At 39.6% G+C, this 113726-nt stretch overlaps 5 protein-coding genes and 8 non-coding genes across 14 annotated transcripts; 9 read left to right on the top strand and 4 right to left on the bottom strand.

Annotated features, from left to right (window-relative positions):
• Positions 1 to 2162: 2162 nt before the first annotated feature.
• TRNAS-GCU (transfer RNA serine (anticodon GCU)) lies at positions 2163 to 2244 on the top strand. Its single transcript has one exon. It is a non-coding gene; the product is annotated as a tRNA-Ser (tRNA).
• A 4167-nt stretch (positions 2245 to 6411) lies between these two features.
• On the bottom strand, positions 6412 to 6483 carry TRNAQ-UUG (transfer RNA glutamine (anticodon UUG)). The gene has a single exon. It is a non-coding gene; the product is annotated as a tRNA-Gln (tRNA).
• Positions 6484 to 9447: 2964 nt separating this feature from the next.
• Positions 9448 to 33043, top strand: SCAND3 (SCAN domain containing 3). Its single transcript, XM_057699963.1, has 4 exons — positions 9448 to 9867; positions 24367 to 24514; positions 26631 to 28129; positions 31127 to 33043. The coding sequence occupies exons 1-4, from the start codon at positions 9448 to 9450 to the stop codon at positions 33041 to 33043; spliced, it is 3984 nt and encodes a 1327-aa protein (XP_057555946.1).
• A 6219-nt stretch (positions 33044 to 39262) lies between these two features.
• TRNAR-UCG (transfer RNA arginine (anticodon UCG)) lies at positions 39263 to 39335 on the top strand. Its single transcript has one exon. It is a non-coding gene; the product is annotated as a tRNA-Arg (tRNA).
• Positions 39336 to 42189: 2854 nt separating this feature from the next.
• Positions 42190 to 42283, bottom strand: TRNAI-UAU (transfer RNA isoleucine (anticodon UAU)). Its single transcript has 2 exons — positions 42246 to 42283; positions 42190 to 42225 (listed from the first exon to the last, which is right to left on the bottom strand). It is a non-coding gene; the product is annotated as a tRNA-Ile (tRNA).
• A 2267-nt stretch (positions 42284 to 44550) lies between these two features.
• Positions 44551 to 52814, bottom strand: LOC130831708 (epididymal secretory glutathione peroxidase). Of its 2 annotated transcripts, XM_057700059.1 has the most exons (5): positions 52734 to 52814; positions 49767 to 49920; positions 46484 to 46601; positions 45881 to 45980; positions 44551 to 44757 (listed from the first exon to the last, which is right to left on the bottom strand). In XM_057700059.1, exons 1-5 carry the CDS (start codon positions 52812 to 52814, stop codon positions 44551 to 44553), a joined length of 660 nt encoding a protein of 219 aa, XP_057556042.1. The 2 variants fall into 2 exon arrangements, with proteins under 2 accessions (XP_057556042.1, XP_057556043.1); XM_057700060.1 differs by lacking the exons at positions 44551 to 44757; positions 46484 to 46601 and having other exon boundaries at positions 45919 to 45980.
• Positions 52815 to 66972: 14158 nt separating this feature from the next.
• On the top strand, positions 66973 to 75710 carry GPX6 (glutathione peroxidase 6). The gene is made up of 5 exons (XM_057700054.1): positions 66973 to 67059; positions 69715 to 69868; positions 73423 to 73540; positions 74501 to 74600; positions 75375 to 75710. Exons 1-5 carry the CDS (start codon positions 66973 to 66975, stop codon positions 75579 to 75581), a joined length of 666 nt encoding a protein of 221 aa, XP_057556037.1. The 3' UTR covers positions 75582 to 75710.
• Positions 75711 to 81058: 5348 nt separating this feature from the next.
• Positions 81059 to 97782, top strand: LOC130830823 (olfactory receptor 2B11-like). Its single transcript, XM_057698147.1, has 2 exons — positions 81059 to 81332; positions 96815 to 97782. The coding sequence occupies exons 1-2, from the start codon at positions 81059 to 81061 to the stop codon at positions 97780 to 97782; spliced, it is 1242 nt and encodes a 413-aa protein (XP_057554130.1).
• TRNAT-CGU (transfer RNA threonine (anticodon CGU)) lies at positions 82164 to 82237 on the top strand. Its single transcript has one exon. It is a non-coding gene; the product is annotated as a tRNA-Thr (tRNA).
• On the bottom strand, positions 84453 to 84525 carry TRNAM-CAU (transfer RNA methionine (anticodon CAU)). Its single transcript has one exon. It is a non-coding gene; the product is annotated as a tRNA-Met (tRNA).
• On the top strand, positions 86316 to 86397 carry TRNAL-AAG (transfer RNA leucine (anticodon AAG)). The gene has a single exon. It is a non-coding gene; the product is annotated as a tRNA-Leu (tRNA).
• Positions 89372 to 89445, top strand: TRNAT-UGU (transfer RNA threonine (anticodon UGU)). Its single transcript has one exon. It is a non-coding gene; the product is annotated as a tRNA-Thr (tRNA).
• A 12698-nt stretch (positions 97783 to 110480) lies between the features above and the next one.
• On the top strand, positions 110481 to 112526 carry ZSCAN23 (zinc finger and SCAN domain containing 23). The gene is made up of 3 exons (XM_057700018.1): positions 110481 to 110888; positions 111116 to 111263; positions 111618 to 112526. The coding sequence occupies exons 1-3, from the start codon at positions 110481 to 110483 to the stop codon at positions 112229 to 112231; spliced, it is 1170 nt and encodes a 389-aa protein (XP_057556001.1). The 3' UTR covers positions 112232 to 112526.
• Positions 112527 to 113726: the final 1200 nt, after the last annotated feature.

Here is a 113726-nt window from a genome sequence, read left to right as displayed (position 1 = left end):
GGAAAATAATGTTCAGGAAGGACTGAAAATCAAAACTAGTGACCACACTAAGCCCAGACACTCTAGCTTTTCTCTGTGAGAACTCACACGTCAATAATATTCAGAATGAGATGAGTAGAGAAAAGAGGAGGACTAATAACTAGACTGAAGACTTAAAATTAGCTGCTGTACCTGTTTACAGCAAGCATCATTGTAAAGTTTTCCCTAAATATCTGGGAGATATGCCCAGGAGTTATATCACTGGGTTCAAAAATACATGTACTATATAAGCCAAATTATGGCCCTCAAAGATATCTAGGTCCTAAATCCTGGAACCTGTAAATGTTACCTTATTTGGCAAAAGAGAGTGAAGATATGATTAAATCAAGGGTCTTGGTATGGGAAAATTATCCTGGATTATCTGGATAGGCCCTAAATGTAATCACAACCATCTTTATAAGAGGGAAGCAAAGAAGAAGGCAGCAATGTGTGGACTGAAGCCAGATGCTACACTGAAGGCTTTGAAGATGGAGGAAGCAGCCACAAGTCAAGCAACGCAAAGAACAAAGCTCTAAAAACTGGAAAATTAAAGGAAATGTTCACCACTTATGACTGATTAGAAGCACTGATGGACCTCCTACTTCTGAAAAATTAGTCCCTAGGTAGTGCACTCTTTGTGACATTTCTGGTCTCACAAAGCATTGGAGAATTCTCTAGGGAGGTCACTCAAAACAAATAAACAAATATGATATTATATGGGACCTAAAGTCATTCAGGAGCATGTGGAACCCAGGTCAGGATGACTAGTGATAAAGCTCTAGATGTGGGAGCCCTGCCTAGAGTGCCTGGGAGTCAGAGCAGTTGGCAGCAAGAACTGCAGGAAACCCACCTGGATCAACAGAGGAGCAGGTTATCTTGAAGCCAGATAGCAATAGAAATACAACTGTGGGGATGAATATTTAATATCAGAAGAGCAGAGAGGTGGAGGAACTGAGCCTGACTCTCTCCTTATAGGCCCAAACCTGTAGTGGGACAGAAGGGGTTCGGGGTATGTTGTATGTTGAAGGTGAAGTCATGAAATTCAGTAAAGGAATGCGAGAGGGAAAGAAGAGGGGCACTCTTGCCAAAGGTAAGAACCAAAGCAGAGATTTTATAGGAAGGAAAGAGCTACTGCATTTGGGCATGAGAGTCTTTTCAAATTTCTCTCCAAAATTCTGTACTAAATAGAGATAAGCAGTTGAACCCTAGTGAGTGAAAGGGGTTTATTGACGCTCAGTTTATTTGAAGTTGTCGAGTTCAGTGTCTTCCTGGGTGTGGGGGTGGGGGTGGGGGATAGTGCTGGTGGTGGTGGAATTGTGGAGGCAGTGAATATGGAACTGGTGAAGGGGCCTACCCGAGGTCACACAGTGCGTGGGACAGAACCACAATCAGGACCCAGGCGTCTTGGCTCCTGCACTAGTCAGGTTTTCCCCACCTGGCCCTTCTCAGCGTTTGTGGAAGCCACCGTAAATCAATCGTACACTCTAAGATTCCAAACTACTCTAGAACCAAAACGGCCCCGGCAGGATGCTTGAGGTTTTTCTACTGATACTTTTTTCCCACCATCCGTTTTCACTTGTCGTTGTGTGTCGCAAACTGATGAATGTCAAGCCCGAGAGAAGGTAACAAGATCGAAAGGAAGGAGCTTTCAGCAGTCCAGCATATTTCAGAAGCAAATATAAGAACTACAGAGCTAGGTTTTGTTGTTTCCTCGTGTCTCCCAGAAAGTAGGAATCCCGGGATGTGTTCTAATCAGGACGGTGGGAATTCGGCCCCTCGAATGCAGAGTGCAGCGGCAGAGGGACCCTACTGTCTGGGAGAACACAGGGCAGCTGACTGGAGCCGCATCAGCAAATCACGGTTGAAATCCCAGCTATGTTCATTCATTCATGAGTTCAACAAAGATCTTTATATTTAAATACTGACGTGTACTGATTTTACCTGTTCATTTTATATGTGCCCAGTAACTGAACCACTCTGTCATTTTGGGTTTTACGGTTGCTGTGCAATGTATCTAAAAAAAATATCTAATCGTGAGGATTGAGTCAGGATTAAACGGCGGGAATGGGGAAGAGGCAATTAGATATAGTACGACAGAACGGAACTGCAGTGATGTAGGACATGATTTTATTCCATCAGCATCAGACGAGGTGGCCGAGTGGTTAAGGCGATGGACTGCTAATCCATTGTGCTCTGCACGCGTGGGTTCGAATCCCACCCTCGTCGTGATGCTCTCCTCAGAGCTCTACCGTGGTGCCTTCACGGCGGCTGCTGTGTGAGCATAGCATTAGTTCAGTGAATCAGTTCAGTCTTTACCTGTGATAATGCTTACAGTCACGAGATGGTAACCTCTCATAAGAGCAGGACTATTTTGAGGAAGAATAGTTAATTGAGTGATACAGGAAAATATTGCTTAAAATCATCCACAGAGATATACATGACAAATTATTATTATTATATGTGCAGGGTATTTTCAGTCTATTTTTAACTGTACTGCAATTTTCACCTAGTTTACTAATTTAAAGTGTCCTCCTCCCCAATAAAATACTTAACCATTACTAAGGATCTCTGGCTTTGAGGAGGAGGGTACGTCGCTGCTTAGTGACAAAACCGAAAATACAACCCATATGACATTTCCTGTTAGATCCAAGGATTCCTCCTTTAGCAAAACAGAGAAGAATGTCAATATTGTATAGTTTCTGCTGTGATCTCCATCTTGTCAGAACTTTGGAAAATATTTTCATATGTATATAAAACATATTTTATAAAATAAAATTTATTTAAATATTTTATACACAAAATATAGTTTAATTTAAAATTATTAAATATTTATTAAAATATCATATATATATATACATAAAGTTATACAGCAAAATCTTTGATCCATTCTTATTTCCCAATCACCAATTACATTCCCCACAGATAGCCATTTGTTTTAATTCCTTGCAGAATCATATTAAGCATATATGAATATATACCACATGAAATAAATATATCTTTTTATCTCAAAAAGAGAACACAAATGATAACATACTATGCATGTTGGTCTGTACCTTGCCCCTTTCCCCTAAGCAATGTACCTTGGAGAGCTTTCCATATCATCACAAAAAGTGACATTTTATGCTTTTCCAAGAACACATGGTATTCCAACATATGGGTTACTGTATATTATTTAACCAGCCTTCTATTGGACACTTAGGTTTTTTTTTTTCCCCAGCTTTTGCTTTTACAAACTATACTGCAATGAATAACTTTATACATTTATATGTAATATTATATACAGAGACATGTATAAAGTTATTCATATATATGAATATGTAATTTTGAATATGTGCATTTGTAATACTGCAAGATAAATTTTTAAAAAGGAATTTGCTGTGTCCTAGGATATATACGTTTGAAATATTCACACCTATTGCCAAAGTGACCTCCAAAGAAATTTTATTAATCTATACTCCCAGCCAGCAATGACTGAGGTCCTTGCTCCACTCACCCTCCCCAATATGCTATGTTGTCAACTTTGGCTTCTCTGTCATTTTAGTGGGTGAAAGTGATATTGCAGTGCAATTTAATTTTCATTTATCTTATTACAACAAAATATTTGCTACATTTATAAAATTGGAATTTTTTTGCTTTAATTAATTTGATTTTTTTTAAATTAAGGTGAGAGCAATATTTGAAGTATGATCTCTAGGCCGCTTCAAGTTCTTGTTGTGAATGAAGAATTCTGGGCCTCACTCTTGAGCTATTAAATTACGATCTCTGGGAGTGTGCTCTGGAATTTGCAATTTAATAAAGCATCCAGATGTTTCATCCAGATGTTGATCTTAAAGCCTTGTGTCTGGGCTGGGGTATTTATGTATTACACCCAATCACCCAGAAGTCTCTTTATTTCTATAAATGTTCAGCCCAGGAAAGCTGCTCCTGCCTTCAGTTTTCCCAGCCACATTCTCATATCTTGGACAAATTTTAAAATCTGTTTTCATATCCTCAGGAAATTGGCTACCACTAATTCATTCAGTCCTCTACATTGGACACACATTCTCTACATTGATTGCATCCTCAAATCCTGAGTTAACTCTCTTTTCTGAAAAAGCAATTTCCCCAGGATATGTCTATAAGTTCTTTGAGGAAACTGTTGAAGAAAAGTTGCACCAGATGGAGTTAAACAGGCAAGGAAGACTTTAAGACTATTCCAATCGGGAAGATTAAACTCAATTCAGAATACAACAGAGGCAGCTGAGGATTTATACCTAAAGGGACAGAGTCAGGAGTCATCGGGTGGAAAATTACTGAAAGAAACAATTAAATATCAAGAGTAAAGGAAGGGGAACTTGCTTGGATATCAAGGGTGTTGGGGGGATTCTAGATAAACAGGCTTAGTGGGATTTTTGCCCAAACTGGAATCAATAGGATTCTTTATTAAAACTGGGTTGGGCAGGCCAAGGATGGTTTGTAAGAGGGTTCAGAGGAGCTTGACACAAGTTTGGTCAAGGAGGGAGTCCTTGTTAATATCCACAGGAATACCTTTAGCTTCCTAGAGGAATGGGAGATCCACAGACCAGGTAAGCTTCCCACACAAGGGTCCACATGCTCTCCCAGCCTCTCATGTGTCTGTTATTGGTTCTGCCTCCCTATAGCAGCTGTCCCTTTGCCTTCTCTCCAGCCCTGGGTCACTTGAGTGCAGGTACCTCCTCCAGCCAGGTATTTTTCATTACTGTAATTTAGAGCCTTGGAATAATGTCTGAGTTACTGAATTTAAGCTGGGACAAATGGGTCCTTGATGCTAGATATGACCATAATGATTATATCATTAAATTCTCTTCCAACATTTGAGATGAAGCGGTTCTCCCTTTTGTTAGGTCATTTCCTAAAGTTCCAGGAGGGTGGTTGGAACTCTGGAGTCTATTTGAGGTGTTGACTTTGTTTGGGTTAGGATGTCAGTGCTGCAGATATCTGAGAACCACAGGCTGGAGGTGGCAGTTGTTGGAGGGACGGCAGTGAGAAACTTCCCACGCCAGTAAGGCTATCAGGCCAGTTCAGAAGAGACAGGATACTTTGGGGGATACTTTTGATCATACTAGCATGAACAAAGTTGAAAGAAGACCACACCTGCTAAGGCAACACTCCAAGCAGAAAGTGTTATTTCCCCCTGCAATTAGCATCATCAACGAATTTATAAGCGGAGGTACAATCAAGTGCCCATAGTGCGAAACCAAAGAATCTGTTTTCATAAACTTAGTAACCTTAATTAGTTACAGAGTCTTGTGTAATCAATGGTAATTCATTATATGAGTCAATGAAATATTTATAGTTTAGTGAGTTATTGGAATTGGTGAGAGTAGGACTCGATTTACTTTTTGGTTACATATGAGAACACTAAAATGTCGAAGCAAGAAGGAACCTGAAAATAGATCACTGGATTTAAGGGTTGCCTCTTATGGCAGAAGAGATTAATTTGTACAGAACATAGATACCTGTCTCCTCCTAATTTAGTTTCTGTGCAGCTGAAGGAAGTCTTTCCTTCCACTCACCTACGTTTCTAAGTCTAATGGCAAATGAGTGGTTATCCAGAACTAACCGGACTTTCTAGGCTTTATCAGCTTTATGTCCAACTTGATTCCTGTCTACACACGGAGTGCTTTTTCAGGGGGAATTTCTTGTCCCTCAGCCTCAGCTCCAGAAAACTGTTTCCCAGGTGCTTCGGGTGCGGCTGTTTGACACTTTCTGCGGAGGTCGCGTTCAGAAGTTCACTCCATTTCCCGCGGGTCCGAGAGGCGGGACAGGGGAGACACGGGGAGAGATGTGAATTTTTCTGCTTGGATGGCAGGAACCGCGCGCTCGGTGGCTGCAGGCTTTTGAGGAGTTTCCAAGCCGGCTTCGCATTGGGGGTGGGTGATGAGAATGAGAAGAAGGAATGAGACAATGCAGAAGAGAGTGACCAGTCTCGGTGAAATGGGATTGGGAAGAGGGGGTGAGAAGTGACCCCGGACGAAGAAAGCGCGCTCCCGGCCGAGGCTGAGCGACTGGCACTTGGGGTTTTAGGCTTAGGAGCAGGGGCTGCGACGAGGCCTTCGCAGCCTGGAGATTTTGAGATGCGGTCTCCATCAAGGAATTGCGCTGCTGGAGCTGTTCCGCCCGACCCCTGAAAAGTTCGTGAGGTCGCTGAGAGGCTGACCATTTTTAGTTAGCCTCCTTGCTGTTGAACTTGGTGCTACTGGTAAGCTTAATTTTAAAGAATCCGTTACTCTCCAGGAGAAGTATTTGGTCCTTTTGTTTGAACGGAGTCGTAGAATCCAATACTGCTGCACACGACCACAAATGAGTAAAGGAGAGGAACGCTTTCTTTCCGGTTCGGAGGAGATCCCAAGAACTGTAAAATGTTCCCCTAAGAGGTCCCACCGAGATTCGAACTCGGATTGCTGGATTCAAAGTCCAGAGTGCTGACCATTACACCATAGGACCAACCGAAAAGTGTAACCTCTGCCTGTAATCATAGTTAACTATTTCCTTCATGATAAGTTTTCAGTAGCTCCAACCCAGAAGAGGTAGATCAAGCTCCAATGAGACCACGCTGATAATGAAACCTGATGCTTCATTGTTGCTGGGGAAGAGGCTTTTGGCAAAATATAATTCGGGGCAATCCAGGCACTTCCTCTTCTGTTGGGAGCATAAATTAACCTTCGGAAGACCAGCAGAGGCGGATCCAGACTTTGTGAAGTCTGCAACATACACAAGTTTCTTGAAAAGGACACAAGGGGGTCCTTCTTAACAAAAAGAAGAGACATTTTCAACACAAAATTAGATACATCTACTCCAAGGCATATATGAAGTATCTGAAGAAAAGTTGGAGTAAAAAGAGGCTGAAGTATTAACTAATTTTATAATATACTTTTGCAAGTTTTATAAAAACATATGTTCATACAGGGAGACCCCTTCCAGGGTCTTGACGCACTTAGTGAAAATTATGATAAATACCCCTCCGAAGAACAGTTTGGCATTAGCTATCAAAATAATCTCTACTCAGCAATTTTTCTTTAAAAAACCCATCCTACAGAAAGATGAAAAATTAAAGATTTAGATATATGTCTAAGGATGCTCACTGTAATATTTTGCAATATCAGAAACTTGAAAATATGCCCATCCATTCAATGGAAATAATATACTAAAAAGAATCAGATGTTGGTTTGGCAGCTTCTGGAGCAGATTTAGTCTAAGTTTAAAACAAATAAACAAAACCCAGCAATTTGCTGAATTGTAATATACAGCATGACCTAATTTTTATGTTATAGTTTGTGAGTTTATATATTCATTTTTAAATAGGTTAAGAAATGGAATTGGGACTCAAGGGGTTTCTCACTTTTTGTCACATTCACTTTTGTGAGATATAGTCACTTTAGTAATTAAAAGTGAGAAATCTACAAAAAAAATTAATGCCTTTCAGTAGAGGACTTAGAAGTCATGTTTACTCCATGCTGACTGCCTACTGTGCTCAGTATGGTGGTGATCATAGTATGTAGAAAATGAAAGAGGTAGAAGATAGAGTCTCTGACTGCAAAGAATGAACGGTTGGGGGAACCACAAAAGATAAGTGTAACGTGTTAATAGTGGCTAGGAAAATGAATGGGGATCTCCATCTCAGTCCTTTTGAGGATCTGATGACTTAGGCACATAGACAAAAATTTTATATACAATTTCATTGGATTTAGCGACTCACTCAAGACCATTTACAGACCTCAAGGGTAAGAATTTTTGAATTAGAAACCTTGAAAAGAAACGTTCTGATTCTTCAAAGTCTCTTGAATCAGAAATGCCAAAATGTGAGTAATTAATAGGGACCAAAGTAGAAGGAAAGAGAGAATGGGGAAAGGGGGCCATTTAGCAATTCAACAAATATTCCTCATGCATCTATTATTTATTGAGCGCTCTTAACAAGGCCGTGGGGGCAGACTGGGTGGGGAGGAGGAAGAGGAATTAGGCTGGCACTTGCAATGATTCCTGGGCTTCCAGACCTCCAGCAGAATCCACCGGTGCCACAGTCTTTTCCTCCTGAAACAGCGTTTTCTCTTTGCTTACTTGCATCCACTCCTGCACTGCCTGCTCCCTGCATCTTCGAATACCTTGCCTGGCAGAGCATACTGCCTTGAAGGAGGGTGAGCCAGGCAGGGATTTTCTGGTTGCCCAGCTCTAGTGACTTGTTGGACTCTGAAAATACGTCCAGATTTTCCTCTTTAGGTTTCTGGGGCCCGTTTCCCAGAATTGTTTACAGCATGGCTCACAGAGCCTGAAGTAGCAGGAACAGCTACTGCTGTCCTTAGGGGGGAAGCTCACTATATGGATCTTGATTGTTCCCAACCATAAAATAGAAAGAAGGAACTAGATCTTACATTTCTTTTTCGAGTCTAATTTACGGCGATGGGGAAAGGAGACAATGGCCCAAATCTAACGAGAAAAGGCCTCTTGGAGCCTACAAATTCGCTGACTTGGCATTAGCGCAGAGATGCTCGTCTACGTTTGTTGCAGGACGCGGCGGTGAGTACTGCGGCTCTGAGTGCAGCGAGGGAGTACCACCATGACAAAAAAAAAAAAAAAAAAAACACCCCTAGACCAGCCTCTACACTAGCGCTACTCACATCGTGAAACTCTTTTCACCGGGTAACTGGGTAACTCGGGAGTTAAGTCTCTGTACCGTTTACAGAGATCTTGCCTCCTGGTGTTGACCAAGCCGCTTTACTACGACCACCGAGATGATTGCACCACCTGGAATCCTAGAGCAGACCGGAAGTGAGCGCAGCTACCCCGGCCTGGCGGGAACGTGCTGGGGCCTGAGGCGGTTATGTCAGGGGAGCTTCTGCCCTGACCGGGAGTGTAGCCCGCAGCCGGTTTCTCTGGCCTGGCTCGAGAGGGTCCGAACTCCTCTGAGGGGAAAAGGAGGCGGAGGAAAGCTTGCGTCTGCGCGGCGACAATCGAGCCTCCTCCTCAGCCGGCTAGCCGTGTGGCAGGAGCCATTCGCCCTCTCCACCTGGGCCTGGGCCACAGGGAGCGCCGGTTTTACAGAGACCTGTCTGGTTTCCTTGATGGCAGTCGTATACCCAGGTTTTATTTAGGGCCAAAGTCTCCTCAGTTTTCTGTCTCGCAAGTAACCTGCCGCTCAATTTGTGGTCCTGGAGCTTTAGTGAGTAGTTCTGTGCTCACAGTTTCAGGTCTTGTCAGAGAATGGCTTCACTTTCAATGGAATTGCTCAAGTAACTGCCCTGTTGTCACCTAAACAAAAAAATTTTTTTAGTTGCGTCTGTAATTTTTCTGTGTCAACAGGGTTTTCTTACATCGAAAACTTTCCTGACCAAGGGTTGATTGGGGACCTCAAGTAAAATCACCCATCTGCCTAGACCTTCATTGAAGCGAGCCTTCCTCTGAGCTAAGCTAAGGATGGCGGCAACCCCCGGGGCCCTCCCAGCATTAGTCGGGCAGGCTTCAGAGGAACAAGGGGAGATTATCAAAGTAAAGGTTAAAGAAGAAGACCCTATTTGGGATCAGGAATCCTGCTTACAGAAGAATTTGTCTTGTACCAGGGAACTCTCTCGTCAACGCTTCCGGCAGTTCTGCTATCAGGAGACTCCTGGACCCAGGGAGGCTCTGAGCCAACTCAGGAAACTTTGCCGTCAATGGTTGAGCCCAGAGATACACACCAAGGAGCAGATCCTGGAATTGTTGGTGCTGGAGCAGCTCCTGACCATCCTGCCTGAGGAGCTCCAGACTTGGGTGCGGGAGCATCATCCTGAGAGTGGAGAGGAGGTGGTGACTGTGCTGGAAGATTTGGAAAGGGAGCTTGATGAACCTAGACAGCAGGTGAGAAATTGGAGGGGCTGTCTTTTGTGAAGAATTTGAGTGTGTGGATCCAAGGTGGAGTAAGTAGGGTTAACTTCACAATGACGCTGCAAATTATGGTTCTGGGCATTATTTGATCACTGGTGTAGACGAATAGATTCATGTTTCTGAGATGACAATTTTCATGTCACTGATAGCTGAGCCTCATAAGGAGATAGTGTAACCAAATGGGAAACCATGGTCTATTGCTTGTGAATGGAAAATATCTTTTATTCAGTGACTGTGAGATTAAAGTAGCTGTCTCTTCTTATGATACCCACTACTTTTACCATATATGAAAGTAAATCAATGTAGGTATATAAGGAATACCTTCTAGAAAAGACAAATAGAAAAGTAGTCTAATGGAAATGTCAGGAAATGGTGAATCATAAGATCTGGGTTCTATGATAGGCTCTATCACTAATTAGCTGTGTAACCTTGGGCATACACCTTCTCTGGACTTTGATGACTTCATCTGTACAATGAAGTGATTACTTGCATCATTTTCTAGGTACTTTTCAGTACTTGCAGTGTTGGTATGTGAGGTGTGTTGAGCCAGTATTCTGTCTTTTCCCTTCACAGTAGAGGTTATTTTTAAGAAAGTATACTTGCTTCCTATGACAGTAATTTTAGAACATATGGATATTGCCAAACCCTCTTACATTTCTATAATGATACAATCTATTCATTTATCTGAACTCTTTTTGAATACGAACGTTTTATGTATACAGTCTGATCTGCTAAAACATGTTTTTCTGGAATGCAAACTCTTTCATATGAGATTGGTAAATAAGGAAATAAGTCAATATAATGCTGAAATTGTGCTAGCTCATATATGAGTTTTCCCAGAAAGTTGATGTTTTGGGCCACCAAGTAAGAGCAGCTGAATGCCAAGTATATGACTATAGCTGAGTGCAGCAAGTTGTGAAGACACACAGTACTGTTCGAGGGTGAGTCAAAAATTATCTGTACTCTGGCTGTAGAATCTATTTTCATTAACTTTTAGAAAAGACAAATACATCGTTTTTCGACATAATCTCCTTGCTTTTCAATGTACTTTCTCCATCTGTCAACAAGCTTTCATATTCCCTCGTTAAAAATTGTTTTAGGCTGAGCTGCGAGCCACAAATGCACTGCTGTCTTAACTTCTCCTTCAGAAGTGAATCTTCATCCTCTTAGGGCTGCTTTCAGGGGACCAAACAGGTGAAAGTCTGATGGAGCAAGATCAGGACTATAGGGAGGATGCTTTAACACCTCAAAACGAAGTGTTTGCAGAGTGTCAGCAGTATGGGAAGAAGTGTGCAGATGTGCATTGTCATGCAAGATCACAACGCCCTTGGATAGCAGTCCTCTGTGTTTAACCCTAAGTTTAGGCTTCAGCTCTTCAATAAGCATCTCAGTGTAATGAACACTGTTGATTGTTGAATGTTTGAGTCATGGCTGATTTGCAAATAGTTTGCCACATAATCCACTGTCACTCATCTATTTGACAGGATCATTCCATGTATACACTCAATGTTGTCATCAGCTGTGGGCATGGACAGGCGTCTGGCTCCTTCTTGATGGCTAACACTTCTGTGACATTCCTTGAACTGTTCTATCCATTCATACATACTCCTTCGCAGCAAAACACTTTCTCCATACTGTGCACAAAGTCTTTGATAAATAACGGCACCAGGTACACCTTCAGACCACAAAAAAACAAATCACTGCATGCTGCTCTTCTTTTGTGCAAATCACAAGTGGGGCATCCATTTTTACTTGCACTGCAGTTAAATGAATTGATGTAACACATTCACACCTGCACAGCAGTGACTGGGGAGACAGTAGCCTTGAGCGGAAGGTACTGATAAGACAGTGTGGCCAACAGAAGTTTTAATATAACCAGAGTGCGGATAATTTTTGACTCACCCTGATACATAATGTTATTCACTTCCACATCCTTCCTCTTGGCTCTCTTGGCCCCAGTCTCTGTTTTGAAAGGCCTTATGTGCATAGTTCTCTCCCATTTTGGTGCATTTTTTGCTAAACTTTTTTGTATTTCAGAAGATGAGCAGGCAAGGGGGTTTGCAAGTGGCACAGAAGTGTGCTGGTGATAAAATTTCTGCTAGTGAGCACAAAAGAAGAAAATATTTAACAACTGAAGAAAAGCTCAAAATTATAAAATGTTTTGAAATTAAACGAAAGAGCATGTGACAGTGCTGGAAAAATAAAAAAACGTTATCTAGCTAAAACAACTGCCATTGCTACAAAATTTATTAGAACAAGGCATAAGGAAATGGGAGAAATAGAACATTTGTTTGGATTTTATACCAAAGAAAGAAGCAATCAGAGGTAATCTTTCTCAAAATTAAAGAGAAGACGTTAGCAATACATGAAGATCTTAAGAAGAAAGTGGAAGATCCTGCAGAAGTGCCTTCATTTAGCGCAAGTAGTGGCCGGTTTAGTGGCTATGATTTCTACAGTATTAAGCTCTCTGGTGAAGCTGTGAGTGCCGAGAAGCTCCAAAGACATTTCCTCCAGTGTTAAGAAATTTGATTGATAAAGAAGGCTATGACCTGGATCAGATTTTTAATTTTGATGAAACCAGTCTCTATTGGAAGCAAATGGCCTCAAGGGCCTGTATCTTGAAGGAGGAAACATAGGATCCGGTGTTTAAGGCTACAGAAGATCAACTGACTGTGATGCTGGGTGGGAATGCCACCGGGAATATAAAGCTAAAGCCTGTGTGGTTATCACTCTGCCAACCCACAAGCTTTAAAAGGAATTGTAAAGACTATCCTGGGTGACTACTGTAAGTCTAGCAAGAGAGGCTGGATGACAGGGCAGATATTTACTTATTGTCTAGGTGATGTTTTGTAGGTGATTTTTAAAAATATTTCAAGTGGAACAATTTGTCTTTCAAAATTCTTACAGTTCTCAGTAATACACCAAGCCATCCTCCAACAGTTGCTGAACTTTCTTCAAATATTAAAGTTCTTTTTTTACCTTCTAATACAACTGCTTTACTTCAGCCCCTTGATCCGGATGTGATCACACTCTTTAAAACTTATTATTTAAGGATAACTTTCAAGGTGTTTATTGCCATCTACAAGGGGTGACAGTGCACACACAGTTTTTGAATTCTGGAATTGATAGTGTATTAAGTTTGCAATTGATATTCTTGTAGAGTCCTGGAATGATGTCACCAAAGCCTGCTTGCATGGGGTGTGACATGAGATTCTCCCTGATTTAATTTATGATTCTAAAGGCTTTGAACCTTCAGAAGAGCTCCCTCAAATCAAAGCAAGCTGTATCGCACTTGCAAAGGAGATTGGATTTGGAGAAGTTGAGAGTGAAGATATTGAGGAACTACTGCAATCTCATGCAGAGGCTCTCTCTACACAAGAGCTACAACAGTTAGATGCTGAGGCTCAAATGGAAGTGTGTAAGAAGAAGATGATGCAGTTCAACAAGCTATCCCACAAGAGCATTTCAGTTCTCAGTTATCTTCGTCTCTAAGTATGATAGAGAAGCAATTGCAGTGGATAGAAAATAATGATGCAGAACGCAGCGGGATTTCACTTCATAGCATAAGGTCCTGTTTGGAGCTGTGTAATCAGCTTCTTTATGAAAGAAAGAAAATTTTAAAGCAGGAAAAACTGCATATCTTTTTATAAGCCAGTGATGAGCCAGAACCATCATTATATTTTTGTAATATCACTACATTTCTTGGAAAGTGTGCAAATGCTTCCCCATCTGAACTTCTTTTTTTTTTTCTTTATAAATAAATTTTGTTTTATTTTTTATTTATGGCTGCGTTGGGTCTTCGTTGATTTGTGAGGGCTTCCTCTAGTTGCTGCCCGGGGCTTCTTATTGCAGTGGCTTCTCGTTGCAGGCTTCGGTAGTTGTGGCTTGCAGGCTCTAGAGTGCAGGCTCAGTAGTTTTGGCGCATGGGCTTAGTTGCTCCATGGCATGTGGGATCTTCCCTGACCAGGGATTGAACCCATGTCTACGCCACCAAGGAAGTCCCCATCAGAACTTCTGATGATCATACCCTCTACCCTTGCCTCACCCTTTCGTTACACGTCTTCCTAACAAGATACCATCACCTTTCTAAGGTAAAATCCTATACTTAATGTAACATTTCTTTATTTAATATGTCTTTTTGACTACACTTGTACTTTTACTGGAATTTCTGTAGTTTTATTAGTGCTCTCCTGACAAAGTTGTGTAGAATTTAAACAGTCTACCCTATAACTTTATTTGTTGTTTTTTTTTTTTTTGTGGCACACGGGCTTAGTTGCTCCGTGGCATGTGGAATCTTCCCAGGGCAGGGCTCGAACCTGTGTCCCCTGCATTGACAGGCAGATTCTTTACCACTGCGCCACCTAGGAAGTCCCCTATAACTTTATTTTCTTCATAAATCCTATTTTTTTGTGTGCAGTTTTGCAGAAAGCATGTTTTTTCATGAGTTCATATGTTATTGCATAGATGCCTGTACAGGCAGTTTCTTATCTCTAACCAGCACACCTTTTCTCTTTCTTTCAAATGAATAATATTACTTTTTTCCCTTAGGATGTACCTGTTACTTTAAAATTTTCCTCTTTTAGCTTTGTTGAAAAATGCAGCCATTGGTAGGACTTGGTGTTTAGTCCATCCTGGGTAATGTTCAGGGTTATGCTCTGATCTTGTTTCATAGTTTTTCATGTGACTTAGGGTTATAGAAGTCTCCTAGTCTTGTTGAATGTCAAGTTTGCATAAATGTTTCTCATTTTTCTTGTATCTGTGTGATTTCTGAAGGGAGGGGAAAATGCCATTGTTGCAGATGCTTTTAGCTGCCAACCCAGTATCTATTGTACATCCCTTCTTTCTTCCCTAAAAAAATGTTGATTTTGTTCATGTTGGCTATGTACCCAGCTAAACACTTTGCAGCTTTCCTTGTCTAGAGTTGGCCATGCAACATAGGCTGGTCAGAGAGAAATAAGCCTATTTCCTGGGAGTTTCTGGGGAAGCTTTTATTTTCCTTATAAAATGGCACAGATGTGTTTAGTTCTGCCTTTTCCCACTTCCTGTCTTGAATGTGAATGTGATATCTGAAGTTGTGGAAGCCATCTTGTGACCATGACGTGATGATAAACATGAGGATGAATACCAATATGTTATGAATGGCAGAACAGAAATATAAAGACAACTCGGGTCCCTGACAAAACTGTTAGGTATGTGAATCCATGCCAGCAACTGCCCTCCTCTGGATTTGTTAGCATATGATAAAAATAAACCCCTATTTGTTTAAACCACTATAAGTTAGGTGTTATAATTAATTGGGAAATATATGCATTTCTAATGAATACAGCCATATTTACTCCACTATTTTATGACCAAAATTTCTTACTAGAAATTTTAAAAAATCAAATCTAGGAATCATATAGTGAAAGACAAATGGCTGTCATAACCAGTTTGAAGTAATTTCATTTTTGTAATTTATTTTTGCTATCGAGAGGCACCCTTTACACTTCTGTGGTAAAGGTAGAGTGGAATTCCTCCTATTCCTTCCAAGACCAGGCCCAGCTACCTTGGATTAGTCCCTCTAATGGAAATGTAGAAGAATCAAGAGGCAAGAGGTTGGGGGGGGGGGGAGGAAAGAAAATAAAGCAAGTTACAAAACTGAAAAAAAAAAAAAAAGAGGCAAGGGGTGTGCGCATGCATGCTTGTGAGGGATGAGGAGTCAGTGGGAAATGCATCACAATGAGCCATATCTATATTTTGTTTCATAACTTAGCTGCTCTGGTTGTGCTTATACCAACTTCGCAGAATTGATATGACTGTTTAATTATAAACAGGTTACCCTGTCTCCCAGACGACTCGTCTTTCACTCCAGGACCTCCTTTTCCCCAGTTATGGAAAGATTTGGGCAAACTGAAACGCATGCTATTATATTATACAAAACATTCTACATAAGATATCTATCATGAGAACTTTTATTGAGATATAATTGGCATACAATAAACTGCATACATTTAAAGCGTACAATTTGATATTTTTTTCTTATTAGTAATGTATATATGGCAATCCCAATCTCCCAGTTCATCCCACCCCAACTCCCCTGATGATATCTTATTCTTAAGATCAAAGAAGGGAAAACTGTACCAAAGGGAAATGGCTCAACCATTTTATGAACTTTGTTTTAAAAGAAAATTGGTTTCTTATATACTTTGCGCAGTCTAAGACAAGGGAGTAAATTTATAACATGGTATACAGCTTGGAGGAAAGGAGCATGACACATAAATTCCTTAAATCCCATCATGATATTATAATACATACTGGCTTTCATTCATATATCATTGACTATTTCCTTTTGGAATATTCTGGTTTATGTGCATTTTGGGTTCAATATCCATGGACATTTTCAAGCCATCCAACAGAATACTGACATCCACTGACACCTTTTACCTTACTTTATTTGAGAATCTTGTTTTGCTTGGTGAATATGAATTATTAGAGTTCATAGTTCAGACACTACTGTAGAATTGATCTGTAGAATTGAGGGTAAGGAAAAAATCAACGTTATTGTCATACAATCTAAACTAGTCACGGTTTAATGTTAGGTGGATCAGGAAAGTTTTCTCCAGATGTTTTATGTTTTTAATCCTAATCACTATGCACACCAAAATCATTTCAGAAACTTCATTATTCAGCTGAGGATAATTTTGAGATACTGGGATGACAGTTCTACAAACAAAGTAATTTCCATGGATATTGCTGGTGAATACAAAATTATCTGTAGTCTACTGTACATTTTAAAGCATAACATTTTCACTAGCAGGCACCTGGATACTGGTATGGCGTCTGTTTTTCTTTTTTTTTGTAGAGCAAAAAATCATAACAGCATTTAGCATAGGAAATGATGGGATGTCACTAATACACAAATTAATACCTCTATTAACTTTCCTAATCCAGCAAAAATTAGGTAATTCTATGTTATTATCAATTATAGGTTAACCCTTGATTATTTAACCTAGTATTTCTTTTTGATGTTTGCAAATGGGGAATTAGCCAGTCAGCTTAAATAAATCAAGACATGAAGATCGACAGTATATTATGGTAATTTGGGTTGTGTTACAACTTCATTGAGGACTTTTGTAATTTAGATTGATTAATGAATAACATTTCTAAGGCAGTATTAAGAATTTATATGTGCATTATAATTGCCTTTTATACTCATTTCATGGCAGTGTCCTTATAGTACTGTGGATAAAAAGCTTTTTTAAAAAACAAAACATGCTTGGCTTGTTTTAATTTGCCATAATAATTGTTTTCTATTGCTTAACTTATCACTGCTTGGCATTGAAAATAACACTAGCTCGGACATCAGTGAAGCATCACTTTCCTAAAATCTTCCAGATTTATCTTTTGCCCTATGCTAGGTGCAGACAAACTACATACTAAAAGCTCATATCTGAATGTATAAAGTACTACAAATCAATAAGAAAAAAACCAGATACCCCAATAGAAAAATTAAGAAAAGACTTGAACATGCACTTTACAAAAAAAGAATAATCAGTTAGCCAATAAAAATCAAAACAATTACTCAATCTTAGTGATCAGAAAAATGCAAATTAAAACACTGGTAACCACTTTATTAAATTAAAAGTGCTGACATGACCAAATTTGGGTAAGGATATTGAGCTACTAGAATGCCTATGTACTCCTGATAGGAATAAATTGTTATGACCACTTTGGAAATATCTACCATATATAATCATGGTCCATGATCCAGCAAACCTACTACCAGATATATATCTAACAGAAACACATTCAAAGACATGTAAAATAATATTCATAGCAGCATTATTATAATTGCCAAGAACTCTAAACAGCACAAATGCCCATTAAAAGTTTAATGGATGAATATATCATGGTTTATTTGTACAATTGAATACTATACAACAATGAAAATGAATGAACAAGTGTTACATTCGACAATGTGGATGAATTTCACAAACTTAATGTTGAACAGAAAAAGCCAGACAAAAATAAATACATATTATATGATTCTATTTATATGTATATAAAAGTTCAAAAAGCAAAATGAATCTGTGGTGACAGTTGTCAGGGTAGTAGTTACTTTAGGAGAAGAGGGTGGGGCACAAGTAGCTTTCTGAGATGCTGATAATGTTCTGTTTTTTGACATAAGTAGTTCACTTTGTGATATCATCGAGCTCTACACTTATGAGTTATGTACTTTTTTCTAAGTTTATAATACCTCAATAAAAATTGTATTAAGAAAAAAATTTCTTTTTCTATTTGATGTCTCCTGTATGATAGGCTAGGGTGCTTGATTGTATGCACATTTTTAGATTCATATGTAATGTGAATAAGAAATTATTTTTGTAAAGCCAAGGCCCAATGAGAGAAATTTTCAGAATTAACCAAGTTCATAAATGCCCACCAGAGGATAAGCTAAGTTTTTACTTGGATTTTGCAAGTTAGATGGAGAGATGGGTAATTAATGCTAAGTGTGTATTGGGTAGGTTTCCATGCTAGAGTCTTATATATTGATCAACCAAATTGTTTTCCTTGTCCTCAAGAATGTTAGGCAAGGCAAACTATTGAAATGTTCTGTTTGAGTGCAATATGGCTTCTACCAGGCTATTTGCAAGAGAGCAGTTTTGGCAGGGATATAAAGTGGCTAGGCACTTCCACTGTACTTGGCACACTTAAAGAATTGGAATCAGGTGCTATACTCAAAGCCTACAATTGAAGAGTAATTTGTATTCTATTCACGTTAAGGTATACTATTGATAAATAAGTATAAATCAGAATTCTGGTTCTCAGGAGGTTACAGCCTTTTTTTTTTTTTTTTTTTTTTTTTGTAACTTTCATTCTTGTGCAGTTTTAGAATTAACCATGGAGATGTGATTAATCCCCGAGGCTGCTGTTCTCTTAAGACAGCTTCAGGAGGTTATTGGCTGTTGAATGCTTATTTTCATTTATGAATCTATTTTCATTAGATTTCACAATGGTGGAGATTCAGAATAGAATCTACCTAAAACGTCTCACTCCCAGTTTACCTGTTGCTTAGATAACTAACAAAGATCCAGGTATAGAAGTGAGTAGAGGGTCTACAAGTCAATGAAAGCTCTCCTAAACTAGAATAGTATAAAAAACACTGTAATGCAACTTGTATAACTTTTTTTTTTTTCTTTTGGTGAATGGCACTGATGCTTTAGACTTAATCTGGAAAGTTATAGGCAGAGACACTATTTCAGTATAAAAAGCCATAGTAAGTTGGTAACACAGATACAGTGTTACAATGATTGAAATGCCAGGCAGGAACAGTCTAGATTACTGCTAACAAACTGTGCCAAACAGTTAGCCATTAGCCACCTTCCTGGATTATTACAAGATTCCCCTATTGTCCACTATCATTTCTAGCCTTAGCATCATCAGATATTAAATTGTAACACAGTCCAGGAAAACATACCTATTGAATGGTGTGATAACTGAATTTACAGATTCATATTTTACAAAGATTTAGTAAATTAACTTACACAAAGGCTGAAGGAAGGATAACATTAGAGCTTTAAATAGGTCCTTCTGGTTTCCTAAGAAAATGAAACAATCAAATACTAGCATAATAAACAGAGCCATATGGATAACTTGGAGGTAAACATGCTTTTTTTCTTTTTTCTTTTTTTTTGGCGCTCCATGCAGCTCGTGGGATCTTATTTCCCTGACCAGGGATTGAACCCTGGCCCACCACAGTGAAAGCGCCGAGTCCTAACCACTGGACCACCAGGGACCTCTCAAACATGCTTTTATATTAAAGATAGTGTTTATTCAAAGTCACTGCAAAAACTTCTGAATATTCCTGCTAGATAACCTATTTGTGGTCATTGATGTCATCTCCTATTCAGCATTTTCCTTATTTAACCATACCATTAGTAAAATATGATTCTGTCTTAGTTTGTTCAGTCTGCTATAACAAAATACCACAGACTGGATGGCTTATAAACAAGTAAAAACAATGGTTCTGGAGGCTGGTAGCCTGAGATGAGGGTGCCAGCATGGTTGGATGAGGGCCGTCTTCCAGGTTACACATTGGCAACCTCACATAGCAGAAGGTGGTTAAGGAGCTCTGTGCTATCTCTTTGATAAAGGCCTAATTCCATTCATGGGGGCTCCACCTTTATGATCTAATCACATCCCAAAGACCTTACCTCTTAAAACCACTACATTGGGTGTTAGGATGCCAACATGTGAATTTGAGGAGGGGGGAACACAAACATTCAGACCATAGCAGAGTCCAAGATCTATCACCTGCCAATGGTAAGTAACATAAAGAAGTAAGCAAACAGAACCTGGGGAAGCTGAGGAACACAGCCAACCAGCCAGTGTGCATTGAAGTGAATACTAAGGGGATTGCCTTATTAGGTAATAAGATATTACTATATTATAGGTTTATCTATAGCCAGGGAAGATGTCTGTGTTGCTTAGAACCCAAAACTTGAAAACAATGGAAAATGAATTTCTATCTACTATGTTAGGAAAAACAAAACTAATTGCTTAATTTTGAAAAGGATTAAGATACATGAACTTTATTCATACGTGTAAATAAGCGTGAAAATTGGTAGGAAAAACTTGAGTAAAGAAGAGAATAGTCTTGTTAGATACTAACATACCATAAAGCCTCTTTAGCTAAAACTGTGGTACTGACATGTGAATAGATGGATCACTGAAACAATAAAAAGCATGAAAATGGACTGGAGCATATATGAAAATTAAGTATACAATATATGTGCCGTCTCAAATCACTGTGGGGAAAATGATGTTTTAAGTATATGGTATTGGGACAAAGAAATAGCCATTTCAAAAAGAAACACTTGAAACCCATACCTCATACCATATTCCAGAACCAGAATAAACTTTAAATGTGTCAGAGATCAATATATAAAAATTTAAACACCCAAGAACTAGGAGAAAACAAGAATGACTTAAAATAATCTGAATGTATAGAATTACTCAAAATCTAGAAGTAATATCAAAAACATTTGTTTCTACATGAAACATTTTTTTAAATGGACAAAACTCGCAAGCAAATCAATATAATAAGTTAGTGAAAATATTTGCAAAATATATCATAGGTATAAGAGAATCTCCTTAACAGAAGTGCAGTAAAAATGATCAAGACATGAACAGTTTTTTTTTTTTACAAACAAATAAATGGCTATAAGAAGATACTTGACTTCAATCATGAAAAGAGCAAATCAAAACCACACTGATGTGCCATTTGTCACCTATCAGACTGGCAATACAATCTTTTGGCCTGACTAGGGAAACAGTTCCCCTCATACGTTGCTGGTAGAAGTGCAAGATGGTACCATCCCTATGGAGGGGATTTTGGCACCATCTAACACCTATGTATGCATTTACCATTTGACCCAGCAATACTGCTTCTGGGGATTTACTTTGAAAATACACGTCTACAAGTAAGAAGCAACACAGACATAGTTTTTCATTGCCGTATTATTTGTAATAGCAAAATGTTGTAAACAACCTAAATGCCCATCCATATAAGGGTGATTGAATAAACTATGGTGCAACAATATATAATGGCACTACATACACATAAAAGGATGACAAAGATATCTATGAACTGGTATGAAATGATTTCCAGATAATATTTTTATATGAAGTGAAAAAAAAGGTGTAAACTACTATATAGTATGAAAAAAATAAGTATATACATGTTTGCATTTAGTTTGTATATATATTATATATACACAAATATATACATGTAGACATATGTGTATATATGTATATATAATGTTTTTACTTACTTTTGCTTAAATAAACAGGGTAAAGCATCAACAACAAAAATTGTTTTTTTATGGGGGGGAACAGTAGAATGCAGGCAATGTGAATATGAGCAAGAATTCTCTGAATACATATTTTGTTTATACTTTTTTTAATATTGTGTAAATGTTTTCAGGATTTAAAAAACAATATTAAATTCAAAATGATAAAAACAGAAACAAATGAACTCAGCAATATATCAAATTAACATAATAATACAGAGGAAAAAAATAATTCCGGTGACTTGACCACAGTACTCTAACCATACACTTTTAGTGGGATACTGTCTATGGACCTATAGAGCTGCAAAGATATATTGAATTTTACTTAGTAGGTGTGTTGTTGAAATTGTTCTACAACACAAAGCATGGTGATTCTGAAACTCTTTTGTGTTATTGTAGTTTAGAGCAAATGAGTAAATATATACATTTTTATGAACTGCTATTTTTTAACTGTGGGAGAAGGAAGCTATTAACATGGAAAATGGAAAGGTGAGGAAAATTCTGTAGGTGTTGAAGTTGAGTTGATTCATGATATTTTATAAAATATATTTACCAGCTTTATCTTTGAAAGGGCCCAGAGGAGATGACACCTATTAAGAATGAGCCTACATACTACTCAATCTTTGTTACTAAACATTGTTGTCCGCTAAAATGAAGTAAACCTCTTGGGGAAAAAAACAGTTAAAACTAGATCTGGGACAGGGAAAATACAAGGGTGAGTCAAAAATTATCCTCACACCAGTTACATTAAAACTTCTATAAATGCTACAGCCAGAGTGGATAATTTTTGTCTCACTCTCGTACAATGTGGTCCTTGTATTGTTTATTGTTCCAGAAAGCTTGCATGTTCCAAAACCCAGACCAAAAACTAGTGGGGTCATGTCAAAAGGTTGCAAGAGCCAGATCAAGGGGCTCCCACTGACCAAATTTGAGACAGTTTGAGTATCAAAGTGAATAAGGATGGAATGGATTATAAAATAAGTCTATAGTGATACTCAGAAAGAGAGACAACAAAGTAGGATGGACAGAAGATTGTAGCTAATAAGTGTAGAAGGAATTGTAAAAGTAGGAAGTCACCATTTTGCAACCCCCAGTGTAAAAACTGTTTCAAGCAGAAATCATCATCTGAATCATCATCCGAATGTTAAAACCACTGGGGAATAGGATATTTGCATAGTTCCAAATTATTTACCCCATTATTATTAATTACAGTTGGAAAAATGTATTTTTGAATGGGTAGAGCTAGTGGTTACTACCTTAACTAAGTAGTCAAATTTAGCATTATCTACAATAAAATGACTTGATAACTTGATGTAACCCTGTGATGTATCACAGTAAGTACACATCACTTATATAGTATTCTTCCAAAAATGTTTAACTAGCTCTTTCCCTGCCGCCGCGAAGTCGCGCGGAGGTTGAGGCTCGGGAGCGTTCGAGATTCGGTTTAATCCGTGACCCACCGCCATGGCCGAGGAAGGCATTGTTGCTGGAGGTGTAATGGACATTAATACTGCTCTGAAAGAAGAAATGTTCAAATAAAAAAAACTGGGCTCTTGTTCCTCAAAGAAACCCAAACAAAACAAAGGAGAAAAAAAAAGGGTAACCAGAATCTACTTGTGAAGAAACAGTCAGGCAAGTCCCCAATGTGGGATGTTCTATAAGGCAAATATTTCAGATTTTTCAAAATTTAATGTCATAAAAAAGTCAGGAAAGGATTTTAAATTAAAAGAAGCAAAAGAGATGTAATAATCAAAAACAATGTATAAATATTGAATGGATCATGAACAAGAACAAACAAACAACATAAAATACAGGTGATCCTTAAACAACTATGGGGGTGATGGGTTGGGGCACTGACCTTCTGCACAGTTGAAAATAGTCCTCTCTCTACGTGGTTCTTCCATATCCGTTTCTGCGTCTGCGGATTCAACCAACGTGAGAATCGTGTGGTACTGTGGTATTTACTATCGAAAAAATCCTCCTACAGATAAACACCCCCCGCCCCGCAAGGGCCAAACCAATGTTGTTCAAGGGTCAACTGTATGTTCTGCGGACAACTGGGTAAATTTAATTATAAACCGACCACTAGATGATTGGCGTAAGGAGAAGATAATGTTTTCTTTTCACCCGACACAGTTATCCACTTCGATTGGCTTTTTTTTTTTTTCCCCTCCCATCCGTGACACACTGGGCCAATGTTTTCCACATTTGGTCTAAAACAACTATCAGATTTCTTCCTGGGTTAAACAGTTCCTATTAGATAATTTGCATACCCTCCCCCCAGATATTAACTTTTAATTGTTCACACTGAAACTCATTTACAATTTTCTTCCGGTTGTCACAATTTAGGAAAGATTTCTTTAATGTGTTTGCATTGCTATTCCGCGAAACAGAATCCACGGGTTTGCATATCAACTCCTGTCCAATGGAGACAGTTTCTGTTTTATGGCTCTGGCTTTATTCATCCCAACATTTTGTATTTCTCTTCTTATTCTATCTTGCACTCCTCAAGAATTCAATGAAGACTTTTTTTTCTTTGTATATCCATTCTATTTCAGTAGAAGAATGTTTTGAGGTTTAGCTATGGTTTGTGCAATGATATTACTAATATTAATTTCCAAATGTACCTACTTATCCCCAGATCCCACAGGGCACATATGGGCAGGAAGTTCCTATGGAAGAAATGAATCTTCTGGATACTGCAAAGGTGTCATTAGGTACCCGTCTCCAGACTATAGAAGACAGAATGGAATGTGAATCTCCAGAGCCACATGCACTTCAAGATAATGGTGAGGATAATTTAGTTTTGGGAAAGAGGATGAGATTTGGGGGAGGGAAAGTTCCATTCATTGAAAGATTATCAAACTTTATTCCATTGCAGCTTCTACTGAATATAGCTGAAGGAAAGTTCAACCAGTGTACTGTGATGCTATTAAAGGAGTTGAATTAAGCAGTCAGGTAATAATGTAAAAAATAGCTGAACACAAGATTTTTCATGGATATTTTGCAGTGGAATTAAGTACCTGTGGATAGATAAATCAGAGATGCCTCTGTATATAAATGTTGATCACTTGTCATTGTAGCTGTGGGTCCCATTTCTATAGCTTCTGCCCCCAATTCTTGTTTCATATGACTGTTTAAGACTTGGAAATACTACTTAGAAATTCTACTGAAGAAAATGGGATTTCTGAAGTCTATGTCCATTAGAGATCTAAGGACTATTAAACAGTGTAGTGTGTGGTGGAGGCAGAGGCACAGGCTGTCCTAGTTCTGGAGCAGCTGTCTTTTCCAGAAAGCTTAAATATAATTGATATAATTTTATAATTTTCTTATAGCCCTAGCAAATCCGTATTCTCTGCTTATCCTAGACCCACTAATATTGATAGTACAAATTTATGAAGCTCTTATTCTCCTGGTTCTCATTTACATTGCCCTGTATTTCTTTCTTCCCCACGATTTATCCTTGTTTACCTTCCTTTATGTTCATGGCTCCATAGCATGATCCAAAATGTATCAGTATGGAAAGAAATACTATCTATATAATGGTCTTTTCAGTCACATTTTGAAATACCACTTATCATGAGTGTGTCATCTGCATTATAAAGTTAACAAACTTTTATCCAACACTTTTTTTTTTTTTTTTTTTTTGCTACACCTGGGGCTTGGCTTGCAGGATCTTAATTCCCCAACCAGGGATTGAACGGGGTCACAGCAGTGAAAGCACCTGAGTCCTAATCACTGGACCACCAGGGAATTCCCTATCTAACACTTTTCTATGTAGTAATGTGTTTGATAATGGGAAAGATAACTGGAGGAAAAAGTGATCCCTGCTTCTTTAGAAACTTACAGTCTTGTTAGTTCTACATATGAAACAGTTAAAGAAAAAAGTGCTACAGTGCTGGTTTGTGTTATGAGTAAATTATGTCTTCAAGAAAGGAGAATTCACTGTAAGCTTAAATTAAATGATCAAGGAAGTGTTGTTGGAACAATTGAGAGTTAAGTGAGGCCAAAACACGCAGTAACGTATTAATTTGAAATTTTGGAAATTATGAACATTTGAGAATGATTTAAATTTTCCATTTCAATATTTGGTATGCAAATTGGTAGTGTAAACAATGTTGACATGAGAGAAAGTATTTTTTCCAAGCAGCTGTACAACTTTAGAGGTGACATGCTAATTCCAAATTATTCTTTTTGATTTTTTTCAAAATAGTATCCTCAAGACTAGCCAAATTTGATTTATTCTAAATGTTTCTGTTATTATGAATATTCTAAACATTTACTTTAATATGCTATATTGTCAGAGATTTTTCACTACTTCAGGTTTATCTGCTACTCTTTCTTTATTAAAATCAGTAATAAGATTATTTGTATTGGGTTAGAGTTTCACAAGCACTAAAAGGGAGCTCATGCAAAACGTATGATGCTGAAACTTAAGCCCCAAATGTTGCTATAACAGCTAACCGGACTGAATAAAACAAAATGTGATATAGTCTGGAGCTTTAAAAAAATCTATTACTGTATTTCTGAGACTTTTCTAGCCAAAAAAAAATGTTCTTTTGTAATTAATAAATAAATGAAAAAATAATAACATCGATTTGCTTCCTATTTTACATAAAATAGTACTTTCCTTTAAGGCTAACCCTAGATACTGCTCTGGAAAGTCACATCCTGGCTTTCTACTCTTTACTATATCTGAACTCTTTGTTCCTGGGTAGAGTTCTTCATTTACCTTCTCTTTATTCCTCCAAAGGTAGACTCCCTAACCAAAATTATATTCCCCCTGTTGTGTGTCCATAGCATCTACTTCTACCCCAAGCTCTCACTAGTGGCTACTTGGGCAATATACATATTTTAGATTATATTCCCAAATAGTCTAATTGATTTTTTTTCTTTATATTTTAGGGTCATTTTTGTGGCTTTCCATGATGTCTCAAAGCACGGGTGATGATAACTTTAGTAGCTTAGATACTAATGAAGCCGAAATCGAACCAGAAAACATGAGAGAAAAGTTCTTCAGAAGCTTAGCAGTGTTACTGGAAAACAAGAGTAATAATACCAAGATATTTTCTAAAGCAAAGTACTGTCAATTAATAAGGGAAGTGAAAGAAGCTAAGGCTAAGGCAAAAAAAGAATCAGTTGACTACCGTCGCTTGGCTAGATTTGATGTGATCCTGGTACAAGGACATGAGAAGCTGATTGAGGCTATAAATGGGGAAGCAGATAAAATACGGTATTATTTACACAGTGAGGACTTATTTGACATACTGCATGATACACATCTCAGCATTGGACATGGTGGACGTACCCGCATGGAGAAAGAGTTACAAGCAAAATACAAGAATATAACAAAAGAAGTTATAATGCTATACCTGGCACTGTGCAAACCTTGCCAACAAAAAAATTCAAAACTCAGGAAAGTTCTAACATCAAAGCCAATTAAGGAACTTAACTCAAGATGCCAAGTAGATCTTATAGACATGCAGTTGAATCCTGATAGGGAGTATAAATTTATTATGCATTATCAAGACCTTCGTACAAAGTTGAGTTTTTTGCGGTCATTAAAATCTAAAACGCCTAAGGAGGTTGCACATGCTCTTTTAGATATTTTTACAATTATTGGAGCACCCAGTGTTCTACAGTCTGACAATGGGAGGGAATTTTCAAGCCAGATTGTCAATGAACTTAGTAATATTTGGCCAGAACTGAAAATTGTCCATGGGAAACCTCAGCCCTGCCAAAGTCTAAATTCTATAAATCAAACTATAAATGAGGATATCCAAAATCGGATTATCTCCTGGATGCAAACTAACAATTCATCACACTGGGCTGAATTTTTGTGGTTTATTCAGATGATCCAAAATCAGCGCTATCACAGAGGCATGCAACAGACTCCATGTGAGGGTACGTTTAGCTCTGGAGCAAAACCGGGCCTGTCTCATTCTCAGTTAACTGAAGAACTTGTTGCCAGCCTGAACACAGAAAATGAATTGGAACAGGGCGGCAAAGAATTAGAAAATACTGTAAGAGCCCAGTATGAAGAAAACATTGAGACTGGAACAGATAGTAGTGATATTGAAGAAAATCTTTCTGTTATTCCTAAGGTAGCCCAAAAAACTCCTCCTGAAAGCAGACTGAATTTTTTATCATGTGTAGTTTGTGAAAAAGAATGCACAGGTGTTAATAGTTGTGTATCATGTGATAGGAACGTCCATGTAATCTGTGGAGTGCCCTCTCAACATGAAACTGAGGGTTATCACCACGGAATAACTTGTAGTCTTTGCTATGAGACCACTACAATGAAAAGGAAACATGATGAGTTTGCAAGAAGTTTAACTGTTCAACCTTCCAAAATGTTAAAACCATCAGAGACACCATTTTCATCAGACAAAGTGGGAGACTGGGTAAGAGTTTGAGTGTCTGCTGTAGATCAAAGCAGGGGAAGAACCTCATTATACGAGGGTGAGTCAAAAATTATCTGCACTCTGGCTGTAGAGTTTATTTTCATTAACTTTTAGAAAAGACAAATACATCATTTTTCGACATAATCCCCTTGCTTTTCAATACACTTTCTCCATCTGTCAACAAGCTTTCGTATTCCCTCATTAAAAATTGTTTTAGGCTGAGCTGCGAGCCACGAATGCAGCACTGTCTTCACTTCATCAGAAGTGAATCTTCATCCTTGTAGGGCTGCTTTCAGGGGACCAAACAGGTGAAAGTCTGATGGAGCAAGATCAGGACTATAGGGAGGATGCTTTAACACCTCAAAACGAAGTGTTTGCAGCATGTCAACAGTGTGGGCAGAAGTGTGCAGACATCATTGTCACGCAAGATCACAACACCCTTGGATAGCAGTGCTTTGTGTTTAACCCTAAGTTTAGGCTTCAGCTCTTCAATAAGCATCTCAGTGTAATGAGCACTGTTGATTGTTGAACATTTTTCCTCATAGTGTTCCAGTACTGGCCCTTGAGAATCCCAGGAAACTGTAGGCATCAATTTTCCATCTGATGGTTGACTTTTGAACTTTTTCTTGGACGGCAATTAAAGATGTTTCCTTTCCATACTCTGTTGTTTATTCTCAGGCTCGTAGTGATGCATCCATGTCTCATCACCAGTAATGATTCTCTTTAAGAAACTTTTACCTTCCTTAGAGTATCAGCCCAAATTTTGTTTGCAGACATCCGAACGCTTCTGTTTATGCCCTTCTGTGAGTCGTTTCAGTACCCATCTTGCACAAACTTTTCGAAACCTAAGTCTGTCGTGGATTACTTCATTCTGAGGTGTTAAAGCATCCTCCCCATAGTCCTGATCTTGCTCCATCAGACTTTCACCTGTTTGGTACCCTGAAAGCAGTCCTACAAGGACAAAGTTTCACTTCTGATGAAGAAGTGAGGACAGTGGTGAATTTGTGGCTCACAGCTCAGCCTAAAACATTTTTTAGTGAGGGAATATGAAAGCTTGTTGACAGATGGATAAGTAAGGAGATTATGTTGAAAAATGAAGTATTTGTCTTTTCTAAAAGTTAATGAAAATAAATTCTACAGCCAGAGAGTGGATAATTTTTGACTCACTGTTTTACTTTATTGTGATCATGATGAGTGAGAAATTTTTGACATGGCATACTAAGGCACAATTATGGCTATCTTGGATATATTTTCTCCAAAGAAAGGCCAATTACTTTTAATGTCCTCCCTCCACTCCTTTTTTAAGTTGGAAGTTATAACCTTGGATGCCGCTTTGTTTATTCTTCTGGGGTGAAGAACAGTAGTATCTCTTTTTTCTGATGTCAAGCATTTCTTAGGGAAATGAGAAAGCTAGGATTCAGGGGATAAGTGGTATGCATGATGGTATGTTTCTACAGAAGGATAAATTTGGGAACAGTTGAATTTAATGTCACTTTGTTTTAATTGTATGTGACTTTAGATGGAGAGGTAAGAAAGGGCATCTCAGGTCAAATGAAGAAATATTTAGGAAGGGCAGGGGATGATAAATTTGATTGGGAGATATGGGTTTGTGTCGGAAAAGAATTTGGTTTTCTGATTTAAATGCAGAGTGTGAAATAAAGCCAAAGAGATTTTTAATCAGTAGGTTTTATAAAATGGAGCTAATATGTGTTCAGGTTAGTGTTTTGAAATTTGAAAGTTACACATGATTTGGGCCAGTGGTACTCAGAGTTTGTTCTTCAGACCAGTGCTGATCTGCAAACTGCTTATACTAGTCCATAATGAGGTAAGTATACAAATTGAGAGTATTTGGACACTTGCAACAATTTGGCATTGCTGCAATACCCAAGCACATGATTAATGAACTCATCTTTTCAAATAGAATATTCAGTTTGGGTGAGTCACATGTGGTAGCAGTTGTACATTAGTCAAGCACAATAGGTTCACATTAAAATGTGTGATGTGCTATGATTAGCTTGTCAGCTGTAACCCAAAAGTGTATAAAACTCTGAGAAAATGTGAGCACTTGTTTATCTTATAATTTAATTTTAAAATCATTTTATATTTTTAATCAGGCCAAGTTTTGGGTATTTTTTTTTAAATTTTAGTTGATTTACAATATCAGGTAGTTTCAGGTGTACAGAATAGTGATTCAGTTGTATATATATATATATATATATATATTCTTTTTTCAGATTCTTTTCCCTTATAGGTTATTACAAAATATTGAATAAGTTCCCTGTGCTATACAGTAGGACCTCGTTGGTTATCTATTTTATATATAGTAGTGTATATATGTTAATCCCAACCTCCTAATTTATCCTTCCCCTCCTCTTTCCCCTTTGATAAGTTTGTTTTCTATGTCTCTGAGTCTCTTTCTGTTTTAGAAATAAATTCATTTGTATCTTTTTTTTTTTTAAGATTCCACACATACGCGATGTCATGTATATGTCTTTGTCTGGCTTACTTCACTTAGGCTAATAATCTCTAGGTCCATCCATGTTCCTGCACATGGAATTGTTTTATTATTTTTTATTGCTGAGTAACATTCCATTGTATATATGTATACCACATCTTCTTTATCCATTCATCTTTTGATGGACGTTTAGGTTACTTCCATATCTTGGTTATTGTAAGTAGTGCTGCAATGAACAATGAGGTGCATGTATCTTTTCAAATTATAGTTTCCTCCAGATACATACCAAGGAGTAGGATTGCAGGATCATATGGTAACTCTGTTTTTAGTTTTTTGAGAAACCTCTATACTGTTCTCCATAGTGGCTGTACCAATTTACTTTCCTACCAACAGTGTAAGAGAGTTCCTTTTTTTGCATACCTCTCCATCATTTATTATTTGTAGACTTTTTGGTGATGCAAGCCTAGTTTTTGATTTCTAGTTTGACATTATCAAAGAGGAAAGTAAAATCTGTATTACTTATTTTTAATTCTAATTTGCAGATGGAAAGACAAGCTTCCCTGGACTTTTTTGTGAAGAAAAGACACACCTTTTCTGAATATGGAAGTAGTAGTAAAAGAAACGGTAACAATGGAAGTCATCCTGAGGAAGTGAAAAACAAAAGAGTTCATACTAGTTTTACTCGGAAGTATGATCCCTCATATATTGAGTTTGGTTTTGTAGCCGTAATTGATGGTGAAGTGCTGAAACCACAGTGTATTATTTGTGGAGATGTACTGGCTAATGAAGCAATGAAACCATCGAAACTTAAGCGACATCTATATTCAAAACATAAAGAAATAAGTTCACAACCAAAAGAATTCTTTGAAAGAAAGAGTAATGAATTGAAAAGCCAACCAAAGCCAGTGTTCAATGTTTCTCACATAAACATTAGTGCTTTGCGGGCTTCCTACAAAGTAGCACTTCCGGTTGCTAAGTCTAAAACACCATACACAATTGCCGAGACTCTAGTGAAGGACTGCATCAAAGAAGTTTGCTTAGAAATGTTGGGTGAATCTGCAGCAAAGAAGGTAGCTCAAGTACCACTTTCTAATGACACCATAGCTCGACGTATTCAGGAACTGGCAAATGATATGGAAGACCAACTCATAGAACAAATAAAACTAGCCAAGTATTTTTCATTGCAACTTGATGAATGCAGAGATATTGCTAACATGATAATTCTTTTAGTATATGTGAGGTTTGAACATGATGATGATATAAAGGAAGAATTCTTCTTTTCATCCTCTTTACCAACAAACACAACTAGCTCAGAACTGTATGAAGCTGTGAAGAATTATGTTGTCAACAAATGTGGTTTGGAATTTAAGTTTTGTGTAGGAGTGTGTTCTGATGGTGCAGCTTCAATGACAGGAAAACATTCTGAAGTGGTTACCCAGATTAAAGAACTTGCACCAGAATGTAAAATCACACATTGCTTCATTCATCGAGAAAGTCTTGCTATGAAAAAAATATCAGCTGAACTAAGTAGTGTGCTTACTGACATAGTAAAAGTTGTGAATTATGTAAAGTCTAATGCATTAAACTCAAGATTATTCTCTTTATTATGTGATAATATGGAAGTTGATCATAAGCAACTGTTATTACATGCTGAGATACGGTGGTTATCACGGGGAAAAGTTCTATCAAGAATCTTTGAAATACGAAATGAACTCTTAATATTTCTGCAGAGCAAGAAACCAGTTTGGTCCCAACTTTTCAAAGATGTGAATTGGACGGCCAAACTTGCTTATTTATCTGATATCTTCAGTATTTTTAATGATCTTAATGTTTGCATGCAAGGAAAGAATGCAACATGTTTTTCAATGGCAGATAAGATTGAAGGACAAAAACAAAAGTTAGAAGCTTGGAAAAAAAGAGTTTCTACAGATTGTTATGACATGTTCCATAACTTAACAACAGTTATCAGTGAAGTAGGTAATGATCTTGATATTGTACATCTGCGAAAAGTTGTCAATGAACATCTTACAAATTTGTTAGATTGTTTTGAATTGTATTTTCCAACAAAAGAAGATCCACGCATAGGAAATTCGTGGATACAAAATCCATTCCTTTCATCAAAAGATAATTTGAATTTGACTATAACCCTACAGGATAAGTTGTTGAAGCTGGCTACTGATGAAGGATTGAAAGTGAATTTTGAAAATACAGCATCACTTGCTTCATTTTGGATAAAAGTTAAAAATGAATATCCTGAGCTTGCTGAGATTGCTTTAAAATCTCTTCTTCTGTTCCCCTCGACATACCTCTGTGAAACTGGCTTCTCTACATTAAGTGTTATTAAAACAAAACATAGAAACAGTTTAAATATACATTATCCCCTGAGAGTAGCATTGTCATCAATCCAACCTAGATTAGACAAATTAACAAGCAAGAAGCAAGCTCACTTATCACATTAAATTTTTTAAATACCGAGTTTTAATTTATAAGGTGTTAATTCAAAGTATACATATAGGCATTATGGAAGTATGAAAAGTTATGTTATTAAATTAAAAAGTCTATATATAAATTGCCTATATGTACACTAAAGTGTACAGTTTTTATAATTCTTTTATTATTTTTCCCCATTATATTTGTTATATTTATTAAGATGTAATTTTAAATCTGTTCATTCTTATATTAAAAAATTTTGTCTTGTATTTTGTGTCTTTTTATTATTGTATTTTATTAGGATACTAAGATTGTAGGATGACTTCAAGAGGGGAATAATTTCTTTGAAATGGCAGACTTGATCAGTGAAGGGAAGTGAATTCAAGGGGTGAAATTAGAACTTGAATACAAGGGAGGGGGTCAGTAAGATGTTAAGTTTGTTAAGCTGATCCTGGGTGGTTTGGTTGGAAGTTGATAAATAAGTTTGTTTTGTAGGTGCATGTTTAGGTGCAGTGTTTAAGTGGATAAGGTGGGGGAAAACCATCAATGCTTATAAATGCTCAAATGGGAAGCAACCCAAATGTCCATTCACAGAATAAAATGTACTCTGTTTATTCAACAGCTAGAATACAGTAGTAAAAATGAGTTATTGTGGAGGGAATTCTGGGGGGTGATGAAATATTCTATCTTGATTGGGGTGGTGTTTACTATTAGCCATATGCAAAGTTGTCAGTCAAGGTCTCAGATAAGGGTGTTTCTGGGTGTACAGGAGACTGCTGTCAAGAACTACCTTGTTCTCACTCTTAATTAACTGCAATTTCATCTTTCATCCTTTCTCCTACTCCTCATCCCAAATACATAGCAACAATAGATCATATTGACTGAATTTCCAGTGTGGGCACTGAATTTCTAGTGCCCACACTAACATCTTATCTTTACCAAAATTGATACTCATGTTTCCCAAACTATGAGCTTAAAAGCCACAAATTTTGAACATTTTCAACACAGATGAGGAGATGAAAAAGACATTTGTTAAAAGAAAAAAGAAAAATTCCAAGTTTTGCAAATGAGAGACAATACTGGATGGTAGTTGTGATAAACTATTATTATTCAAAAGTATTCACTGCCTCTTCCTGGGGTAAGATTATACAGCCCCACTCCACAGATATCAGATTTGACTCATTTACTTCACTCTGGATAATGAAATGTGAGCAGAATTGACACGTTACTTTTGGGCACAAACCAAGAAACAGTCCTTGATTTGCCATATATTTCTTCTTGCTCTGTCAAGAGACCATCAGTGTTTTAGGTAGAGGTGGCTCCGTTATCCTGGGCGGAGTCATGATGGACAAATAGCAGGAGCAGGGTATCTGTTATGCTAAGCCACTATGATTCTTGGGGTTGTTTGTTTCTGCAGCACTGTGGAAATGCTGTACTGACAATGTGATTGAATTAGCTTTAGAAAATGAGTATGTCTTAACTCCAATGCTTTGCTATCTGAGCAAACTTGAACAAGTCCTTAAACATTTTTTGAAGTTGAATATAAAATAAGGATGATAATATGCTCAGCATTTGGGGTTGTCATTGATGTTCAAAGAGGAAATAAATTCAGAAGCTTTTGGCAAATTCTATAGAAATGTAAGGTATTACAATATTTTCACTCAAAGTCTGGACTGGGATGTGGTTTCTGTGGTCTCATTTGAGCTTCTGTGTTGCTGTGAGGCATAGCAATCATCACATTGTCAAACCTTTGTTCAGTCACTGAAATGTACACAAACTATATGAGTAAGAAGAAAGAAAAGGAAATGATGTTTCTCACAAGAACAAAGAAAAATGATGAATTCAATAAAAGTTACTTTGGAAACAAGCTTGCTGCTGAGTTCTATGGCTTAGTTGGTTAAAGCAGCTGTCTTGTAAACAGGAGATTCTGGGTTTGAATCCCAGGAGGACCTGTTCTGCATATTTTCTTAGCCCTGAGAAGGGATGAAGAAATTGTCCCAATTACAGTACATACAGTACCCCCTGCCTTCTGACCCCAACCCAGAAAAAGTCAGAACCCTAAGAATTAGTTTAAACTTCCACGATTCTCCCCATCACAAAAAGGCAAGTGAATTTGTGAGAGTCATTTTCTGGGGAAATAAACCTGCGTCACCTCCATTACGGGATAGTTGTCCCAGGAGGGGTTCAGAGAGGTGTCAAATATGCACATTCTTGCCATTTGCGACAACATGGATTGACCTTGGTTGTCAGAGGGGAGGGGAAGGTAGTGGAGGGATGAGTGAAATAGGGAGATTAAGAGGTACAAAATTCCAGTTACAAAATAAATGAGTCATGGAGGTAAAATGTACAGCATGGGGAATATAGTCAATAATACTGTAATATGTTTGTATGGTGACAGGTGGTAACGAGTTATCATGGTAATCGTTTTGTAATGGAAATATCAAATCACTACATTGTGCAACTGAAACTAATATAGTGTTGTAGGTCAATTGTACTTCAATTAAAAAAAAAGCTTTCCATAAATAAAAGAAAAACTGAATCAACTTAAAAAAATTTCATTAGCCCAACTGACACTAGCATTTCTATAGTGTTGAAATAGAGTCTTGTGTTCAACAGATGAGTTTGTTGGGCTATGGATAACTGTTTTTCATCTATCTTTTTATCTAGTGTGTTAGATTTTATTATTTTCCTATTTTCAGTTTGTCCATTTCTTTTACATGTAGTTACAGATATATGAAAATCACATATGCTGCTTGCAAAAGTGTGGTATAGTCACTTGCTGTGACTCAGTAAGTCTACTTCTAAGTACACATCTGTCATGCAATCATTCAACTGAAATGAAATGGTCACCATATCCAAATGATTCAAATGGAAAGATCAATAATGCTACACATGCACCAAGATGATATGAAAATGTTTATCACTCACATAATGAAGCTTTCTGGGGAGAGCAGAGGAGGCTCTCAGGTAAGTCCAAAAATGGCTTGGAAGAGCAAGGAAGGGTGATGGGCTTTGGCTTTTATTGCGTTAGAGGGCAGGCTGGGGGTGAAGATTCCTGAGTGAGCACCAGGACTAGTGTGGTTTGATCTTCCCTTTGAGAGAGCTTAAGCACTTTCTTATGGGCTGGCTTAGATGTGAGTGAGAGTGATGGGTCTTGAAAGCTGTTAGTAAATATCAAAAAATGGAATCAACCTCTTAATTACAATACTCAGTAGGAATTTGTGCACAAGTCCACAAAAAAGCATATACAAAAGTGTTCCTAACAGCCCTATTAACGATGTTCCCCAAACTGGAAACAACCCATACATCCACCACTAGAATGGATAAATTGTGGCATATTCATAAAATATGACTATATATGTAGCAACAAAAAAATAATATTATTAAATGCAACAACATGGATGAATCTCAAAGTGCTGCACAGAAGTAGCCAGGCATAAAAGAGCACATATTGTATAATTCTATTTATATGTTATTAAAATGTGCAAAACTAATAGATGATAGCAGAGTCAAAAGAGTGGTTACCCTTAGGAAGAAAGTGATTTGGAGGCACGTGAGAGGGGCTTCTGGTGTGCTGGTAATGTTCTATTTCTTGACACAGACAACCTAAGTGACAAAACTTAATGGATCCCATTTGATGGAAATAGTGGCAATAAATTGGAACAAAAGATCTGAGTGAGGGTTCATAGATATGTTCTCTTTGTAAATATTCAGCAATATACACATTTATACATATATATTCAGATACATGTTTACATAAATATAAGTATTCTATATATGCTTGTGTTTGGGCACTTTCCTGCATGTTTGCTACACTTCAATTAAAAAAAATAGTTTACTTTAAAAAGAAAAATAAAGCCACCAATTAAGAAGAGAATATTGCCATTATTTTAGAAGTTCCATTTGCCCCACTCCACTTTACATCTCTCTCTCACCTGAGATAACCACTATATTAATGCTTGTGATAATCTTTCCCTTGCTTTTACTTACTAGTTTTACTACTTGTATATGTATCCATAAAACAATAGATTATTCAGTATGCTTAGTTTGTAGTTTCTATAGATGAAACTGAAACCGTGTTGTATTTGTTTTGGAATGTTTTCTTGTTATTGAAATATTATCATGTTAACATCTCATTTTGTGTGATTTCTAGATTTTTCTTTATTGCATATAATTATTTTTGTAAATCTTTATTACTGTTATGAAAATGTGTTAAAACTCTGACAGTATGATAGTTTTTTTGGTTGACCTTTGTACACAAGCATACGATACTTTTTTTCTTTTTTTAAAAAAGACATTTCTGTTTCTTCCTTTCTAATCATTATACCTTTTTTACTTTCCTTTTGTCTAGCAGGGAATATGGCAATTCCTGGTTTACTCCATGCGTTCCCAATTTCAAACAGAATGTTTTGTTTTTTTTGCCTTTAACTATTATGTTTGCAGATTATTTTTGTATTTTAAAAATCAGGTTAAAGAACTTTCCTTCTCTTTCCAGATTGTTGTATCATTAGTGGACACTGAAATGTACTAAATGCTTTTTTTCTGTGTGTACGGAAGTGAATAAAACTTTTTTCCTTTGATTTCTTGATGTACTAGTTTTGATATTAGGATGAAAGTAGGCTCATAAAATGAGGTGGAGAGACTTCCCTCTGTTACTATACTTGGAAGTATTTGTGTCCAATTGAAATTATTGTCCCTGGAATGTTTTATAGAACTTCCAGATTAAAATATCTGGGTTTGGAGTTTTCTCTGTGGGAAAAATTTTGACTATTCAATACATTTAATGGTTTAGGACTATTCATATTTGCTATTTCTTCTTTAGTGAAATTTTGATTTTGACTTTTTTTTGCTGTTGTTGCAGAATTTGCTGTTATTTAAAATTTTACATTAACTGGGCAAAATTCTTTACACCATTGCACATTCTGATCTACCTTCTGGATTTCTGGATATACTCTTCTTCTGCTTTTTTTTTTTTTTTTTGGTTAACCTTTCTCATCTTTTAGATTTCAGCTCCTGGAATGCTTACTGAAGGCTGGGTTAAGGACAGACCCCAGACAGTCTGCCACTTTGACCTGGTGTGGTCCAGAGAACTGGGGTGGTGCTCTCCTGGAAAGCAAGAGAAAGATCACAGCCTCCTCAGGGTGTCGTCGCTGCTCAGAGGAGCATTTGAGAAAACACTGTTTCTCCAGCACCTCTAAATTGTGAAAAACCTATGTAACCGCCTTCGGGGAGCCGGGAACCAGAATGTGCTGAGAAGGCAGGTTGGATAACGACCAAAAATCCGGTTGCAGTTTCTAATAATGGGGAATGAAACCCCCGGATGACTTGGACTCCAGCCGGTTGCTTTCACCATGCCCACCGCACCCCTAAGGAAGAGCGTCCAAAGCGTGCGTTGTGAGTAACCCCGCCAGGCCTCGAGCGCGCCGTCCCACCACCCGTGTGCTATCCTCGGCCGCACCGTCACTAGCGGTGGGTCGGGATCCTCAGAGATGAGGATGGCTGGGGAAAATGAGGCGCGGGAAGGAAAATATACGACCACCACAAATTGACTCAAAACCCAGCCTTTCTAACCTGAAGTATGGATCCTTCTCCCCGAGCCACACAACACCGCAACCCAGTGGCTGCACAAGAGGAGGGACATTTTTTAATTTCTCATTAAGTGCAATCGTTGGGCTTTTTTACAAAGATCTCCCTGGAGGGTACTCAGCGGGTCTGTTCTTCGTGGTTTCCAAGAGGGGCCAGGCCTAGGAAGACGCTTCTCGATTCAATCCTAATTAAAGCAATCTTGGCAGGATTGGGCGCCCAGCTGAGAGGGTGGCAGGAGGGGTCTTTCTTGTGATTTTCATTTATTCCCAGAGGGTCTTACTTCTGACTTTGTATTCATTCCGAATGTAAACCGAGAGTTTGTAGCCATGATTATAGGGGGACATTCAGTCCTTTTCTCCTGCTAGTTCTTTACAAGTTAATCAACCGGCTGAGAGAAGCATCGCAATGCAAGTGTAAAATTTTGGTCAGAGAAGAAATTTGGTGTCAAGCTAAGCGCAGGAGTCTGAAGAAAAGTGAAATTTCCATTTTGCCTTAGTCTCTTCCGTAACATCTTGGAGAAATTACTTGGCTTTTGTATCAATGACACCTTCTTTTAAGTAAGATTAATAAGGAAGATGTCTTTTTGTAGGAATTATATCAATATTAAATAATAGTCCAGATTCTCAACACTTGTAATATTTTTCACAACTAGGTGCTTGTAGGACCACGTGGCCTAATGGATAAGGCGTCTGACTTCGGATCAGAAGATTGAGGGTTCGAATCCCTTCGTGGTTGTAAGCGGTACGTTTTTCATGCTCCGGGCTCGCTTCGCCCCGCCATCACTATCCCAGCTCTCAGATTCTAAATTATAGCAACCGAGCATCCCGGACACCTCCCCTCAGGTATGATTGATTCAGTAAGTGTGGTCGGCGCCAGCCCCCTCCATTCAGTCACTCGCACTTTAGAAGTCCTTGGCCAGACAGGCACACAGGTGTGGGGATTCGTACCCTCTTCTAGTGGGTTGGGTGGGCACAGTGAGCGAGGTGGGTGCGACAGGTAATAAATGTCAAGGAATTTTGCTCGCCTGGTCCGGCAGTGCCGGGACGTCTCTCTCTCTCTCTCTCTCTCTTTTTTTTTTTTAAGCGTAAGACGACCCTCACTCTTGCATTGGTTTTCAGTTGGCTCTCGGTAATTTGACGCTAAAAATGTGTCTTTATGTTGAGAGATTTGGTTTTTTGAAGTCAGTTTAAATGTCGCCCCCTTGCGAAAGGAAAACTTGCCACATTTTAGAGTCGCTAGAGAAACGGTGGTCTAAAACCCGCTCCTGATTCAGGTGGATGCCTCCCACCAGGAGGCACCGTCTTTCTCTGGCCTCTGCAGGGACCAGCTGTGGGTCTCCCGCACGTTGCGGGATGAATTAGTTGAACTTTCAGCAATATCTGAAGAACCGGGGTTAAAACAGAGACCTGAAACGATGAGCGGAGGCCAGTCAGGCAAATTAGGACGAAGAAGGAGCAGCTTCTGCACAAGTGGAAAGAACGTGGCCAAATAAATTTAAATATTTAGATGTAATGGATAAATTAATAGAACAATATGACTTACCAAATTAGATTCAAGAAGTAATCGCAATTTTAAACAGTCTTAAACTATGAAATATTTGAATTAGTTTCAAGTCTTCCCACTGGGAAAAATTCCATATCCTTTCATTTACCAGGGACTTTTTAAAAACATTGAAAGAAGAAATAAATTTAATCAGACACAACTCTTCCACAGTATAGGACAAAAAGAAAAAGAGAAAAGCGAAAAAAAATCCACAACTACTCTTGCCAAATGCTGTAATGAGTTTTTTTCCCATGAATGTAAGTCTTAAGCAGCTTTATTGAGGCATTATTTTCTTAAAATAAACTGTATATATTTAAACTTATAGTTTGACACATGTATAACTCGTGAAATCATCACTACAATAAAGATAACATAGATATCACCCCAAACGTTTCCTCATGCCCTTTTGTAATCCCTGTTCATATGTTCATATGTTGCTGGACTTTGCTAGTATTTTGTTGAGCACTTTTGTGTCCATGTTCATAAGAGATATTGATCTACAGTTTTCTTATCTCATGATAAGAGATACCCACGGTTTTAGCATCATGGGTAATATTTTCTCCTTTTCCAATTTTTGAAGAGTTTGTGAGGAATTAATAAAAAAAAAGTTTGGTGGAATTCAGTAGTGAAAATGTCTGGGCTTTTCTTTGTGGGTAATTTTTACTTATTAGATCAACCTGTTTGCTTGTTACAGATTCTTATTCCATGTTAAATGCTTTTATTAGTCATCTACATCTTTGTAACAAACCTCACCCAAATTTAGTGGCTTAAAACAATATTTATTTTGTTTGCAATTTTGCAGTTCAACTTGGGCTGTGCTTAACCAGGCAATACTTTTGCTTCTTTTGCCTGTGGTCACTCATTGACTGCAGTCATCTGGCAGCTTGACTGGGACTAGATGGTCCAAAATGTTCCCACTCACAGTCTGGGGTGTCAGCTGAAATGGCTGGGATGGCAGGGACTCTCTCTCCACGTGATTTTTCCATCCTCTAAGAAGTTGGGTGGAATTTCTTCACATGGTGTCTCAGGGGCCCAAGACAACAAGAGAAGTTGTGAGGCTCTTGAGGCCACCTTGGGCCTCTCACAACCTCACTTCCACATCACCATTACCATAGTATTCTATTGGCCAAATCACAAGGTCAGCTCACCTACAAGACGGAGAAAAATAGACTCCACCTCTTAATGGCAGCTGCTGCACAATCACATTGCAAAGGGACATGCATAATGGGAGGAATTTGTGGCCATTAGTCAATCAATGATTTATTATCTCATTTAACACTAAAACCAGCACTGTGACTAGCCCCTATTTATATGTCTGTTATATATCTTGGTAAGTAAGTTTTCCATTATCACTTCTTTAACAGCATTAATCTAAATTGGTCTGTGAGTCTTGTTTTGAACCCACATTTACCTGATGGGCAGCTCAAGGTGGGGCCAGGGAGAACATAAGGACTCCAAAACGTAGCAGCAGCTGAAAAAGAACTGATAGAGCTGAGCATTTGCACATGGGCAATTATAAATCTTTTGCAAAGCTAGAGAGTTCCATGTCCGTGTCTCAGGATGACTCTGATAATATTTAAGACCCAGAGGGTGAGATTAAGTGACCCATACATAGGCTCCTGACTCCCCTCATTCTCTGAGACTGAATACCTGTGTCTCCGATATATCTACAGGCAGCATGGACTTATAAAGAGTAATGTGCATCCTAGAGGAAACTCAGAGGAGTGGAGAAACTGAGGAAAGCAGGCTCAAGGACAGGAAATTTTCCACTGAAAGACATAAGAAAACCCAATATTTTCCACATTTCACACAATTGACAAATCAGAGGTAGCTGAATACTGTGAAGAGTCGTCTTGGCAAGTGTCAAATGCTACATTGCCAAACTGTTGGAAGAAGGCAGGCACCAAAATCAGTGGGTTGGTACTTGCTATGCATGACCTTAAGGAGAGAATTTTAAGACAAATCACAAGCAAGACCTAGGACCCTAAATCACAACAGTCGATCTCTTTGGGGGAACCTCAAAGTTAGCCTGTGTCGTAGTAAAAGTTGCTCCAGGTGAGGCTCGAACTCACAACCTCGGCATTGCTCACAAATGTACTGTCTTATAAGTACCGCGCGCTAACCGATTGCGCCACTGGAGCTTCGTTAGGTAAGTATTTGGGGAGGTATAAGTGAATATACTTCCACAGATGAAAGTATTTTTGTTAAGGGTATTAAAAATTATGAACAAAATGGCACCTTCTGCTATGGGGCTTCCACAAATGGGATTAAAAGCAGCAATCAAGGCATCCCTGGTATTAGCCAACCTGCAGCCGTTTCCCCCACAGTGCCGAGGTGCTGCCGGGGCTGAGCGTCGCTGTTATCTCTATCTTGATTTTCCGCTCAGATTCCGACGGCTTCTCTAAATTCAGACTATTTGAAAGCATTTGAATGGGGAAAAAAATTACATTATTTCCACAAAGGCAGGAAGCTTTCCACTTAGGTGTGTGCATTCCGTGTGTAAGAAACCAGTGCATTTTCTTTGCTTCCGAATCCCGCGCACTTTCCATCTCAACGGTTCTACTTCCTTGCGTCTTTCGCGTCTGCACTCTGAGCTCCGCTGGACTGACCTTTCACATCAGATGCCACCTATCCCACCCCGACCCAATCACTCGCTGGTTTTTAACCTAAGAATGTTAAAATACTTAGTTATCCTGAAACTTTCAGAGATTTAATATTTCCTTTAGAAAACCCACTGTTTTCAATGTACAGATTCGATGCAGACTAAGGAAATGCAGAAAAACAAAAAGATGATAACTTGACTGTTTTCTGAAGTCTCATACTCAGAGAAATCTACTGTCTATATTTGTTGTAGTTCATCTCAGGCTTTTAGTGGACGCACTGTGAACCAGACCTGAGCTACAGCTCCATTTGTTACCAGGTCCCCATTATCTCCATTTTAACAGGGGGGCCATGATGACACTTTGGGTCTTTCCATATCAATATTAACTTGGACCTTGTTTCCAACAGTCCTTGAAATGTGAGGGTATTTCTCTTTCCAGATGGTGGGTAATTCAGCTTCAAAAATCTCATCTTAGCATCTTCTTTCTCAGATCACTTTTGGTATCTACTATTGCAGGTTGGGTTCCCTGGAAAGACTCCAAGATGGGGATTTACATTCATAAAGTTTATTGGGGCACTACCTCAGGGTCAACACCTGAGAAGCAATGAAGAGAATCAGAATTTGTCAGAGGGAAAAATTGGGCTGCAGTGTAAGTGTAGAAGGGCATTTGCCTACCCCTTGGGGGTCTCCACCACTGGAATGGGTCCTTCAGAGTTGTCCTAAATTGAGAAGTCAGATCTTGGTTGTTATACCTCTCATTGACCTAAAATTGGATACAGGCTGCCCCTAGAAATGAAAGGTGACCTTGACCTGAAACAATTCCTAAAGAAGGATGAGAGTTAAGAGCCATCAGGTAACAACCTTTCAAGGATCTGGGAGGGTAAGCCTTCTGTGCAAGGGATTCAGGTAATTTGGTCAATCTACCATCTGTGACAGTCACAGTGAGGAAGATGAGAAAGATGAGTCTGAGCACAGGATAGGATTTAAAAACCACCACAGTGATCCCAGTTGCTGTAGTAAACATTTTATTGGAGATAGTAGCAGGGCTGGTTCTCAAGCTAAGGAATCTAAGGATGAGAGGGGAAAGCCTATCCTTCAAAGGGTGCTCTGCTCAAGTGTCACAATCTGAGTAAAGTAAAGATCAGACATAGGAAAATTTTTATAGGATCCAAATTAGAAAGAGGCTCTGGGTCCCACTATCATGGAGATGCCCTTCCCTTCATGTGAGGCAATTTCCTGTTCCCACTCCACCTAAGGCTCCTACAGAAGAGTGACAGATCAGTGGGGGTGGGGGTGGACAGGGTGTCACGGATAAAGACTGATCCAAAAATATTTGGAAATTGACACTGTATGTTTCTCCTAGGGGAGGACAAATGTTATGAAGTGGAACCTAGATTGTATGGCTATACACCCCATAGCTATTTCTACACCTTTAGGGTAAAGAGAGAAGGAGAAGTCAGAATGCGTAGGAGTGTTCTTTTTCAGGATATTGTGGCAAACTGAACCTTCCTTATGGAAGGATGACTTTCCTTTGATAGATATGCATTATTAAATCTGTAACAGATGTCTGAGGATTTAGGGTTTCCATTCTTTTTTCCTTCACCCACATACTCTTGCCAGGGAATTAGCAGTAGCCTTCTGAATATAAATCTACTTGGTAGAGAGTGGGAATTTTGGCACTGTAGAGGTGATTTAGTCAAGTGGAGGCCATTTAGGAAGAGAGTGTAGTGAAAAGATGAATTTTTTTTTTTTAACAGGTCTCCAGGTAAGAAGCAGGATGGCTCCTGCCTCTCCAACTTGGTCTTCCTATTTGGTTTTGAGCTGTTTCAGGTATGCCAGAATATCTGACTTGACTGTACTGACTGGAGTCTTATGGAACCAGCGCATAACAGGGACTCCATCAGGTCCCACCAGGAACTTTTCAAAATTCCAGCGGATGTCATGGACCATGATGGGTTCCCAGGATATATGTTTGATTGAGCCCATAAGCTCAGAAGGGTGAGGACAGGATTGCTGCAGCAGAGAGATGGAAAAGAGAAACCAGTATCATTTCTGCTCTTGGGTGATTCAGGCTATTTTCACCCACAGGTAACCTACTGTCTCTTATATTGAGATATTTTCATTTCCTGCGATTCTTAATATATTCTCTGAATCACAACCATGCCAAATACCAAGAATGTTGTAGATATTATAGCAAAAATCTATTCCCTTTCTGTTTCTCCCTGTGACCCCATCACAAAATCCTGTTGCTATGAATAAGATATGTCACCTCTCTAGCTTTCAGTTTCCTTTTCTGCAAAGTGAATGGTTTAGATTAGAATGTGGTTTCCTGGGTCTTGGTGCTCCATGGGCCAGTAACATTTCAAAAATATCTTTTGGGACCAATATGGAGTTCCAAAATTTTGTTTGCCAAATAAGAGAAAAATTTTAAATCATCATTGCTTCACCATTTATTTTTAAAAAGGTAATTATAAGAATAAATTACATATAGGTACTAATCTTAGAATAAAGGGTAGCTCTATAAATCAGTTGAGTTTATGAAACCCTCCTTACATTGTCCTATTTTTTTCAATTTACTGAGAATATATAAAAATCTCAACATGGGCCAGCATTGGCTCATAGTTTAGTATTTTAGAACACTGAAATCTGATGATCTTTAGGGGCCCTTTCAGCTCTCACATCCTCTATATCTAAGAGTCAGTGTTTCATAAAAGGCACTTACTACATTGTATTATATCTGTTGATTTCTATGTCTTCTTACCCAGTATGAACTCATCAAGGAATAGGGACTGTTTCTATTCATCTTTATACCCTTATTACTTAGCAAAGTGCATTATAAATAGCAGGCACTCAACAAATGTACCTTGAATGAATGAATGAATGTCAATGAACAAAAGAGAGTGGACCCAATGAAATGTGCCACTCTACACAACTCTCTCCACCACACAAAGCCAGAGCATCATAGATACTAAAAAATTAAACCCCAATCACTAATCTGGAGATCTCTTCCAAAGAATCCAATCCCACCTCCAGGCAGGAGCCCTTGGATCCATTTCTACCACACCAACTTTATGCTAGGAAGGGACGCATAGGCTTATATTAGGGAGGAAGAGGCTTAGGTCAGTAATTAACTCACCTTCAAGAAGGTGAAGACTTTCTGCTCTTTTTCGCCATTCACATCCCCTTTCTCAAAAAGCTGGAAATTAGGTACATATCCTCCTCCTGGACGAACATACCTGCAATGAACCAGGAAGATCCAGAATATAAGAGAGAAATGTTCCCAGGAAGCTCCAGAATATAAGAGAGAAAGTTATGATGGGGTACCAGGATTTGAGGTCATGAGAAAGAGGGGACAGAGGTGGAGATATAGAAAACAGGGCTTGGAAGGGAAAATAAGGCCATTTTTAAACTTTGGGCTCCCTGATTCACTTTATTTTTCTCTATTCCACATCCTGTTACTGTCTCCCCCCTGCACTGTTTCTGTACCAGCAGTTAACAGGAGCTATTTCTGTGCTCCAGCTCCTCCACGGTCCATCCAATTCTCACTTCCCAGTTGTGAGGAGAGAGTGTCTGACACTGCCAGACTCACATCAGGAGAGACCAAAGTTAAAATCAGTTTGCAGATGCCCCTAAGCCTATTAACCCACGATCCATCCTGGAAGTCCCCAATATGGAAGTGCCTCTGGAAATGGAGGAAAGGTAGACAGAGACCCCTATAGGGTTTCAAGCAGGCACTTACTTCAGTCCTGGAAGGATCTCTGAGTTCTCTCCTGGTTCTTGCTTTCCAAATTGGTTGCAGGGAAAGCCCAACACAACTAGGTCAGAGGGCTTTAGCTCCTCCTGAAGTGCATTCAGTTCTATGGGTAGATAAGGGACAATATGGTGGCCTGGCTAGAGAGCCTGCCTTGTGTAAAGAAAGATCCTTGGAGATACCTGTTTTATGGAGGATAAATCAGAGGCCCAGGAAAGGAAAAAAATATTTAGGTCAGAAAGACTGTTCGTGGCAGGGCTGAAATTAGATACTGGATCTCCAAATATGTATTCAAAATCCCTTTTTATAGTGCAATATTTCCCAAGTCTGCAGCACATCAGATTCAGGTGGAGGCCTTCCCTCAAAAATAAGGATGCCCAGGTTCCATTCCAGAAAATCGTCTGATTACATACTTCTGAGATGGCTCCCCAGTCATCATTATTATTCTAAAGCTCATCAGATCACTGCTGGTGGGATTGTAAAATGGTGTAACTGCTATGTAAAATAGTATGGAGGTTTCTCAAAAAATTAAAGATAGAACTACCATAGATCAGCAGTCCCACTTCTGGGTATATATGAAAACAGAGTCTCAAAGAGAGATTTGCACACCCATATGCATAGGAGCACTATTCATAAAAATTAGGAAATGGAAGCAACCCAAACGTTCATCAGTGGATGAAAGGATAAAAGCGGTATATCCATACAATGGAATATTATTCAGCTTTAAAATGGAAGGAAATTCTGTCACATGCTACAATATGGGTGAACCTCAAAGACACTGTGCTAAATGAAATAAACTAGTCATAAAAAGATGAATACTGTAAGTAAGACAAATACACATGGTATCTAAAGTAGTCAAATTTATAGAAACAGAAGGTAGAATGGTGGTTACTAGGGGCTCAGGGGAAGCAGAAAAGGGGAGTTGTTATTTAATGGGAACAGAATTTCAGTTTTGCAGGATGGAAAAGTTCTGGAGATTTGTTTCACAAGAATGAATATTTTTAACACTACTAAATAGTATTCTTAAAAATGGTTTAGATGGTAAATTTTATGTCTTTTTGTACCACAATTAAAAAATGAAAAACTCATCAGGTGATTTTTAAACAAAACTATGTTTAAACATCACTACTCATCAGTGTGCCTTCCCTGATTGGTTAATTGTTAGATTGAATCTTTCCTTTTTAAAGGAAAAAGCACGTACAGTGAGAATGGGCTTCTCTCCTCTGCACAGGTTGGTGCACCCTGGGTGGAGTGGGGGTTAATCTGACAGGGGCAAAGAGAACCAGAGGAATTCCAAGTTGAGCTTCCTGATGCTCTTCAACAGTCTTCAGGATGTTAAAGATGCATTCTACCTAAAACCCCTCACTGATATGCCAAAACACAAGCTTCCAAATGCCTTCTTCCCCAAGTTTTCCAATTTGTCTCCTCAGACCTTTATAATTGTCTTAAGAATTGTCTAGCTCACCCTTTCTAAGCTAGATACCTTCAGTCCCCTGACAAACAATAACCAGTCCCACTCAGATTCTGTTCAGCCAATGGGGTCAACTGATACCTCCTCTTAGTCCTTTTATTTATATTTATTTATTTGTTTGTTTATTTATTTTTGCACTATGAGATTGCTTTCCTGTTTCCAAATGGTTCCTCAGTATACCTTTACCCACATCTTCCCCTCTTATCTTTAGTCACTGTAGATAATCACTTTCTCTAGGAAAGAGACAATAAATTAGGAAACTTGTCTTCCAGTCCTTGAGTAACTATTCTTCAGTTTCCTCAACTGTTATGTACAGAGAGGGAACTGAATAAATTGATTTTTTTTAAGATTTATTTTTATTTTTTTGGCTGTATTTGTTCTTCATTGGTGCGCACAAGGGCTTTTTCTAGTTGCAGCAAGTGGGCTACTCTTCGTTGTGGTGCACTGACTTCTCATTGTGGTGGCTTCTCTTGTTGTAGAGCACAGGCTCCAGGTGCATGGGCTTCAGTAGTTTTGGCACTTAGGCTCAGTAGTTGTGGCTTGGGGGCTCTAAAGTGCAGGTTCAGTCGTTGTGGCCAACAGGCTTAGTTGCTCCATGGCATGTGGGATCCTCCCAGACCAGGGATCAAACCCATGTCCTCTGCATTGGCAGGCAAGTTCTTAACCACTGCACCACCAGGAAAATCCCTAAATTGATTTTTAAAGTCCCTATAAACTGGTAAAATGAAGTATGGTCCAATAGAATATTATTCAGTCTTAAAAAAGAGGGAGGAAATGGTCTGAACTCCAAACTACCTTATTAATTTAAAAAAGCAAATTGGCAAATAGTATTTATAATGTTATTAACTGGGGGAAAAGAAAAAAAAAGAATACCTATATATTTAGTAAACATGATAATATTGGTCATCTGAAGGGAGGGGAGGGAGATGAAAAAATTTTTCACTCAACTTTTTTATTCCTTTAATTTTGAGCCTTGTGAATATATTACCTATTCAAAACATAACATAATCAAAAATTTAAAAATGAAGTTCTTTTTAGTTCAAATAAAAGAAGTGCATTTGTTTCTGAAAGAAAATAATCCTGCTCATTATTTATTGGCTTTTAAACAACATGGGCTAGGATATGAGAAAGATAAAATTCTTCCCTGAATAATGTAGAGAGGGAAAAAACTACACCTAAAGGAGGCGTTGAGGTTGGAGAGGGAGTGTTTGCCTCTATTATGGCCTCCTCTACCAGCCCTCGCTCCAGTCAAATGTGCTCCAGATATAAAGCCCTTTTCCCCTTTTCCCTGTCTTTGTAAGTTACCTGCAAAACCCTGGAAAAGACTCAAAAACATCAATCCTACCTCCTGTATTTACCAAGGAGACTTGAATCTTCGGAGAGGCTCCTAGTTCTCAGATACATTACTGATTCTCCTGGAACTCTCAGGAGCAAAGCAGAGGCAGGACATAGGAAGGGGTCAGCAAATGTTTTCTGTGAAGGTCCAGACAGTAATTTCAGATGGTCTTTGGCACCATCACTCATGCAACTATTCAACTCTGCCTTGTAGCTTAATATCAACCACAGACAATCTGTAAATGAATGAGCATGTCTGAGTTCAATAAACCTTTGATTACAAAAGTAGTCTGGCCAGATTTGCCCTACGGACCATAGTTTGCTGACTCCTGACATCAGGGAATACAGTCACTTGATCATGAGTATTTATTTTGACACATAGAATTATAATATAATTCTGATATGCCTTACAATATAATGAGCTGGAAAATTTAGTCCCAAGGAGATTTGGCTACAAAGTCTTACCAGGATATTGAGCTGTCAGACCACAATAGGTGGCCACATTGACAAAAAGGACATGCTTGCCTGCATACTGCTTGAACTGAATGTGTTCCTTTCCATTAAGAGTGAAAGCGTCATAATCATAGATGGTGCCTTTCGCATCTTTGTAGCAATCCATCTGGAAGATTCAAAAAAATCATATTAGTAACAATAATTCCTAACATCAGTATAATCTTTCAAAGCACTCAAAGAATAATGCATATATTAACTGAGACCCAGAAAACAATTAAGAGTTGTCTAAGGTGTCAATGACAAGATTAAAACTGGGTCTTGTGACTTGAAAGGCAATGGTTTTTTTTGAGGAACAAGCAGTCAAGGCTCTCTATTATCCTGGCAGAGGTGAGATACCAGGAACTGCTTGGATGAATAGAAAAGAGCAGAGGAATCTCTCTGAGAGATCGAATGGGATGGCCTGGAAGTAAGTGGAGCCAAACAGAAAAGTGCACTGCCTTTCATGATCCTATGAAAATGAGGCTACTCCTTGTCTCTGGGTTGAAGGCATCTTGCCCAGACTCCCTCAGTGAAGGGAAGGTTTTAAATCGCCTAAGTATTTCAGGATGGCCTTGTTACTTCTTTAACTTTCCCTAGGTCTTCTGAATACTTACCCTACCCATCAGCATGGTGGAGTGGAAAGGGCTCTACCTAGGAATCAGAAGCCAGCTCTATTGTTAGATTTCCTTGTGAACCTGGGCAATTCTCATCCTTGGCCCCCAGTTTCCCCACTGGTAAAATAAAGACATTTGTCTAGATTCCTATCAGATCCTCAAGGGCCCTTCTAGGTTTAACATTCTAGAATCTAATATTACCCCCATCTTGAGTAGTTTTCTCTCTCATTGCACTCTCTTACTCATACGATGGTCTTGTAAGCTAATACAGTGAAATTCTTTTTGTAGCTCCCAAGAAAGGAGATGGAGAACTCAAAAATCCATCTGTGAGCAGGTCACGAAAATCTGTCTGGCAGCATCCAACTTATCATATACCCAGCTGCTCACCCGTTGTGCTCTAGGTATCTAATACCTGCCTTCATCATCATCTCCATCTATCCTATTTCTTATCAAATCTCCCGATCATATGTGAGCAAATTCCACATAACAGAAATAAGTTCCACATGAAACTGTTGCCTGTTCTTATGTTAATTCCTCTACAGGCAGATCTCATCTTATCCTTCCTCTGTCTCTATCCATGCAGGGTCCATGCAGTACCCCAAATGTGCTGACTCCACAGTGCTCACCAGCACATCCTGATCTCTTTCCCTGTATTGGGGAAGCTGCTACAAATGGCTTCTGGAATATAAGGAGTGTAAAATCCTGAATTATGAAAAGAAAGCTAATGTCCAAACCACCCAGTGAGAAAAAGGCAGAGAGGTACTGACCAGAGAAAGGAGGGAAGGACATAATCTGATAAGAAAGGTCCAGACTTAAACTAGGATTAAACTAGACTCCCTGGAAATGCAATGGACTCTAAAGGATTTTAGTCAAACACCATCTGCCCCCACCTAAAGAAGAGATCCAACACAAAACCAAACCAAACTCTACCACTGATTCTATCCTTAGCACACCAGGTTGTAGCTTCTTAGTCCCCACTCCTGAGGAGAGAGGCATTTTCTCTGTGCAGCCTTCTGCACCTTTCCCTAAATGCATACACATATAGACACACCAGCAAAACGAAAACCATGTATAAAGAGAACATTATATCATAGCATCCATTCCTATCTCCATGATCCCTGGCTCCAAGCTAAACATTTATAAGAATTTGCCTTTTTTCCCCCTTTGCTACTGCAGTGAAGATTACTGAAAATCATGTTGGGTATCAGAATGTGGGGACTTAAGACTCTGAACTTGAAGACTCCTCTTAGTTCAGTCCAGCTTTCTCCTGATATTCACTGTTGTTTCACATTTATTTGTCTGTATGATATGTCTCAAATACTTCCAGACTCAGCTTTTATTAAGCAAATTCTACAGCCCAACATCTCCACACCTAAGTAGGCAGCACTGGATAATATAAAAACCATATCAACTCTCAAAAATAGGGAAATCACTCAGGAGGTTATCTAGTCAAGAGGGAGGAAGATCTTACTAGAGTTGCCTTTTATAGAACACGTTATATGCATAATAATTATTGCTCATCCACCCAATAATTGGGTGAGCAGGTGAGTAGATACTGTTACACACAAATTTATTATGACAAAGCAGAGACTAACAGAGGTGAGTGGACTTGTCTAAGGCCAAAAGTGATAACCCACTATGTGAATGAATTGCCCCTAACTGCATGATTTCTTTTTGCTTCCGAGCATCTAGTTCATTGCTATTCTTCCCTGAACTGCCCCTGCCACTGCCATACACACATTTTTATCAATAAGGCAACTGAGCCGTGAATTAGAAGTAGAACTTAGGCTAGAATCCGAAACTCCCGATTCTAGATCCAGTTGTTTTAGGCCTCCAATTATTATTATTTTTTCCAGACATTTTATGTTTCTCTGGTAACTCTCAGATTTTATCCATCCCTAAACCTTCCACATTAGTTTTTTCCACCTTTTCGTGAGTTTCTGGCTTAGCTGCATCTGAGATGACTCAACTCAGCCTCTCCTCCAAACCCTGGTCCCCACCCACTCTGCCCCATGCCTCAGACCCAGCTCTGATGCACATACTGATGTGGCTGGAGGAGTATCCAAGCCACCTCTACCTGGAGAAGGAGGGGAGAAAGGACCACATTACAAAGATGTGTTTGTCCGTACCCATATTCAACTCAAGGAACACCCATTTATAGGACTGAAGAAGATAAAAGGAGAAGAGAAGAAAGGTTTAGGGGAACTCGCAAAGAGGGGGAAAGCAGAGGTCAGATTTTCACAAGAAAGACTGAGGGCAGGATCTAGGAGCAGGACAGAAGGCTCCACCTTTGAGTCCTGTTCCACCCTCTCTGCAGGTCACTCACCTTCAACAGCTTAGAATTTGACTGCACGAAGCCAGCTAGGAAAAGGGGGAAAAGATAGGAGGCCCTTAACTGTACAGTCATGACTAGTATCTGTAGCTCACTAGTCTGAGAGTCTGACGTCTTCAGGTACACAGCAGCTTTCAGCAGCCTTTTGATACCCTGGCAGGGACTAGCCCAAGCCTATGCAGGCCAATCGCAGGGCGGCAAGGATTTCTGGGGCGTGAGTGGGGCGAGAACGTAGAATTCAAACCACATCCTCACCTACACACACCCCCATAAGCATTCAGTGCTCACTAATGCGATGAGGACCTGGGACTCACATAAATTCTGGCAGAATTATGAAAAGGTGAGGGCAAGCCCTCCATAGTCCTTCAAGACTATTGCCTATTTTTTTCTGAGTGGATAGCCATGTCTAAGTGCAGACGCAGCCCCCCAGACATCTCAGTAAAGTCACTCTAAAAAGGCATCACATAGACATTCCAAGCACTAATCATCACTAATTATTAGAGAAATGCAAATCAAAATGACAATGAGGTATCACCTCACACCGGTCAGAATGGGCATCATCAGAAAATCGACAAACAGTAAATGCTGGAGAGGGTGTGGAGCAAAGGGAACACTCTTGCACTGCTGGTGGGAATGTAAATTGATACAGCCACTATGGAGAACAGTATGGAGGTTCCTTGCAAAACTAAAAATAGAGTTACCATATGACCCAGCAATCCCACTGCTGGGCATATACCCAGAGAACGTCATAATTCAAAAAGACACATGCACTCCAATGTTCATTGCAGCACTATTTACAATAGCCAGGACATGGACGCAACCTAAATGTCCATCAACAGATGAATGGATAAAGAAGATGTGGTACATATATACAATGGAATATTACTCAGCTGTAAAAAGCAAGGAAACTGGGACATTTCTAGAGACATGGATGGACTTGGAGACTGTCATACAGAGTGAAGTGAGTCAGAAAGAGAAAAACGAATACCGTATATTAACACATATATGCGGACTATAGAAAAATGGTACAAATCAACCGGTTTGCAAGGCGGAAATAGAGACACAGATGTAGAGAACAAACATATGGACACCAAATGGGGAAAGTGGGGAGGGTTGGGGGGTAATGAATTGGGAGATTGGGATACCAAATTGTACGCTCTAAATATATGCAGTTTATTGTATGTTAACTATAACTCAATAAAAAAAAAAGGCATCACATAGACATTCCAAGCACTAATCGTAGTATTATTATTTGAGCTAAAAACAAATTTAAGAAGTCAAAGAATGGACCACATGTGATCCATTAGAAGGAAACTGGGCCTGAGGAAGGGGAAAATATTTGTATGTTAATATGTTCACCAAATGCTTACACACGTTTTCATGTGCTTATTAGTCAGTAAGAAAAACCAAGCAGCCCAAGAGAAACATGGGCACCAGACAGTAAACCAAGTGGCATCTGTGGTAGGATATAGTGTTCTCCCTTACCAATAATCAAAGAGGTATAAACAGGAAAAGTTGCATTCCGCATTTATCAGATTGGCCAAAGTTCAAAGGAATGCAAGTACCCAGTCTGGGTGTCAGTCTGGTAAAGGAGGCTCTTACACACTAGGTGCGGGCAGGGAGGACTACTAACAGCTGACAATTTTCTGGAGGGTAATGCCATTTTGAATGTAATGCTTTTTTTTTTTAAGTAAATAACTTTAAAAAAATTTTTTTTAATAATTATAAATGTATAGGAAGTTGCAAACACTCTCCTTAATCTCCTGGAAGCCCCAGGGCCCAAGAAGGATAATGCAAGTGAGACTCGAGTTCCTCTAAGGATAAAAATGCTTTGCCTCTCAACTATCATAAGAACCCCCATCTATTCAGTGACAGTTTCCAGCCACTGCTCAACAGTATCAGCCAAAATTTTGGAATAGATGAGTTGATGGTGCAGACCTGGAGCCCTAGGAATTGCTGAGTTTCTCACATAAATAACATATTGAATTCCCACCAACCTCATGGGGAGCTGACCAGTAACTTTCTCTCTCTTGTCTACAGTATAGTTTTACCTTCTGGATCTCAGGTGCTAAGGTTTGAGTTAATCATACTCCTAATTTCATGATTATTTGTCCTTGTAAGGTTCCTCTTATTTATTATTCATACCCAAACTTCATTGATGTTTGATTCCCCTCTCCCTATAGGTAAAGTATGTTTAATATGCATATTGTTCTTATTCTTGAAACACTTGTATATTCCTCATCCAATTACTACTCCTTGAAGTTTAAAAAATTGTTTTTTTCCATTTAGATCTCAGATTTAAAGGGTTGAATTAATCAAACTTTTAAATTTATGTCACTTTATCATCATTAGGCTGTGCAATGATTCTCTTCTTACACTAATTTCAAAGATTTTTTGTCCCCAATCCACTCCCATTTTCTTACCTCTCAGAGAGGAGGAATGGCAAGGAATCAGTTACTATAGATCAGAAAGTCGGCAACCTTTGCTGTGTTGAAACAAAACATTTGGTGAAACTGTTGCCTGATGACTTGGCAAAATGACTAAATCAAGGATGAATGCAGTTCCTAGTCCTTTGGAATTACAAGGGGTGAGTTCAGCAACTAACTGTGTTCTAATGAGATAACTAACAAAGAGATGTTGAAAAATATTTGGATTAATTGAAGAGGATCAGGTTTGTTTGCCTTTACCACTCTTCCTCCTCCCATAGGATTTGCACTGACAGCTCACCTTTACTAACTCCCATGTTTATTGAAATGGTACATTCTTCCTTCCTGGTTCTCAGTTCCTTTCCAACCAGCCCCCTCTCCCAGTTCTCCCTCTTCCAGGTTCACGTAAAAAGCTGTCTTCCCCTCCTTAAAACTGAAGTCTGAGTAGGGTTTAATTCTTGCTGCTGATGGAGTCTGGGCATTCATGAATTCTCTTGGAGAACAGAAGCTTTTTGTTATCCCAGATTTCTGATCTCTTCTCATAGGCCTCTAATCTAGAGGGAGGAGCCCAAAACAATAACTGCTAGCCCAACCACAGACCTCTCAAAGCCCTTTTAGGGCAGCTATACAGGTTTCCTGCTTTGTGACACCTTCCCACCCACAGATACAGATTCTCCTGTCTTTGTCCAGTCACAATTCAAGAACTATGGAAATTAAAATATCAAACCTCGAAAACAGTGTACTTCAATTCCTTCATCCTTCCCAGGATGTGTGACTTTGGGCAACTTGCCCTCTGTGCCTCTGGTCCCGATTTGTGAAATTGGGAGAATACTATGAACATCATGGGGCTAATTTAAAAAATAAAGAAGATAATTCATTTAAACTCTTAGCACTGGCCTTAGCCCAAGGTAAACACCCATCGTTAATTTAACAGATGGAGAAACTGATGCTCAAATAGAAAAAGTGACTTATCCGAAGCCAGGTGGAATTACACACTGCCTCTCCCTTGCTGTTATAAGCTCCCTGCTTCCTTAGTCATGTTATCTTTGCTCAACACACAATAACTAACTCCTAGGGTAGAAGAGAAACTGTCTTCAGATCAAGTAGCCTAAAATCTCTGCCTTCCCAAGTCTCTGTGTCCCATTGTTTTAGTTTCCCTGGAAATAAGAGCTCTGACCAGAAGAAAATGTTTAGGAGCTCATGTTCAGCAGGGGGCTACATGGGGCCACAGTCTACCTGACTGTGTCAAACAACTACTACCTCCTCTTCATACCTTCTACCAGACCCACATGTCAAATTTCTGTCATTTCCTTTCTGGAATGCTGAAATAATTTCCTACTTGTCTTCCCTCTTCCAAGTTCTTCCCCTTCAATGTTTTGGGGTTTTTTTCCCCTTCACTCTGCTGCCACTGGAGCTGCTGAACACTTGTCTGGTGATGTCCCTCTACCCATAGCAAGCCAATAAGGCTAACCAATTTATTATAGCATCAAATCCATAATCTCCAGCATAGTATCCAAATTTCTCCTGATGTGATCTCAGCCTCCTTCTCCGTCTTCACTCGCAGTAGCTCCTCCTGTGAATCTCATTCTTCAGACAAACTAAATACTCTCCATTCCCTGAAACACTCTGGAGTTAGGTTCTTGATCTTGGAGGTCAATTATGCTGAATACTTGGGGATTCCACCCTCCCTGCCCCAAATTATCTATATATTTATTTCCATTGAAAGGACAGGGAATGCAATTTTATCAGTTTTTACAAACAAGATTTTAGGTGGAAATGTTTGTGACCTGAGCCATAGATTAAAGTCTGAAAATCAGTCCAAATCTAAATTAAACAATAAGATCTGTCACTTCCTGACTTTAAAAATTCTGTAATTGCAAATCATCCATAATCTTAAATAGGATAGCAAAAATAAACACATCTCAACCAGTGCCTATTTTTCCCAGTCAGACTCCAATTTTTCCTTGAGGTAAGTTTTTTATGAGGATAACTTTCTTGCCCAAGGTCACACAGCTAGTGGGTGGCAGTTTAAAGACTAAAACCCTTTCAGAATCTCTGTCTTAGCCTCTGTTAATGATTTAATCCTACCGAAAAATCAACAAGTTTCTTGTGTTAGTTCCTTTGATCATAGGAGAAACAGGTTCAGTTTTTTCTGAGATACAGTCCATCTCTTCATCCCAGATTCAATCACAGCCTCTACAACCACCCAAATATGATTTAGAGATTTTCGTCCACCATTTAGTTTTACTTGGATATTTCCCCTGAATTAGACGATCTCCATTGGCATCTGGGATCCCCATTCAGGTCTCCAGGACTTTCCTGTGTTGCAAGTGTGGGTTGCAAGTGTGAAACATAGGATCTACTCCTAAGTCTGCCATTTTAAAGTTATATTGCTTATGTTTACATAGAATTTGTAGTTGACAAATCTTCACATCACGGATTTCATTTAGCCTTCACAATCAGCCAGTTACAAAGGTAGAACAGGTATTATTTGCTCAGACTTTCAATGGAAAAGTGAGGTTCAGAGAGGGGAAGTGTCTTGGGCAAAGTCTCATTAATAGCATAGACATAGACCATAAACTTTTTATTCCACATCCACTTGTCCCTCCACTCTAGGCTTAATTCCTCATAAAATATGTGTTTGGAAATGGAGGGAAATTCTAGAGAGATCACTTTCCTTTTGCATTTAATTTTCATCCTCATGTGTTCTTAATCTGACCTCCTTCCCCAAGCATGATGAGGAAGCTCACCTCTGGTCCAGTCTGATTCTGTCCCTGAGCCTTCACTGAAACAGCTGGCCCTGACACACAGATTTTTCTGAAGTGTCTGTGACTAATGCCAATCTTTCTTCCTCCAACCTGCTACAGGAAGAACTCTGCTTCTTGGAGGTTGGGCTGGGGAGGCAGTGAGAGGAAGGATGTGTACTCCCTCAGGCAGTGTTCTTGTCTGTTGAGTCTTAATGGGCCAGGGGAGGGCGTGGGAGAGAGAGCTCTGTGTCCATGCACAACCACAGGAATTTGAATAATCCACACCTTTCCAACCCAGATGCCCTCCCACCTGGAAATTCTCTACTCTGTGTCTCAGGCCTTTGCTGCTCCCAGAGAAAGAATATGCCCATTTCACCAACACACATTGCAAGCCATCACCAACAGCTCAATACAACTGAGGGACATTGAGAAAATATCAAAATCACTGAAGTTCCTTCTCAGGCTGAAATTCTTAGTTTATTTTCTCAGTTTTGAGCAATTCTGATCATGTTTAAAACTGATTTGATCAGTTATTACCCCCAAGAAACAAGATAATGCTATAGTGCACGCAATAGTATAGTATAAACATAATTTTATACCAACTGGGAAAAAAAAAGTTTGTGTGACTCACTTTATTGCAGTGGTCTGGAAGGAACCAAACCCACAGTATCTCCAAGGTGCGCCTATATTTCTTGTTTTGGCAGTGAGGTCAAAGACTTGGATGGACTGGAATTTTGTGAATGGTATATTCATCCCTGAGTATCTGCCAGGGATTGGTTCAAGGAGCCGCTATGGATACCAGAATCTGCAGATGCTCAAGTCCCTTATGTAAAATAGCATAATACAATGGATATAGTCAGCCCTTCATATCCACGTGTTTCCTAGCCATTGATTTAACCAACTGCAGATAGCTGACAGTATAAGGTAGAGTAAGGTTTTAATTTTTTCCCCAAGGATATCCAATTGAATCATCACTATTTATTTAAAAGATCATATTTTATTTTTCTATTACTTTGCATTGTACTTTGTCATAAATTGAGTCCTTATATACAAGAGTCTTTCTGAGTTCTCTACTTCCATTGTTCTATTTGTTTATTCTTAAAACAAACAATGTTTAATGAACCTTTTTTTTTCCCCATTGAACAACCTACTATGTGCCATACGTGGTTAAAAAACAAAGACTTTATAAATATGAAAGCTTAGTTTGTTCTTTTTCAATAAACTGAATCAATTGAAAGCAAGATCTTTGTCCCCAAGAGTGAGTTATAATTTAGCTGCTTCATTTTTGTCAGTAGAATGCAAATTGAAGTAAAAAATCCTGAAATGAAAGGAACCAGTGATGGATTATTTCTGCCACTGATGATACTGAAAAGGAATTTGTAGATATTGATGAGGATCTTTCAGAAGCAGAAATACTTACACAGGAGGAAATGGATATATACCCATCAGACTATGAAGGTCAGTTCACTTAGCTAATCTTTTTGTTTCACCTTACTAATTTGATATTGGTGAATGATTATCTGAGATAACATAGTCATATCTAGATTGGCATGTTTATAATAACCTAAAGCCAAATAGTTAAAGAGAATTTAATATTTATGAAATGTTAAGCATGTTTAATGTAGCTTTTAGCATTTAGCTTTAAAAATGAATTTTGATATTTTATGAAGCAAGTTCTCCCACCCTCTTCTTGACTATTTTTGACCATTTGCACTTACACTTAAGTTTCTTAAACATCCTTTTCAAATTCCTCAGGAATGTCTGTTAGGAGTTTGGTTGAAATTGTATTGAATCTATAGAATAGTTTGGGTAGAATTAACATTGTTTACTCTTCTAATCCATTAGATATAGCTCAAAATTAATTTAGAGCTCTTCAAAATTGTGCCAATTAAGACATATGTCTCATCATAAACATCTAGTACATCTTTTGCTGAGTTTACTGCTAGGTATTTGATTATTTTATGTAATTTTAAAATTAAGTTTAATTTTAATAGTCCATAAAAATACATAAACATAATAAAATTTGTATTGATTTTCTTATCTAGCAACTTTGCTACATTCACATAATTATAATAATTTATTGCTAGTTTCTTTTTAAATTATATGTTCACAAGGTATGTTAATGGTAGTTTCATTTGTTTCTAGTCTTTGTACATTTAATTTCCTTTTTTTGCCTTCAATTCACTGGCCAGGTTTGCCAATACAATATTGAATTGAATTGAAATAGTAATAGAGACATTCTTTCCTTGAATATTATTTCAAGGGGTAATGATTAAATATTTCACCATTAAGTATATTTGCTGCAGACTTGTCTTAGATACTCTTTATCAGGTTGAAAAGGTCTCTTGTATTTTTAGTTTGCTGTGAGTTTAAAATATGAGTTGTTGATCTGAAACAAATAGGCTACCAGATATTTCTCCAGCAAAGATGAGTTTATTTAGGATGAGCAGAGAATTGCATTTCAGGTTCTGCAACCATGGGTGGCCACATGCAAGTCCCCACGGGCAAGGAAAGAGACCAATTTTACAGAAAGGAAAAGGAAGTTGGGAGGGCTACAGTAAACAAAGTGTCCATGGCTTTTCATTGGCAGAGTTCAATTGCCAGAAAAGAAGTTTTTCTTCTTCTTCTTGGGCTCTGTTATGGTCATGGAGTGTGAAAGCTCCCCCTTTTGGTCTCCCAACCCTATTTAACTGGGGTTTCTGTTATTAATTTTTTACAAATTATATAATTATATATCACTGGTATATTTAAACATAAATAGATACTATCTATCTAAATATATAAAGAGAAAGATGTTTACATGGTCAATCTTTGTAATATATTGACTGTGATGGTTAATTTTATGTCAGTTTGATTGGGCCATGAGTTGCCCACATATGTGGTTAAAGTTATTTCTAAGTGTGTCTGAGAGGGTGTTTCTGAAAAAGAGTAACATTTAAACTGATAGACTGCATAATGCAGATTGCTCTCCACGATGAGGTTGGGCCTCATCCAATCCACTGAAGGTCTACTAGAATAAAAGGCTGAGCAAGCAAGAACTCTCTCTCTGCCTGTCTTTGAATTGGTCTTCTGTCTTTGGATTTAGACTCAGACTGGAACTAATACCATCAGCTCTCCTAGTTCTCCCAAGCCTTCAGACTCAGACTAGAACTATACCATTGGCTATCCTGGTCTCCAGCTTGCTGACTGCAGCTTGCTGACTTGGAACTTCTTAGCCTTTATTATAAGAGCCAGTTCCCTATAAAAAATCTTTTTAGATAGATAGATGGACAGTTCTATCTAGCATCTATTTATCTCTAGAAAAACAGAACCAATAGAGATAGTTCTCTCTCCTTACCTATCTCTCTCCTATGGGTTCTGTTTTCTGGAGAACCCTGACTAATTTCCTTGCACACTCTTGTAGTTGGGTGGATTGATGTTTTCTAGTTTGTCCTTACAAAGAAGTTAAACAGCTGTTCAGACCACAGCTTAAGGTGGGGAGACTCTTACTGGGTAGACCCTGGGACTTAGTGTCTGACCCTTGTGGTAGAGTAAAAATTAAATATTTTCTCTTTGTCCCCATTTCCTAGCACAGAGCTTCTTAAAACTGTTGAAATCTCCTGAGTGGGATGCATGCTAATGAGAAGACTGGTGGCTGGGGGCTCCTACATAACTTCAGGATGCAGGCTGGTAGTCAGGAAGACCCAGTCATAATTAGAGAATTGGAACTTCCAGCCTCACCATCCCTCCAAGGAATGCAGAAGGCCTGAAGATTGGATTCAATTACCAGTGGTCACTGACTTCATCAATCATGCCTTGTAAGGAAACCTCCATAAAAAACTCTAAATGACAAAGTTTGAAAGCTTCCTGGTTGGTAAACACTAGAAGTAGTGGGAGGGTGACATAACTGGAGAGGGCATGGAAACTCCATATCCACACACACCCCACACCTTGCCTTGCATTTCTTCCATTTGGCTGTCCCTGAGTTATATCCTTTATAATATACCAGTAAATGTAAGTAAAATGATTTCCCAAATTCTGTGAATCATTCTAGTAAATTATCAAAAGTTAAGAGAGGGTCATGGGAAACCCCAATTTATAGTTAACCAGTTAGTAGACAGGTGCCCCCACCCTGGGATTTACAACTGGTCCCTGAAGTGGAGGCAGTCTTGTGAAACTGAACCCTTAAACTGTGAAGAGTTGGGAGCTGGTGTCAGAATTGAATTGAACTGTTGAACTCCAAGTTGGCACCGGGAGAATCACAGACCCCCTAGACACAAGAGGCTTTCAAATCAGAAATTCAACTCTACCTGGAGAGATACTAGCCCTTTGTGAGAAAATAAATGTTATTAGCGTTCAATTTCTCCTTCTGCATAATTGGCTTGGTAGTTCATTACCATCTTGTTAGTTCTTAAGTGCTCTATGAGAAAGATTAGACTACAGACAGAAAAAGAGAAGGCAATGTGACCATGAAGGCAAGATTACAGTGATGCAGCCACAAAACAAGGAAAGCCAGAAGCCCCAGAAACTAGATGAGGCAAGAAACAGATTCTCCCCTAAAGCCCCCACTTGATTAGGTCCAGTGAAACTGACTTTGGATTTTGGTCTCTGGAACTATGAGAGAATAAAGCTTTGTTCTTTTAAGTCACCAAGTTTTTAGTAACTTGTTATAGCAGCCAAAGGAAACTAATATAGATTTTGGTTCCCAAAAGCACGGTGCTACTGTAACAAATACCTAAAATACTGATGTAGCTTTGGAGTTGGATAATGGGCTGAGGCTGGAATAATCTTGAAGTACATAATAGGAAAAGCCTAGAATGCTTTTAAAGTAACTAGCTGTTGGTAAGAAAAATATAATATGCTGTTAAAGGATGCTTCTGGTAAGGAGTCAGAAGGAAATAAGGAACATGCCATGAAAAGTAGAAAAAGGAGGTTTGTGACTCCTTCCTGGCATCACTCCAACCTCTAGCATCCATTGTCATATCTCCCCTGTCTTCCATAGTAAAATCGCCACCTGCTTTCCTTTTATAAGAATACACCTGATTGAAAGGAATGATTTGAATGAGCCCAAACTCTTGCATCTTCCCATACACAGAAAAGCAATAAATTCCTTAACTTGGGATATCTGGTTTTCTTTAATTAACAATAATCTTTTTTCCCCCAGATCTTTATTGGAGTGTAATTGCTTTACACTGTTGTGCTAGTTTCGCTGTACAACAAAGTGAATCAGCTGTATTTATACACATATCCCCATGTTCCTTTCCTCTTGAGCCTCCCTCCCACCCTCCCTATCCCACCCCTCTAGGTCTTCACCAATCATCGAGTTGACCTCCCTGTGTTATGTAGTTGCTTCCCACTAGCCATCTATTTTACATTTGGTAGTGTATATATGTCAATGCTACTCTCTCACTTTGTCCCAGCTTCTCCTTCCCCCTCTCCCCATGTCCTCAAGTCTGTTCTCTACATCTGCATCTTTATTCTTCCCCTGCCACTGAGTTCATCAGCATCATTTTTTTAGATTCCATATATATGCATTAACAATAATCTTTTGATGTTCAGACTACCTGCCCTTTGTTACAAAACTTCTATATAACCCGGCTTCCCCCCTCACCTCGCCTGCCTCCTCAAAGCAGTTCTCTCATGGTTACTTGAGATGCTGCCTCCCGGGCCTGAAGTCCTAAAAATTTCCAAGAATAAAATACAGCTCTCAAAAAAAAAAGAAAAAAATACACATGATTGTATTTAGGGCCCACCCAGATAATCCAGGATAATCCCTTCATCTCAAAATCCTTTTTTTAACTACAATCAGCAAAATCTTTGCCATATAAAATAACATTTACAGGTTCCAGGGATTAAAATATGATATCTTTGGAGGTTATTATTTAGGCTACTACAGAGTTTGGATTTTGGATCAGAACTCACTTGAATATGAGTCCCAGTGTGACACAGATCTGTAACTTGGGGAAATTAACTATTTCTACTCTGTATTCATATCCTTATTTATAAAATGAATAAAATATCAACCTTATGGTTATTTTAGTGATAATTAAGAAAATCTATACAAATATGCCTGATACAGAGTAAGAAGAGAGTCAATATAAGTTAGTTTTCCTCCTTCATACTTTGTTCTTTCCCTCTTTTTTTCCTTTATCTCCCATGTTCCTTTATCTCACTCCCCTATTTCTTCTCTATTTCCTTCCCATTCTATCTCTGGGACCAAATTCCTCCTAGCATCACTTGTTTCTACTGACTTTTCCTCCTGGGTTTGTTGTCCAGGGATTAGATGGAGTTGGCCCTGAGAGGGCCATGGGAGGCAGAGTTTCTGGAATGGGACTATTCTGTATACTTCAAGCTACAGGCCACATTCATTTTATGATTACCATGCCTATATACAGAGTTAGTAAGGCTGGGAAGAAGGCAATTAGCTATAGAGCACAAAGTCTAGAACTTAAAGAAATAGATTCAGTATGGAATCAGGTTAGTTCTTCCCTGTTACAAACTCAAATTCCCAATATGTGTAGTTAATATATTTAAAGAAGTCAAGGGAGATTTTAAAACAAAGAAAGTTACTTTTGAAGTCCAGTGAATCTTTTTAAATCTTACTCTCACATTTGTAAATTGAGGAAGGTGTGCTTCTCCTGTGTCATTTCTACCCTGGTAGTAAAGGCAAAATGAGGTGGTAGATATAAAAATATCATTTACAATGTGAATGGAATGGCATTACAAAATTATGACAGATCTGCAATCAGAGTCTATGCCTTTCCTTTGCAAAGCAGAAAAGAAAATCCCTAGAGTCCTGAAAAGAGGGTCCATGTATGTAGGGAGATAGATTAAATCAGAAAAATATTTCAGATAGAATCAAGTAGAGGCTTGAATCTCTAAGTTGAGGTTCAGGTAAATAAAGAAGTAGTTTCATTCTGGAACTAAGATGAAAGCCTGTATGGGAGCAACAAAGAATTTTGTTTCCTTTATGATCAGAGAAACTGAGAATGAAAGAATCTTATGGTGAAGGTGGGGTAGACATAAGGCAATGGAATAAATTTGTCGGAAATTAGAGAGAACTGTTCTTGTCTCTGAACTGAAACTTACCTGCAGTAATTGGTTTCCTAGGGCTGCCATGACAAAGTGCCACAAACTAAGCAGCTTTGAACTATGGAAATGTATTGTTTCACAGTTTTGGAGGCTAGAAGTCTGAACTCAAAGAGTCAGCATGGCTATGCTCCCTCTGAAACCTGTAGGGAAAGATCCTTACTTGCCTCTTCCAGCTTCTGGTAAGCCCAAACATCCCCAGTGTGTGGCAGCACAATTCCAATCTCTGTCTCTGTCTTTACAGGACATTCTTCACAAGGCTGTCTTCTTATGAGGATATCAGTCATATTGGATTAGGGGTCCATCCTACTCCAGTTATGACCTCGTCTTAACTAATTACATTGGCAAAGATCCCACTTTCAAATAAAGTCACATTCTGAGGTCTATGGTAAGAATCAGGAATTTGCTTTGATTTCAACATTACTAACCTGTGACCTTTGAGACGTCACTGCTCTCTGCAGGCTTCAGTTTTATCATGCATAAAGATGAACATGTGGATGATAAATAGACTTGTAGTTGTTTACATGTTTCAGGTCCTGGGCTGAGTTCTTTTCCATCCTCAAAGCAGCCCTAGGAGGTAAACAATATTATTACCCTGATTTTACAGATAAGAAAACTAAGGTACAGAGACATTAACTTTTTCGGAGATAAGAAGCTAGTCAGTACTCTTATCATGGGTATAGAACTCAGTGGTCTCTATAGCCTCATAGTCATAGTTCAGCCCTTTTTTAAAATGAGAATGGAGAGAGGTCAAGGAGCTTGGGAACGTGTGTAGGTCTGTGCCAAAAGAGGGATACCTTCTGCCTGGTTGCTCTTAATGCCTTGAGGACCTGCTTGGCTGGATCGGATATCAGCAATCAGGCCATAGATTATAGGCCTTTGAGAAGAAATCTGAGATAACAGAAAGCTTATCTTCCAACAGAGTTCATGAGAATTCAACCCCATCCAGACTTTAGTTTCAGGAGCAGAGAAAGCCTTTTGTGTGAACCTGGAAGAGGCAGGGCAGATGGAGGGGACTGGATGTAAAGGGGCTTTGGAACTGAAGAGGAAGTAGTTATCACTTCAATAAACAAGGCAGTTTAGTAAAGCTGAGCTGGCAGTGAAAAGCCGGATGGGATCAGATGGGAGGGATGAGGGGTGGGAGAAACAACTCTGACTCTTCACCAATTCAAATACTTTCTAACAACTTTCAGATTGTTACCTTATTAGGACCTCACAATAAATAGTTTTATGGAGTAAGTGGGGTAGAGATGATAATACTAGTTTACAGAGAGTGAAGCCCAAGGCAGTTCCCTAACTCACAGTTTAGAGCTTTCTCCTGGATAACTTCCCTCTGTGAATGTGTATCCATTGTCTGTTACTCCTGCATTAATAAGTCCTTCTCTAGGGAACAGGTCGCAGGGCAAAGGGTTTGAGACACTCAGGTCCCCACATCTGGACTTCATAATTAAAAAATACAGTGACTAAGTGATGAAAGTTTGGGGAAGCAGGACAAAGGATTAATAGTCATCTGGGACAATGCTTCTCAAACTTTAGTTTGCATGTAAATTACAGGAGGATCTTGATTTTAAAAAGCAGATTCTGATTCAGTGGTGGCTCTACTTCCTGGATGCAGAGCCAGCACCTAGGAACTGCCAGTCACTTGGAAAAGGTAGAGACAGTACTTCAGGTTCCAAAGAGGGCAGACATCACCTTCACCAGTCGGAACACGGGCGCCAGAACACCAGCGGGTGGCCTGTCGTGGGGCGGGGCACTGGGTGCGCTGAGCTTTCAGGGCTTGCGGAAGGGGGCGGAGGAGTGAGGGGGAGGGGGAGGTTGGGGAGAGGGAAGAAGAGTCAAGGGGAGGGAGCGCGGGGTGGGGGGAGGTTCGCCCATGTGTTAGTGCCGCTCTGCGATTGGAGGGCACATCTTCAAATTGGTGCCTGCCAGGGGCTCAAAAGGAGCCGAGATCCCTGGGGACCTGAGACTCGCCTAGAACTCCTAGTTGGAGCCATGATCCCGCAATTCTGGGCCTCCTGTCTTTTCTCACTGCTCCTGGTCGGCCTAGCTCAGCTGACCCCAAAGCAGCAACAGATGAAGGTGAGTGTCCCTCAGGGAACCCAGACGGATTTCAGCATCTGATAACTAAATTGGCCTCCAAGGGTGCGAGGAGTTCTCCCCTCGGTTCTACGAAGGACAAGATCCGTCTCCCCAGCCTATCCTAACTGACATCTGCAACTGCCACTGATGTCCTCCGAGGCAGAGGCTCTCCTAAACTGCCTCTCTTTACGTGGATCGCCTCCCCTGAGCCTGGTGGGTCACTGGGCCGGAAGTGGGCGAAGGACGCAGGCTGCATTTCGCTTTGCCACTTCCCCCCGGTGGTCTCTTGATAGCCCAGGGCCCGTCCCTTCCATTCTGGTCTGGAACCTTCGGGCACCCTTGCGGGTCGGGGAAAAGGGACTTGAAGTAGCAACTGGATTGAGAGGGAGGCTGACCTGGTTGCTCTTGAAGAGGCTGAAACCCCGGGGCAGGTGGGAAAGAAGCTGGTGCTGAAATGTGCCCTAAGGAGTTTCAGGGTCGGGAAAGAGGGGCTTTATTTATTTTATTTTTTTTTTCAGGGAATAATAAAACACAAAAGGCCTGGAGGGTTGCTGGCCAATTTTAATTTTGGGGGAGGTAATGTAGTGTCCTGGGAACAAAGCTCAGATCAGAGTAAGAGGATTTGCTCTGAAGTCTTGGTGCTGCTCCAAATGACCTGATGCCCTCCAGAAAAGTGCCCACACTTGGTGTCTGTAACCACCCTGTAAAAAGTGTGTGTATGTGTCTTAGGATTCAAAGTGGGGACTGAAGTAAATGACTTGAGGCACCCACAAGTTTTAACTTTACACTCAGGCAAATTCATTCAAAAACTCAGCTTCACTGTGGCATTAAGCCAGTTAGGTTTTTTTTTTTTTTTTTTTTGGTTCCTTTCTCTCCTTTCTAAAAGCTGGAGAAAACCCATCCTGAAGTGCAATGATCCCCAGATTTTAACTCACATAAGTATCACCTGGAAGGTTTGTTAAAGCACAGATTACTGGGGTCGCACGTGCAAAGTTTCTGATTCAGTGGGTCTTAGGGGAGTCCAAAATTTGTGTTTCTAATATGTTCTCAGGTGATCCTTGTGCAGGTCCTAAAACCACACTTTGAGTGTTCTGTTATTGGGTTCATGTGAAGTGTAAAACAGTGCATATAATAAGAATATATTATAAATATAATATGAAGACTGGTAGCTGTAGTGAGAGCATTTCTCCTCTCTGAAATTTAAAAAAAAAAAAAGAAAGGCATCCACTGAGGGCCATCCACATCTGTGTCAGCAGCTTCTGCCTGATTGGGTGTGGACTTTCTGTTGTACAAAATGATCTTGTGAATAAAAGGCTGTGTTTTAGGGTATCCTGATCTCTTCAAACAGACCTAAGCAAACGGAGCAGAGCTGAAAGCTGAGAAGGAAAGATCGAGCTCTTCAAGTCTGCAGTATCATGGGATTTTACATCCCAGTTCACACGGTGATACCCATGTGGGAGACAGACAGCTGGAAGCTGTTGAGCCCAGAGCTAAGGCAGCATGAAGACAAGGAAAATGGAGGCACACAAATGACAGCTCACAGATGATTTCCACATAGTCTTCTTTTTTTTAATTGCAGTACCAAGAAAAGCAAATGCTAGAAACTCTTTACCACAGAGCTGAGGTAGCATGAATGCAAAAGAGAATGCAGGCACATAAATGACAACCCCTTCTTGGTGGCTTTCTTAGGCTAATGCTCCCAAACATTTGGATTAACGTGTGTGGACGGTTGTGTATGGACATATGGACACACAGGGAACATGCCTGCCCTGGGTCAGCCACCTTCCCTCCAAGGATAGTAGAGGGGAAGCTGTTGCCCAGTATCCTAGTGACAGAACTTATAGGCTTAGAAAATGATTAAAGAGTTTTCTGCCCCACTCTCCCAACAGGATCTCACCCACAAGCAATTCCTTCACTGCATGGGGCAGACATTTATGGACTGAGAGTCCCTTGAAGCTCACGTAAATTATGCTAAAATTCTATGCCTTTTCTCCACATCTCTGGGAATCCCTTCCCTCAAATAACAGCATTTTAGCTTTTTGCTCCAGGTCCTGTCTACTTTTTTCCCTTGGCATGCTTGTGGGTAGAAAGTCTGTTCCCTTTGCTTCCTATTTCACATAGAGATAAGAAGAAACAGGTAATGAGGATGTGTTTTGTAGGTACCAGTGAGCCCCCACTGGCAAAACTCTGGAAAGTGCCTTCCATGGGATCCAGAGGAGGAGCAAGTGACTTGCTGGGCTCTGGGGGAAGGAAATTACAACGTAAGAATATATAGATGAGAAACTTATGTAAAACATATTTCTGTTATGAGAAACTCTGCCAAAATCTGTTAAGAATATTTGAGAAGGGGTGAGATGACTGGAATAGGTGTTAGGATGTAGAGGAGAGTGTAGGTAAGCTGTAAATCAGAGAATGAAGGTAAATTGTATTAATATTTCAGGAATGGGAAGAGGGTTATAAAGTGCTTGTCCCACCATTAAAAAAAAAAAGATTTTAAATTAGAAGATATAAATTCTAGTTGTGGCATTACCTATAACTAAAAATATCACCTGGAAAATTCTCTTCAGTTCTTAGAGTTTCAAAAAGTCCACAGACATTGGGGATTATCGTTTGTCTTCTTATCGCATCATTACGGTTATTTTTGTTACATTTCAGATGGATTGCTATAAGGGGGTGACAGGCACCATCTATGAGTATGGAGCCCTCACCCTCAACGGCGAGGAGTATGTCCAGTTCAAGCAGTATGCGGGCAAGCACGTCCTCTTCATCAATGTGGCCACCTATTGAGGCTTGACAGCTCAGTATCCAGGTGAGAACTCATGTTTCAACTCTCTAGGAACTAGCTTTGTCAGATGGTCATATTCTAATTCCAGGAGGTTTTGCTACTTTGTTATTGGGAGAAAGCAGGGGGATGGGGAGTTGGGGGGGTAGGGGAGTAGGTGATCATGTGACTCTATTCATGTATCCTGCCACTGCTCTGCTCCTTAGAATGCCAGGAGAACTCTCTCTAGATTTGAGAACTAAGATTCTCCCAAAGATTCAGTCAAAGACCACCAGGAACATATTTGTAGTTTGCTGCTGGTGTTCTGAGGGAGAACATATGGAAGAAAAACCATGGGGCTCTTAATAAGAAGATGTTAGAAAGGACTTAGTTGAGGATCTGGGCTTGTGTTAGGTGATTTGGGGAAGGGTTCAAGGAATTGAAGCTTTGCTCTGGATTGGATGCTGTCAGCAAATGAGGAAATGGACACAGCTAAGTGATTGGTTATCTTAAATCATATCTTTTTTATGATTTGGATACTGTTTATGTTTTGTCTGGTTAAAACACGATTATGGAGTGGTCCTTGTTTTTGTTTTGATTCATCACGGTCACTTGTATGATATTGATCTTCTGCGAAACTGTTTAACAAGAGAACACCAAACCCTAGCTGTGACTTCCAGGCAAGAATCTAGCTTTCAGAGGCTGATTTTATCTTTCTCACCGGTGATTTCTGGTAACAGGAGAGAGGACTGATCTTTGATGTTTTGGAAAATGCCCTTGGGTTCCACATGCACCTCCAAATGGCAGAGAAGAGGAAATGTAGTTTACTATCTATGCAGTCTTTAATTGGAGTGAGGGCTATTTTGGAAAATGCTCCATCTCTCCAAACTGAGCTCAACTTCTTTGGTGGCTGAGGTGGATTTTCCACTTTCTTTGTGCACTCATGGGGAAGAGTTTGGAATTCCTGCTGATTCAGAAAAAGTTATTTAAAGTTTCAGACGGATTGTAATAGAGATAGATGCAGCGTTTGACATGCCAAGAACTTTATTTTCAGATTTTTTAAAAAAGTTCAAGATAAAGTCAAAAGATTAATTACAACAATGTCACCAAAAATGGATCAAAATAATACATGAACAAGTTTTAAGAAAATTTTTGCATATATTGACATTTTTATCTAGTCAACTGATCAAAAATATACAGTCCTATCAATTTGTCTTATGGCACTCTAATAATAAGAAATCCAAGAATTTTCTCCTTTTTAAATACCACTTAAATTTAGGCATATTGCATTATTACTTCTAAGATATATGGCTCACCAAATTTTGATATTTGAAAATTAACATTCAGCAGGTGCTACAGTTTGAATATTCATGTCCCCCACAATTCATATATTGAAAACCTAAAGCCCAATGTGATGGTAATAGGAAGTGGGGCCTTTGGGAGGTGCTTAGGTCATGAGGGTAAAACCATCATGAATGGGATTAATGCTCATACAAAAGAGACCCTACAGGGCTCCCCAGTTCCTTCCATCATGTGAGGACACAAGAAAAATTTGGCAGTCTGCAACCTGGAGGAGGGTCTTGGCCAGAACCCTACCATACTGACACCATGATCTTGGACTTCCAGGTTCCAGAACTATGAGAAATAAATTCCTCATTTATTTATTTATTTATTTATTTATTTATTTATTTATTTATTTATTTATAAGCCACCCAGTCTGATATTTTGCAATCTGAATGGACTAAGAGGGGACTGCTTGATTTAGGCAAAAATTATATTAAAATATCCCCTCCTCCAAAGCACAACAAAAACCAAATGATTCACATTTACCGAAAGAAAGCTAAAGACCTTTTCAATTTAATGGTGAAATTGTGCATAAAGAGATAGATACTCTCAAATAACAGATTTTGAAGAGATCAACATTTAAAAGAATTTGGAGGTCACATTATATTTATTATTTTTATGTACAATCAATTCTAGGGGAAAATCTGAAAAGCTACAGACTAATTTTTTTTAATTTTTATAAAAATTTCAGGATCTAATTATAAGAGCCTGAACAACAGTTTAGTATCATTTAGAAAGTGAGGATTTTCCTCCCTTCAAAAAGTTAAACTTGAAAAATATAGTAAGCTTAAAAAGTTGTGAGGTGTAAACAGCAGTTCCGAGGAATGTGAATCTGCTTTTAAACGTGGTTTAACTTAAAAAAAAAAAAGTGGTTTAACTTAACTCAGTTTTAATTTAAACTTACTGAATAGGTAATACATCCACAAGAATCAAAATTTAAAAGATACAAAAGGGCTTTACCGTGAAATCTTCCACAGTCCCTTCCCTTTGAGCAACCACTGTCATCAGTTTATGGTGTACATTTCCATAAATCTTTAATGCATATGGAAGCAAATCAGCCTCTCCCTCCCTCCCTCTCTCTCTCTCTCTCTCTCTCTCTCTCTCTCACACACACACACACACACACACACACACACACACACACACACACACACACGATTCCACACCTTGCTTTTTAACATAATAAAATATCTTTGACATTATCCTTTTATCACCACATGATGTTTCCTCATTCATTTTAACATACAGTTTCCCATTGTATTGCTGTGCTATTGTGAAGAGCAGCTCATTCAAATTTTACTCCAGTTGAGGACACTGAGAGAGTTAAAGGAACTTGCCAAAGGACTAGGACCAAGGTCTGCTAGGTGTTTCTGCAATAGGAAGGAAATATTCTTGATGATTAAAGATAAGAGGGGTAGTAACTGAATAAATATATAAAAACAAGAAAGCACTTTCTTTTAAGAAGAGGACCTTAGGGGAGATGCCAGCAGATAGAGGTGAGTCTGAATAGGACTGGCTGGTGCTGGTCATGGAGTCAGTAATCTGAACTGAAAATGGCTGAAGTTGGAACTAATGGTACAAGTCCAGACAGACAGTTGGAAGTCTTCCTGGCAGTGGTAAAGAGCAGTTTGGAATTTGTAGCCTAGAATCCCAGTGAGTGTTCCAGGGAAATGGCATCAGTTATGTCACTGGAACTGACAAAAAGGTAGAGAATGCTCTGGAGTTAGGCTTAGCATCTCTCTGATTCCCTCTACAACTCCCAGTTTACAGCACCAAAGAGTGCTCCTGGGAAGGTTACTGGAGTGTCAGGTTGGGTCCTCATGGGGCATAGTGGGAGAAGGAGGATAGCAGTCCATTTTGTTTGCCCTTCCTTAAAACATTTTTGATCAATCAATCCATCAACTAAGGAAGGCAGTGGAATTTAAATCTGACTTCTCTTCAGAACCAAATGAGACCCCCCCCACACACACACACAGAGTACTAACCAATCTGTGCTTTTAAAGAAGAGCTCCTATTGGATGATGAAGTGGAGCCACTTATGGAAGCTATTGCACAAGAAAAATGGCATCTATTTGGATGCGTTTCTGTAAACCTGTGTTCTAGCTTTTTGCTCTGTTTCCTCAATCTCTGTCATCTTGAAACTTTCCCTTCATAGAACTCAGGTTATTCATGTGATAAATGGATAAATTAGTAATCTTCTACTGCTCAAGATTGGGCTGCTGGCTGGGCTACCCAAGCTGTTTGTTCTCTACCTACAGAACTGAATGCACTACAGGAGGAGCTGAAGCCTTTTGGTGTAGTTGTGTTGGGCTTTCCCTGCAACCAATTTGGAAAACAAGAACCAGCAAAGAACTCGGAGATCCTTTTGGGGCTCAAGTAAATGCCTGCTTAGGACCCTGAAAGACCCTGTCAGGATTTTCCTTCCACATTCTACCTAGTGGCTTCTTATTCTGGAGACTTCTGGGGTGATTGACAGATTAATGTGTTCCAGAACATCATTAAGATGCTTTGAATTCAGTCTAGCCGCAGTGGCTGTACTCAATAGTTCTCTCTACCTTTCAGTTCTTTAATGGTAAGACTATGGGAAATCTAATGGAAAAGAAGCACAGGAAAAAGAGAATACAGGAGATAGAAATGAATCAAGAATCCTAACCTTAAAATATTGCCTTCCAATTTTCTTTTTTTTAAATTCTTATTGGAGTATACTTGATTTAAAATGTTGTGTTACTTCTGCTGTACAGCAAAGTGAATCAGTTATACATATATCCACTCTTTTTAGATTCTTTTCCCACATAGGTCATTACAGAGTATTAAGTAGAGTTCCCTTGCTATGCAATAGGTCCTTATTAGTTATCTATTTTATATATAGTAGTGTGTATGTGTCAATCCCAACCTCCCTATTTATCCCTCCTCCCCCTTCCCCCCTGGTAACCATAGGATTGTTTTCTACATCTGTGACTCTTTCTGTTTTGTAAATAAGTTCATCTGTACCATGTTTTTTAGATTCCACAGATAAGTGATATATGATATTTGTCCTCTGTGACTTACTTCACTCAGTATGACAATCTCTAGGTCCATCCATGTTGCTGCAAATGGCATTATTTCATTCTCTTTTATGGCTGAGTAATATTCTGCCTTCCAATTTTCTCGGAATTCTCTATTGGTTCCATAAAGCCTGTGCATGAAGTCCTGATTCCCAAAGACCTCTTTTCTCACTTTCCCTGTCTACAACCTCTCTTCATCTCTAATTTCCTTTTGCGGTGAAGTTGTGGTGGCTATTATTATCCATCCTTTTCTTAATCTGGATCCTCTCAGGAATACTCTGGTTCATTGCAGGTATGTACGTCCAGGTGGTGGCTTTGTTCCCAATTTTCAGCTCTTTGAGAAAGGGGATGTGAATGGAGAAAAAGAACAGAAGGTCTTTACCTTCCTGAAGGTAAGCAAACATAAACCTGGCAAGGATTGGTCAGGTAGGTAGAGATTCCCTGAAAGTGTAGGGCTCAAGTCTAGGAGTGAGTTTGGACTCCTTGTAAAGAAATGCTCAGATAAGTTCATGGATCATGGCAATATCTGTTGTGGGGCTTTAGCTTCAAGTAGAGGAAACATATAACATATGATTGCTCTAACATAGACTGACCTTCCCTACTGAATGGTAATCATTCATTCATTCAACAATCATTTATCAAATCCCTAGTTATGTGCAAGAGCTGTACTACACAATGAGTTAAATATTAATAGGGCATAATCTCTTCCCTGAAGGAATTCATATCTAATCACAGAGATAAACATAGAAATAGATAATGTAGAGTGTCATGTGGTAATTAACTTTAGAGTCACAGAATGTTAGAACCACAGAAGCCCAGAATAGAAAGACCCCCTTTTTTTCAGCTAACGAAACTGAAGCTATAAAAATGTTATGACTTACCAAAGAAAAAAGTCTTTCATTGAAGCACCATGATATTATCATCGGAGTGAGGAAGAGATAGGGAAAGAAGAAAATTTTTCTACTTGCTATCATACTCTCTAATTGTTGGTTGTCTGATTGTACTGGTAATGATGTATTGAAATGTCTGAGGTTCGTTAGGAGCATGTCAAGCAGTTAATGTATTGAGATACATAATGGTGAGTAGGCTTTCTAGGAGTGGGGATAAGACTGGACAACACAGAAGCAGAAAAAAACTGTCTTTCTATTTCCATATCTCTGCTCCAGAACTCCTGCCCTCCAACCACTGATCTTTTGGGCTCATCAAGCCAACTCTTCTGGGAGCCCATGAAAGTCCATGACATCCGCTGGAACTTTGAGAAGTTCCTGGTGGGGCCTGATGGAGTCCCTGTCATGCGCTGGTTCCACCGGGCTTCAGTCAGCACAGTCAAGTCGGACATCCTGGAGTACCTGAAGCAGTTCAAAAGCAAATAGGAAGGGCCTGACACCATCAGAAGTTGCCTCCCACCTGAAGAACACATTTAAGGATCCATTTTTGCCCCAGATCCCTTCTTACCCAGCCTGCACATGACCAAACCATCCTGTATAGCCCAAATGTGTGTGTGCGCGTGTTTGTGTGTGTGTGTGTGTGTGTGTGTGTGTGTGTGTGTGTAGATTAAGGTAAAGAAAACCCATCTCCCAACTCTCTGATCCCAAAGTATCAAGTTGATCCCACTTCATTCCAAAGGAAAATCATATTATAGGTAGACTGTTCAGACTCCCCATGTCCCTAAAAAGGCAATCCCCAGAAGTCCTGACATCCATCCTTTCCCAATCCTGAAGTTTTTGAAGAAAGCAGAAACTGGCAGCAAGACTCTCAAGATCTCCTTAATAACCTCTTCTCTCCTCCAAGCCAGGCATACATTGTTAAATTTTTCCTCTCCCTAATTAGTTTTCCTTTACTCCCCTGACACCCTTTAGTTCCCTTGTAGGATCTCTGAAGGCAGAATGAGAGCAGGAACCTCATCTCACATGAAAGGAGGGGCATCTCCATGATGGTGGGTCCCAAAGCCCCTGTGGGTCGGACCCTACCAGAACCTTCCTTGGTGCCTGTCCTTAGTGCATTCAGGTCACGGCACCTGGGCAGGGATGTTCCTTCAATCTGAATGATGGGCTTTCTCCTCACCCTTTAAACTCATCCTTATCACTGTTTCAAATTAAAACAAATTCTGCAGCATCTGGCTTCCCGTGGTGTTTTCCCAGTTCCATATTACGCCTGGAGTCATACCACTTCCTCCTCTCTCACTTTGTTTCTGCTTCCTTGACCACCTCACCTAGCTCTTCAGTATTTTGCTTTTCTCAAAAGCGCTCTAGATCTTTTTTTGGCCCATCCAAAAACACTGGGTGGGACTGACTGGCTGTTCATAGAGTTGCTGTGACATGAACACAGACCTCTTGAAGTCAGCCCCCTGTCCCCCCCAATTCAGGTCCCCTGGGGAGCTCCTATGTGAGAGGAATCCTTGCTTCTTTAAGAATCTTCTCTCTCTCTCTTTCTCTCTCAACAAATATGCATATATTTCTGCTTACAAAATTAATTTCTGCTCACTAGTAAAAATGTATTGTAAAAACATATAAAAGTAGGAGAAAAGCATAACAAAAATCACTTCTAATTAGAGGAGTCAAGAACCTGCTGGAAGCCCTATCTAGCCCATGCTTCTTTATAATTAAAGTTAAATCTTTTATATGAAGACAGATTTCAGAATATCAGAAACAGGAAAGAGAAGATTGTATGAGGAATAAAATAGATGTTTTTCTTTCCCATTCCACAAATTACTACAAACATAGGTATTTGAACTTTAAAGGGGTTTTTTTGCCCTTAAAAAAGGTACATGGAATTTAAACATCAATGAGTAATGTTAAACACTATAATTCTGTTTTGTACCTAAGTAGAAATGTGATTCCTGACTTAATCTTTATACAGCAACATGAAAATTGAGAAAGCCAGAAATGACCAGGAAAGTGAAGACTCTAAAAATTCATAGGTGATAGACACACATGAGAAATGGAAAATATTTTCAAGATATTTGGATGTTTTGTCTTCTTGAACTCAAAATCTGGTAAGAAAAAGTGGATTAAAAAACAAACAAACAAACAAACAAAAACCCCTGCCCATCCTTGGCCATAACCCACAGGATTTGAGACTCCACAGTCTTTTACTAGGCACTATGGCAGTTAGGGCAGTGGGGGAATTACAGAACCAGCTACCAGTCATGTTGAGAAATGTGTTTCACTTTTTAGTTTGAAATCTCTGCAGTTCTTGAGAACCTCCAGGGACCTTAACAGTCCTCAGAAGGATTCCAAATCTGTAACTATTTTCAGATCTGAATACTCAATGTGCGGGAAGAGGGTAGAGGAGGATGGGATGACATAATGTATAAGATTCTCTCAAGATACTGGTTCAGCCCAAACCAGGAAACTATAGCTGCTGGACAAAAGCGAACGCTCCAGGGGAGCAAGATCCTCTGTTCCATAGTAAAGACCTAAAGTGATGAAGGTGGAGCACTGTGGCTTCAACCTGAGTGCATTATGCGTGAGTGTCAGGAAAGGTCTCAATCCTGCCACTGCTCTGGAAAATCCAGGTGTCATACTCCTGATGTCCTCCAGTGGCTGGCCCTGAAGAGAAAAGAAAGGTTGTTCTGGGGAGAGCAAAGACCAGAGAAATGAAAAACATATTTCCTTGCACTGGGAGGTGAGTGCAGGTGAGGGGCAAGTGTGGAAGCAGCAGTCCTAATCAGAAATGTTGCAGATGATGATGAGTGTGGAGGTGGTGGTGATAAAGTCTTTATAAAGAGAAGATCAAGAGATACAGCTGTCCACTTCTCCCTTCCTCACCAATCCATGTAACATATCTTAGTCCCCAAGGAAAGCCAGAGGCAGAACCTTCTGGGAGGGGCAGACTGCCCAGGAGAGCTCAGGAACTCTAGCCTGTTTCAGCAGTTAGAACTTTACATGACTGTCACGGTAGTCATCAGCATCATCATCACTGGCACTGCTATCGCTGTGAATATTTTCTTTAAACCAGAGGTTCTCACAATCTATCATGTAAATTAGACAGACTTGAGCTAATTGATTCCAAGACCAGTGTTATCACATAAATCTATTACTCCTACAAATCTCCTAACAGGCACCTAAAATCACCAAGTCTCCACTAGTCACAAAACCTTTGAGAAGAGTCCCTGGGCAGGACAGGGATGTTCTAAAATTCCAGAAAACCAGGACTCAGACCTCTAATCATCCTATTCCCAGTTTGTTAAGCAGCCCATCCCTAGAAATAAGGCCTCAATACAGTCCCTGCATGACAGTTACTGCACAGATGTAGTGTCTTCCCTGTGGACTTCATGGACACTGGTGGTTCTTGGACTTTGAAAGTCTCCATGTTAGTTCTGGAAGCTGGATTCCCCAAATCTGATAAAGAGTAGCCAAAGTCCCTCCCATAGCACATCAAATCTTGCTCTGTGGTCTCATGAATACTCCTTGACTTGGCTTCGGGTCCCAGTTAACAGAAGCTGTGACTAGGATTCAGGTACACGTAATTTACTGAGAGAGTGGTCTCAGAAGAGTGAAGCAGGATAAGGCAGGAGAAAGAGAGAAGTAAGGATGCAATTTCTGATGGAGTTTAGCTTCAGATAAATTGCATTATAATTATTTCCATCTTGAAGGAAGAGGGATGCTCTTTTGTAACTCCTGTCCATCAATCACTAGCTATGGGCCCACCCTCGAACCCCAGGAGCATAACTGATGTGAGACAATGCCCTTTGGCTGAAGGAAATTCTCTGAAGAGCATGGCAGCTGAAGGTAATACTCTGAAAAAGGGGCAGCTATGGGCCATTAGGAGCCAACACTCAGAGCAGGTGGGGATGGGCAGACCATCCTTAAAGCACATGGAGACCATCTACTACCCTCCATGAACAACTCATTATTCAGAGGAATCCCCAATAGAGGCCCTCACTCAGGCATCATTTTCTCTTCCTTGTCTTCTATCTCTAGGGAATTGATCCTCAAAGCATGGCCCCCTGACCAGCAGCCAACAGCATCACTTGAGAACTTGTTAGAAATGCAGTTTTTAGATTACTTTCAGGCTTACTGAATCAGAAACGAGGGGTGGGGAGGGTGATGACAGCAATCTTTGTTTTGAAAAGCCTTACAGTTGACACTAGCACAGGCTAAAGTTTGAAGGCCACTTCAAACTAGGAAATGGAGAATCTGCAGAAGATATTGAAATTTTGACAAAGAATAAATGAGGAAAATCTCTCTAGTACTCCGTGTGGCTACCATCTCCTCTGCATGGCCACAGCCATGGCCACACTGCCTCCCCTACTCAGCCATTAGGGGATCCTAGGACCCCAGGGCTGACGTGGACAATTCAGCTCCTTGGTTTTCTGTTTCCTCAGTTTCTGACCTTTGTGGTTTCCACCTGGGTCCAAATTCAAGGTGTATTATCTGACAGACTTCCTTCTTGACCAAACTTCAGTCGGGCTTCTCTGAGCCCTCTTCCCTCCTAGCCCTCCACCTTGGCCTGTCTTTAGCAAAAGTTTTGCTCTTTATATTTTACTGTGGGAATCACTTCAAGATATTAGAAGTGATTAAAGGTGCACAAGAGTGTGTTTGGTACACTATCGTTGAGTAAAAAGTGGGTTAATGATATATGTGCATGCACTTGTCCTCGGAAGGAAGCACAAAAATGAATATGTTTGCCTGTAAGGCTGAATCTAGGAGGCGGAGATGAGGTGCGAGAGTGGGGGTGGGAAGGACGCTTGTAAAGGGGTAAGAAGGATCTGTTTTGACACTTTTTCAGGTTTGGGACTTGTCAAGATGTTACATATACAGCATAAAATCTTTTTACAAAAAGAAAAGTCTATCTTTTTGAACTACAGTTCTGGACCAAAGATGTGAAAAATGAAGAGAAATACGGGAAAAGTTTTTTTTTTTTTTAACTGAACCTTATCCTTAATTTATTATCATAAAGACAAAGCTCTTCCCTGAACACCTCTCTGTCAAATTATCAACTCCCAAAAAAAGCGACTGGAAGGGCTCTCTCCCCTTTATGGAAGAGTCTGTACAAAAATGATTGGCAGGGGTGGGAGTTGAATCTCCGTACCCCAAGAGACTAGCGTCCTCCTTCAATGCTTTGGATCACTTGGACACTTTACCTCTATTAAAAACAAACAACAAACAACAAACAAACAAAAAACCCTACAGATTCTTTTAGAGCTATTTCTAGTATTCAAAAGACATATAAGGAAAGTAAATTCAGTATGAACTTTGTGTATATTACGTTCTCCACTCCCTTTCAACAGATACTCGTTGGGAACTTCACGTCCTTCAACCAGGCAAAATTAGAGTTAAAATTGTATGCTCAGATTATTCCTAGATTCCCACGTACCAAATATCAGATGGTCCATCCTCCCTGATTCTCTGCACTAGTAATGAGTCTTCCCAGCTACCGAGAAAGACCAGAATTCGGTTTCTGGTGGTCGCCCCTCTGTCTGTCCAACCTGGACCCAGGAGCCCCGCGTTTTGCCTCCCGCGAGGTCTCTCACGAGAAGGAGGAGGTAGCCAGAGAATAAATCCATTAGATTCTAGAAAAACCATTCATTGAGAAAACGCTTGAAAATCACCATGGCCGACCTGGCTTTGGAACTGTGACGACGCTGAGATGAGTCTCAGGTTTGCCGGCTGAGTTTAGGGGTCGGCGGGGGGAGGTTGTATTTCTTGTCACCCACCAGAAAACAGAGGATCTCCCCTCGCCACTCCCAGCCCCCAAATCTCTAACCGCCTGGAATTCGAGGCCCGACCTTTAAATAAAAGCTCTGATGTAAAAGATATGGAAAGAAACACCTGTGCGACAGACCCACTTTTTTGCTGAATATGTTCATGGCCTTAATTCCCAAAGTTCAGGGCTAGGATCTGTGATGCGCGTCCTCATACCTACCTGGGTCCTGCGGGTTCCGACCCTACGAACGCAGTCTGGACTGGTCCTCGGGTCTCCCCTCCCCTCTCTCGGCCTCGCTGCCCGCATCACCTCAGTGTTCTCAGTTTCCGCCGGTCCTGGGGGACCCCAGACTCACCCCAATTCCCACGGCCCTTCCCCCACCCACGCGGTGCCTTCTGGGGGCGCGCACCTGCGAACTGGTCCGCAGCCCTCCAGCCCCGCTGGCTGCTTGTCCCCGGAGGGGATGCGACGGGGTGGGGGTGGGGGGGCCGGGAAGGGGGGGGGTCACCGTGGGGTGCAGGGACCGGATTAGAAGGAGAAGGCGTTACCTCTTCTACGAGCTGATTTTTAGAACTACATGAATGTAAAAACCTTCTCCAAGACGAGCAGAGGAGGACAAAAAGTGGGGGGGAACCGAAGTAAACAGCCTTTTCCCTGGTTGGATTTTTTTCAAATGCTCACCAAATTTCCTGAGGCGGAAGCTGCGGAGGTTCCTGCCTCGCTCTCCCCACTCCCACCTCCACACCCCCCCCCCCCCCGGAGAGGATCCAGGTGGAAGTTTGTTAGAACATATCCTGACCGTGCTCTTGAGAATGACAGCACGGGATTTGGAGAGAAGCTAAACCGGCTGACACCTGTAGCTGAAGGAAGATGGCCTTAACGCCCAGCCTCCTCGGCTCCACCCGAGAGATGCACGTTCCTCCTCTCACCAATCTGGCACCGTAAGGTACCTCAAATGAATTACTTTGTCACATATGCCCAGTTATTTCATGCAAATCCTTGAAGGTTTTTTTTAAATTACATATATTTTTTAAAGAAATATTTCCTTGTAAAAGTCTTTACCATTATTTCCTAACCTCGACTTTCTCTAACGCTTTTCCTTGGCATAACAGAAAAATCCTTTGTCTAACGCTGCTCCTACCTTTAGTATTTTTCTGTCTCCAGCGTATTCGGAGGAAGTGAAGCATCTCTCTGGAGTTGGCATATTTTCTAAAGGCAACAGATTAACACCAGACAGTATAATTTTTTTTTAACCTAATCGAAGTAAAATGAGGTAGATTTGGCCCTACAGTGTATTTTCAGGTGGCTCTATGGCTTAGTTGGTTAAAGCGCCTGTCTCGTAAACAGGAGATCCTGGGTTCGACTCCCAGTAGGGCCTTGTATTTTACGCGGAAATTAACTCTTTGTGAAAATTTATTTTATTTTGGCGAGTTAATTGTGTCTTCCTACTGATACCCCACAAATTCTCACCAAACGTACAGCGCTAGCACTCAATCAGATACAAGTTATTCAACTGCAACTTGCTCAGATTCCTTACTTTTGAAAAGAAGTAGATTCTTTGGGAGATGACAATTCAAATGCAAACCACCTCCAAAGAACACTGCATGTGACTTGACCTCAGTCACTTTTCAAACAGGTTTTGCGTTGAACTGTGGTAAAATGTTTTTGAGCACCTACAAGGTGTTCCAGTTTAAAGTACCCAGACAGGAAGATGTGGCTACTATTATTACTCTAAAAACCATGAGTAGCAATATTAAATAATTAGAAAACTGACTCCCAGTCATGCCTGGATCTCATCTCCATTCATTTTGATTAGGGCTTTATTGAACTAGTTCACACTGCCTGTATTCAAACCTCAGCTGCTCCACTTATTAGCTAAGGGACCCGTAGCAAATTGCTTTATCTCAGTGGGCATCACCATCCTGATGTGTGAAACGGAAATAGTAATAGGCCTACCTAACAGAGTTAATGGGAGGACTTGAGGAGTCAATACACATATAATATTTTAGAAGGATATCTAGTACATAAATAAGCAATCAATAAAGTAAAAATTGTGCCCAGAATTGATTATACACAGAACCTCACTCATTTCAAATTTAGGTGATGATATTTGCAATTTTTGAACTGACAAGATTTAGATGTGTTGATGCTGAAATGAGTTAAGACTTGGGGGGATATTGGAATGGGGTGAATGTTTTTTCATGTGGGACAGGTGTGAATCTTGGGGACCATCAGGTAGACTAAGATGTCCATTTCCTAATCTCTAAAACCTGTGAATATGTTATCTTGCAAGGCAAAAGGGATGTGATTAAGAATCTTGAGATACTATGGAGAACAGTGTGGAGGTTCCTTGAAAAATTAAAAATAGAGTTACCATATGACCCAGCAATCCCACTACTGGGCATATACCCAGAGAACACCATAATTCAAAAAGACACATGCACTCCAATGTTCACTGCAGCACAATTTACAATAGCCAGGTCATGGAAGCAACCTAAATGTCCATTGACAGACAAATGAATAAAAAAGATGTGGTATGTATATACAATGGAATATTACGCAGCTGTAAAAAGGAACGAAATTGGGACATTTGTAGACATGGATGGACCTAGAGACTGTCATACAGAGTGAAGTGAGTCAGAAAGAGAAAAACAAATATCGTGTATTAACACATATATGCAAAATATAGAAAAATGGTACAAATCAACTGGTTTGCAAGGCAGAAATAGAGACACAGATGTCGAGAACAAACATATGGACACTAAATGGGGAAAGCAGGGAGGGTTGGGGGGAATGAACTGGGAGATTGGGATTGCCACATATACATTACTAATAAGAAAAAAAATATCAAATTGTATGCTTTGAATATATGCAGTTTATTGTATGTCAACTATATCTCAATAAAAGTTCTTTTTAAAAAAAGAATCTTGAGATAGGGAGATAATCTTGGATATTTGGATGGGTTCAGAGTGAGGATAAGGTCCTTATAAGAGGGTTGTAGAGTCAGAGAAGGAGATGAGACAACATAAACAGAGGTCAGAGGGATATGAACATGAGCCAGGGAATCTTCTAGAAGCTGGAAAAAAGCAAGGAATGATTTCTCCCTGGGGCCTCTAGAAAGAAGGCAGCTCTGCCACACGTTGATTTTAGCCCCATAAGGCCCATTTCAGACTTCTGACCTACAGAACTGTAAAATAATAAATTTATGCTATTTTAAGTTAGTAAATTTTTGCTAATTTCCTAGGGCAGCAAATAGACAGTTAATACGGATTTATGGTATGGGTATGCACTGTAGTCAACATATTGAAAAACTGTCTTGCTGCCAAAGGAAATCGGTACCAAAGAAATTTGCTGAACTTCTTGACGCACTACAGCGCCATATATAATCACATTATATTGACTGGGACTTAGTCCTGACACCTAGATTTCACACAGAAGAGCTTGATTAGTGGGATAATTCTGTTACCCCGTTTCTTTCTCAAAGACTGGGTGTTGGTCCTGGAACCTAGATTTCACACAGAACTCAATTATGCGTAATTTTGTATGCTACCGCGTTCTTTCTCAGTTGAGAGTGTGAAGTGACAAAACTCTCATGCCCTCTCTGAGGCTCGAACTCAGGACCTTCAGATTATGAGACTGACGCGCTGCCTACTGCGCTAAGAAGGCATAGCATGTCTATTTTTTTCAGTAAGACTGTTGATTCTCTTTCTTATTTATATGCCCTTTCCAAGAAGTTATGTTTTTCAGAGTGCAAAATAAGAGTATATGCTAGGGCGTATGTGTACCGTTGCTCCAAGTATGTCACAATGATTGATCAAAATTATTTCAGGATTTTATCCTTGATTAAATATGCAACACGGTGAATTTTTGTTCCCCACTATACCTTAAACACCTCTTACTGCTGGGAGACATTAGACTTCATTAGATTTCACATTGCCCCACTTCACAACGACATTGTACAAAGTGACGTACAGATACGAGAGGCCTGAGCTGTGTCCACAGGCATGAAGATTTTCAGACTGCAACAATGAAGGACACAGAAAAATACTTACCTCTGCTGAGGGCGAAGCTGTGGTCTCCTTATCTAGCTCTGGAGCGTCCTTGCCTGCCAATGTTTCCCATACAATCGATGTCTTTGACCATGACCATGAACTGAATGACCTTCTCTTCTAGCTAGAAGTCCAGAATAATGTAAATAGAGGCGAGATAAGGTAGAAGAGATAAGGTGAGATGATTGAGAATGGAGAAAAAATATACCGGATTTCAATCTGGCAAAGTAGAAAGTGTTCCAAAATTGAAATTGTAGGACTGAAGTGTAAATCTTGTATGTGCCATCTATGAAGTTAGGAAAAATAATTCACTTGGTTTTCTTGGGACTATGTCAATTTTTAAAACTTCATTATCTGTAAAATGGGATAATATCTCACAGTATTATTTAAAAGACGACATACGCAAAAAAGTTGTTCAATGATACAAATAATATAGCAAACTGTATTGAGTGCTTATTATGGGCGAGGTACGCTTAAGCAATTAATATGTATCTTACATGGATTGGCTGGCTATCTATCTATCTATGTATCTATCTATCTATCTATAACTGTCTATCACTTTAGGCAAGTTTTATTATTGTCTCCAGTTTACATATGAGAAAAGTAAGACCGAATACGTTTAAATGACTTGCCAGTAGGCTTGTGGCTACTCAGTAGATGTGAAACAATGGAACTAGGACGCACTTAAATTGTGCAGCATGTAATGGATTAGGCCGGTCAGCGAGAGGATGAGCCGCCTGGAGACAGAGGCAGTGGGAAAAAAGATCTGGGGACTCGCCCAATTCGCGTTGGTGGGGTTGGAGCGCGTAGAACGCGATTTCTCTGGGCCTGGAGAGGATGCGATGCCTCGCACCAAAAGCAAACTAATTCCCTCCCTAAACATTATAACTTAAGACTGTGATCACATTCAGCAAAAAGTAGGTCTACTTCCGCAGTTGTTTCCTTCAGTAAGAAATCACACACAGACATACAAAACCCAGGCTCAAGTTCCGGGGAGAGGAGCATCTCTGTTTTCTAGATGAGGGCATTTTTTGACTTGCCCCTGCAAGTCAAACGCAGTTGACAAATTGGAGACTCTTGATTTATGCGTCCTCAGAGTTACGGTGCTGCGCCAGAGGTGGTAACTTCTAATCATTTTTTTATAATGACTGATTTTCTTCGAGTTTGAGGGATATTATGCATTGGCTGCTTGTTCCTTTACTTTTGAGTATCAGAAACACAGCAAAGGAGGCAAACGTGGGTCTCCCGAAGTAGGAATCTATTTGTGGATTTTATTGGTGGTTAGGATGATAGAGTTGTCTGTGAGGGGTGGGGGTAGGGAGGATGTTCTAGAAAAAAATAACGCGCGAGAGAACAGACTTGTGTGTTTTAAACTGTTAAGAGGAGTTTTAAAAATATGGGCAGTGCGGTAGCGTGGCCGAGCGGTCTAAGGCGCTGGATTAAGGCTCCAGTCTCTTCGGGGGCGTGGGTTCGAATCCCACCGCTGCCAGCTCCGTTGTGAACTCCGACTTCGGAGAATTTCCCAGAAGTGTGGAGTTCGTTTTCCAACTCAAGGGTAATTTGTAATTATTTCCTGAGATTGGGAGAGCTTTTCCCATCTCAAGGGCAATTAAGGAAAAAAGAATCTAACTGCCAATTGTTTATGTCGAAGCACGGGATTTAGTATCTAATGGATTCTTTTAAGTGTTTTTAAAATGTTCATACAGAAGTAAGTAAAACTTCCACATGGTTCAAAATTACTAACATGTATATACAGTGGAAGTCTACCCTCATCCCACTTGATTTCCCCCCAGTACCAGATTTTGCTTTCTCACGCAAGCATGTTAGAGCCTGGAGTTACCTTCAAGGTATACTTTTTGCATGCAAGCTAATAGAAGCCTATTATTTTCCTCACATTTTGCATTTTTCAAACCTATTCTACCGCACCTTGCCTTTATTACTTCTCGTATGTTGCTGTGGTTTTCATATCAACATAGAAAGAGCTTCTTTTCTTTTTCTTTTGTCTCAAAAGTATTCCATGTTATGGGTATATCTTTATTTAACCAGCCACATGTAACAATATATACAATGTTGAAATAAATAATATCTGCATTTCATAAGTGTGTGTATTAGAGAATTTTCTGAAGGTGCAATTGCTAAATCAAATCATATGTGTGATGGTAATTTCGGTGGTTCATGTCTTAGTCTTCCCTAAATGTTACTCATTTATCCTCCTATAGAGTAAAGGGTCTGTTTCCTTGACACCCTGACCAGCACAGAGCATTCCTGTGACAATGAGAATTAACAGCTATTTATTTTTTACTAAGCCCCAGATATTGTTATAGTTCTTTACATCGTCATATTATATTCTCAGTAATAGATAAGAAAGTTCATATTATTATTCCCATTTTACAGAGAATGAAACTGAAGTTATAAACAGTTAATCTCTTGCTTATAGGTGGAGAAATCAGGATGTTAATACTGTAGGGTAGACTAAAACATGGTCTTCCAAAAGATATCTCCATCCTAATTCCTGGAATCTGTAAATATTACTTTATATGCCAAAAAAAGAAAAAGAAAAAGAAAAAAAAGTACAGTCTTTTCAGAAGAGATTAAGTTAAGGATCTTGAGATGGGGAATTTATCCTGGATTATCTAAGTGGAGCTTAAATGCCATTGCAAGTGTCCTTATGAGAGAGTGGCATAGGGAGAGCACACAGAGACAGAAGAGGAGAAGACAGTGTGAACACAGAGGCAGAGATAGGAGTAATGCAACTACAAAGCCAGGAAGGCTGGCTGCCACCAGAGGCTGGAAAAGGCAAGCACAGATTTTCCCCTACAGGTTCAACAGGGAGTATGGTGCTGTCAACACCTTGATTTCTGCCCAGTGATACTGACTTTGGACTTTTAGCCTCCAGAACTGCGGGAAAATAAATTTTTGTTGTTTTAAGCCACAGAGCTCTGCTAACTTGTTACAGAAGCCACAGGAGACTCATACAATGTCAACTGCTAATAGGCAGTGCTACCACAAACAGTTTTTGTTTGTTTGTTTGTTTACCAATCTGGTAGGTAGAAAATATTATTTCATTGTAGTTCTATAGTTTGGATGTCTCTGAGAAACTCCACGAACTAGGACAGAGGAAAGGACTGGATTAGGAGAGTTTCCCACACCTTTAGCTACTTGCCCTAGGTGAGAGAACTCTTCTTACCTAAACTAATTCCCCGAAGTGGGAATTTTCCGTTAGCTCTTAAGGAAGAGCTTGTTTACTGGGGTCCCCTTTGCTGACCTGAGGGGGCTGGCATGTGGCGGTGGGATTTGAACCCATGTTTCTAAAAAAAATGAGACAATTCGGCATCCCAGGAGGCTCCCACACTACCTCCAAAAGGGCTTTTAATTAAATGTTTTTCTCATTTCCAAGAAATATTAAGAAAGTTCTGTAGTTTGTATGTATGTTTAAATAGACTTTGCTTTTTCTGCTTTCTTTGTGCAAAATAGGAGCTTCGATTCCTACCCCTGGGAATATCAGAGGGCCATCTGCAAGCCTCACCTGCTTTATCCTGCCATGATCTCCCCAGTCAGCTCCCCGTAACGCCTTCTGGGCGTTCAGGTGGTCCGAGGTCGCGATCAAGGGCCCACCCTCAGGCCTAGGTCTCTGCTTGTCCCCGCGGGGGGTGCGACATGGTGGGGAAACGGCAGGTCATCGCGGGTGGAGGAACCGGGTTAGAAGGGAGAAGGTGTTGCCCTCTTTGCGAGTTGACGACCTTTTGCGCTGGAAATAGGGCACTTGGTGGTCAGGGAGTGGTCAACGGGTTGTTCCCTGGAACCGTAAGGCTCTTCACCTAAGGAAGGTGGTACCTGGATCCAGGGACCTTGTGGCCAGCAGTGGACCATTCCGCCTCTTCTGGTCCCCTGCTCCAAGCGGTTCTATACCTCTGGTTGTCTGATCAGGGTCTTTACAGCGACATTGGCGTTTTAGGATTTTAAGAGAGCGATGTGACTGATTCTGTAGCTGAACTCTACACTCCCAGCCCCCGCTTCTCCGCTCACGATTCTTCCCCTCCATGTCACTGCTTGAGAAGTGCAAGTGACATGGAGTGACACTAGATGCCTTACCCCGGCGGTCTAAGAGTCTTCTAGTGGAGTTCCATTTTTAGAGTTCCTCACTTAGTTTATTGGAATGAAGAATCTTGGTTACAAGAGACGAGGTTCAGTAACAGCAAAGTTTGCTTTTAGAAGACTTTATTCTATTTGGGAAAAGTGAGTAACCTCGACTTTTACTGATGGTTATTCTTGGACTAACTGAAGTGTTGTTGGTCCCAACATTCAAGATGCCCGAAACTTTCCCCACTTGTTTTAGCTCTGCAGCTCATCTAAGTAAGCAAAACGTCTTTTTGGAGTTTGCCTCTTTTCTAACAATAAACTGCATCAAGCATACTTAATCTCACGGTTAGGATACACCTAGTAGAAAGCTGCACGCAGGCTTGGGCTCCATGGCTTAGTTGGTTAAAGCGCCTGTCTTGTAAACAGGAGATCCTGGGTTCGAATCCCAGTGGGGCCTTAATGGTCACCCTTTTCTTTCTCTTCCTAGGAGGTCAAATTCTTCATTAACTCCCCACTACTACTAACTCTCCACTGTACTCAGCGTTACTGTAAATGCTGATCCAATTACTCAAAAGCAGCTGTGACTGCGAAAATTCTCACTCCTAAGGAAAAGGTGGTGGGTCACTTTATGGAAACGAAAAGAAAATGGCGTTCTGTTTTTCATCTTTGCTGAAGTTCCCCGTCCTCTCTTTTTTAATTGGAGGGGTTGGGGGGGTTGGCAACAAAACTGTACCAACTCTTAAAGCTTTGTTTCTCAACTCCCATGTAATATATTAGTGATTCTAGGAAATTCAGCATTATGTTATTGGTTTTATATATGACTTTCCTAATGTTACTAAATTATAATAACAGTAATTTATATTTGCTTATGTGTTCTCAGTCTTCAAAGAAGGGCTTTAGTCCCAAAGGGAATACATAAATTGGCCTCACTAGAAACTGAACTTTAATTCTGCAGTTAAAAAAAATGGAATGATCCTATAATGCAGTGATTCCCAAGCTTACTATACATTTAAATCACCTAGGGGACTAGTTAAAATACAGTTTTGGGGACTCATCCTCAGAGGTTTTAATTCTGTTTTGGTGAAAGGTCCAGAAATGTGTGTTTTTAACGAGCACTCCAAATGATTTTGAAGCCAGTGAATCACATTTGCAAAAAGTCCAGCTTAAAAAAAAATCCAGCTTAAAATATTACACACAGAGCAGAACTGAAAGTGAGTCCACCTATGCTATTAGCATTTTTGTATTAATTCATGAATATCTACTTACCCTCTTTATCATCAAGTTAGTATTATTGGAAGTCTACTACATTCTAAGAGTTTCCAGACATGATGTCATTTAATCAGCCCAACAATCCTGTCAAATATGTGTTATAATCAGCTCTTTGAAGATGAGGAAACACGTTCAATAATATTCACAGTAACGTAGCAAGTGACAAAGTTCAGTTTCAAACTCAGGTTTGTCTGATTCTGGAAGCCGTGCTTTTCTCATATTTGTTTTCTATTTGATTAGAGTCAAGAACGAAGTTTTTGGCCACAGAGCTAAATAAAAGTAAGCAACTTAGACTGATCTCAAACCTTAGTCCTATGGGTTTGGGATCCTGAGATAACTTTCTGCTGGAAGATAATCAGCCCAATGAACAGCTGCTTAATTCGTTTAACTTAGGGGGGAGGAAAATATAAAATAAAACCTCAGAAATCTATGTAGGAGTTTCTCCACGAAAAACGAGCCCGCCACATAAACAAATTGAATTAATCTTCTCCATCTCCTAGGCTCTGTTTGTTTCTTTGGTTGGTTGGTTTTGGTTTTTTGGTTTTGGTTTTTGTTTTTCATTTTGGGGTTTGTTTGTTTGTTTGTTTTGCCTTGGACATGCTCTCTTCATGCCCTGATTCTTTAAACACAGTGTATTAGTCAGCTAGGGCTGCCATAAAATATCACACACTGGGTGGATGATAGAAGTCCAAAATCAAGGTGTCATCAGAGTTGGCTTCCAGTGAGACCTCTCTTCGTGCCTTGTAGACAGCCACCTCTGACTGTGTCCTCACATGGCTCTCCTCTGTACGTTTAAGGGGAGAGTGGGAGTGAGAGGGAGAACAGAAGGTAGCTCTGGTGTCTCTTCCTTTTACAAGGACACCAGTCTTATTGGATTAGGGCCCCACCCTTATGACCTCATTTAACCATAAATTACCTCCTTAAAGGCCCTGTCTCAAAATGTAGTCACATCAGGAGTTAGGGCTTCCACATATGAATTTTGGGAGAACACATCCAGTCCATAACAAGTAGAAAGAGGGAGGACTGTATGGCCTAGCTCTGAGTAACAACTCAGTCATGACAGCATCTAATAACTTTCAAAATGCAGCCTGAAAAGGGAGCTTTTTGAATGTGAAGAAAGTGTTGAGATAAAAGTATTGTCAGGCACTTTGTGTCAGGTAATGAGATTTAAATGTAAAAATATGTAATTTTTATGTAAAAACAGAAAATATTGTTATAAAATATTTAAAGTAAAACCATAAAATATTACACAAAATGTAGGTAATATTTATAATATCTTGAGGTAGAGAAGGCCATTCTCAACATGGCACCAAATGTACAAACTACTTTTTAAAAAGAGTGAACAATTTCATGAATAAAAAATAATTTTCACTGTAAAATTAATATTCCCCCAAATTAAAATACAAAGTATGAAAAAGGGGGAAAAAGTAATGTCAGACAATTAAGCAATGATTTGTCCTTTAAAGCACTTTTTCAATTGCTTCTTTAGTTCTACCTTGTACTGAGGAGTGACCTGCTCTGAGATAGTCTTCTTGTGATGGAGATGGGTGGATATTATACCTGCATTCATAAGAAATAAAAGGAGGATCTTAATTTGATCAGCACTGTGCTTTAGCCAGTTGAAAAACAGGACATTAAGCTTGTCCCCAAGGAGCTTTCCCAATATGGTTGAAAAGACCGAATAAGCATGTACCCCAAACATTACAGATATTTAAAAAACCAATGTTTACTCATGACATTTGCAGAGCATCCACTTGGTGTGTGAATTCTGGACATATGTGAGCCTTATGAACCTTGGACAAATTACTTACCATTTTCAAGCTTTCTATAAAATGAGGACAATAATAGTATCCACTTCAAGGAGTTGTTAGGAGACAATTCATGTAAATTGTCTGGGATGTGTTAAGCCATTATTATCATCATTATTGTTAATAACACAATATTTGTTTTCTTCCTGAAAATTATCAGGGTAAATCCTGCTCTCCCTTGCTATTGAGGTGGGATTAGTGAGTGGAAGAACTGATGCAATCTATAATCACAACCAGAAGTGTAAATAAAGATAGATACTGTCTGCAGGGAGAGTAATTCACCAGTGACAGCCCCTATGGGATCACTGGCACACTGGGTGGTTTCATCTGCCTTTGAATCAGATTTGGAACCAGGAGAGATTATCTGATGCCTCCAGGATCACATTCACCCTACCTGCCATATTAAGACTTTTGGTGGCTTTTATTGAAGCTCTAACCTGACCATACTTGCTTCCCTCTCTCAGGACTGTTGGAGTCAAACCCTTTTTCAACCTTTCTCCTGACTAAGTGTCTATAGCTAAACACATCTCCTTAATATAAATTTAAATAAGAAGAGGTAAGTTCTAGTGATGACTCTTTCTATTCACACCAGCCTAGACAGTATTGGGTTTTGTTCAGTTACATTTTGTTTTGAGACAAAAAATGAGTTTTCTGAGTTTTGGACAAGACCAGGCAGGGTAAGATGCCTCCATGAGCTAAAGGAATTCTCATTATGCCAGGCCAACAGTTGTCACTTGTTCAAAATTATGTTGATCCCAGAATCATGTCTAAAAAACCCAATTATCTAGGAGATGGGGAGGAATTAGAAAGCAGGTCAAGTCACTAAAAACCAATACTCTCTCATTTTTGTCACACCCCTATGTGAACATCAGCAAAAATTTCCCAGTAATAAAGTTTTTATCTTTTTGCTTTAAAATGAATGAATGAATGAATGAATGCCAATACTCTGAAGATAAATTTGAGGATCAAACAATATAAACAATAACCAATGACAAAATATTGAGGATTTGCATGATGGGGTGGGGGGCAATGGAATCTTGTTTTACTCTTTCCCTCAGCCATTTTATACACAAATGCATGAACTTCCTGGCAAATGCAGTCTGTTATCTTTTCTGTTTTTGGAGACATATTCCCTTGCCTCTGCCTCTTTCTGTCCCTATCCCTGTCCTTGGTGGTTAAAGAGCTGCAACAAACCACCCTAACCATGAATTCAAGTGGTTGTATGATATTTTGTAAATGGGTAATTAGTCAAATTGACCTAGAGGTGTCTGAGTGAAGCAGGAATCCATCCTCAGGGACAATTGATATAGGTCAAGCTTTACATTTATCTTTTTTTAGGAGATCTTTTTTGGTTAAATCATGTATTCCTATCAGTCCTCATATACATGCTTCTTTCTGTTAACTGAATTTCCATTCTGTCAGCACCTCAGATTACAACTTCAAACATGCTTTTAGCTCCTTCCTCTCTCCTACATTCATACGTTTCTCTTGATTCCCCCCGCCACTATCTGAGCTAATGTTCTCAGCCTCTCTCCCATAGACTCTTGCAATAGCCTCCCAGCTGAGCTCCCAACTTCCAGTTTCTTCTTGAATCCCTCATATTTCAGCCATAATAAATGTTTTAAAATGCTGCTCCAATCATTTCACACCTCTTCTGAAAAAAAAAATCTTCATTTGACCAGACTCCCTAACCTAGTATTCAAGATTTTCCATATCTTGGACCCAAGTTACTTTTACAACCTGGTTTTCCACTACACCACAGTATGCACCCTATGCTGCAGTGACTGATGGTGTGTGCTTTCCACGCTTTCAAACAGTGTATATCCCTCAAATGCCTTCACCATCATTGGTAAATATTCAGATCCCTTCCATTCCTCCTAACTTCATTTTCATTTATATTAAAACATATATGTTCAAAGTTAAAAAAAATAATTCAATCGGCTTACAATAAAAAATAGCAGTTCCCTTCCTCACCATGTCTCACTGTCAATTCCTGTTCTCCAGAGGAGAACATTAAATTAAATTAAATTAAAAACAAATTTTTAATAATTTCAATGTTTTCTTCTATTTACCCATTTTTTAAAAAAGATTTATGTATTATTTTATTTACTTAGTTATTTTTGGCTGCATTGGGTCTTTGTTGCTGCGTGTGGACTTTCTCTAGTTGCAGCGAACAGGGGCTACTCTTCCTTGCAGGCGCGTGGGCTTCTCAATGTGGTGGCTTCTCTTGTTGTGGAGCAGAGGCTCTAGGTGCATGGGCTTCAGTAGTTGCAGCCCATGGGTTCAGTAGTTGTGGCACACAGGCTTAGTTGCTCTGAGGCATGTGGGACCTTCTGGGACCAGGGCTAGAGCCTGTGTCTTCTGCACTGGCAGGCAGATTCTTAACCACTGCACCACCAGGGAAGTCCTATTTACCCACATTTCTCAATAACAAGCTTTTATTCTATTTGTGGTTTTTTAGTTTTGAATATGATTTATTACTTACTATGAAAAATGAGAGCTTTTAACCCTCACATAGAAAAGAGCAAGAGTGAGGACAAGAAAGAGAGAGAGCGCGTGCGCGATCTATGCCTTACTCTCCAGATACTCTTATATACTTTTTGGTTACATCAGCATGGAGAGTTTACACTTTCATGACTGTATAAACATTAGTCACAGTGGAATCATGTAGTGAACTATGGTTACCTGAAAAAAAAATCACCTCTCTGTTCTCACAGATGGTCAGATGGTACTATCACTGTTGTTGTTTTTGTTTGTTTGTTTGTTTTTGGAGACATGACACGGGATCTTGTCCTCATCACCAGTCTGTTCTCATTATGTAACCCACACACCTCTTCAGGGTCCTTCTACTATATGCTAAGGGAATTGTGACAAATCAACATCATTTAGGTGGGTCACTTTAAAGTGACCCAGGTTTTAGTGTTGACTAAAACAACAGAAAAAAATAATAAAACCATATCCAGGGCTCCAGCCAGCAAATGAAAACAAGTCTCTCTGGTAAAGGTAGCAATTATGACAAATTCATATCTAATTTCTTTGGTTGAACACTCTCAGAATTCATTCCCATATACAGTCTCCAAATTTCTGCCCCAAATAGCAAGAACCTGCAATGTTTCTTGCCCTGACAGAGCCTGCAGCAATCCAACCCTGTTTACTTGATGGGTATGGAGAGGGCCATCAGGAGAATTGTTCCTTTTACTCTGCATCCCACTCAGTAAGGAAGTATCACAATTTTTTAAAGATTTTACTTTTAGAGCAGTTTTACATCATAGCAAAACTGAAGAGTACAGAGTACAGAGACTGCCCACATAACCCCTGCCCTCCACACATGGATAGCCTCACCCTTTATCAACATCCCTCACTGAAGTGGTACAATTGTTAGAACTGATGAACCTATCCAGACACATCATAATCATCCAAAGTCCACAGTTACATTATGGTTCACTCTTGGTATTCTACATTCTGTGGGTTTGGAAAAATGTATAATGACATGTATACACCACTATAATATCATACAGAGTAGTTTCACTGCCTAAGGATTCTCTGTGCTCTACTGAGTCATGCCTCCCTCCTAAACACTGGCAACCACTGATCTTTTTACTGTCTTTATAGTTTTGCATTTTCCAAACATACTGTATGATAATTGGAATCATATAGTATAATATATTGCCTTTTCAGATGGGCATCTTTCAGTTAGTAATTAGCATTCAAGGTTCTTCTATGTCTTTTCATGGCTTGACAGCTTGTTTCTTTTTAGCGCTGACTAGCATTCCATTGTCTGGATGTGCCACAGTTTATTTATCCATTCACCTTCTGAGTTGCTTCCAAATTTTGGCAGTTATGAATAAAGCTGTAACAAATATCTTTGTGCAGGCTTTTGTGTGGATATAAGTTTTCAGCTCATCTGGGTAAATACCCAGGAATGTGATTGCTGGATCATATGCTAAGAGTATGTTTAGTTTTGTAAGAAACTGCCAGACTGTCTTCCAAAGTAGCCATACCATTTTTTATTCCCTACATCAGATGAGAGTTTCTATTGCGCCATGTTCTTGACAGCATTTGAGGTCATTGTTCTGGATTTTAACCACTCTGATAGGTGTGTGATAGAATCGGATTGTTGTTCTAATTTGCATTTCCCTAATGACATATGTCTTAGTCCATTTGGGCTACTATAACAAAATGCCAGAGATCAGGTGACCTATTACAACATTTATCTCACAGTTCTGGAGGCTGGGAAATCCAAGATCATGGCACTGGCAGTTTCAGTGTCTGATAAGAGCCCACTTTTTGGTTAATAGCACCTTGCAGCTGTAACTTCACCTGGTGGAAAGGACAGGAATCACTGTGGCACTAAGCCCATACATGAAGGCTCTACCTTCATAACCTAAGCACCTACCCAAGACCCCACCTCGTAGGTCACACACTCTCTTAGCTGCAAGGTAGCTGGGAGAAGACCACCTCCATTGGCTTCTTGAATCTTATAGAAGAGCCATAACAAGGAATAAATGTACACTAGCCTATCACATAGGGCTTTGATTTAGGGGGTAAAAATGAAACCACTTTCTCTACTGAAAGGATTTTTCAAATGTGACTTATAATATTAATTATAATTATTATATTCATTAATGTTATGATTTCTATTGAGGGTGTACCCCATCGCTCCCCCATAAAAGTATATTTTTTCCTGATATCATCAAAACTTCTGCCAACTCAGGTTTTTAAAGCCACCCTTCTCTTTCTTGATTTTAGCAGGTGTCTCCCATCAAAATTCAAGGAAGCACATAAATGAAAGTTTTCCAGGAGATTTCATTCTCATGGGCTTTACCAAATATCCATGGTTGGATTTTCCTCTCTTCTTTGCCCTCCTAATCTCCTACAGGTTCACACTGTTGGGAAACATTGCTATTATTCTGGTCTCTCAACTAGATTCCCAACTCCAAAGTCCTATGTATTTCTTTCTCACAAGCCTCTCCTTTTTGGATCTCTGTTTCACCACCACGACTGTACCCCAAATGCTGTTCAGCTTAGGGGGGCCTAACAAGAACATCACTTATATAGGCTGTATGACCCAGGCCTATGTGTTTCACTGGCTAGGCTGTGCTGAATGTGTCCTGCTTGGAAGCATGACCTTAGACCGATATGTAGCTGTGTGTAAGCCTCTGAGATACTCACTAATCATGAACCACAAGCTCTGCCGGCAGCTCTCCAATGCTGCTTGGCTCATAGGTCTGGCCAATTCACTACTGCAGTCCACACTCACAGTCCAGCTGCCCCTGTGTGGGAACCAGGAATTGGACAACTTCTTTTGTGAGCTGCCTGGTCTAATTAAGATGGCTTGCGTGGACACCACAGTCAATGAGCTCACTTTAGCGGTGGTGGCCACCTTCCTGATAATGGGTCCCCTCTCCATGATTCTTGTTTCTTACAGTTATATTGCCCAAGCTGTATTTCGAATCCCTTCTGCTGATGGGAGACTTAAGGCCTTCAACACTTGTTCATCACACTTACTGGTGGTGTCTTTATTTTATGGGCCTGGCATCTACATCTATATGCAGCCCTCAGGGGACAGCCCTCAAGACCTTATCAAAGTTCTGACACTGTTTTACTGTGTTATTACTTCCGTGGCCAACCCATTCATCCACACCTTGAGGAACAAGGATGTTAAAGGAGCTTTGAGGACACTTCTGAGGAGGGCCATTTTGTCCAAGAGAATGTGAGAAAATGATGCTTTATTCTGAATGGGAAAGCCTAACAATAACCTGAAATATATCCTCCTTTAAATAGATGTTCCATCAAAATCATGCTCAAAAGTCAAGTCAAGAAAACCTTTGTGTGTTGTTGTTACCACTCTGACACAAATGTGTTGGATTTTTTCCCCCACAACAACCAATTCTCTGAAACCAACTGGGTGTCCTACATTCAATTCAATTCTGACACTAACTACCCAGAGTTATCATAGACGCCACAGGTTAAGGGCTCAATTCCACAAAACTGACTCTGTCGCTGCAGAGTAGATTCTTGTCTCATCACAGAAAGAATTCAGAGAGGAGACATGGAGGCTAAGAAAGCAAAGTAGGGATTTATTAAGCGATAGTACACTCTCAGCAGGGAGAGTGGGCAGGCTCAGGTGAGCAGCTGCTCTGAGTTCATTCGGCAAGCTGGTTATATGGAGTGTGCAAATGATTGGGCACAAAATATTCATTGAGAAGGGAGGGGTTTAGGGTCAAATTTCCTGATTTTTATCCCAGCTCCACCTTCCCCAGGGGAGGAGGAGTTTTTTGTTGTTGTTTTTGTTTTTAATAAATTTATTTATTTATTTATTGGCTACATTGGGTCTTCATTGCTGCACACGGGCGTTCTCTAGTTGCAGTGAGTGGGGGCTACTCTTTGTTGCAGTGCACGGCTTCTCATTACAGTGGCTTCTCTTGTTGCAGAGCATGGGCTCTAGGCGTGAGGGCTTTAGTAGTTGCGGCATGTGGGCTCAGTAGTTGTGCACATGGGCTTAGTTGCTACACTGCATGTGGGATCTTCCCAGACCAGGGCTCAAACCTCTGTACCCTGCATTGGCAGGGGATTCTTAACCACTGCACCACCAGAAAAGCCCCAACAATCTTTATTCTTGATCTTTTAAGCAAAAGATTTTTGTTTTATTTGTTTTCACATACCATGTTGGTTTTCATTAAAGCATTAAACTATCACATCATTCTGTTGCTTTTTATACCACCTCTTCTTTACAGTCTCCTTTACAATGACCTTCTACATGTCTTATCTGACCATGTATCTCTAAATTTTCTATACCCATCAGGGATAAAGTCATCTTTTAAGCCTCTCATTTCTCCTGTCCTCTTCCACATTAAAATCTCCTCTCTTTTCATGTCAGTAACTTCCCCTACATGTCACTCCAGTGAGGTTTGTTACACCTTTTCCTTTCCGTATTCTCTACATGTCAAATGTGCTTTCCATTTACAAAGCATCTCCCTTTTTACATCCTGATCCTCTTTAGAATCTCTCTACAGAAAATAGCAATAAAGTGACCCGAAGTGTCAAGAAATCAGTCCTTTTCCAGTAGTTCCTTTGAGTTCAGGTGGAATCTGCATTTAATGAGCTCAATGGGACATTTATCTCCTTCAGGCCAAATTTCACTAAAAATGTGTATTTTATTGTGTTCATAAAGCAGTACTGGGACTTCCTTGGTGGTGCAGTGGTTAAGAATCCACCTGCCAATTCAGGGGACACAGGTTTGATCCCTGGTCCAGGAAGATCCCACATGCTGCGGAGCAACTAAGCCTGTGCGCCACAACTACTGAGCCCACCTGCCGCAATTACTGAAGCCTGTGTGCCTAGAGCCCATGTTCCACAGCAAGAGAAGCCACCATAATGAGAAGCCCAAGCACCTCAATGAAGAGTAGCCCCTGCTATCCACAACTAGAGAAAGCCTGTGTACAGCAACAAAGACCCAATGCAGCCAAAAATAAATCAATAAATAAATCTTAAAAAAAATAATAAAATAAAGCAATATTGACATTAGTTTGTATGAAGAAATGATTGGTTTACACGGAATCTTCAATCAATGTTCTGTGTGGGGAAAGATTGAGACAAATGGTTTTCTCTCCAGGCAATAGAGTAAATACACTTTTCCTTTCTGCTCTACAGTGGCCCCTTTGTATCTGCGGGTTCCACATCCTCCTATTCAACCAACTGTGGATCAAAATGTTCAGAAAAAAAAATTCCAGAACAGTCCAAAAAGTAAAGCTTGAATTTGTAACACACTGGCAACTATTTCCATAGCATTTACATTGTATTAGGTATTATAAGTAATCTGGAGATGATTTAAAGCATATGGGAGGATGTACGTAGGTTATATGCAAATACTGTGCCATTTTATATAAGGGATTTAAGCATCTTCAGATTTGGAAATGCAGGTATGGGTCCTGGAACCAATCCCCCACAGATACCAATGGACAACTGAAATTGTATCTGAATGCAATTTAAAGTACTCTTTACACACTTAGACTTCAACAAATACTTTAATAATTAGTGCCTCTTTTTGGTTTAAAGATTATTCTCTATCCTTAGTAATTATTACATAGGTTATTTATTCCTAGGGTATGTCTATTTCATCTTTCCTTTCTAGCATTTTCCTTAATTGAACATAAGAGCTATTTATTATTGTTGGAGGAGCATGACTAGAAAAGAGATAAATGATCCCTTTAGGAGTTTAATGTTTCATCAGTTCAAAAAGGTGACATTTCTATTCTTTACTTTTACATATGTTTAAAATTTTCCATAATAAAAAAGCTTAAAAAGAAAGTGACATTTAACTGATCCATTTCTTATTTTTGAAAGTGAGACCAAGCCTTAGACTGGGAAATTGGCTGTAAAGCAGGAAGTGTCCAAAGGAATGGAATCATGGAAGATGATACTCAGAATCTGCAGAGACAGGAACATTTTCCTGCGTACTCATTTTGGAGACCTTCGAGAATGCAAGGATAGGTTTGGAGGGCATCAAGGAAACACAGAGGAAGGGAAAGAATACAAATGTAATCAGTGTGGGAAAAGCTTCATGCACATCATAAATCTTATTGGACATCAGAGAGGCCACAGAGGGGAAAAACCCTTCCAGTGTAAAAGAATGTGGAAGAGCCTTCATTCAAAATACAACCCTTTTAAAACACCTCATAATTCACTTTGGCAAAAAACCTTATCAGTGTAATCATTGTGGTAAAAGTTTTAGTCAAGGCTTAGTCCTTATTAAAGATCAAAGAAATTATGCTCGGGAGGGGCGTTATGAGTGCAACGAATGTGGCAAAACCTTCAGTAACTGCACAGGACTTACTCAGAGTCAGAGGTACCATAACTTAATAAAATGTTAGCAGTGCAATGACTGTGGGAAGGCTTTTGGGGAAAGTTCAAACCTTACTAAAACATCAGCGAATTCATACAGGAGGAAAACCCTACGAATGTGATGAGTGTGGAAAAGCCTTCAAGTGTGGAAGTTCTGACCTTAGTAGACATCACAGAATTCTCACAGGGGAGAAACCCTAAGAATGTGATGAGTGTGGGAAGGCCTTTTGACTGGGCTCACCTCTCACTGAACTCCAGAGAATCCACAGCAAAGAAAAACCCTATATGTGTAGTAAGCATGGAAGAGCCTTTAAACAGAGATCAGGTCTCTTTCAACATAAAAAAGAAAAAAAAAGAAGCACAACTAATCAAAATCACTTTAGGAATTCCCTGGTGATCCAGTGGTTAGGACTCTGAGCTCTCACTGCTGAGGGCTCAGGTTTGATCCATGGTCAGGGTACTAAAATCCCCCAAGTGGCATGGCAAAAAAAAAAAAAAAAAAAAAAATCACCAATCACATTTCTTTAATTACTGTAGTAAGAACATTAATCAGCATTTGTTCCTCGTAGAATTCAGAGAAGCCACGTGAGCACTCTCCATATCTGTCACCCTCTCAGTTTCTCTGACATCAAAGTACCTACAGACTAGATGCTCTCTCAGAGTGAGCTAAGCCAGATTTTCTATTTCAAGGCCTCAAGGCTGACTAATTAAAAATGTAAAGCTTCAGAATGACCAGTTTCATCCTATCTACAATTAAATTTAGAGAAAAATGCACACCCATAACCCAGAGTTGAAAGTACCATAACATTTCTCAAGTGAATAGTTAAAGGTTTAGGCATTGCTTTTCTTCCTCACTTTTTCTTCCTTTGCTTTATAAATTTGTGGTGATCAACACCTTAGTAACTTAGATGTTGCTTTAAAAGGGGGCTGACATGGGGTGAGGAAAGATACTAGCTTCTAGTATGCACTATGCCACTGCGTGACCTTAGACAAGTCACCCACACATTCTAGGCCTTAGATTCCTTATCTGTGAATTATGGGATTAGAATATATTCTCTCAAAGGTCCCTTGAACCTCTACAATTGATTTTTGTGAATGCCTTCAAGCTTCTGTATTTAATTCCTTAATCTGACATTCAAGAGGCTCCTCTACAAATTTGTCCCAGTAAAGAAATGTTATTTTCTTCACAATCCTATAAAAGCTCTCTGCTCCTATTGTATTGGTCTCACCTTCCCCAGCTTCCCCCAGCACACTCCAGCTTCCACGTCTTTGTCTTCCATTCTAACCCCCTTCACACCCTGAATGCCCTCTTTATCTTTGTTGTTTCTCTAGGTAAATTTGATGCATGTCTTACTGTAACTCCGCTTAGAATAAACAAACTTTCTTAGCGCTGAACCTCCTAGAGGTTTTATGCAGTATTCCTAATGTGTCACTTAAAAATGGGCTTGGGTTAAATAGTATTGACCCTCTTGGGAATCTCTCTTCCCTTTTTTTCTGACCACTTGTACTCTAGGCGTCATTTCTTTCTAATTCTCTGCCTTCCCTCCAAACTTGTGTTTCCTAAGAATCAGTGCTGGAAGAATCAGAAGAGGAAGCAGAGGTAGTGGGTTCAATCTGAGAAGATGGCATCACATTTAAGGGGAAAAAAAAGGAAAAGAAAACTCCAGATAGGGAGTCAACGTACAGATACCTACATCAGAATTTATGATCAGCTGCTGGTAATAAAGATCTGAAAAATACACAAAGTGTATTCTTCTCAAGTAAAAGAAGTCTAAAGGTAGATAGGTTAGGGTTGTTGCTTTTACTCCATGGAACCATCAGGGATCCAGGTCCCTTGCACTTTTCACCATCCTCTGCGTGGCTGCTGAAGCACCAGCCATCAATTCCAGTCAGCAGGAAGGGTGAAAAATGGACTCCCAGATCAGTCAGCATCTTTCACAGAGCTTTCACTGGAATAAAGATTACATTTCTTAGCTACCCTTGCAGCTGAGTGTGGTCATGTGACTAAATTTCTTCTTATATTGAATTAGCCAGAATTTAGTCATATGACCACACTCAGTGGCAAGAGTAGCTGAGAAATGTAATCTTCATTCCAGGCGCCAAAGAACACAAATAAAAAATTGGATTTCTGTTATCTAACAAAAGGGAACTACTTATTTAGTGAGCAATCAATGGCCTGCCATAGTCCCAAATAAAGTCATGGTATTTTGAGTTCTAAAGTTCACGGACCAACTCTTAATAAATGTGTGCTGAAAGATCAATGAACAGATGAATGAATGCATGAATGAATGAATGATAATGGGTGCAAGCAACAAAATGAGAACCAGGAGATACAGTGGTCTGGTGGATATTAAGAGGGGAGGAATAGAACAAGGAGAAGGAAAAGAGGAAAGTGGGAAATGAGAATTGATGAAACTCCTGAGTTGGAGGTTCCTTAAACTCATTAAGCTTTCTTCAGCAATATTTAAAAGGCTTGTGGAAAAAAGAGTTTAATCCATTCCTAAATGGTATCAAAGAACTTTTTTGAAGAAAAACATTCCTCTAGAATCCTACTTCCTAATTTAAGAATTATTTTCATTTCTTACATTGTCTATTTAGAGAGATTGATACATATAAATTTATTTTCTGTATTGAGAAATATTCTGCTCTGTTCTATTTTTACCAATTACCCTTATTTAATAAGAAAAACTTTCCATGTTTCTATATAATCCTAGTTATCACCTTATGGCTTATATAATTTTAAGTCACTTTAGGCTTTATACTTATTAAGGCCACCTCTATCTCTATTTGGAATTCATTTCACATAAGAAAGAATAGTTGAGTAAAAAGATTGTCATACAGATATATTTAAGCATTACTAATAACTTCATTTTTGTCTAATGGACACCATGTTAAACTTGCAACCAAAGAAATGGCCCCTTCAAGACCTGTATGTGTATAAGAATTCCTAGACACTGATTCTTCAGAGCCAAGGGAGCTAGCTGATCAGGAAACATGGATTTGAGTCCTGGCTCTGCTGACCTCATTTCTCTGAACCTTAGTTTTTTCAGCTTTAAAAATGGTTTAAATTAAAAAAAAACTTTATTGAAATATAGTATACATATATTAAAAGTATACAAATCATAGGTGTACAGCTAAATGAAATTCACAGAATGAAACCACCCACAAAATCACCACCAACATCAAAAAATAGAACATTACCAGTTCCCCAGAAGATTTCAGTTGTGCTCCCTTCCAAACTATTCCTTTCCTACTCCCTATGGTGACTTCTAATACAGATATTAGTTTTCCCTGTTTTGAACTTTATATAAATGGAATCATGAAGTATATATCTTTTTGTGTCTGGCTTCTTTCACTCATTATCACGTTTGTGAAATTTATCACTGTGGCTCGTAGCTGTTGTTCATCCATTTTCGTTATTGCATAGTATTCCACTGTATGAATAAACTTCAATTTTTGTACCAGTCTTACTCTTAACAGACTTCTGAGTTGTTTCCAATTTAGAGCTGTAAAAATGCTGCTAAGGTGTGTCTTTAGATGTAAATATATATGCATTTCTGGCAGCAGTATAACTAGAAGTGAAACTCTTGGGTTATAGAATATGCATATGTTCAACTTCAGCAGATATACTAAAGAATTTCCCAAAAATAGTGTTGCCAGGTTATTCTATTAAGTGATAAAGCAAGATGCAAAAGTATATATAACGTAATTTATAGAGGTAAAGGGATAAATACTTATTTTTGTAAAAGAAAGCAAGGAAGGGAAGGGATGAGAGAAGGAAGTAGGAAGGGAAGGGATGAGAGAAGGAAGTAGGAAGGAAAGGATAAATTAAAAACTAATGGGACTTCCCCACTGGTGCAGTGGTTAAGAATCTGCCTGCCAATGCAGGGTACATGGGTGGATTCCTGGGCTGGGAAGACCCCACATGCCACAGAGCAACTAAGCCTCTGCGACACAACTACTGAGCCAGCTCCCTAAAGCCTGCGAGCCACAACTCCTGAAGCCCTCGCGCCTAGAGCTGTTTCTCCACAACAAGAGAAGCCACCCGCACTGAGAAGCCCGCACACCGCAGTGAAGAGTACACCTCCCGCCCCCAACTAGAGGAAGCCTGTGGAGAGCAATGATGATGCCAATGCAGCCAAGAAAAAGAAGAATCTATTTTAAAAAAAACTAATTAAAATGGGGCAAGTATATATATGAGATAAGGAATTAGGGATGTAAGCAAAATTCTGAATATATCTTTTTATATAATTTTGATTTTGAACTGTTTTGCATGCTTCAGAAAGGAAATGAAAAGGATGAAAGGAAAGCAAATCTTGAAATTAAAAGGAAACAAATGACTAACTGTATATCAAGTTTATAACATAACACAGAGAAAAGAATTCAAATAAGGCATGTATATGTACTCTGACTATACTCCCTTAATGGGATACAATTCAAGCATAAAGCAAGCAATTTTGAACTGTATATAGTAGGTGTGTTGCTAGTGATGTTGATATTTTAATTTTGAAAATTAAAAAAAATATATTGTAATAGCAAATTGAGTGAATATATTGATGCTGTTGGGAACCAGGATATTCACTGTGGAAAAAAGGAAAATCAAATGTGCAATGGTGAAAATGAAAAAAAAAAAAATCTGTGACGTTGTATTTGAATTGGAAATATCTTATAAAATCCCTATCATATTGTATTTTATTCCAGCTCTAACGTCCACTGATAGGGCCTAGAAGCAATGATCTATCCCATCAGGAATGAGCTTATCTATTATTCAAAATCCAGATTCTGGTTTCTGTATATTTTTCTCCATTAAAAGGATCCATAGCTTCATGGAGCAATGGTGGATTCCAGGTCTAAGGCAGGAAAAGTATAAAATGAGCCTGGAACATCTCGTGCGAGAAAGTAAAGTGCACAAAAACTTTCTTTGCAGGAAACAGCAACTGATACATGTAGAAGGAATGTGCCTTAGGTTCCTCATCTGCTAAATGGGGATAATTATACCGAACTCACAGGACTGCTATGCGGTGACTCAGCATGTGAAAATGAGTTAGTATGCGTAAAAACACTATGTTAGCTGTTATTATATTACTCCCCTTGGAAAAGACCTACCACCTAGCGCCTCTCTACGCCTAGCGGGGATTCAGCGCGGCGACCACAGAGGTGTCGAAACCTCCGGGCTTACTAGAAGGAACGCGGCCGTGTGACGCACTTCCGGCCTTTGTAGCTTCTCAGATCCCGGCTTCGGTTGTCAAGGATTCAGAGCTGGTTCTACGGCTGCCCGGTGAGCTTCGGAGTCGGGCTACCGCAGGGCCTTCGAAAGGTCCGGGCTTGTGCGCTGCGACTCCGGACTGGGTGTGGGGAGGAGGGTCTTCTTGGCCAGAGTTTGGCCAGACAGGTGAGGGGCAGAGGAGGTTGCCCCCGAAACTGAAAGGGCCTTGTTAGCTGGAAGTCAGCGTCCTTGCCCCCACCCCCATCCCCTTCGACTGTTCCTGAGCCCTTCAACCACTCTGTCCTAGCACCCGTGCGCCTCGGAACTCTCCTTCCCCTTATCTAAGGGTAAGGGTGGATTTGGATATCCAGGATGGTTTGTATTGTCCCACGTCTACCATTCTCCACTGAGGACTTATCTGAAATAATGAGTAAGACAGTTTTATAACATGCCACAGCCTCTTAGTCTAATTCACTCAAGAATGTAAAGGCTCCTGCTACCTGTTGATTTTTTAAAAAACCGAATATTTAAGTAGCACTTGTGTGTCAGCCAGCACTAGTCAAAGCACTTTCCAAATATTAACTTACTTTTCACAACTCTTTGAGGTAGGCACAGGTAGTATGTAACTTCTCCCTTCCCCGCCCCCGGTCCCCCCCCCCCAACTTTTTTAAAGTCGAGGAAGAAAATGAGGTGAAGTAACTTACCGCAGGCCATAGGGCTGGTAAGGGGTGTAGTCAGGATTCAAATCCAGTGAGTATGGCTTTAGAGTTCATTTTCTTAAACCCTTTGCTATGCTGACTCTGTTCTTTTTTTCTGTATTAGCAATACAGTCACAGCCCAGGAAGTGAGTTTCCTTATTTGAATCTGGTCCTACCCCTTTTCTACCTTAGTAGTCCTGAACTTCTAGTTAGGATTTAAGATTAGAGATAGATATATACCTGAAGACAGGTGTTTCTGTCAGTGTGTCTGCAGACCTGATGGAACAGCCATTTCATATGCGTGTGTACATGTGTTTCCCCACCCACTCCCTGGTGTTGCGCTTTGAGCAGTGGAAAAGATTACAGTCTCGGCCCCAGCGGTAGGTGGCAGCTATTGATCAAGCCACACTTATACCAAAGTTTGTACATTAAACTGTACATTTTCTCATTAAAAGGTGGTTAATTTGCATGTTTAATATGCACCAGACTTTGTGCCAAACCACTTTATAAGCATTATCTCATTTAATTCTCTCAGCAGTTTTGCAAGGTAGGTCCTCATTTTGTACATGAGGAGATTGAGGCTCAGAAAAATCAATCAAGTAACTTGCCCAAGATCACATTGTTAGTAAGTCAGAATTCACAACCAGATCTGCCTATCTATGTTGTCTTCTGCCTCATATTATCTTCTACTTAGCATAGTTAGTAGGAAAAATATGAGCTATGTTATGTGTGTGTGGGAGAGAGATAGCAGACACATAGAAAGGATACATTCCAATTTTTAACAATGTCTGTTTCTTAGGAGTAGAACTTGGTGAAAGAATTATAAATTCTGTACTTTTGGGGGGGTTTGTTTGTTTTAATAAGAGAAGTAATTGCAGGATAGATTTTGACTAAGGGTGAAAGGTGAGACTCATGATAAGACCTGGAAGGAGGAAAAGAGTGGACTGGGATGGATGAGGAAGACTTCAGCGAGGATGTGAGATTTTAATCAAACTGCAGAGATTGGGTAGGGTTTGAATAATGCAGAAGGCAAGACCAGGGGCATGGAACAGGGATGAGAAAAGCCTGATTAAAGAAGAAAAACCTAAGTGGAGCTGGCAGCTTCTGCATGTGGAATAGAGGAAAATAAGAGTGGGGCCAGACAGTGGAAGCTAGAGGTGTGGCTGGTCTTGAGCCAGGCTTGAGAGTTTTGGAATTCATCTAGTAAGTAGTGTGGAGCCACAGATGATGACATCGGAGGTGAGAGTGGGAGGATGTATTGTGATAAAGGCACCTTTGCATTGTGTGCTACTTAGTCTTCACTACATGCATATCTGTGGTAAAGGAATGATGGTAGATTTAGGGGTGTGGAGCTTGCCAAGATTCTAGGAGAAACCAGCTTTAAAATGCAGGTGTATTTTTTAAGGTGAGAGAGATTATTCTGTTAATTATATATCTAGTATATACAATGGGATGGTGATTCTGGATGGAAGGTTAGTAACTATGCTTGTGACCAGAAGGGCAGGGTTATTTAAAAAACAAAAAACAAAAACAAAAAAAGACACAAAAACTTGGGAAACCTTCCAGAGACATTGGCTTCAAAGAACTAAAATGTGCTGGTGTGAAGACCTGGGTATTCAGACCACCATAAAAAAGCAAATTCAGGGGAGGGAAAGCAGAAGAGAATCTAGGATATACAGAGAATAGAGGGAAACTGATCTTAGTGAAACTGAGCAAAGATTTGAAACATGCACCAGAAAACATTTTCTACTGGCAGAGCTCAAAGCTTCAGCTGCATTGTCTGTGAATAGAAAAACTCTGACTTGAAACCAAGGTGGGTAGGCAGCAAATAGGAAAAAGACATTTTTCAGGGGCCTGGAAGTTTGAGAAAACAAGTGACCATTTAATCCTTTGAACCCATCCTGGGCTAACTGAGGAATGTGAGACCACATACTCTTCATTTACCTATTTGATATTTGTACCCCAGAACTTTCTTACCCTAGAACAAGCTCAGCAGATCATGGTTCATGCTACCATCCTCTCTCCCTAGATTATTACCATAGCTTCTCTTCCTGCTCCTGCTTGTTCCCCATGGTCTACTGTCACAGCAGCCAGTTATGTTTTTCTATTAAAATCGAGTAAAATTTCATCACCCTCCCTGCTCAAAACCTCCAATGGCTTTTCTTATCTCTTAGATTACAAGGCAGAGCCCTTACAGTGGCTTCTCATGGTCTGTTCCTAACCTGACTTCATCTGTTCCTGTCTTGTTTGCTTTCTTTATTCTAGCGACATTGGTCAACTCACTGTTCCTTGAAGAATGCAGGCATGCTTCTACCTCCAAGAACTCTGTGTTCCCTTTGCATGGAACAGTCTTTCTCCAGATAGTCATGTGATTTGTTCCTCACTTCCTTCAGGTCTCTGCTCAAACAACAGTTTGTCAACAAGGCTTTCCTTGACTACCCCACGTAAAATAGAAACCTTTCTTCCCCCTTACTGCCTATCTCCTTTACCTTTTTTTTCTATATAGCATTTATCACTACTTGACATATAATTATTGTCTGTCCCCTTGGGTCCCCTTTCCTTATCCTGTCCCCTTCTTACCTCCACGTAGAGGAGAGATAGTGGCGTAGTGATTGTGACTGTAAACTTTAGAGTTAGCTTTGCTGGGTTTGAATTGCAGTCTCACCACTTACTACCTGTGAAGTTTTGGGTGAATGACTGAAACTCTTTGTGCCTCAGTTTTCTCATCTGCAATATGGGGGTAATAATAGTACCTTACTCAGAGTTGCTTTGAGGATTAATTGAGTTAATATATGTAAAGCATCTAAAACAGTGCCTGATACATTAAAAGCACTATAAATGTCAGCTATTATTATATTGTTATAAAAATGTAAATTCCTTGAGATGAGAAATTTTTTTGTTTGTAGCCTAGAACAGTACCTGGAATATGGTGGGCTCTGAGTAAATATTTGCTCAGTGAATGACTGGTGTATGAAAAGTTCTGACAGAAAAAGATAATGTGGTGGTCACAATGGTGGTGAGTTGGGGGAAAACATGAACTCAGGGGTCCTATCTGTCTCAATCCCAGATCTTCCCCACTCCAAGCATACTTCTCTTTCCTCCACACCTCACCTGATTCAAGGGTCTCTGCCTCTCTTCCCCAAGCACATTTTTTTTTTTGGCTCCTCATTCTGACTTTTTATCTACTTTCCCTCCCTCCTTTTTCTTTCCTTTTTCTCCTTTACTGTTAGTGTCTTCTGTGACCACTTGGGCCCAAAGTGTTTACCCCCATTCAACTAAAAACTGTAAGTCTAGTATCTTGCTGTTCAGATGGAAACCCAGTATATTCAAGCTGATTTATTTGAGCTGATTCATTCAGGATGATCAAAATGGTCCCTTCCTTCAAACTTGGGCATGGGAAGGCATTGCTTTTGTTTTGATTTCCCTCCTATATTGCCTTCATCAGTATTTGTGTAGTCCTTATCATTAATCATGCATTTATGTTCTTCATTAGACAAGTTACTGATTTCGGTATAAATACTCCCAGTTCCTATGAGCAGAAAAGATTTTATACATCTTAATACTTTTTTTTCCTGCAAATTATTTTTTAGATTTTGGGATTTCCAGAAGAAAAGATCAAGGGGGAATTACCAAGAATAGATTCTTTTTCTGAATATTTAAACCTTAAATGGCCATAGCCTTGGCCCTTCAGACAGCAGAGATGCAGGAGGGACTTCTAGCAGTTAAAGTAAAAGAGGAAGAGGGGGACCATGCCTATGGGCAAGAATCTGGCCTGTCAAGAGATAACCCTCATACCAGAGAGATCTTTCGTAGACGCTTCAGACAGTTCTGCTACCAGGAGACACCTGGGCCTCGAGAGGCTCTTCGAAGACTCCAGGAGCTCTGCTATCAGTGGCTGAGACCAGAGATACACACCAAAGAGCAGATCCTGGAGCTGCTGGTGCTGGAGCAGTTTCTGACCATCTTGCCCGAGGAGCTCCAGGCCTGGGTGAGAGAGTACCGCCCAGTGAGTGGAGAGGAGGCAGTAACTGTGCTGGAGGATCTGGAGAGAGAGCTGGATGAACCAGGAGAGCAGGTGGGAAAATGGGAGAACAGGGGTTTGTACTTGTATGATCAAGCATGGGGTTTCAGTGCAGTAAGAGGAAGAGCAGGACTTGATCTGACTTGATCTGCAACAGGCTCTTAATCTCTCTGGCTTTTTTCTTTGCCAGTTTCTTGAGCCTTCTGTTCCTGTCCATTCCTGAGAAGGCCTTGCAGTGTCTTTTCTGATAATTGGTTCCCACTGTCCTTAATTTTTACCAGGTCCCAGCCCATGATCATGAACAGGAAGAGCTTGTGAAGGAGAAAGCAACTCTAGGAGCAGCCCAGGAGTCGTCAAGTGGCCAGCTCCAAACCTTGGAAGAGCAGCCTCAGTGGAATTTGCAAGGGGTGTGCCCGGTTCAGGAGATAGGTGAGGATTAGAATTTCCTCAGGAAGCCTAACTCATTCCCTGAATGGTCATCAATTCAGCACATTTACTTAGTGTCTGCTGTGTGCCAGGCACTGTGCTGGGTACTGGAGAAACAGTGATGAGCAAGGTGGACATGATCCCTGCCCTCAGGAAGTTTACAGTCTGATGGGAGAGACAGGTAATAAACAAGCAGTTACGATACAGGGCATCTTCTCCCTGAAGTCCAGGTATAATTGTTTAGAGTGGGAAGGTAAACAGAAAACGTGTTGCTTGTCCCCTTCCAGCCACTCCTGACCAGTTTTTTCCTTTCTTCTTTGGAAACATGACATTCATATGATCCATTTATTATTTCAGAGGATGAGGCTGGGACTTGGAATGTGGAGTTAGCCCCGAAGAGGGAGCTGCCTAAAGAAACAAAATCTCATGTGGAAGTACCTGAAAAATTGAATGGTGATATTATTCCAGTGCCTGAATGTGGAGACACCTGTAACCACGAAGGCAGATTGGAAAGGCAACGGGTAAGCTCTTCAGTGGAGAGACCCTATATCTGTGGTGAATGTGGGAAAAGCTTCACCCAGAATTCTATCCTCATCGAGCACCAGAGAACGCACACGGGCGAGAAGCCCTATGAGTGTGATGAGTGTGGGCGGGCCTTCAGCCAGCGGTCAGGCCTGTTCCAGCACCAGAGACTCCACACTGGGGAGAAGCGCTACCAGTGCACCGTTTGTGGCAAAGCCTTTAGCCAGAATGCTGGGCTTTTCCATCACCTCCGGATCCACACGGGGGAAAAACCTTACCAGTGCAATCAGTGCAGTAAGAGCTTTAGTCGACGTTCTGTCCTCATTAAGCATCAGAGAATTCACACTGGAGAAAGACCTTATGAATGTGAAGAATGTGGGAAGAACTTCATTTACCATTGCAACCTCATCCAGCATCGGAAAGTCCATCCTGTGGCTGAATCCAGCTAGCTCCTTGGAACAGGTAGGGTGAAATTTCCTGACGTCAGACACTAGGCACAGTAGCAAGGGTTCTGGTTCTTACTTTGTCCCTGAGAGAACAGTAATAGTTTAATCCTCTAGTGTAGGAAGCTCCAAGGAAAACGAGTGAAAATGTCCTTATTTTTATGCTGAGAGATGTATAATATCTTAAATACATCTGTCAAAATCTTTTTGGTCAGTGACATCCATATAACTGCAATACTGAATACTGTTGTGTTGACTTCGTCAACATAGTCTCACACACATTTGTCCCAAAAGTTTTCTAGGTGTGCTTCAGGAAAACTCCTTCATCCTAGTTTTTAAAAACTTTTTTAAAAAAAAGTCTTAAAAATTATATGTAGCCTGAATACATGTCAAAGGTGGTTCACTGAGTATTTCGAAATTAATTTAAAAATAATTGCAGTAAAATCTGTAATGTAAACTATTAGATTAGTTTCCATTTACATAAGAGAGGATAATTTGCTTTTAACCTACAAAAGGGGGCAGATGAATCCTCCCATAAATATACAAAAGACTTCTCCCTATAGAGGTTTAGTAACTCACCCTTCAATTAGGAACCAAGGAAATGAAGCAACCATATATTATTAGTAGCTCAGTGGCTAGTCATAACAAATTTTGCTCATGATTTTAAATTTTGCAAAGACCAAGACACTTGGCTAAAAATCTGATATCTCATTTCATATCTTTGTTGTGAAAATATAGGCCTCATTGTACTTTTCCTGTGACTTGTGAGCATTTTGAGGGGTTTTCTTATATTTAAACTTTTGTTATGGAAAATGTCAAACATATACAAAAGTAGAGAGAAAAGTATGATCAGTCTTCCTTGTTGATTGCTTTTTATAATCTCCATGCCTCTCAGCGCTACCTATTGATGATTATCAAAGTCATACATAAAAAAATTTCTTTCCCTTAACACTGACTGAGTGTTATGAAACTTTATACTAAGGCCAGGAGACAAAAAAATGGAAAATCTATGGTGATAACAATCCGGATTGGAATACCAAATACACAGGTAACTTAGGAATAATAGAAACACTCCAAGGGACCTCAGAGATCACTTCTACATTCCCTTATTTGATAGATATGGAAACCAAAGCTCTAGGAAGTGACTGTGTAAGATCATACAGCTGGTTAATGGAGCTGGAACTAGAACCCTCTCTCCTAATTCCTCGCACAATGCTCTTTCTGCTAAGCCACTGGAAACACTGTATTGCCATATAGAACTTAGAGCACTTATAAGGCATTGAGGTTTTTCTTTTTAGCTCAGCAAACCCTCTCATCTATATGTTTCAATAAATGTACAGCCTATCTAATTTACATTGGAGTTCCAGGAAAGATTCCTCCCACTTATCTTTCATTTGAGGCATTTTATTTATTTTTGTAGTGAGTGATTATTTTTAACTTTAAATTTTCATTTACTTAGAAGGAGTTTTAAAAAAAGATAATTCATTCTTCACATGGTCCT

The sequence above is a fragment of the Hippopotamus amphibius genome, chromosome 11, assembly GCF_030028045.1.
Source record: "Hippopotamus amphibius kiboko isolate mHipAmp2 chromosome 11, mHipAmp2.hap2, whole genome shotgun sequence".
NCBI lineage: Eukaryota > Metazoa > Chordata > Mammalia > Artiodactyla > Hippopotamidae > Hippopotamus > Hippopotamus amphibius.
Note: the sequence above shows the minus strand (reverse complement) of the source record. Positions and strands in the feature narration are given on the sequence as shown.

Coding starts and splice junctions, on each gene's coding strand:
- LOC130830823 (XM_057698147.1), top strand. CDS start 81,059: ATGCGCGTCCTCATACCTACCTGGGTCCTGCGGGTTCCGACCCTACGA. Junction 81,333..96,814: donor CCCGGAGGGGATGCGACGGG/GTGGGGGTGGGG, acceptor TCTTGATTTTAG/CAGGTGTCTCCCATCAAAAT.
- ZSCAN23 (XM_057700018.1), top strand. CDS start 110,481: ATGGCCATAGCCTTGGCCCTTCAGACAGCAGAGATGCAGGAGGGACTT. Junction 110,889..111,115: donor TGGATGAACCAGGAGAGCAG/GTGGGAAAATGG, acceptor AATTTTTACCAG/GTCCCAGCCCATGATCATGA. Junction 111,264..111,617: donor GTGCCCGGTTCAGGAGATAG/GTGAGGATTAGA, acceptor TTATTATTTCAG/AGGATGAGGCTGGGACTTGG.
- LOC130831708 (XM_057700059.1), bottom strand. CDS start 52,814: ATGACTGTACAGTTAAGGGCCTCCTATCTTTTCCCCCTTTTCCTAGCT. Junction 49,921..52,733: donor CAAATTCTAAGCTGTTGAAG/GTGAGTGACCTG, acceptor TGAATCTTCCAG/ATGGATTGCTACAAAGATGC. Junction 46,602..49,766: donor TCTGACAGCTCAATATCCTG/GTAAGACTTTGT, acceptor ATCTACCCATAG/AACTGAATGCACTTCAGGAG.
- SCAND3 (XM_057699963.1), top strand. CDS start 9,448: ATGGCGGCAACCCCCGGGGCCCTCCCAGCATTAGTCGGGCAGGCTTCA. Junction 24,515..26,630: donor ACATGCACTTCAAGATAATG/GTGAGGATAATT, acceptor TTTATATTTTAG/GGTCATTTTTGTGGCTTTCC. Junction 28,130..31,126: donor CAGACAAAGTGGGAGACTGG/GTAAGAGTTTGA, acceptor TCTAATTTGCAG/ATGGAAAGACAAGCTTCCCT.